General features: G+C 42.2%; 1 protein-coding gene across 1 annotated transcript; it reads left to right on the forward strand.

Moving 5' to 3' along the window:
- Positions 1–7,293: 7,293 nt before the first annotated feature.
- LOC120040470 (pre-mRNA-splicing factor CWC22 homolog) lies at positions 7,294–72,298 on the forward strand. The gene is made up of 21 exons (XM_038985612.1): positions 7,294–7,391; positions 8,679–8,787; positions 15,352–15,599; positions 15,870–15,925; positions 16,153–16,239; positions 16,523–16,768; positions 18,981–19,109; positions 19,431–19,599; positions 19,888–19,941; positions 20,026–20,161; positions 20,393–20,599; positions 23,750–23,812; positions 24,158–24,256; positions 25,257–25,341; positions 43,362–43,422; positions 67,644–67,721; positions 68,026–68,178; positions 68,532–68,659; positions 68,841–68,942; positions 69,437–69,621; positions 71,094–72,298. Exons 1-21 carry the CDS (start codon positions 7,329–7,331, stop codon positions 71,837–71,839), a joined length of 3,204 nt encoding a protein of 1,067 aa, XP_038841540.1. The 5' UTR covers positions 7,294–7,328; the 3' UTR covers positions 71,840–72,298.
- Positions 72,299–144,179: the final 71,881 nt, after the last annotated feature.

The following is a 144,179-nucleotide window of genomic DNA, read 5'->3' on the forward strand; positions in this document are numbered from 1 at the left end:
ACACTTCCATTAGGAACACTGGAACATGAGATGTAATCTACACCTCCATTAGGAACACTGGAACATGAGATGTAATCTACACCTCCATTAGGAACACTGGAACATGAGATGTAATCTACACCTCCATTAGGAACACTGGAACATGACATGTAATCTACACCTCCATTAGGAACACTGGAACATGACATGTAATCTACACCTCCATTAGGAACATGAGATGTAATCTACACCTCCATTAGGAACACTGGAACATGACATGTAATCTACACCTCCATTAGGAACACTGGAACATGACATGTAATCTACACCTCCATTAGGAACATGAGATGTAATCTACACCTCCATTAGGAACACTGGAACATGACATGTAATCTACACCTCCATTAGGAACATGAGATGTAATCTACACCTCCATTAGGAACACTGGAACATGACATGTAATCTACACCTCCATTAGGAACACTGGAACGTGAGATGTAATCTATACCTCCATTAGGAATACTGGAACATGAGATGTAATCTACATCTCCATTAGGAACACTGGAACATGACATGTAATCTACACCTCCATTAGGAACACTGGAACATGACATGTAATCTACACCTCCATTAGGAACACTGAAGCATGAGATGTAATCTACACCTCCGTTAGGATGATAGAAATCCTCATTATTACCTTTAATAATTTTCTATTATGTAATTATTTCTATACAGCCCACACTTTCTCCTTCTGAACTTCTAATGCAAGTGGGGCGAGGGTGGCATCGTGACAATGATCAAGAGCAGCTGCTCACCGATTTGACAGCGCCAGCGCAGTTACACCTCCAACGCCGCCAAAACATCAGCTATGTGGGTGTCGGCTATCGCCGGGTAACGCTTGATCTTATTGAATCTAGGCTTTAATCTGTGTCCAGACCACCGGCCCCTTATGTTGAAATTATACAGTAGGCTAGACACATCTTGGTCAACTTGTCATAGTTCAAAACAGTCATTTAAAGAGGTTCTCTACCACATTTACCAAGGTACAATTCAGTCAGTGGAAAATAACCCAGAGAGTATAGGTAGACTGCGTTGATATGCCATACACACAATTCAATTAATTCAAAAAGGTTACCAAGGTTGGGAAATTGTCAGATCTCATGCTTCTCAAACAAAGCTTTCTCAGATGCAAATCACTGAGCAGCTCCAGTATGACTAGCTCTGAATATGCGATCAGATCCACTGCCTCTCTTCATTGGACTTCTACTACACGCACACACATGCACACATGCACACACACACACACACGCAAACACATGCACACACGCACACACTTTTCACAGAGGTCACAGTTAGCACCTTCTCGTCATGCATTCAGTTTAAATTGAAATGCTTCTCTTTCATACAGTAAACAGCAGCGCAGAAACACCTCTCCCTCCATTAGATCTCCAAGCCCCTGAGGAATAGTCTGCCCTGATAGAACCAACAGTCATATTCTGTATTACACCATTGATTTACTTTGCAGGGCTCACCTCTTGTATGCCTGTAGTCTATTCCTCTGTGACACATACACACACTCACTCACACACAAGCATTTAAAGTCAAATCAAATTTTATTTGTCACATACACGTGTTTAGCAGATGTTATTACGGGTGTAGCGAAATGCTAGGCACACTCAGGCACACTCACACACACATACACACACAGCTGTGTATCTAATGAAGCTGACCAGGTATAAGGTACCATGCTAGGACCAATAATAACACAGCTTTCCCCTCTCGCTGAAGTGCCCTGCCTCTGGTCCCCCGATTAGCATGGTGAATTCTCTCTGCAAGAATTGGAACGTGTCCCAAATGGCACCCTATTCCCTATTTAGTGTGAACCAAAATCAGATTTTTTAATTGAGGAAGGAGGTTGGAATGAAGTGCATCTTTAAATTACAGCACTTCTATGTCTATGAATTAACCATTAGAGCAGAGCACTGTGCCGTCTGTCAGGTTGGAGCTGGGCAATTCATCACCTCCACGAGGAGATCTGAACAGGCAATAGAGACCATGCTGAATAGCCCTATCATGTCTCTTGCTCTATCATGGGGTGGGAAATATGAAGATATGAAGAGATTAAAAAACACAGTTTTACCTTCACTCTTCATATTCAAATGTTCAACAAATCAATCAAATGTTCAGCACTACACTTTTGGCCTTCTGGGAGACATACTGCATGAACATATGAGAGCAAGAGCAAGGAAGGATGGACGGATAGACAGAGACAGAGTGCTTGAACATAGTATGATTACTAGCCAGGTCCTCTAATGCCCCCATACACACTCAGCTAAATCAATTGGCTGGAACGGTGTTATTCATTAGTTCCATGACCTTTCAGCCTCTGTCTCCTCAACCAGAGACCAAGGAGGAACTGTCCTGCTGGTGCTTTTGTTTGTGTGTGTGTGTGTGTGTGTGTGTGTGTGTGTGTGTGTGTGTGTGTGTGTGTGTGTGTGTGTGTGTGTGTGTGTGTGTGTGTGTGTGTGTGTGTGTGTGTGTGTGTGTGTGTGTGTGTGTGTGTGTGTGTGCGGGCGTGGACATGTTTAACTATACTTATGGGGACCAGAAGTCTTCAGAAGGATAAAAAACAAGGACAATTTGAACAAGTAGGGACATTTTGCCGTTCCCCACAAGGAATATTGCTATTTTATGCTTAGGGGTTAGGTTTAGGTTTAAGGTTACAATTAGGATTAAGGTTAGGGTTCATGGTTAGCTTTGTGTGTGTGTGTGTGTGTGTGTGTGTGTGTGTGTGTGTGTGTGTGTGTGTGTGTGTGTGTGTGTGTGTGTGTGTGTGTGTGTGTGTGTGTGTGTGTGTGTGTGTGTGTGTGTGTGTGTGTGTGTGTGTGTGTGTGTGTGTGTCTGTCTGTCTATATATAGCCTGATCCCCACATGATCATGAGCCAGAGGTTTATTTGGGTATTTACACTCAAGTGCACTGCATGCCTCACTGAAGCCTACCGGTCGACAGAATACTTCACATGCAAATGTCTTGTTAGTCACTATATTTGCATCAGGAAATTATCCTTCCTTTAGATCAGGGGTGTCAAACTCATTCCACAGAGGGCCGAGTGTCTGCGGGTTTTTGTTTTTTCCTTTCAGTTCAGACCCAGGCAACAAGGTGAAGGCAGTTCCTTACTTATAAGTGACCTTAATTCATCAATCAAGTACAAGGGTGGAGCGAAAACCCGCAGACACTCGGCCCTCCATGGTTTGAGTTTCATACATTTGCTTTAGATTAATAAAGTAAAGATAGAGACATACTAGATAATTTGCTGAGCATACCTTGATCGACAGTAGTACACTATGATCGATACTAGTATGTTATCCATTGTCTGCTGGTCTCTTTATTACTCCCAGTCACAGAACATTGATTTTTCCTTTTCTCCACTGTGTATCATCATGGTAAATATTGACAAGTGGATTATTAAATACACTGTAATGAAGCCATCAGATTCAGACTTTAAACACACAGTATGTTGTCTGAATAAGATCAAATGCGACATATGATGTCACCACTAAGTAATGTAGAATAAACCTGACAGCTATGAAATTTCAAATGACTGAGGACGTTTAGTCTTGATTTATGGCACAGAGATAATGTCATCGTTTCACTTTGACCAGTAGATGGCAGTGTTGTATCTTAAATGCCTCATGCTTACAGCTCAATGACTAGAATTATGGAAGGACAGGCTTAGTAAATTGTAGTGTATTACTGTGTATTACATTTTGTAAATCTAATTGCAAAAATATACTTAAGAATCAAAAGTAAAAGTCATTTGAAATGGCTTATAATAAGAAAATCAGATGGCACAATTCTTGTTTTTTTAATTTACGGTTAGCCAGGGGCACACTACAACACGCAGACATCATTTAGAAACAAAGCATGTGTGTTCAGTCAGTCCACCAGATCAGAGGCAGTAGGGATGACCAGGGATGTTCTCTGTTCAGTCAGTCCACCAGATCAGAGGCAGTAGGGATGACCAGGGATGTTCTCTGTTCAGTCAGTCCACCAGATCAGAGGCAGTAGGGATGACCAGGGATGTTCTCTGTTTAGTCAGTCCACCAGATCAGAGGCAGTAGGGATGACCAGGGATGTTCTCTGTTTAGTCAGTCCACCAGATCAGAGGCAGTAGGGATGACCAGGGATGTTCTCTGTTCAGTCAGTCCACCAGATCAGAGGCAGTAGGGATGACCAGGGATGTTCTCTGTTCAGTCAGTCCACCAGATCAGAGGCAGTAGGGATGACCAGGGATGTTCTCTGTTCAGTCAGTCCACCAGATCAGAGGCAGTAGGGATGACCAGGGATGTTCTCTGTTCAGTCAGTCCACCAGATCAGAGGCAGTAGGGATGACCAGGGATGTTCTCTGTTTAGTCAGTCCACCAGATCAGAGGCAGTAGGGATGACCAGGGATGTTCTCTTGATAAGTGAGAGAATTGAACCACTTTCCTGTCCTGCTAAGCATTGAAAATTTAACGAGTACTTTTGGGTGTCATGGAAAATGTATGGAGTAAAAAGTACATTATCTTCTTTAGGAATATAGTGAAGTAAAAGTAGTCAAAAATATAAATAGTAAAGTAAAGTACAGATACCTAAAAGTACTTTTTTACTTTCTACTTAAGTAGTACATTAAAGTATTTTTATTTAAGTACTTTACACCACTGTCTAATCGGGAGTAGGGCCTATTGCCTACAATAGAACATCACACATTCAAGTGTTTGAACTTCTAACGCGGCTGCATGGGATTTGTCATATATAAAGTTGCTTGGTTTCGTTGCACCCAATGGCAGTGTAGGGCGATAAGGTAGCACAAGGAGCCGCTTGTGGATTTCACAGCTCTTAACGCAGTTCCACTGCCATAACAACCTCTATGCAGGTGTCGACCAAAGCTAATGCATGGACGTTGTTATATGTTTGGATCCTGTTGTGTCATTCACTCAGAATCAGTCAGTTGCCATACCCACTCATTACCTTGGGACCCTAGAGGCTGTATGTGTGCGTGTAATGTTTCACATTTGTCATTAACAAACATGTTTCTATATTTCAACCAATTCTTTGAATTACTTTTGAAAATATGTAGCTCTTAGAGTATGTAAATAGAATGATATTAGGTAGTCCACAAGAAACAGATAACTGATCATTTAGAACACTTCTTTCTATATGTTATGATTATGCTACCATAATTGTTCCATTAACTCAAGTGATCTTAAATTCACCAATGTGAAAAGTAACACTTTTGGAGACCATAGTGGTTGTTTAGAAAAAAAAATTCTGGCCGAGTGGCCGAGGCCGCTCTTCCCCACAGATAAAAAAACCCATTCGCATTGTTTTTCAACTTATCATAAAAAATTATAATTAATAAACACTTATAATGAAGAACCCTACATTTTTCCCTTTTTCTTATTTTCCCAATTTTTTTCCAAAATGTGTTCTAAATGTTCTTCTCCCCCTTTCTTCAACTTCTTTCTCCCTTATTCCCCGCTTAACATACTAGGGGCCTGCTAAAAAAATTTCTTATACTATATAATTAGAGTGTACTACTTATGGCCCTATATAGGGACTACTGTACTTGCACTACTTATGGGTCCTGGTCAAAAGTTTGCAAGCAGACTGACGGTAAAAGGACAAGAGGAGGGTAGGGTATAGTAGCTCATTGATGGGGCTCCCGAGTGGCTCAGCAGTCTCAGGCACTACATCTCAGTGTTATAGGCATCACTACAGACCCTGGTTCGATTCCAGTCTATATCACAACCGGCTGTGATTGGGAGTCCTATAGGGCGGTGCACAACTAGCCCAGCGTCGTCCGGGTTAGGATTTGGCGGGGTAGGCTGTCATTGTAAATAAGAATTTGTTCTTAACTGGCTTGCCTAGCTAAATAAATGTTAAATAAAAAAATGATATACACTACATGACCTAAAGTATGTTGACACCTGCTCATTAAACATCTCATTCCAAAATCATTGGCATTAATATGGAGTTGGTCCATATTAAAACTTAAAACTTTTAAACTTAATCTAGCATTGGCCTCATACCATCATATCGTTGCCTTGGTTCCAAGATACTGTATCTGCGTATTCAAACACCTCTGTGTAAGGGAAGACTGACGCCACAAACGTGTTGTCACTGAAAAATACTGTCGGCTGCAACTTTGTTAAAACTTGTTAAAACAGTCTAAGTGTATATTTTGCATTTGTGAAAATATTTTGATGTGATATGAAAGTAGAGGGCTTTACGTTTCTAAAACCATACCGCAATTGAAAATCGACTCACGTTTAGATTGGCTGTACTTGGCTGTTTTGGTTGCCAGAGCCAATTTACCTCTAAACAGAACATGTAAGGTCCTTGGAATATAAGGAGTAACGTTAGGCTCCTTTTGTCCGTTATTGGGCTAGAGTAGGGGTTAAGGTTAGGGCTGAAGGTAGGGACGTCTCAATGATCCCTGATAGCACTAACCGTTTGACCACACATCCCCAAACAATTTGCAAGACAGCATGTTTCTCAAATGGCTCTGAAAAAAATGACCTTCGCAGCAGCAACACAGCACGGTCTGTACACATACACACTTTCATGTACAAAACTTTGTTTTAATCTAAAGAAGAATAAGGGGGTGGTTTTATGTTAATACCATAGAGAATGATATAAGCCTCTAGTGGCCAAAATACCATTTATCCGATCAAATAACATTTTATTTGTCACATGCCCTGAATACAACAGGTGTAGACCATACCGTAAAATGCTTACTTTCAAACCCTTAACCAACAATGCAGTTTTAAGAAAATAGGGTTAAAAAAATAAAAACATTTAAGCATGAGCCATTGAGGGCTTCCACCATGCTTTTGCCATTTTAAAGTAGTCAAAGTAGTCAACTAAGGGGGGATTCCTATGGGTTGTAGCCTCAATGGCATTGCCCATACGGTCACAGATGCTATAATGGCATAGATATACATATGAGTCCTATTTCTATCTCTATGGTTTATACCTTTTACATCACTACTAATTAGGCTGCCCTGGGAAACATGGACAGAAACTATGGTTTCTACTCTGTCACCTGCAGAATGTCTCCAATTAAGATCCAGTAATAACGTTTAGTATCTTCAAGCATCCTCATATCTAAGCTAATCATGCAGGGCACGCGTTACATTGTAATATGCGATGTACATACAGCAAAATACTTTGCTGTTTGATTTGTTGTCTTCCAAATAGCACCAGACCAGTTAGTCTCTGTGATTTAGCGTTTACGTGTATGTCCGCTCTTTTTGGGCCTTACTGCTATCCGTAGCAATACTTGCGGAAGAGGATAAGGGAGAAAATGGCTACAGAGACAATCGACAACGATTTAGCAGTGGAGCTAAGCCCTAATTCTAGAGAAGAGGTAGCTAAGACGTTTGTATACATATATAATAACTCAAACGACAAAATCCCATAAAGGAATACAACAGTATTAGTTAGTAGTTCTTCTAAGTTTTAAAAACATTTGATATGCTACTTACAGCGAGCCTTTTTTACTGCCGGCTAGCCAGGCTAGTAAAGTTAGCTAGCTTGCTGCACTTCTCACATGGAAGAAAGCGGCACACATGGAGGAGAGCGCCTTTGCAGCTAACGCTATAGAGTAGAAACAAGGTGTTAACTGCCGTTTCGATGTATCTAGGTACTAGCTGACAAACGAACTTTGATGTGCGAATGTCGGATCAAATAAAATCGCTAGCATCAGCTATTTGGATAGCTAACGTCACGTCATATCAACGTTAGCTGACCAAGTTAGCTAGCTACGCCACATCAAACATGATAACAGAAAGTTGAGACGCTGGATTGCAACAGGCTAGCTAACAATATGTATTTTAGTCAATATCTTGCTAAACGTGGTCAGTGTTGATAGACAATGTGTATTCTGTACACATTGGCAGAGAAACATGGCAGTGCCTACCTCAAATCAAATTGTATTTGTCACATGCGCCGAATACACAGGTGTAGACTTTACAGTGAAATGCTTACTTACAAGCCCTTAACCAACAATGCAGTTGTAAGAAAATACAAAAAAAGAGAAGAGTAACAAATAATTAAAGAGCAGCAGTAAATACAACCTATCTGCTGACTGGCGTCTCCTCCATGTAAAACGTTCATAGTCAGATTCCCAGCAGCTTGCTGAAGATATTTAACCTTAGATCACAGTTTGTCCTGGAATCTTGGAGAATAAACAAAACGTGTAATTTCATGAAGCATTTCATTTTTGCAGAGGAAGGCATACAGCAGCTAAGTGTAGCCTCGGGTTGTGGCTTTTAGAGCTACCCTTTTCTTAACCTCCCTACTGTATCCAGCACCCATGACCTCATAACTAACAACTGCAGCATAATTTGGCTTCCTTCAGATTTGTTATAACCTGTGCATGTGTTTATAGAACCTCTCCACTTCAGCCTCTGATTTCATTGTCCTTCCAGCAGTGGTAGCCAGTGGCCTACGACATGATCTCAGTAATCATATTGTCGCCTGCTCCTGTGTATTTAATGTCTCTGCGCTAGGAGGTGTTTGTTGTTCACGGAGCAGCTTGCATTATTTGTTTCCAGGCCCTTTGCTTTCACACACCATAACATCAAGCTTCAGTTCAGATAGCCATCCTTCCAAGTAGGCTAAACCAGCTATGTGTCCTTTGTTCATCCTCCAGCCTCCCAAGACCAGTGGCATGGATCAGCCCCGGAGGAGCAGGAGTGGCAGCAGGAGCCTGTCCGAGGAAGGAGGGAGAGAGAACAATGTGGCACAGCAGAAGAGCAATGGTGAGTGGAAATTACTATTTCCTCTCATAAAAAGGCTTTGCTACATGAAGATAATTTGCCCTGCTAGATCCACATCTGTAATGGACCTAGATGTTTAGAAAGTTACATTTGTTCTAAAATGTACACTATCGTTAAAAAGTTTGGGGTCACTTGTGAGGACTTGTGAGGCATCTGTTTCTCAAACTAGACACTCTAATGCACTTGTCTTCTTGCTCAGTTGTGCGCCGGGGCCTCCCACTACTCTTTCTATTCTGATTAGAGCCAATTTGCGCTGTTCTATGAAGGGAGTAGTACACAGCGTTGTATGAGATCTTCAGTATCTTGGCAATTTCAATCATGGAATCGCCTTCAAATCTCAGAACAAGTTTCAGAAGAAAGTCCTTTGTTTCTGACCATTTTGAGCCTGTAATCGAACCCACAAATGCTGATGCTCCAGATACTCAACTAGTATAAAGAAGGTCGGTTTGATTGCTTCTTTAATCAGAACAACAGGTTTCAGCTGTGCTAACATAATTGCAAAAAAGGTTTTCTAATGCTCAATTAGCCTTTTAAAATGATAAACTTGGATTAGCTAACACAACATACCATTGGAACACAGGAGTGATGATTGCTGATAATGGGCCTCTGTACGCCTATGTAGATATTCCATTAAAATTCAGCCGTTTCCAGCTACAATAGTCATTTACAACATTAACAATGTCTACACTGTATTTGTGATCAATTTGATGTTATTTTAATGGACAAAAAATGTGATTTTCTTTCAAAAACAAGGACATTTCTAAGTGACCCCAAACGTTTGAACGGTAGTGTATGTAATTATGTAGTAACCAAAAAAAGTGTGAAACAAATCAACATATATTTTATATTCTTCAAAGTAGCCACCCTTTGCCTTGATGACAGCTTTGAACACTCTTGGCATTCTCTCAACCAGCTTCACCTGGAATGCTTTTCCAACCGTCTTGAAGGAGTTCCCACATATGCTGAGCACTTGTTGGCTACTTTTCCTTCACCCTGTGGTTCAGCTCATCCCAAACCATCTCAATTGGGTTGAGGTCAGGTGATTGTGGAGGCCAGGTCATCTGATGCAGCACTCCATTACTCTCCTTCTTGGTCAAATAGCCCTTACACAGCCTGGAGGTGTGTTGGGTCTTATTGTCCTGTTGAAAAGCAAATGATAGTCCCACTAAGCACAAACCCTATGGGATGGCGTATCGCTGCAGAATGCTGTGGTAGCCATGCTGGTTAAGTGTGCCTTGAATTCTAAATAAATCACAGTGTCACCAGCAAAGCACCATCACACCACCACCTCCATGCTTCACGGTGAGAACCACACATGCAGAGATCATCCGTTAACCTACTCTGCGTCTCACAAAGCCACGGCGGGTTAGAACCAAAAATCTCATATTTGGACTCATCAGACCAAAGGACAGATTTCTACTGGTCTAATGTCCATAGCTCGTGTTTCTTGGCCCAAGCAAGTCTCTTCTTGTTATTTGTGTCCTTTAGTAGTGGTTTCTTTGCAGCAATTCGACCATGAAGGCCTGATTCACGCAGTCTGCTCTGAACAGTTGATGTTGAGATGTCTGTTTCTTGAAATCTGTGAAGCATTTATTTGGGCTGCAATTTCTGAGGCTTGTAACTCTAATGGCCTTATCATCTGCAGCAGAGGTAACTCTGGGTCTTCCTTTCCTGTGGCGGTCCTCATCAGAGCCAGTTTCATAGCGCTTGATGGTTTTTGCGACTGCACTTGAAGAAACGTTCAAAGTTCTTGAAATGTTTCGCATTGATTGACCTTCATGTCTTAACTTCTTATGGCTACAGGGGCAGTATTGAGTAGCTTGGATGAAAGGTGCACAGAGGTGCCCATAGTAAACTGCCTGCTCCTCAGTTCCAGTTGCTAATATATGCATATTATTATTCATATTGTATGGAAAACACTCTGAAGTTTCTATAACTGTTTGAATGATGTCTGTGAGTATAGCATAACTCATATGGCAGGCAAAAACCTGAGAAAAAATCCAAACAGGAAGTGGGAATTCTGGGGCTGGTCGATTTTCAACCAAGATCCTATTGAATTCACAGCGAGATATGGATGAGTTTGCGGCTTCCACTAGATGTCAACAGTCTGTAGAACCTTGTCTGATGCCTCTACTGTGAAGGGAATGAGAGGGGAATTAGTCAGGTCTGCCATGACCTGACCATCCGCGTTCACATGAGAGGGAGCTCTGTTCCATCGCTCATCTGAAGTCAATGTAATTCTCCGGTTGGAACGTTATTCAAGATTTATGTTTAAAAACATTCTAAAGATTGATTCAATACATCGTTTGACATGTTTCTACTGACTGTTACGGAACTTTTGGACATTTCGTCAGCTTTTAGTGAACGTGCTTCCTGACGTTGGATTTGTTTACCAAACACGCTAACAAAAATAGCTACTTGGACATAAATGATGGACATTACCAAAACTAACATTTCTTGTGGAAGTGGGAGTCCTGGGAGTGCATTCCGACGAAGATCAGCAAAGGTAAGTGAAGATTTATAATGCTTTTTATGAGTTTTGTTGACTGCACAATTTGGCGGGTAACTATGGCTTGCTTTTGTGGCTGAACGCTGTTTTCAGATTATTGAATATTGTGTTTTGCCGTAAAGCTTTTTGAAATCTGACACAGCGGTTGCATTATGAACAAGTGTATCTTTAATTCTATGTAAAACATGTATCTTTCATCAAAGTTTATGATGAGTATTTATGTTATTTGACGTGGCTCTTTGCAATTTCTCCGAATATTTTGGAGGCATTTCTGAACATGGCGCCAAAGTAAACTGAGGTTTTTGGATATAAATATGAACTTAATCGAACAAAACATATATGTATTGTGTAACATGAAGTCCTATGAGTGTCATCTGATGAAGATCATCAAAGGTTAGTGATTAATTTTATCTATATTTCTGCTTTTTGTGACTCCTGTCTTTGGCTGGAAAAATGACTGTGTTTGTCTGTGATTTTGCGGTGACCTAACATAATCGTTTGTGGTGCTTTCGCTGAAAAGCCTATTTGAAATCGGACACTTTGGTGGGATTAACAACAAGATTACCTTTAAAATGGTATAAGATGTATGTTTGAGGAATTTGGCGCCCTGCACTTGAATTTGGCGCCCTGCACTTTCACTGGCTGTTGTCATATCGATCCCGTTAACGGGATTGCAGCCATAAGAAGTTTTAAAGTAAGTATGGACTGTCGTTTCTATTTGCTTATTTGATCTGTTCTTGCCGTAATATGGACTTGGTATTTTACCAAATATCTTCTGTATACCACCCCTACCTTGTCACAACACAACTGATTGGCTCAAACATTAAGAAGGAAAGAAAGAGCACAAATAAACTTTTAACAAGGCACACCTGTTATTTGAAATGCATTCCAAGTGACTACCTCATGAAGCTGGTTGAGAGAATGCAGAGAGTGCAAAGCTATCATCAAGGCAAAGTGAGGCTACTTTGAAGAATATAAAATATATTTTGATTTGTTAAACAGTTTTTGATTACTACATGATTCCATATGTGTTATTTCATAGTTTTGATGTCTTCACTATTATTCTACAATGTAGAAAATAGTAAAAATAAAGAAAAACTCTTGAATGAGTAGGTGTGTCCAAACTTTTGACTGGTACTGTATGTCTAGAAGAAATCATATATTTTTCCCAAGCCGTGTTGGAACTTGGATTTGTCCCAACAACCTCCATTACCACTATCTCCCTTCCGTTGTTTACCTGGTTTCTCATCCTCATCACTGACAGACGGACAGTTCCAGCCTAGCAGCTCTCTGAGTCTGTGTTATTGTCCAGATAATGCTTTCAATCATCCCTTCTGCTGAGCTGTTGCAAATCCTTCCTCCGCTCCGAGAGAGAGGAAGAAAGATGGAGAGAAAGAGGATAGAGCGCAAGAGGATAGAGATGGAGAGTGAGGGAATGGGAATAGGAGGCAGAGAAAAAGGGAGACAGACGGAGAGGGCAACACAAGCCTCCCGACATCCACCCAAGGGTATTTGAAAAGTGCCAGAGCGCAGAATGTGCTGCCTGCTGCTGATAGTCCTTTAAGTAGATCCCCTGTAACACCCAGGGTCTTACTCTGGCTGCCTTGAGTTAGACTGTGTGCCAAATCGCACCCTTTTCCATATGTAGTGCATTACTTATGAACAGGTTACATAAGGCTCTGGTCAAAAGTGGTGCGCTATATAGGGAAGGGGGTGCCATTTGGGGCAGAACCTTAGAGCTGTTGTGTTTCCCCCACAGCAGTCTAGGGAGGGAATTATGATGCTATTGTTGTTATTGCACTATGGAGACCGGATGTTCTCACTGTCTTGGTTGCAAATAGTGTCAGTGAATGTTGTTTACTGTTTATTTCTCTGTATCAACATAAGAACATTTTAATTGGTATTACACAAATCAGAAGTTGCGAAAGCCAATTTTCAACAATGCATCATATATCAGTGAGTGGTGGTGAGGCAGTGCTGTTACCATCTAGAAGTGGATATTGCTGTCAGAGACCTTTTGACTCAGTTTTAGCACTGATTGCAGTTGCCCGAAAGGCACACCACTGCTTTGGGATTGCAGCTACTGTATGGATTTAATGGATGCTTCTCAGTCTTTCCCTCAAGCTATTTTGTAGGCTAATTGTTTCACTATAGGTAGTGTATCCAATCAAAACGCATCTTTTGACCAATGGGTAAAATAATATGTTAATTATGTCGATAATACTCTATCAAAAGTTTCAAACCTCATGTCTCTATCATAATCAGTTCAAAAGTGATTGGAGTTTTTACCCTTGTAGGATGGCCAGAATTAGGGTGACTAAATCAATGGAGGCCGGAGGATTTAAAAAAAATCTGGAAAATGTCATTGTCAGCTAGGCTGCATTCTGTGCAAGAATTAAGGCTACTGACTACTATTGGCACCCCAATGGTGGAACAAACTCCCTCACGACGCCAGGTCAGCGGAGTCAATCACCACCTTCCAGAGACACCTGAAACCCCACCTCTTTAAGGAATACCTAGGATAGGATAAAGTAATCCTTCTAACCCCCCCCCCCCCCCCCCCCCCTTAAAAGATTTAGATGCACTATTGTAAAGTGGTTGTTCCACTGGATATCATAAGGTGAATGCACCAATTTGTAAGTCGCTCTGGATAAGAGCGTCTGCTAAATGACTTAAATGTAAATGTAAATGTACCTGACAGGTTCACTTTCCTGTTGAACTCGTCATCTTCTCGAATCCACAGGGGGAAAAAATATATATATAGAGGTTAGATGGGCTCCTGAGTGGCGCAGTGGTCTAAGGCACTGCATCTTAGTGCTAGATGTGTCACTACAGACCCTGGTTCGATTCCAGGCTGTATCACAACCGGCCGTGATTGGTAGTCCCATAGGGCGGCGCGCAATTGGTCCAGCGTCGTCCGGGGTAGGCCGTCATTGTAAATAAGAATTTGTTCTTAACGGACTTACCTAGTTGAATAAATAAAAAATAAAGATGGATATTGATTTTGAGATGTAGTATTTTCATATTTTTTTGTATAGGCTTCTCATATTAATACAACATTTCTGTTCTTTTAGATCTCTCATAAAAACAAGCGTATGTCTGTGAAATGTCAACGGAGCACTGACTAATGCCAAGCTTTTTATTTGATCAGATCTTGTCATTCTTATTTTGCTTTTTGAGACCAAACAACTTTGATGACGACGATCACACAATGTAAAATCCTCAACTTGTTACGAGTAACCTGCGCCGCTATGTCAACCGAGCTCGGGACTTATTATCGGATGTATTAGGTTAAGAAATCTGACTTTTTGGATATAGTCAATGTTAATGATATGTTAGAGAAAGACCCCACTAAACAATTCAGAACATGAGTGATCATATTTATCTTGGTAAAATGTGAAATTTCATCACCAAAGTGCATTTCCACCCCTACTATACACATTAGACAGAACTTGAAGTAATGTTCGCAGTATTCAACTTTAAATTATTTAATTGTATTACTATTTCATTTCTGCACTATTGTTTCTTGAACAGGTTAACTGTAACAGCTGCATGATAAGTTAATATTGCCACAGTCTACTCAGCAATCTGCTTACAGTCAGAAATACGTGAACTGAGGACGAGTCACTGGTCCAATAAGGCATCCATCTCAGCAGGCCGCTACAGTGCACTTCATCAATTATTCCTGCTCTTAAGCCTTCAGCACAGTCAGGTCCCTCATATAGAGCATTAACTGAATGTCAATTGACATTTTTAAAGTTCACTCTCGCACCATTTCATTCTTGCTGGTTGCTTGTGGTCTGAATGTAGATGGTCTATATTTTAAAAGACTCAAGATGCATGTCCATAACCCACTTTCATTAACAGCACGTTCACTTTTTTCAACAATAGGCAAGCGTGATGAAGCTAAGACCTGAGTTTGAGTTTGTCTCCAAGGAAAACCAATTTAATTTCAGACAAATAGACTTAGACTCATAATCATACAATGTCATGTGGAACTGAAAAGACACTTTAACCTAACTGTGTTTTGTCTTCAGTGGAAGCACCAGAGGGGGCAGATAGTCCTGCAGCCGGTCCCAGAGAGGCCAGCCCTGGATCGGAGGCCCCCATAGTTCTAGGCAGTCCCGGAGTAGCCAGCTCCAAAGCCACCAGGGGCAGTAGGGTCCCTTCCAATGCCAGTGTCAGCCAGGAGGGGGAGTCTAGTGGCTCTGACAATAAGAGCAGTGATGAAGACAGTGATGAGGGAGTGGCCCGCAGGATGAAGAGCAGTGTGGCACAGATCGTGGTGAGTGACTGACAGCCATATTCAGGGACCCATTTCATTGACACTTATTGGAAAGTCTGGTCCAGGACTAAGAAGCATTTTCAATAGAGATTTTCTATTGAGCATGCGTTCTAGTCCAGTACTAGGCTTCAGTTGTGTCTGAGAAGCCGGCCCTCTTAGCTGATATTTGCACTGTTAGGGTAATACAAATACAAAAGTATGCAGTGTAGTAATGTGTTTGCAGACACTGACCAGATAGGGGATTCTGACATGTTGTGTTTTGTGTTCCAGCATGGTCCAGATGACCAGAGTGTAAACAAAGGCAGGAGCCCCACCCCAGATGACAGGTGAGTCACTAACTCCATAGAGCTGCAGATAAAAGCTATGTCATCCTTCACTCTTCAGGCCTTCCAAATGTTCAACTTTCCCAATTCAAAAGTTCCATAGATTTAGCAAAAATCCCAGTTGGAGGATTCACCCCCTGCTTATTCCCTCCTGATTCCGGTAATCCTCAAACTGGGAAACAAATCATGAATTTTGCAACCCTCATTTTGTTTCTCATTGGTCCATCCAGGGATGATGATCGCCGTAGGTCCCGCTCCAGGTCCCGTTCCAGAAGTCAGGAGAGGGATCGGCGCTATGGTAGAGTAGGTTACAGCAGGTACGGAAACAACATGGCACAGTCTGGTTCCACTTGAGGTTTCTTTCTTCTGGGATAGCATTTCCTTGCCACTTCTGCTTGTTCTTTGGGGTCTAGACCGGGTTACTGTAAATCACTTTGTGACAACTGTTCATGTAAAAAGGGATTTCTAAATAAAATGTGATTCATCTATATTGTGTTTACAACTCATTTAGAGTAGACCACATTCAGACTTGCCCTAGCTTCATTCTTAAAAAGATCACTGCAGTATTGATATATTGAGATGCCTTTGCATCACCCACAGGTCAAGGGACGATGATCGAGACAGATATTACGACCGTTATGAGCGCCGGTCGAGTCGGGACAGAGAGGCTGAGTTCAGGAGGAGAGGCCGATCGCCCTCCCCAGCCCAGAAGGACCCTGCTGCAGAGGAACCACCAGTGAAGAAGAAGAAGGATGAACTGGACCCTATCCTGACCCGAACTGGTGGAGCCTACATCCCCCCGGCCAAGCTACGTATGATGCAGGCTCAGATCACTGACAAGAGCAGGTGAGTTCAGCTCATGTCTACTAGACTGGAAATACTTTATAGCCTACTTCATGAAGGGATGGTGTAGTTGACACAAGAACTCGAAAAGGGGATGAAGCTGGACCATATTTATTTGAAAGAATGAAATATGACTATTTCAATAAAATGATGAAATGCAACCAGGCTCAAATGCCATATCGTTTGTTCCGAGCTGTCAAGGAAATCAATGGATGACGACACAATAGATATTTATTTTTGGTCTGGCGGGAGCTAGGTGTCAGAGCCAGGCTCTAAAATTAGCAGCTGACTCTCTGAGAAAGGTGTGGATATCTGCCTGCGTCTGAAATGACACCCTACTCCCTACCTATTGCTATATAGGGAATCCCTGCAGAGGACTATATATAAGGAAAAGGATGCTATTTCGGACAGAGTCACTCAAGGTGTTTTCACACAGTCACCTACCTCTAATCTCATCTCCTGGAAAAGCATTTTGGCCCCTTGAGGCCGAGCGCCCTGAGACGAGGTTGTGCATCCCAAATGGCCCCCTATGTTGTGCACTTCTTTTGATCAGAGCCCTACAGGCCCCGGTCAAAAGAAGTGTAACATAAAGAGAATAGGGTGACGTTTGGGACACAGCCAAGGAGGTGACACGGATAATGAAGTAGAGATTGGTTCACTAAGATCATCTGGGACAGAGGAGGGCAATGAAGGGGATTGGAATAATAGATGGGAGGACTGTCCCGTCCTCCCAGAGCCTAGACAGACACACACTGGATACACTTACACACACACACACACAATGACACACACACAACGCCACACACACACACTGAGTACACTTACGCACACCACACACACACTGAGTACACTTATCCACACCACACACACACTGAGTACACTTATGCACACCACACACACACTGAGTACACTTAAGCACACCACACACACACACACTGAGTACACTTAAGCACACCACACACACACACACACTGAGTACACTTACACGCACACCACACACACTGAGTACACTTACACGCACACCACACACACTGAGTACACTTACACGCACACCACACACACTGAGTACACTTACACGCACACCACACACACACTGCGTACACTTACACACACCACACACACACTGAGTACACTTACGCACACCACACACACACTGAGTACACTTACGCACGCCATTCACACACTGAGTACACTTACGCACACACTGAGTACACTTGCGCACACCACACATGCACTGAGTACACTTACGCACACCACACACAGTGCCCCACTCTAGGGGCCTTAAATAAAGCAGCACCATCATCGCTATATCCCAGACCAGCTGATCTGAGGATGCAGGAGGAGTTTTAGTTATTTCAGGGAACGTTTCCAGTTACTAACCACATTTCCATCCACAGTTTCCATCCAAGTAAAGTCATACTGTATACATTTTTTTAAATCATGACAGCTGTGATGGGAAAAGGACGTTTCGGGAACAATTTCATAAATGCTGATAGATGATTTATTTGTTTGAGGGGGTGCGATCTTTTTGTGTCTGTAAAATTAATTATACGAGAAATGGCAGTGTAAACGCCTTTATGCGTAAATATTTATATAATAACTATCATATCGAAGTAAACTTTGAGTCGCGATGATATGGTATGTGGTCCTCCCACTACGACTCGGGAAACCATGCAGTTTATTAGGCTACAGATTAAATAAGTCATGATGAACGGTGAACTTGATGCTGCTTTCCAATAAATATCCAGGGTCGTCTTCTGGTGAAATGATGATTGATGCTTGTCTGCCGTTTTGATATATTCAAATATTTTTTCTATTATCCATAATAATCTCTTCATATAGAGTAGCCACATTGTATCTGAGCTGTTGGCTAGAGCGCACATTTGCTATTTAATTTTTGTGACAAAATCAGTAGAGTTGAAAATGTGATGGAAACACATTGAACTTTAGATTTTTATTCGGTACATGAAAACATAAGCGAAAAAGTACATTTTGTGTGAACTATGTCGTCACGCACTGATTTCTATCCGCAACAAGTCAGTTTGGTAGAGAAACACCATTTTGAAAAAGGGCAGAGTTGTCAGGGAACATGTATTACAATTATTTTTTCTAATCAAAGGATACCCATCACACCAGTTTGTTCAGATACACAAAAAATACAGTAGGTCTTGCCAATTGTTTCAAAGGGCTTACTTATCCCCCCCCCTCTTTCTAGTCTGGCTTACCAGCGTATGAGCTGGGAGGCTCTGAAGAAGTCCATCAATGGTCTGATAAACAAGGTGAACGTATCCAACATCGCCATGATCATCCAGGAACTGCTGCAGGAGAACATCGTCAGGGGCAGGTAATGGACCAAGGTTTTTAATGTATTTATTTCATATTTATTTATGTAGGCTATTCTGATTGAGATCAAATGTCTTCTACAAGCGGGACCTGTCCAAGATGTTTGCAGTCGGAAACATTTAAAGTTTCTTAGTGTGCTTTGAGACATAGATTAACTTCATACAAGTGCAGATCACGAGTGTGTGTGTGTGTGTGTGTGTGTGTGTGTGTGTGTGTGTGTGTGTGTGTGTGTGTGTGTGTGTGTGTGTGTGTGTGTGTGTGTGTGTGTGTGTGTGTGTGTGTGTGTGTGTGTGTGTTTCATGTCTGTGTGTCTGCTCTCCAGAGGTCTCCTGGCCAGGTCCACCCTACAGGCCCAGAGTGCCTCGGCCACCTTCACCCACGTCTATGCTGCTGTGGTAGCCATCATCAACTCCAAGTTTCCTCAGATAGGAGAGCTCATCCTCAAGAGACTCATCCTTAACTTCCGCAAGGGCTACCGGAGGAACGACAAGGTGACCGGCTGGTTATGCACTAGATGTTTGAACTAAAACAACTTAAATGTTGATGCATATTGTGGAGAATAAGGAGTTGTAATGTATCTAAGTCACTTTGTAGTTGTTTAAATTTATAATAATAATAATATATGCCATTTAGCAGACGCTTTTATCCAAAGCGACTTTGTCATGTGTGCATATGTTTGATGTATGAGTGGTCTGGGGAATCAAACCCACTACCCTGGCCTTACAAGCACCATGCTCTACCAACTGAACTCCAAATTATTTTGTATCCTTGTTTTTCAGGCACAATGTCTCACGGCATCAAAGTTCGTTGCCCACCTGGTCAATCAGAATGTGGTAAGTCCTCTTTTCTATGCTAGATCACACACGCGCGCACAGGCACTTAGTGTTGTAACCCTATTTCCCTTGTTCCCCACCCAGGCCCATGAGGTGCTGTGTCTGGAGATGTTGACTCTGCTCCTGGAGAGACCTACAGATGACAGCGTGGAGGTGTCCATCAGCTTCCTCAAGGAGTGTGGCCTCAAACTCACTGAAGTCTCCCCTAGAGGCATCAATGGTACATAGCAATACACAACACTTCCGCTTCGCTCTTAGTTTGAACAGGCTTGGGTGATTGAAGCATCAATTCCATCATCACAGCTACAGAATCCTTTTAGCAGTCTATCACAGCTCATTCAGAAAAATCTAGTGATTTCTTTATTCATTTCTCTGGTGATCTTGTTTTTGGTGCTCTTATGTTGCGTTTTTATTGGTATTAAATTCAAACATTGTCTCTGTCTGTTTTCAGCCATCTTCGAGCGGCTGCGTAACATCCTTCACGAGTCGGAGATAGACAAGCGTGTGCAGTACATGATCGAGGTGATGTTCGCCATTAGGAAGGACGGGTTTAAGGACCACCCTATTGTCCCCGAGGGGCTGGACCTAGTGGAGGAGGACGATCAGTTCACACACATGCTGCCCCTAGAGGATGACTACAACCAGGAAGATATACTGAGTAAGATAATATAGAATAATATATACAATAGAATCAGTTCACACGTGTCACCCCAAGAGGACTACATCCAAGAAGATATACTGAATAGCCCCTAGCTAGCAGGCCTAATCGGTTAAAGATGCAGTCCGGTATCACTTACAAATTCGTGGCATATTGTGCGAATTTGAATTTTTTATATATAGTGTATGTGGACACCACTTCAAATTACTGTATTCAGCTATTTCAGCCACACCCGTTGCTGACAGGTGAATAAAATCAAGCACACAGCTATGCAATCTCCATAGACAAACATTGGCAGTAGAATGGCCTTACTGAAGAGCTCAGTGACTTTCAACGTGGCACAGTCATAAGATGCCACCTTTCCTACAAGTCAGTTCGTCAAATTTCTGCACTGCTAGAGCTGCCCCGGTGAACTGTAAGCTCTGTTATTGTGAAGTGGAAATGTCTACGAGCAACAACGGCTCAGCTGCGAAGTGGTGGGCCACACAAGCTCACAGAACGGGACCGCTGAGTGCTGAAACACTTAGCGCGTGAAAATCGTCTGTCTTTGGTTGCAACACTCACTAACGAGTCAGCACAAGAACTGTTTGTTGGGAACGTCATGAAATGGGTTTCCATGGCCGAGCAGCTGCACACAAGCCTAAGATAACCATGTGCAATGCCAAGCATCAGCTGGAGTGGTGTAAAGCTTGCCACCATTGGCTCTGGAGCAGTGGAAACACGTTCTCTGGAGTGATGAATCACGCTTCACCATCTTGCAGTCTGACGGACCAATCTGGGTTTGGTGGATGCCAGGAGAACACTGCCTGCCCGAATGCATAGTGCCAACTGTAAAATTTGGTGGAGGAGGAATAATTGTCTGGGGCTGTTTTTCATGGTTCAGAGGTGTGGTACAGAATACAATGACATTCTAGACAATTCTGTGCTTCCAACTTTGTGGTAACAGTTTTGGGAAAGCCCTTTCCTGTTTCAGCATGACAATGCCCCCGTGCACAAAGCGAGGTCCATACTGAAATGGTTTCTCAAGATCGGTGTGGAAGAACTTGACTGGCCTGCGCAGAGCCCTGACCTCAACCCCATCGAACACCTTTAGGATGAATTGGAACGCCGACTGCGAGCCAGACCTAATCGCCCAACATCAGTGCAGTGCCCGTCCTCACGCTTGTGGCTGAAAGGAAAGCAAGTCCCCTCAGCAATGTTGCAACATCTAGTGGAAAAGCCTTCCCAGAAGAGTGGAGGCTGTTATATCAGCAAAAGGGGGACCAACTCCATATTAATGCCTATGATTTTGGAATTAGATGTTCGATGAGCAGGTGTCCACATACTTTGGTCATGTAGTGTATTATACAAATTGCACAAGAACAACAAATTTGGGGACCCATTTTGGCTCGTGAGCACTACTTTCAAATCTTCTATCTGAAATGATACAAAACCTTTGGAGCATCACTTGAATATCCTTGCTCTTTCTCCACTGTCTGAAAATCTGTCCTTGCCTGTACTGACCAGATAAAATCCACCCTATTGATGAGCATTGACCATGTCTTTTCAAATCAGTGCAAATGAATGCGAGGAGACAAGGAGATAACATATTTTTATGCAACTGAGATTGAGCCTTAACTGTGATAATTTGAGTGTTCAGCATGATCGTTCATTGCCAGGGGAGAAAGAAAATTCACCTGCTGTCCTTTAGGTCCCTAAGGGTTGGGGCTTATTATACAGATTTAGCTGGGGGTTTCCTCCCTTATCAGTCTCTCTGTAGATGTCCCAGTGTTGAATAATGTTATCTTAGAAGAGAGAAATCACAGTCAGTCTCTATCTTTCTTGACCTCTCTCTCGAAGCTGGATATAGGCAGACTATCACATTCGACCATCTATCCTATTTAAAAAAGGACTGAAGACTGGTAAAGATCATTTGGTTCCATTTCAACATATTTATTAGTAAAACCAAAGTGCTATAACATAGATAAATTAAATCAAATAGCCTAGTACACACACCAAAACTTTCAAATGTTCAAATCATAAGACTATTGCACAGAAAAACTTGGATGGGTGCATCGCAAATTCAGAACTGCTGGACAGCAACAAAATAAATTAAAGCACTGATCATTGGGAAAGAGATCAGAATGACTGCTTAGGCTTGATTCATAAATTACATAGGTAGCCTTGACTACAATACTAAAACAATCCATATGTTAAAAGTCCTGATTAACATGACATCAATAACGCAGCCACATCCTGAGTCCCCTGTGCCGACACATTCACAAATCAAAAGGTGGTTTAGTATTCAGTTTAAAAGCTCTGATGAAGGCCAAGAGAACAGGGCTTCGGGCATCTTCCCAATTAAGAAGTCTAGTTTTGTTGGCTCCTTGAAGAGAACTAGGGCCTGTCACTCGCAGCCCACCTTTTCCAATGCATTGTTGAAAATTGTGCATTGAATTCTACTAGATGAAAAGCCAAAATGAGTATAACATCCTGGCATTTAAACCATACTCGATTTTAGAAATGTCACATACTATTTTTAAACATTCTATTTTCGCATACTGAGAATGCGTGATTGCGTGGTTTCCCGCTATTCAATGATTTTGGTTGTGCATCCCAATATCTAATAGCTGAAATGACATCTGGGCATTTAAAGTATACTCTATTTTTTCCGCATACTCAAACGGTCTACTGTTTAGGACTCATGTCTGGATATTTGGACACAGTCTCTGTTTCGCTCGGTCGGTCGCTCTTTCAATATCCATCTCTGTCCATCTTTCTTTCTTGCTCTCTCTCTCAGCCTTTCTCTCTCCCTCGGTCTCATAATAGAGGGTTACATTTCCATACTGACATTAAAACTATGCCTCTGTTTCGCTATTTATTTCGGTTTGTACAATTCAACAGAATAAGCATATTTTCTGTAGCTTCAGCACAGACAAACTTTTCCTAATTGAAAATCTATACAAGCATCCCTTCAGGGGGCAAGAGGGGAGGAAAGCAATTGTCACATTAAGCCCTATAATGAATTGCATCTTAATACACAGTGCTTCTGTTTTTTATGGGTTATTACTTCAGATTGCGTCTCATTTGCAATAACTTTAATTGCTCTGAAATGTACTAATTGCGAACTAATGGTTGCTATTAAAAACAATGCTTCTGTCCATCTTGCAGATGTCTTTAAGATGGATCCAGACTTCTTGGAGAACGAGGAGAAGTACAAAGCAATTAAGAAGGGTGAGTTGATAGTTTGAGGGATCACACTGCCAATTAAATGCCTTAAGGTGAAGCAGTAAGGCCATTCTTATTACAGTATACCGTTGAAATGAATGCTGTGTAAAGTGTAATGGATAAGTGGTTGTGGAGCCATGCTGCTACCTAGCTAGTGTTGCAGCTACCATAGAGTAGTCATTTTGTATTACCAAAACCAATTGAATTGCATTATACTGTCACAATGACATTGTTAACATATTGTGTTAACATATTGGGAGACATTTCAGTTCGTTGTTTTGGAAGAAAAATGTGGAAGGAAGTTATTGTTTTAAAGGTACAGTATACCATTTACCTGTCTTTTCCCCTCAGAGATCCTGGATGAGGGCAGCAGTGACTCTGGAGAAGACGTGGATGGAAGTGACGATGATGAAGATGATGGAGAAAAAGAGGGGGAAGAGGGCGGAGATGGTATATATGCATGTACTAGGGTCCATGTGACTCTTGATAGTGACAGTGACTGATTGATTGATGCCATTGATTACGCTTATTAGGCATATCCCTCATGAGCCAGTTCTTTCCACAGATCACAAGTCACATAGAATCGAAATAAGAAACAAACAACAGTAAACAGACAGACACCTGAACACACCTGAAAAGGTATAGATTAGGCTACATGTAACTTTTCACTGATGTTGCAGTAGGTATTCTGTGTCCTAACTGAGGGGGGGAGCACTTGGGGACAGTGTTGGTGGCCTCGGCCTTGGCTGTCCTCATTGGTCCCAGAGGTTATCTGTCCCAGAAATCTCATCCCCAGCGGCTCAGGACTGCAAAGGAAATGCACCACATACCAAGACCATTAGGAAGGAAGGAGTGGTCTGACTGCTCTGCTCCCCTTCTAGACAACCTGTCAGAACACTTCTGCACTACATCCATAAAGTACTCCTACTCTATAGACTTGTGTGACCCCACAGTTTCAATAACATATGATATGCCACGTAGCAGACACTTATTCAAAGTGACTTCTACTACAGTGAGTGCAGTCTTTTTCAGTTTGTTTATTTGACCTTTATTTTCAAAGGGAGTCTCCATTGAGACCACGGTCTCTTTTACAAGGGAGCTCTGCATATACACAATTTACAATGTAAAATACAATATAATACACATTTTCAAGAAAAATATTCACATTTCGCTTCAAGGAGGTCCCCAATCAACATTTTGAACTACCCAAGAGCCATGTCTGTCATCTCTGTGGGCTAGTAGCACCATGCCACAGAACCACATTGTTCATTGCTAATCTGCTCAGCATTCTTCCTTCACTAACAATTTAAGAAGAGTTTAAATAACTCTCTGTAAAGAGTAAGTGAGACAGACTGACTGACCTCTGTTTGGAGACGGATATTATGACAAACTCGTGATGGTGCAACAATGAATACAACCCCTCCAACTATTGATTGTTTTCCTTTTATAGAAGCAGAGAAAGTCACCATCTTCGACCAGACGGAAGTCAACCTGGTCGCATTTCGCCGCACCATCTATCTCGCCATCCAGTCAAGGTGGGTACTATACTGTGTGTGTGTGTGTGTGTGTCCGCGCTGCCTGAATGCTGTTTTTCTGTCAAGAAAAGTAAACTAGAGCTGCTAATGCCAACAGAACGGGAACGTGCCCAAATCCAGGGATGTATTCAACAGAAATGGGGCAGTAGTAGACTTTTCCTCAGGGCTCAAATAAAACCCTAACCAGATGGCTGAAAATCCCTCCATGTCCACTGCAGATAGAGAAGAGTGTAGAAGGATGCAGTTTATTTAAAGCTGTATTTTTATTAAGAACGCACCCCCCCCCCCCCCCCTAGTTTCATGAAAGTTTGATTTGCACACATTCATTGACATAAAATGTTTTAAATGAGTGAAAAAAGGCGGAGGGGGGGCATAATCTAGGTTTTATTGACTCTAGATAGAATAGAATTGCTGTTAAGGCTCGCGCAGAGCGCACCGAATGTGGATCTTGCATCTTCGGACGATCGTTCAGCGCACTGTGTTTCAGGGACCACCCGCTGTAGACGTATGACTGCCGACATTTTTCATGCAATTCTACATGTAAAATTGGTGCACGACATTTTTCATGCAATTCTACATGTAAAATTGGTGCACACGGTTTTTCGCAAATTACGTTCAGAGCTGCTAAGTACTCTGGGCCAGCAAACGCTATTTGTGTGTGAGCCCGTAGGGGGGCTGCAGCAGGTGGTGAAGTATTAATTAATGCACAGCAGCTGAGGTGAAGTCTACGATCAGAATGCACCATGCTTTAGTTTCATCATCATTTTGGGAGGTTTATCTCTCTAGTTGCGCTGGGTTCAGGCACGGCGCCAGGATGTTTTTGTCTCCCGGGGCTAAGGGCAAGCTTGACCAATACGTGGGGGGTGCTAAGAAAATGGTTGATTTTCATGACTTCAGAGTTATACGGAAGTTCTCGTTTTTTCAATAAAAGCAGATATGGCACACAGCACATTATATTTAAATGTAGTTTTTAATTGAATTTGGCCAAAGAATATTCAACAAAATCGCTATAAGCCTAATAGAAGTGACCACAAGGCAATGACAAAAACGTCTCACGTGCAAATACGTATTTTCCCAGGGTACACGCGCGGCACGAGCACGCAGCCAGGAATCAGATTGGGAACAGAATGGCTGGTTATTAACTTGTACATATTTCTTTGTTTAAAAATAAATACTAAAATGCTTTAGGGGGCTTAACTGGGGATACGCAGATTTGTGACGGGGCTATATCCCTTCCTAGCCCCGGTGTAGCGGCGTGCATGGCTGGGTTATTAGAGTACATCGTACAGGGATGCAAACTAGTCACCTTTTGTGGAGAAATTCGCCGTTTTGAATCCAAAATAGGTGACATGCGTGCTTCGTGTAGATCCGATGAGAAACGTTTCGGAAAGGAGGGGGCTTTGGATCACTACTGGCTGTAGTAAGCGAGTGATGCGCGTTTGGAGCAAACTGGCTGTATCCAAGGTTCAGCCAATCGTTCACATAACAACAGAATGCAGCGCAGCATATTCTGTTGAATGTTGAACGAGAGAAGAGAGAACCAATTTACTAGTTACAGGATCAGCGCGCGCTCTGGAAAGACCGGAAAGGCAGCTTGCCAGTTACAGCAGCGCGTCCCCTGAAAGATAACGAAGAGGTAACGTTAGGTGAGAAGCCTGACCACGGAGTTGGGGGTGAGAAGTTGATGAAGCATACTTCATGAGCTGTAACCAAAACAACTGGCATTTGGAAAGTTTGAGGTGAGGGAGAATTGTTAGCATTGTTAAGAAGCTTGCTAATTGGATGGAATTCTCCGTTAGCTAGCCAGAGAAATATTGAGCAACATTAGCCAATTTATCTGATCAAATTATTGAGTTTATGAGAATTAGCTGGCTAATAATGTCACACAGCTAACGTAAACTCGTACATCGCCTTGGTCCGTACAATTGCCTACAAGTGCTTATTTTAGCACCCCAAAAACGTAATACTTCCAGATCAATTGTAATGTCAATACCATTGTAAAGCACAATTTCTCCCCTTTCCAACATAATCAATTACATGACTTAAACGCTGCCAGTTTCTGCATAATTCAAGCAGGCAATGAGCCCCGTCGTCTCTTTTTAAAAATGGCGGGTGGGGAACTTCTCACTATGCGTGATAGTGAGAAGTTGTAGGAAAATTGCTTTTTTTCCCCACTTGATCTGTCCAACTTATCACCTTATCGCCTCAAAAATTTAAATAAAACACTATAAAGAGTTTATATAATGTGTCATTACATACCTATTTGAAGGTTTGTGTCGAATTTGAATCCGGTTTTTAGGGCGGTGCTAAAGTGATCTTAGAAGTAAACAGCGGCTTTGAGAATGATGATCGCATGCAATGATGGCGCAAAAAATGACTAGGTATCCCCCCTTACCCCCGTCACTGTCCATTTCTTGTTTTTAAACGATGAGAGAAGTGCTACACCTGGTGGAGAGAGATTGTAAGACAGAAATAGTTGCTTTATGCGTGCTGTACATTACGACATGACACGTCACGATGTAACGGAGGGTCCGTTTTTTCAACTTTTCTCCAATACTATAGAGCCATTACCATGTCGATCAACGCTTGAATAGAAACCTAGTTCACACCCCCGATTTTGAAGTCAACACAGTCGCTACAGTTCCATTAGTTTTCTTTGTAGTCTCATTTGAATGTTGTGGTTGCGCACATTTGTACGGAATGGGGTGAGTTTACGTTAACGTTACAACATCAGATGAGCTAACATTCATAACCTAACCAATTCGCAATAATATTAACTACTCCTTGCGTTCCTCAAGTTATAACGTGTTAGTTGCTTCCCGGACCCTGGCAATCTGTGAAATGTTAACTATCTAACCACTATCTGTTAACTAATGTTTTCCCTCTACAGAATGTGGTTAATTTCCAGAATGAGAGAATTAGGTGAAAATGAGGCGTTGCTTGTTAAACAAGTGGATTCAGGGATCATGTGTACTCTAGCTGGAGCTGGGCCTGGCTTAAGCTGGATGCCACTATAGAGGTGAAAGGAACACCACACACTTTCCCTCTTTTTCACTTTTTAAATACAGTGGATGAAAATGAGTATGCTAGGTGTACTCTGCCTGAAAGAGATCAGTTAATGCCAACAAACGGAATCATGCTCTGCTGGCACATTGTAGAACAGATGTCCACAGGCAGAAAGTGTACAATGTAGTACTGTGCAGTGTAGCCCAAAGATATTGCTTTTGTTGTGTTGAATTTGACAGTAACACTTGTGTGTGAGTGAGCGGGGATTATAAAATGTTTTACTCAGTCAATGTTTTTTTTGCACACATGTAGCCATGTGCACTTGATCGATGTCTACTACGGTGGCCACTATAATGGAGCAAAAATAGAATGCCTGTTTGTTTCATTCGATTTCTTCTTTTAAGATGTGTTTTTCCCAAGTGCAATATTTAGACGTGTGTGTGTGGTCACAAGCACTCTATTATAAAGGCTGTCATGGCTAACTGCAATTTTAGTGTAATGTTTTTTCTCAAGAGTGTCATTTGCAGTAAAGTCTAGGCAACAAATAACATTAGGTTCACATTAGGTTACATTAACAACTTTTTATTTTACACACAGAGACTGATCATATAGATCATTTTCTTTGTTTAATTAGTTAACCTGCATTTCCCCCTAGCAGGGATTTTTTTTCTTGCATGTTTCAGTGCAAAACAAAGTGTCACCTTTTTGGGCCCTCACAAGTTTGCGTCCCTGATCGTAACAACATTGGTCCAGGTAGTCCTTCACAGTTGCTTCCATTTGCTGCCTAATGAATGAACCCTGGTCATAGAGTGCAAAGAGAACAGCAACCGTTGTGGGCTTTTCTGCCTACATTCTTCTTCTCTAAAGCTGAGCTGGTCTTTTTCCAGCTGGTGTAGGGTGTAGGAAGGAGAGCACAGAGAAGATAACCATTCACTTACTGTCAGATGAAGTAGGTAGGTGGAAGGAAGGTACTACAGAGCCATTCACTTGTCTATCAGACAGTCTGCCTCGCGGCCGTTCAGGGACCAGTCAGATGTTAATGATGCTGAAAGCTCTTCTCTTTTAAACCCTTTTAGATAAGCGGTTATGCATGTGTGCAGTCGATTTTGAATCTTGTTTCTGAAAGAATGTCTTCAGGCCACCAATAGTCATAGCCAGAGTATTTGTATGTATCTTATGTATGTACACAGTGTAGGCCTATTTGTATTACATGTTTGCATACTGCATAGCATTAGCATGTTTGCATAGCATTTTGACGTAGACATTTGGCGTATCTGTCAGTCCTTCTATTGAAGGTTAGTTGTTTGACTTAGCCTAGTTGTTTGTGTCACATTTCCCATTATTTTCCATTCTACTCAAGTTGTTTCCATTGACCGGCCTGTCTGTTTTATTGTGATAGTCTGTAATTAAAAGATTAGCAGGACCCCAGAGAGGAGACAGAAAACACCCAGACCGTACTCAATCTGAAAGGCTCTGGTAGAGATGTGGTCCGCCTCCTTAGCCTTTTCACATTATTGTGCTGACCTGAATCGAACTGGGCCGGCTTGGTTATTTTCCTTTCATATTGGCCTTCACACACGGTTCAAGCAACTATGGTGAATGTGTAGCAAGGCCAGCCCCTTACAACTGGGCTTGGATGAGCTGGGTTTGGGTCTGTAGTGGGGTTGGATGTTCGATAGGCTGTTGGTTGACCAAGATTTTGTTTAGTCGAGCAGTGCAAAATATATCATTTTTTATCATGGCACTCGAGACACCAGTCATTTGGGCCTGTATCAGTGGAATAATCCATTGAGGAGGCCACGGAGTTGCCACTGTCCAAGAATATTGGGATTGTGGCTAAGATGCACAAGGCACGTCTCCAGAATGCGCACTCCCGCCATTTCGTGCGCATTCATTGTTTCATAACTTCATTGTGTGAATTGTTTGCCCTCTGATTGGTAGTCTATCAATTCCCCATTACATACAGTACCAGTCAAAAGTTTGAACACACCTACTCAGGGTTTTTCTTTATTTTTACTATTTTCTACATTGTAGAATAATAGTGAAGACATCAAAACTATGACATAACACATATAGAATCATGTAGGAACCAAAGATATGTAAAACAAATTAGAATAATATTTTAGATTCTTCAAAGTAGCCACCCTTTGCATTGATGACAGCTTTGCACACTCTTGGCATTCTCTCAATCAGCTTCACCTGGAATGCTTTTCCAACCGTCTTGAAGGAGTTCCCACATATGCTGAGAACTTGTTGGCTGCTTTTCCTTCAGTCTGCGGTCCAACTCATCCCAAACCATCTCAATTGGGTTGAGGTCGGGTGATTGTGGAGGCCAGGTCATCTGATGCAGCACTCCATTACTCTCCTTCTTGGTCAAATAGCCCTTACACAGCCTGGAGGTGTGTTGGGTCATTGTTCTGTTGAAAAACAAATGATAGTCCCACTAAGCGCAAACCAGATGGGATGGTGTATCGCTGCAGAATGCTGTTGGTTAAATGTGCCTTGAATAAATCACTGACAGTGTCATCAGCAAAGCACCCCCATACCATCACACGACCTCCATGCTTCACGGTGGGAACCACACATGCAGAGATCATCCGTTCACCTACTCTGCGTCTCACAAAGACACAGCGATTGGAACCAAAAATCTCATATTTGGACTCATCAGACCAAAGGACAGATTTCTACTGGTCTAATGTCCATTGCTTGTTTTGGCCCAAGCAAGTCTCTTCTTATTTGTGTCCTTTAGTAGTGGTTTCTTTGCAGCAATTTGACCATGAAGGCCTGATTCACGCCGTCTCCTCTGAACAGTTGATGTTGATGTGTCGGTTACTTGAACCCTGTGAAGCATTTATTTGGGCTGCAATCTGAGGTGCAGATAACTAATGAACTTATCCTCTGCAGCAGAGGTAACTCAGGGTCTTCCTTTCCTGTGGCAGTCCTCATGAGAGCCAGTTTCCGTCATAGCGCTTGATGGTTTTTGCGACTGTACTTGAAGAAACTTTCAAAGTTCTTGAAATGTTTCGCATTGACTGACCTTCATGTCTTAAAGTATTGATTGACTGTCGTTTCTCTTTGCTTATTTGAGCTGTTCTTGCCATAATATGGACTTGGTCTTTTACCAAATAGGGTTATCTTCTGTATACCAACCCTACCTTGTCACAACACAACTGATTGTCTAAAATGCATTGAGGGAAAGAATTTCAACAAATTAACTTTTAACAAGGCACACCTGTTAACCTGTCTAGCGGAACCCCTCGCCAACAGCCAATGAAATTGCAGGGCGCCAAATACAAATCAACAGAAATCTCATAAATCAAATTTCTCAAACATACAAGTATTAGGCACCATTTTAAAGATAAAATTCTCGTTAATCCAGCCACATTGTCTGATTTCAAAAATGCTTTACAGCGAAAGCTCCACAAACGATTATGTTAGGTCACCACCAAGTAACAGGAAAAACCCAGCCATTTTTCCTGCCAAAGAGAGGAGTCACAAAAAGCACAAATAGAGATAAAATTAATCACTAACCTTTGATGATCTTCATCAGATGACACTCGTAGGACTTCATGTTATACAATACATGTATGTTTTGTTCGATAAAGTGCATATTTCAATCCAAAAATCATTGGTGTGTTATGTTCAGTAGTTCAAAAACATGCTATGATTTTGCAGAGAGCCACATGAATTCACAGAAATACTCATTATAAATGTTGATGTAAATTCAAGTGTTATGCATGGAACTTTAGATACACTTCTCCTTAAAAATTCTTATGTCTGCAATCCCGTTAACGGGATTGATATGATAACAGCCAGTGAAAGTGCAGGGCGCCAAATTCAAACAACAGAAATCTCATAATTAAAATTCCTCAAACATACATGTATCTTATACCATTTTAAAGGTAATCTTGTTGTTAATCCCACCAAAGTGTCTGATTTCAAATAGGCTTTACAGCGAAAAAACCACAAACGATTATGTTAGGTCACCGCCAAGTCACAGAAAAATTCTGCCATTTTTCCAGCCATAGAGAGGAGTCACAAAAAGCACAAATAGAGATAAAATTAATCTTCATCAGATGACACTCATAGGACTTCATGTTACACAATACATATATGTTTTGTTCGATAGAGTGCATATTTATATTTTTAAAAACTCAGTATACATTGGCGCGTTAATTCACTAGTTCCAAAAACATCCGGTGATATTGCAGAGAGCCACATCATTTTACAGAAATACTCATTATAAATGTCGATGAAAATACAATTGTTAGAACATGGAAATATATATACACTTCTCCTTAATGCAACCGCTGTGTCAGATTTCAAAAAAACTTTACGGAAAAAGCAAACCATGTAATAATCTGAGTACAGCTTTCAGACAACAAAGCAGCCAAAAGATATCCGCCATATTGGGTAGTCAACAGAAGTCAGAAATAGCATTATAAATATTCACTTACCTTTGATGATCTTCATCGGAATGCACTCTCAGGAATCCCAGTTCCACATTAAATGTTTGATTTAGTTCGATAATGTCCATCATTTATGTCCAAAGAGCTACTTTTGTTAGCACGTTTGGTAAACAAATCCAAAGTCATGAAGTGCGTTCCCTAGTTGCAGACGAAATGTCAAAATGTTCCGTTACTGTCCGTAGAAACTTGTCAAACTAAGTATAGAATCAATCTTTAGGATGTTTTTAACATAAAACGTCAATAATGTTCCAACCGGAGAATTCCTATGTCTGTAGAAAAGCAATGGAACGAGAGCTAACTCTCTCGTAACCGCGCCTCAGAGCCTGTGGCAATCTGCCAAACACCTGGCTCATTCCTCTCTCATTCGCCCCCACTTTACAGTAGAATCCTCAAACAAGTTTCTGAAGACGGTTGACATCTAGTGGAAGCCTTAGGAAGTGCAACATAACCCATATCCCACTGTGTATTCAATAGGGGCTGGGTTGAAAATCGACCAACCTCAGATTTCCCACTTCCTGTTTGGATTTCATCTCAGGTTTTTGCCTGCCATATGAGGTCTGTTATACTCACAGACATCATTCAAACAGTTTTAGAAACTTCAGAGTGTTTTCTATCCAATACTAATAATATTATGCATATATTAGCAACTGGGACTGAGGAGCAGGCCGTTTACTCTGGGCACCTCTGGGCACCTTTCATCCAAGCTACTCAATACTGCCCCTGCAGCCATAAGAAGTTAATGCAACCACTGTGTCAGATTTCAAAAAAACTTTACGGAAAAAAACATAATCTGAGAACGGCGCTCAGAGCCCAAACCAGCCAAAAGAAATATCCGCCATGTTGCGCAGTCAACATTAGTCATAATAGCATTCTAAATATTCACTTACCTTTGATCTTCATCAGAATGCACTCCCAGGAATCGCAGTTCCACAATAAATGTTTGTTTTGTTCGATAATGTCCATCATTTATGTCCATTTATGTCAAATAGCTTCTTTTGTTAGGGCGTTTGGTATACAAATCCAAAAGCACGTTCAGGTCCAGTCGGACGAAAAGTTAAAAAAGTTATATTACAGGTCGAAGAAACTTGTCAAACTAAGTATAGAATCAATATTTAGGATGTTTTTATCATAAATGTTCAATAATGTTCCAACCGGAGAATTCCATTGTCTGTGGCAGACCCCTTAGTCAAACAGCTCCCATCCGGCCCCCCTTCACATGAGAAGCCTGAAACAACGTTCTAAAGACGGTTGACATCTAGTGGAAGCCTTAGGAAGTGCAACATAACCCATATCCCACTGTGAATTCGATAGGGACTGAGTTCAAAAACTACAAACCTCAGATTTCACATCATTCAAACAGTTTTAGAAACTTCAGAGTGTTTTCTATCCAATAATAATATGCATGTATTAGCATCTGGGACTGAGTAGGAGGCAGTTCACTCTGGGCGCGCTATTAATCCAAAAGTGAAAATGCTGCCCCCTATCCCAAAGAAGTTAATTGAAATGCATTCTAGGTGACTACGTCATGAAGCTGGTTGAGAGAATGCGAAGATTGTGCAAAGCTGTCATCAAGGCAAAGGGTGGCTATTTTGAAGAATCTAAAATATATTTTGGTTTGTTTAACCCTTTTTTGGTTACTACATGATTCCATATCTGTTATTTCATAGTTTTAATGCCGTCACTATCATTCTAAAATGTAAAAATAAAGAAAAACCCTTGAATGAGTAGGTGTGTCAACTTTTGACTGGTGCTACAGTTGAAGTTTACATACACCTTAGCCAAATGCATTTTAACTCAGTTTTTCACAATTCCTGACATTTAATCCTAGTAAAAATTCTCTGTTTTAGGTCAGTTAGGATCACCACTTTATTTAAGAATGTGAAATGTCAGAATAATAGTAGAGAGATTGATTTATTTCAGCTTTTATTTCTTTCATCACATTCCCAGAGGGTCAGAAGTTTACATACACTCAATTAGTATTTGGTAGCATTTCCTTAAAAATGTTTACCTTGGGTCAAACGTTTTGGGTAGCTTCCCACAATAAGTTGGGTGAATTTTAGCCCATTCCTCCTGACAGAGCTGGTGTAACTGAGTCAGGTTTGTAGGCCTCCTTGCTCGCACATGCTTTTTCAGTTCTGCCCACAAATGTTCTATAGGATGGAGGTCAGGGCTTTGTGATGGCCACTGCAATACCTTGACTTTGTTGTCTTTAAGACATTTTGCCAAAACTTTGGAAGTATGCTTGGGGTCATTGTTCATTTGGAAGACCCATTTGCGACCAAGCTTTAACTTCCTGACTGATGTCTTGAATCTATCCACATAGTTTCCCGTCCTAATGATGCCATCTATTTTGTGAAGTGCATCAGACCCTCCTGCAGCAAAGCACCCCCACAACATGATGCTGCCACCCCCATGCTTCACGGTTGGGATGGTGTTCTTCGGCTTGCAAGCCTCCCCCTTTTCCCTCCAAACATAACGATGGTCATTATGGCCAAACAGTTCTATTTTTGTTTCATCAGACCAGAGGATATTTCTCTGCTCCAAAAGTACGATCTTTTGGAGCAGTGGCTTCTTCCTTGCTGAGCGGCCCTTCAGGTTATGTTGATATAGGACTCGTTTTACTGTGGATATAGACACTTTTGTACCGGTTTCCTCCAGCATCTTCACAAGGTCCTTTGCTGTTCTGGAATTGATGTGCACTTTTCACACCAAAGTACGTTCATCTGTAGGAGACAGAACGTGTCTCCTTCCTGAGCGGTATGACGGCTGCGTGGTCCCATGGTGTTTATACTTGCGTACTATTGTTTGTACAGATGAACGTGGTACCTTCAGGCATTTGGAAATTGCTCCCAAGGATGAACCAGACTTATGGAGGTCTACAATGTATTTCAAGGTCTTGGCTGATTTTCTTTTGATTTTTCCCTGATGTCAAGCAAAGAGGCACTGAGTTTGAAGGTAGGCCTTGAAATACATCCACAGGTACACCTCCAATTGACTCAAATGATGTCAATTAGCCTATTAGAAGCTGCTAAAGCCATGACATCATTTTCTGGAATTTTCCAAGCTGTTTAAAGGCACAGTCAACTTAGTGTATGTGAACTTCGGACCCACTGCAATTGTGATTCAGTGAATTGTAAGTGAAATAATCTGTCTGTAAACAATTGTTGGAAAAATTACTTGTGTCATGCAGAAAGTAGGTGTCCTAACCGACTTGCTAAAACTATAGTTTGTTAACAAGACATTTGTGGAATGGTTGAAAAACGAGTTTTCATGACTCCAACCTAAGTTTATGTAAACTTCCGACTTCAGTTGTATATGTCACCAGTAGTAGCCTACATGTAACATTAATTACCATAATTTCTCATCTACAATATTTGGTTATTTGGTCATTGTCAGATTGGACACTTTGTTTTAAGGCTGACCCCATTTAGTCGACTGGCCGTTTGTTTGGTTAGTAGGTGGTTGGTCGACCGAGCAGTCGGAATTATATATTTTTTTCATGGTGCACAAGACACTGGTCTGATTAGCGCCTGTCTCAGTGGATTAATCCATTGCGGAGGCCACAGGGATGGCACAGTCCATCATTCTAAGATGTGATATTGAAATTGTATATGGTTATATTATGTGAAAATAATGGTGCAACACTAATAAATATACGATTTTAGAACATGCGCTTTCTCCTACTTTGGATATGGTCGCTGTCCACGGTTCTGAAATATAATTTTCAGTGCGCCTTAGAATTGGCGTCTGTTGCTATGTGCATAATAGCAAAATTTGCCCGCATAATGAGATTGAGAACAATGCAATGGAGGCAGTAGCAGCAGAGACGTGGTAACAGCCCTTGCCTTAAACCCTATTTGGACGGATTAGTTTTACTGGGGATGATCGGGTAATGTAATTATGTGCACAAGTACAAAACCCCACATGTCATTTTAGTCCCGTCCGAATCTGCCACATCTTTCATTTGTACATGGCTGGAGAGTAACAATTCCAGCCACAATAACCAATAGTTTTTTGGCGAACTCAAAGGTCCTCTGATAATACTAGTCCTGTGTGTATCGACATCCCTGTGTTTTGAGAAAAATGTTGCCGCACAGCTGTTTTCAGGTCTCCAGAGATATTCCATCGGGTTCAAGTCCGGGCTCTGGCTGGGCCACTCAAGGACATTCATTATTACAATTCTTATTATTATGAACAGCATTATTATTATTATTATTATAAGTCATGTTATCATTAGTAGGCTTTGTATAGCAGCCTTGTATAACCACCATTGAGCTGTAGACCTAGGAGCGCATCCTGTTTAGTATTAATACCATAACTTAGGCATATTTCAATATATAGGCTACTGTATCAACCAATCATTCATTAGTTTATGCTATCACACAGCATATGAGACATTCATGCTTTGAAATGCAATCAAGCATTTTATTTTTTAAATTAAATAACAAAGGGAGCTTTGATTAATTAGCCTGAACAATAAATATATCTCAATTCACGAATGCATGCAACTGTTTTGAGTCTATAATAAAGTCTTTATATAATTTTTTCGTTAGAACAGACTCTCTGGTACACTTATATATTTAGTGTTTACACTGTTCAAAATGGTCAGAGAAAATTATAATATTGTAGTCTAACAGCAACTGTTTGACACACACAATACTCACACAATGCTTGCTCATATACCATCCTTTTTCTTGATCTCTAGTAGTTTCCACAACTAAGTCAAATGTCTTCCACAGATCTGACTTCCCCTTTCCCTCCTGAGCAACGGTTTTCTATTTCACCTTTTCGGTTTTCTATTTCACGTCCTCTTCATCCATTTTGCTGTTAACATTACTTTGTTCAGATATTGTTATAACCAATTTATTGATGTGATTATGATAGGCTATAGGGTTGAGGGAATAGGGGATGTTTTTTGTAAACAAATGAGCGATTTCGGTAACAGAACTTTTCAGTCAGAAACGAGTAAGAAACTAAATGGCTGAAATGATGCTTCAGCACGGACAGTGCAATAAACACTTGCCTTTTCGCTGCAGTAAGGAGGAGAGTTAGACCACATCCGCCAGTCACACAGGCACTTGCTGTCAGTTATTTCTGTAGTCATTTGTGTGTATTTAATCAAACAGTGTGCTTAAAGCATTAGACAAGCTCTGTGTATATGTGGTCGGTTTTATTCAAACACAGGGTGTGCCTGTATGGAAAAATAAGTACAAATATTTTTTACCAATCGATTGGTCGAAAGAAAAGGACGACTCTGTCGTTTAGTCGGGGACAACCCTACTTTTTGTTGCAGAGCACACAACCTATGCTACATTTGTGAGAAACAAGTTTTGGTTTATTTCATTCCATTTACGAGTTTGGTCACTTTTTTCATATTTTTTTTTAGATCGCTCCTGCCAATGTTGAGTAAGGACACCCAGCTGATTACGCATATAAACTCAGCAAAAAAAGAAATGCCCCTTTTTCAGGACCCTGTCTTTCAAAGATAATTCGTATAAATCCAAATAGCTTGTTCAATGAACCATAAACAATTAATGAACATGCACCTGTGGAATGGTCGTTAAGACACTAACAGCTTACAGACGGTAGAAAATTAAGGTCACAGTTATGAAAACTTAGGAAACTAAAGAGGCCTTTCTACTGACTCTGAAAAACCCCTAAAGAAAGATGCCCAGGGTCCCTGCTCATCTCCGTGAACATGCTTTAGGCATGCTGCAAAGAGGCATGAGGATTGCAGATGTGGCCAGGGCAATAAATTGCAATGTCCCTACTGTGAGACGCCTAAGACAGGACGGACAGCTGATCGTCCTCGCAGTGGCAGACCAGATGTAACAACACCTGCACAGGATCAATACATCCGAACATCACACCTGCGGGACAGGTACAGGATGGCAACAACAACAGCCCGAGTTACACTAGGAATGCACAATCCCTCCATCAGTGCTCAGTCTGTCCGCAATAGGCTGAGAGAGGCTGGACTGAGGGCTTGTAGGCCTGTTGTAAGGCAGGTCCTCACCAGACATTATCGGCAACAACATCGCCTATGGGCACAAAACCACCGTCGCTGGACCAGACAGGACTGGCAAAAAGTGCTCTTCACTGACGAGTCGCGGTTTTGTCTCACCAGGGGTGATGGTCGGATTCGCGTTTATCGTCGAAGGAATGAGCGTTACACCGAGGGCTGTACTCTGGAGCGGGATCGATTTGGAGGTGGAGGGTCCGTCATGGTCTGGGACAGCATCATCGGACTGAGCTTGTTGTCATTGCAGGCAATCTCAACGCTGTGAGTTACAGGGAAGACATCCTCCTCCTGTGGTACTCTTCCTGCAGGCTCATCTTGACATGACCCTCCAGCATGACAATGCCACCAGCCATACTGCTCGTTCTGTGCGTGATTTCCTGCAAGACAGGAATGTCAGTGGTCTGCCATTGCCAGCGAAGAGCCCGAATCTCAATCCCATTGAGCACGTCTGGGACCTGTTGGATCGGAGGGTGAGGGCTAGGGCCATTCCCCCCAGAAATGTCTGGGAACTTGCAGGTGCCTTGGTGGACGAGTGGGGTAACATCTCACAGCAAGAACTGGCAGGAGATGCACCGCAGTACTTAATGAGGCTGGTGGCCACACCAGATACTGACTGTTCATTTTGATTTTAACCCCCCCCCCCCCCCTCCCCCCTTTTGTTCAAGGACACATTATTCCATTTCTGTTAGTCACATGTCTGTGGAACTTGTTCAGTTTATGTCTCAGTTGTTGAATCTTGTTATGTTCATACAAATATTTACACATGTTAAGTTTGCTGAAAATAAACGTAGTTGACAGTCAGAGGACGTTTCTTTTTTTGCTGAGTTCAGAAGTAGGCCAAGGCTACCTGGCCTGCATGCAAATGTAGGCCTAGAAATGTGCCCATTTGGGGATGTCTGTTAGTATTTCAGATTGTCTTAACTCACCACCACTGATGATCTGTGGAGCTTCTCAAAGTATTTTTTCCTTCACCTCAAACAGCAAGTAAACAAAGTATTGTTTTAGAATCTATTGAGAATGACAATAGTTACTCAATGTATTTGAGAAATATTTCCAGCTCTCTTCCTTTCGATAACCACTTGGCATGAATGTGAAAAATGTATTTCTCAGAGTATTTTATATTATGTTGCAAGATTGCTAGCACTAGTTTTGGGCTGACCCAGTTGATAGTTGATAAAAAATATTATCAAGTTGGTTATAGACTGGCTACGCATGGCCTATGTGATTTATAGGATATTTATTTTTATCAGGATAATTTCTACCTGCAAGCTGCAGTGTTTTTATTTAATCGTTATATTTTACAAGGTAAGTTGACTGACAACACATTCTCATTTACAGCAATGGCCTGGGGAATAGTTACAAGGGACAGGAGGGGGGATGAATGAGCCAATTGTAAGCTTATTTGTTTGTGTAGTCTATTTTAACATGGTTGGCAATAAGCTACTTTTAGATTTGTATAATTTTCATTTAGATAGAATGTAGATTAACCACAGACAATGATTTTGAGAAGACTGTTAAAAATTAAATAAAACTGTTCCACGAAAACGTGCATATGAAAATCAAAAGTGGCCCGCAAATCATAGGAAATGGTAAGATAAATTGCCAATTACCGCAACTTCAGAAGCGTAACTGCAGAATCTGCAAAGGCCAGCAGGAGGAGGAGGCTCGTAAAGTTTTTTTTATTTTTATTTTGGTTAGACCATCTCGATCTCTGGCTCACTCTTGAGTCAGTTTGTTTTAATTATTTAACTTCTTGTGGCTGCAGGGGCAGTTTTGAGTAGCTTGGATGAAAGGTGCACAGAGGTGCCCAGAGTAAACGGCCTGTTCCTCAGTCATAGTTGCTAATATTTGCATATTATTATTAGTATTGGGTAGAAAACACTCTGAAGTTTCTAAAACTGTTTGAATTATGTCTGTGAGTATAACAGAACACATATGGCAAAAAACCTGAGAAGTTCCACTTCCTGTTTGGATTTTTTCTGAGGGTGGCAGATTTTCAACCAAGCTCTCATTGGAAATTACAGTGAGATATTGATGAGTTTTCCTACGGCTTCCACTAGACGTCAACAGTCAATAGAACTTTGTCTGATGACTCTAATGTGAAGGGGGGCCGAAGGAGACAGGAATTAGTCACCACTGCCACGAGCTGACCATGCTTTGACCACGCGCGTTCACGTGATAGGCAGCTTTGTTCCATCGCTCAACTGAAGTCAATCTAATTCTCCGGTTGGAACGTTATTCAAGATGTATGTTAACAACATTCTAAAGATTGATTCAGTACATCGTTTGACATGTTTCTACTGACTGTTATGGAACTTTTGGACATTTTGTCACGTTATAGTGGACGCGCTTTGTGACTTTGGAATTGTTTACCAAACGCGCTAACCAAAGTAGCTAATTGGACATAAATAACGGACATTATCGAACAAATCAAGCATTTATTGTGGACCTGGGATTGCTAGGACTGCATTCTGATGAAGTTCATCAAAGGTAAGGAAACATGTATCATGTATTTTCTGGTTTCTGTTGACTCCAACATGGCGGCTAATTTAGCTATTGTTCTGAGCGCCGTCTTAGATTATTGCATGGTTTGCTTTTTCCGTAATTAAAAAAAAGAATCTGACACAGCGGTTGCATTAAGGAGAGGTATATCTATAATTCCATGTGTATAACTTGTATTATCATCTACATTTATGATGAGTATTTCTGTTGAAACGATGTGGCTATGAAAAATCACTTGATGTTTTTGGAACTAGTGAATGTAACGCGCCAATGTAAACTCAGATTTATTTATATAAATATGAACTTTATCAAACCAAACATGCATGTATTGTGTAACATGAAGTCCTATGAGTGTCATCTGATGAACATCATCAAAGGTTAGTGATTAATTTTATCTCTATTTCTGCTTTTTGTGACTGCTATCCTTCACTGGAAAAATGGCTGTGCTTATTGTGGTTTGGTGGTGACCTAACATAATCGTTTGTACTGCTTTCGCTGAAAAGCATATTTGAAATCGGACACTTTGGTGGGATTAACAACAAGATTACCTTTAAAATGATATAAGACACATGTATGTTTGAGGAATTTTAATTATGAGATTTCTGTTGTTTGAATTTGGCGCCCTGCACTTTCACTGGCTGTTGTCATATTGATCCCGTTAGCGGGATTGCAGCCATAAGAAGTTAATCAAACAGTGTGCTTAAAGCATCAGACAAGCTCAGTACATGTAGTTAATTTTATTCAAACACATAGGGTGTGTCTATATATGGAAAAATACACATTTTACAATTTTAACCAATCGATTGGTCAAAAAAAGACTACTCTCGGTCGAACAAGTAAAAACAAAAGTCTATAGTTTGAGAAGGTTATCTGCTCCGCTGCTAGAAAAGGCAAAAGCACCAACCGGGAGAGGTAAGGGGCTAAGCTTTAGAAACACTGATAAGTAACCACAGGAAATAACATTAGGCCTTGCGCGCTCCTCTTTTTCTTCTACAGAAACATGAATATAGCCTGTATGATGCATATCCTTCTGCATAATTTACACACGGATCAGTGTCGGCTTCCAAACGAGTTTCTACAAATCTTCCTTCGTAAATGTGATAGTCACATGTATTGAATAAGGATACGTAACATTCACTGCCTGGGATTATCCAATCTCTGTTTTAACACCGCCCAATCAGAATTCCCCTGTCTAGTCATGGTAAAACATTTTTTTTTACATTTGAGTCATTTAGCAGACACTTATCCAGTGACTGCATACATTTTCATTCGTTCTGGTCCCCCGTTGGAATCGAATCCACAACCCTGGCTTTGCAAGTGCCATGCTATACCATCTGAGCGACACGGTCAGGACAGTTTTTAGTGTTGTGTGAATTTTGGTCCAGACGTTGTGGATCAACACCGTTGGCTCAGCGGTGTGTCGGTCTGTGTCAGCAGTTTCGGCAGCTATAGAAGAGAAATGTCTGAATTAAATGAAGTCCGTGGTGTCCACCACAGTTTTATACCATGTCTGAATGAAATGAGAACTCCATGGTGTCCACCACAGTTTTACACCATGTCTGAATGAAATGAGAACTCCATGGTGTCCACCACAGTTTTACACCGTGTCTGAATGAAATGAGAACTCCATGGTGTCCACCACAGTCTTACACCATGTCTGCAGGATGCAGTCCTGCCTGCTTCCTAAATGGAGCTGTTGGGTGGAATTTTCCAAAGTGATCACACTCAAATAAGTAATCTGCCCCATGTTAGTTTATGGATATATAAACTCCACTAAATGGGTACTGAACATACTTCTAAAATATACATGAGGACATATAGACTTATTTTTTTGTGTGATAATTTTGGAACATTTCATCACAGAGCAAGTTGTTACCTTGCCTCGTGCCCAGACACTATGTCCTCGTCCATATGACTTAATAAAGCTGTTTGACAGTTGATTATGCAAACTTATGCACTCATAGGATAATTATTATGAAGTGATGACGAATTATGAATAAATGTTTCTCTTCTTTCAACAGTTTGGATTTTGAGGAGTGTGCCCACAAGTTGATCAAGATGGACTTTCCTGACAGCCAAACAGTAGGTTACAATACTTATTCTCCCAGTACCCTTCCACCAGTGTACTTTTCCCTAGCTGCCAGCCTGCCATGTCATGCCCATCTAATCTAAAGAGCTTCCAAAGCCTTTTATCTGAACCCTGACCGTCATCTAAATATTTGTTTCTGGTCTCCTGGGTTGTTGGATTCTTCCAAGTCACTCGGGAAGCATTTGTCATCTTAATTTCCTTGTTTTGCAGCTTTACACAGCCCAAATAACGCCCTCATTTAGGAACTGGGTGTACTCCACAATGATTTAAATGATCAAATTGAAATTAACATTGTAATAAACAACCGCTATATATTTTTCTGTAGAAATTCAGTAGTAGGCAGAGGAGGTTTATAGGCATCCTACACACTAAAGCACCTACACCTTTTATGTATGGAAGCATATCTTCTGAGTTCACCTTTTTAATGCACCTACAACTTTTATGTTTCAAAACCGGTGTTGAGATTTTTAACTGCCTATGCTTTACAGTGCCTTCAGAAAGTATTCATACCCCTTGAATTATTCCACATTTTCTTGTGTTACAGCCTGAATTCAAAATTGATTAAATATATTTTTTTCTCACCTGTCTATACACAATACCCCATGACAATGTGAAAACATGTTATTAGACATGTTGGCAAATTTGTTGAAAATGAAATGCATAAATATCAAATTTTCATAAGTATTCACACCCCTTTGCTGTGACACCAAATAGGGCTGGGCGATATGGCCAACATCTCAGATGCCGATATAGCACATTTTCTGTAAATTCAATGAATAAATAGTTTATATAAAATGATTACATGTAAAGGCCTATTTCTTATTACATTTTGAATTATACTCAACAAATAAAAGGTACTTACTCATATTTGATTATTTATCCTTTTATTTAGAACCTTTGTGCAAATGTTCAATTAAGCATGTTATAAAATATGAATATATAAAATCTAAAAAGGTAAATAGAAAACACTTCAACTATAGTTGCATTCAAAATAAATATAGGCCTAAAATAAGTAAATGTATATATATTATGAAAAAATATTGTGTGTGTGTGTATATATACATACATATACACACACACACAGTTGAAGTCGGAAGTTTACATACACCTTAGCCAAATACATTTAATCTCAGTTTTTCACAATTCCTGACATTTAATCCTAGTAAAAACTCCCTATCTTAGGTCAGTTAGGATCACCACTTTATTTTAAGAATGTGAAATGTCAGAATAATAGTATAGAGAATGATTTATTTCAGCTTTTATTTCTTTCATCACATTCCCAGTGGGTCAGACATTTACATACACTCAATTAGTATTTGGTAGGATTGCCTTCAAATTGTTTAACTTGGGTCAAATGTTTCGGGTAGCCTTCCAAAAGCTTCCCACAATAAGTTGGGTGAATTTTGGCCCATTCCTCCTGACAGAGCTGGTGTAACTGAGTCAGGATTGTAGGCCTCCTTGCTCGCAAATGCTTTTTCAGTTCTGCCCACACATTTTCTATAGGCTTGAGGTCAGGGCTTTGTGATGGCCACTCCAATACCTTGACTTTGTTGTCCTTAAGCCATTTTGCCACAACTTTGGAAGTATGCTTGGGGTCATTTTTCATTTGGAAGACCCATTTGCGAACAAGCTTTAACTTCCTGACTGATGTCTTGATGTTGCTTCAATATATCCATATAATTTTCTACCTCATGAAGCCATCTATTTTGTGAAGTGCACCAGGCCCTCCTGCAGCAAATCACCCCCACAACATGATGCTGCCACCCCCGTGCTTCACGGTTGGGATGGAGTTCTTCGACTTGCAAGCCTCCCCCTTTTTCCTCCAAACATAACGATGGTCATTATGGCCAAACAGTTCTGTTTTTGTTTCATCAGACCAGAGGACATTTCTCCAAAAAGTATGATCTGTGTCCCCATGTGCAGTTGCAAACCGTAGTCTGGCCAAACTTAGCAACCGGCCATGAAGGACGGTCAGGGAGGTGACCAAGAACACAATGACCACTCTGACAAAACTACAGCGTTCCTTGGCTGAGATGGGAGAACTCTCAGAAGGACAACAGTCTCGATAGCACCAATCAGGGCTTTATTGGAGAGTGGCCAGATGGAAGCCACTCCTGAGAAAAAGGCACATGACAGCCTGTCTGTCTGTTGTTTACAAATAGGCATGTGAAAGATTCTGAGCGCGTAAGGTGAAAGATTCTGTGGTCTGATGAGACAAAAATCAAACTCTTTGGCCAAAGCACTATGTCTAGAGAAAACCAAGCACAGCTTATCACATGTAACACCATCCCTACCATGAAGCATGGTAGTGCGTCAGAGTGCAAACGACTTTAGACTGGGGGCGAAGATTCACATTCCAACAGGACAATGATCCCAAGCATACAGCCAAAGCAATGCTGGAAATGCTTCAGAACAATAATGTGAAAGTCCTTGAGTGGCCCAGCCAAAGCCCGGACTTGAATCCCATTGAATATCTGTGGAAAGACTTGAAGATTGCTGTTCACTGACGCTCCCCATCTAACTTAACAGAGCTTGAAAAAATCTCAAAGGAAGAATGGGAGAAAAGCTGGTAGACATACCCAGGACGACTCAAAGCTGTAATCGCTGCCAAAGGTGTGGATACTTACGTAAATGAGATTTCTGTATTACATTTTCAATAAATGTTAGCACTTTCATTATTGGAATTGTGTGTAGAAAAAATATATATTTAATACATCATGCTGTAATACAACAAAATGTGCAATTAAGTCAAGGAGTATGAATACTCTCTGAAGGCACTGTATGTTACCTTTAATAGCTGTACGATAGGTCGTGTTTCTTCTAGTAGCCTGCCAACATTACATACGTTTGTGGGTAGAAATAATATTATGTGATCACTCTCATTTACCTGTACTCTGCAATACATTTGGTGTCTTATGCAATTCCATAAGAAATGGACTGAAAATACAGCTATGATGTGTAAGTAAATAGTGTAGCTAAGACAATATACCCAGCCATCTTTGATATATGTCTTTTCCCTGCTGTATTAAGGAATCGCTTAGATCACGTGTACATTGTGTCATATAGCCACGGGGTCAGCAGTTGTATAACACATCAAATTGCTGCTTTTGTGAGCGTGCTACTAAGTAGGTCACTTTTAACATTTAAAAAAATCAGTGTGCCCATCGTCTAGTTTTTTTTGTGGCAGGAGAGCGTCTGACAGAGCTTAATCTGGTAGTGGCTGTATTATATAGCTATATGGCTATTCTTGGGCGTGGCATTTCTTGAGCTCATGCAGATGATTGACATACTAGACTATTTGGTTCACGGTATTTTAATTAACATGTTCTCTGAACCTATAGCTGTGTTTTGTTCATGGCTTCTACATCATGACCTTATAACTGATTCCAAAATACATGCCGAGGTGTTCCAAAACACATCATTGTGAGATGAGCACAGAGTAAGGAACTGTCAGTTTCCTCACAGCTGTCATCCAGACCTTAATTGTAACTGTTTACTGGCCACTTGGTCCAGCTCAGACTGTACAGCCACAGTCATTACCTGGATAATTAAGATAATAGGCTACTATACTGTAACATTTGTAGAGACAATTAGAGACAATTTACTCTTCCCTTTCCTGTCCCACTCCTCCTTCCTTACATATTTATCTTGCTCACTCTTTCTTGCTCACTTTATCTCTTTTTCACGCTCACCTACTATCCTTCCCCCTAGCTCTCTGTTACCATACCAGTCACAGATAATTAGAGATGGAAGAAGATTGAGAAAGGTCTTTGTTAAAGTGAGGAGTGACTGTAATGAGTACTGATGGACTATGATTAAACAACCCTGCAGGTCCTGTCTGTCTGAAATACAAGGTCATTAGAGGGGGGGGGGGGGGGGGCAGAGCTTTGGCCGCTCTATATCCTGGATTCAGATTAAGCCTACTCCTGGGAAAGAAGCCCTTTAAATTAGGATTTTCCACTGAGCATGCTTTTTAGTCCAGGACTATGCTTAATCTGGGTCCACTGAATCACTTTTACTCCTCTGTCAATGTTAAGTATACTGTCATGGCTGGGGTGAGTTTATAAGTGACCGACCGGCTCGATTCGGTCTTATTTAGGAACATTTGAAATTGTGTTTTTTACGTTGGATAAAAGTAGAGACTCATAGCTAGAAATTGTATATCATACACTACAGTTGAGGAACAATAGAAAAGTAATTCTGCTTTGAAAGTTGATAAACTTGTAACCTCACTTTTGAGAAAATGGCATTTGAATGTTTTGGTACACCTACTGGAGAGCTCTTCTTTGTCTACACCATTCAGCATCGTTCACACCCTCTCTTAACTTCTCTGGGGCAGGTGGGACGCAAACGGCCAATAGCCAGGGAAAATACAGCGCGCCATATTCAAATAACATGATATAAAAATCAAACTTTCATTAAATCACACATGTAAGATACCAAATTAAAGCTACACTCATTGTGAATTCAGCCAACATGTCAGATTTCAAAAAAGCTTTTCGGCGAAAGCGTAAGATGCTATTATCTGATGATAGCACAAAAGTAAACAAAGAGAGAAGCATATTTCATCACTGCAAGCACGACACAAAACGCAGAAATAAAATATAAATCATGCCTATATGTCCCATAAACACACAAATGGTCCTTTTGTTCGATTAATTCCGTCGATATATATCCAAAATGTCAATTTATTTGGACCGTTTCATCCAGAAAAATACAGCTTCCAACTTTCGCCAAGTCACTACAAAATATATCAAAAGTTACATGTAAACTTTACCAAAACATTTCAAACTACTTTGGTAATACAACGTTAGGTATTTTTAAACGTTAATAATCGATCAATTTGAAGACGGGATGATCTGTGTTCAATACAAAAAGAAAACAATCTGACGCAACTTTTTTCGTAATGTGACTCTCTCAAAATATTTACTTCATGTGACCCTCATTTACGATAGCGCTACTTCTTCACTACACAAAGAAATAACCTCAACCGATTTCCAAGGACTGGTGACATCCAGTGGAAGCGGTAGGATCTGCAAGCAAGTCCATTAGAAATCTGGTGTCTCTAAAAAAACTAATTGAAAAGACAGTGACATCAAAAAAATACAAATTCTGAATGGTTTGTCCTCAGGGCTTTGCCTGCTACATAAGTTCTGTTATTCTCACAGACATGATTCAAACAGTTATAGAAACTTCAGAGTGTTTTCTATCCAAATCTACTAATAATATGCATATCTTATATTCTGGGGATGAGTAGCAAGCAGTTGAATTTTGGCATGCTATTTTTCCCGAAAGTGAAAATGCTGCCCCCTGCCCTCAAGAAGTTAAGGTTTAGCCCCACATATCTCTTTAAGGATTTGCGTGGGAGGCCGAAGAGTAGGGTTGATCTGAACGTTCTGTCCTAACAACACCAGTCAAACACCCAAGCTAACTGACTAACGTTGGCTAGCTTGCTAGCTCCTTCCAGACACAAATGAGAGAACAGCTCACTCTGACCATTTTACACACCCATGCAGAGCTGGTTAGGCTGTTTCTATGTTATCCAGAGCGTTGGTGACTGTGCTGCTGGAGAATTTGTTTTTGCCAACGTTTACTGACACCGGCCATATTCAACAGGTGTTGAGCATTCGTAAATCTGTCAGTTATTCTGAGCGAATTTACCTGCTACGTCTATCAACAGTTGTCGCAGTGGCATCATAAACATTCGATTGAAATGGTTACTTGCATAGTGGAGTCTTGTTAACTTCTTATGGCTGCAATCCCGGTAACCGGATCGATATGACAAAAACAAAAAAAAAGTGCAGGGCGCCAAATTCAAAAATAATAATAAAAAGAAATCTCATAATTAAAATTCCTCAGACATTCATGTGTCTTATATCATTTTAAAGGTAATCTTGTTGTTAATCCCACCAAAGGGTTCGATTTCAAATAGGCTTTTCAGCGAAAGCACTACAAACGATTATGTTAGGTCACCACAAAACCACAACAAGCACAGCCATTTTTTCCAGCGAAAGATAGCTTTCACAAAAACCAGAAATGGAGATAAAATGAATCACTAACCTTTGATTATTTTCATCAGATGACACTCATAGGACTTCATGTTACACAATACATGCATGTTTTGTTTGATTAAATTCATATTTATATAAAAAAATCTGAGTTTACATTGACGCGTTAGATTCACTAGTTGCAAAAACATCAAGTGACTTTGCATAGCCACATCGTTTCAACAGAAATACTCATCATAAATATAGATGATAATACAAGTTATACACATGGAATTATAGATATACCTCTCCGCTGTGTCAGATTCTTTTTTTTTATTACGGAAAAAGCAAACCATGCAATAATCTAAGACGGAGCTCAGAACAATAGCCAAATTAGCCGCCATGTTGGACTCAACAGAAACCAGAAAATACATGATAAATGTTTCCTTACCTTTGATGAATTCATCAGAATGCAGTCATAGGAATCCCAGGTCCGTTAATGTCCGTTATTTATGTCAAATTAGCTACTTTGGACATGTTTACCAAACGCCAAACCCAAAGCGCATCCACTATAACGTGACGAAATGTCCAAAAGTTCCGTTAGTCCAGTAGAAACATGTCAAACGATGTACTGAATCAATCTTTAGAATGTTGTTAACATACATCTTGAATAACGTTCCAACCGGAGAATTTCATCGACTTCAGTTGACCGATGGAACGGAGCTGACTCTCATGTGAACGCGCGTGTTCAATGCGTGATCACCTCCTGCCAGAGCTCACTAATTCCTGTCTCCTTCGGCCCCCCTTCACATTAGATTCTTCAGACAAAGTTCTATTGACATCTAGTGGAAGCCGTAGGAAGTGACAACTCATCAATATCTCTCTGTGATTTCAATGAGAGCTTGGTTGAAAATTGGCACCCCCAGAAAAAATACAAACAGGAAGTGGAACTTCTCAGGTTTTTGCCTGCCATGTGAGTTCTGTTATACTCACAGACATAATTCAAACAGTTTTAGAAACTTCAGAGTGTTTTCTATCCAATATGAATAATAATATGCATATATTAGCAACTGGGAATGGGGAGCAGGCCGTTTAATATGGGCACCTCTGTGCACCTTTCATCCAAGCTACTCAATACTGCCCCTGCAGCCATAAGAAGTTAAGACATGTAGCAAGCTAAACCACGAACCATAATCCCAACTCATAATGTTACTACCCTGCATGAATCTGCAGGTAGCAAACCAACCAGGTTCAATGTTAGCTAGCTAACATTAGGCTATAACTAGCAAAGCAAATGGCTCTGAGATACGAATAATATTACTACACAGATCATACACGTAATGTTAGGTAGCGATCGAGCCAGCCATAGCTAGCTAACAGTACACTTTAACTTCAAAAGAAAACGACTTTCTGACAGAATTAGAAACGTGTAATATTTGAAAATGTAGCTATATCCCTCTCTCGCAGATGCCATGGTTGCCCTTAGTTTGAAGATGTAATCCTGAGACAGGTGTTTTCTCCATCTCCTTAGCTATCATACTCTAATTCCACCAGGCCTTCCACTGATTTCAAAACTCCTCCAGAAAGTGGAGAGCAACACTTAAGCAGTTCTACTAAGTGATATATATATATTTTTAAAGCCGCATTAGAAAGGATTACCTAGACATACTGACAAGCTCAAATAGACAGAAGCATGCTACATGGCAGACCAATCCAAACTCATCTCTCGGCATGTCCAGCCAATCCATTATCTCAGCCAATCATGGCTAGCGGGACGGATGCTGTCTTTTTCCATGGCTAAACCAACTAGGCTGGTAATTTAACAATTGTATTCATATTTACAGATGGCATACAAGTTTAAGGCACATGTTCCAGAAGGCATTTCTGCCTAAACGTTTATTTTTATTTTTTAGTTTACGTTCAAATGCCTTTCCTGTGAAGCATCCTCCCATAACTAGATATTAGCCTACATTACTGCACAGGCCATTGGCCGTTTAACTACACTTTAATCTACACAGCATCTATCTATAGTGTATTCAGAAACCCACACCTCTTGACCTTTTCCACATTTTGTTGTGTTACAGCCTGAATTTCAAATGGATTCAATTTAGATGTTGTGTCACTGATCTACACACAGTACCCCATAATGTCAGTGGCTTTCTTTTTAAGAATGTTTACAAATGAATTCAATTTAAAGCTGACATGTCTTGAGTCAAGTTTTATCCTGTTTGCAATAAAGTAATACTGCAAAAAAATGTGACAAAGAAATAGGATAAAAAATAAAAAGATAAAAAATAGGATAGAAAATTAAAGGAATAGAGCTAAGCAAAGGGCAAAAATCTAGAGGGAAAACTTGGTTGTGTGCTTTCCAACAGTCACCGGGAGACAAATTCACCTTTCAGCAGGACAATTACCTAAAACAAAAGGCTGAATATACACTAGAGTTGCTTACCAAGACGCCAACTACACAGAACTTTGTTTTAAAGAATGGGCAAATAATGTACAGTCAAGGTGTGCAAAGCTCTTAGCCTTACCCAGAAAGCTGTAATCGCTGCCAAAGGTGATTCTAACATGAATTGACTCAAGGTGTTAAATACTTATCTAATCAAGATGTACTGTATTAGTGTTTTATATTCAATAATTTTGTGTAGATTGTTAACTAAAAATGACAAATCAATTTTCATCCCACTTTGTAACACAACAACATTTGGATAAGTCAATGTGTGTGAATACTTTCTGAAGGCACTGTATCTATTTTACCCAATGGATTTCTGTTAAGATAATTAGTCTCCTCTGAGGCAAGAAACATTAATAGGAGTTTAGATTTGTCTGATTTCGTATAATATATTAATAGTGTGGATAATGTGAACATATTAGGATTATGACACATTCACACAGTTTTATTCATTTATATAAGGTGTGATATCCCAAATTTGACGCCCTAGGCTACATCTTGGGGCTGGATTGGCCTATATGACGCAGTCACACAGCCTATTATTCATAAATTTCCATGAGGTGTGATTGTGTGAACTGTAAAGTAGACTTAATAAAGAAGATGGGCTGTGTGGACGGCTAGCAGCGCTACCACCACTGTCTACTAGTCTGGCAATGTGATTATTGCCCTTGTCAGCAGTGAGAGAGAGAGAACACATCACTGTAAGGGGAGTGAGAGTGAAGAATGAATCAGCCGGTTCCACTCTCGTTATTCACAGCACATCTGCTTGCCTCTCAATGACTCACCATGCTAGTTTGGTTTGCTAGAAAAATTAAGATTGATAAAGCAGGACAGATAAATCTCAGCCAATATTTCAGTGATCTTTAATATTAGATTTTTTTTTTTTTAAGTTACATTTTACTGGTTCATACCCGTATGGAATGCTTAGCTACTACCCATAGTAGTAGCTAAGCACACCAATGTTGTTAGTTTACAGTCTTTCAGCTGCAGAGCCTCTGAGATTGTCTAGGGATGGTGTTATAAATTATATGCTGTTGTATTTAAGAGTGTAGGAGTTGTTTCATCTTTAGAATCCAGGACATATGAAGGAATGTACTTTCATTTACCGAACCCTATGTGGATTGAAATATTTATTTCCTATTTTTCAAAGTCATTTCTTGACTCAATATGGGTTAATTCTTTGACAAACCTTTTACTGGAAGTTGTCTCTCTCCTTGGAATTATTTGTTAAGTATTCAGCCTCCTGTAATGCAGCCGCATGGAGTGAGACCCTTCTGGCAGAGGGAAGCCCATAGAAATATAATTATAAGAACAGGAATGTCTGTCCCATGGTGGCGGGAGATGCATTAGCACAGCAGCGGTCCTTTGGGGAAGGGGGAAGATGGATGGAAGGAACACAGGAAAGGAGAGGGGGAGATAGAAGGGCTTCGTCTGCCCGTGAAGCTATCTATCCAGTGCTAAGAGCATTCAGAGGACAGCCTCTTTGTTTGCCTGCTTTCAGGTTTTCACACTAAGTAATGTGACTGTCTATGACACCATATGTGTTGAAGTGTTCAAGCTAGTCAAGGCAAAGCAAGACTCATATTCGAGACGGCTCTGAAATTATTCTTGTTGAATGCTTTTTATTATTCCATATGGAATTCCAGCTGCTGATGGGTAGCGAGCTAGTAGTTCTGTCAGTGTCAATCACATTCCCTGTGCTCCTCAACCTAGGCTAGGTCTCCTCAGCCTGCAGCTTCTTGTCCCTGAGCCAAAGGTTAGTGTTGGGCTCCTCTCTCTCACACACACCAGATGGGAAAGGACAGTACATGCTGTAAGGGAAGAGAATGTCACCCAGCCTGCCTGTATAGCCCCAGCCTGCCTGTATAGCCCCAGCCTGCATCCCCCTCCTGAGACTATAGGCCCTGACGACCACAGAGAGATGGCATGACATTATGTCCTGCGAAGGCTGCTACACTGCACCCACACAGCCACAGATACCCCAGGTGCTGTCGGAGGAATGGTGTAGGGTGTGGGCCTAATGCTGCTGGGAAACATGTAAACCCCACGCTTCCTTTACGCCCCAGCCCAAAGTAATACCATTGTCATACCAGGGTACTATACCCATTCAGCTCGCAGGTATTGATGTCTTTCCCTGTCCATAGACTGCTTTCATGGTAAGGAAAAAGCATGTAATCATAGAACTACACTACATGACCAAAAGTATGTGGACACCGGCTCGTCGAACATCTCATTCCAAAATCAAGGGAATTAATATGGAGTTGGTCCCCCTTTGCTGCTATAGCAGCCTCCACTTGTCTGGGAAGGTTTTCCACTAGATGTTGCTGCGGGGACTTGCTGCCATTCAGTCATGAGCATTAGTGAGATGGGGACTGATGTTGTGCAATTAACTCTGGCTCGCAGTCGGCATTCCAATTCATCCCAAAAGTGTTTGATGGGGTTGAGGTCAGGGCTCTGTGCAGGCCAGTCAAGTTCTTCCACACCAATCTCGACAAACCATTTCTGTATGGACCTCGCTTTGGGCACGGGGGCATTGTCATGCTGAAACAGGAAAGGGCCTTCCCCAAACTGTTCCCAGAAAGTTGGAAGCACAAAATTGTCTAGTATGTCATTGTATGCTTTAGCGTTAAGATTTCCCTTCACTGGAAATAAGGGGCCTAGCCCGAACCATGAAAAACAGCCCCAGACCATTATTCTTCCTCCACCAAACTTTACAGTTGGCACTATGCATTTGGGCAGGTAGCGTTCTCCTGGCATCCGCCAAACCCAAATTCGTACGTCCAGTTGGGGAAGTGAGATTCATCACTCCAGAGAATGCGTTTCCACTGCTCCAGAGTCCAATGGTGGCAAGCTTTACACCACTCCAGCCGACGCTTGGCATTGCGCGTGATGATCTTAGGCTTGTGTGCGGCTGCTCGGCCATGGAAACCCATTTCATGAAGCTCCCGACAAACGGTTCTTGTGCTTACGTTGCTTCCAGAGGCAGTTTGGAACTCGGGAGGTAGTGTTGCAACCAAGGACAGACGATTTTTACGTGCTTCAGCCCTTGGCGGCCCCGTACTGTAAGCTGGTGTGGCCTACCCCTACCACTTTAGCCATTGTTGCTCCTAGACGTTTCCACTTCACAATAACAGCACTTACAGTTGACCGGGGGAAACTTTAGCAGGGCAGTCATTATACAAACGGAGTTGTTGGAAAGGTGGCATCCTATGACGGTGCATCTTTGAAAGTCACTGAGCTCTTCAGTAAGGCCATTCTTCTGCCAATGTTTGACTATGGAGATTGCATGTCTGTGCTCGATTGTTATACATCTGTCAGCAACAGGTGTGGCTGAAATAGCCTAATCCACTAATTTGAAGTGGTGTCCACATAGTTTTGAATATATATAGTGTATTTCTATATGGTTCTATGTCTATGCATATAATCCTCACACTTCCTATGGAGCCTAGAGTAGCATAATAATACCAGAGTAATACTCACCCAGATGCACAGACTCAGGGAGTGTCAGCGACGTGGGTTTTGCACCCACAGCCAGGTGGACAGGGGTACACACAGAGATCCTATAATTCACATATATTCTATAGGCTATGTAATTCTATGAGAACACAGGCATTTAGAGATTTCCATGGACTGACAGCCAAGTGGATAGGATAAGAACTGAGACCTGGAGATTTCCTTCCCTGTCTGCTAGGATCCTGAAGAACAGGCTCTCCTCTAGAGCTCATGGTCTGCTCAATATTCCAGCTGTGATGGATAGACACATTAGGAAAGCTAATGACTGAATCAGTAACAGTCGCCCGATTCTTCACAACCACTGCATAGCAGACCACAACCCTGTTCTTTTCTCAGAACTCACTGGACACACACAGGAACACTGCCTATGTTTATACATGAGATCAAATGAAAAGGGCTCTATTAAAACAGGAAGGGAAATGATTATCTTCTGAGCGGCCTGTCTCTCTGTCTCAAATCTATCCCCTTGGTCTTTACCTGAACCTTAATTTACAGTTGAAGTCGGAAGTTTACATACACTTACGTTGGAGTCATTAAAACTCGTTTTTCAACCACTCCACACATTACTTGTTAACAAACTATGGTTTTGACAAGTCGGTTAGGACATCTACTTTGTGCATGACACAAGTAATTTTTCCAACAATTGTTTACAGACAGATTATTTCACTTATAATTCACTGTATCACAATTCCAGTGGGTCAGAAGTTTACATACACTAAGTTGACTGCCTTTCAACAGCTTGGAAAATTATGTCATGGCTTTAGAAGCTTCTGAGTCAATTGGAGGTGTACCTGTGGATGCATTTCAAGGCCTAGCTTCAAACTCAGTGCCTCTTTACTTGACATCATGGGAAAATCAAAAGAAACCAGCAAAGACCTCAGAAAAAAATTGTAGACCTCCACAAGTCTGGTTCATCCTTGGGAGCAATTTCCAAACGCCTGAAGGGACCACGTTCATCTGTACAAAAAATAGTACGCAAGTATAAACACCATGGAACCACGCAGCCGTCATACCGCTCAGGAAGGAGACGCGTTCTGTCATCTAGAGATGAACGTACTTTGGTGCGAAAAGTGCAAATCAATCCCAAAACAACAACAAAGGACCTTGTGAAGATGCTGGAGGGAATGGGTACAAACTTAAATATATCCACAGTAAAAACGAGTCCTATATTGACATAACCTGAAAGGCTGCTCAGCAAGGAAGAAGCCAGACTACGGTTTGCAACTACACATGGCGACAAAGATCGTACTTTTTGGAGAAATGTGCCCTGGCCTGATGAATCAAAAATAGTTCTGTTAGCCATAATGACCACCGATATGTTTGGAGGATAAAGAGGGAGGCTTGCAAGCCGAAGAACACCATCCCAACCGTGAAGCACGAGGGTGGCAGCATCATGTTGTGGGGGTGCTTTGCTGCAGGAGGGACTGGTGCACTTCACAAAATAGATGACATCATGAGGACGGAAAATGATGTGGATATATTGAAGCAACATCTCAAGACATCAGTCAGGAAGTTAAAGCTTGGTCGCAAATGGGTCTTCCAAATGGACAATGACCCCAAGCATACTTCCAAAGTTGTGGCAAAATGGCTTAAGGACAACAAAGTCAAGGTATTGGAGAGGCCATCACAAAGCCCTGACCTCCATCCTATAGAACATTTGTGGGCAGAACTGTTAAAGTGTGTGCGAGCAAGGAGGCCTACAAACCTGACTCAGTTACACCAGCTGTCAGGAGGAATGGGCCATAATTCACCCAACTTATTGTGGGAAGCTTGTGGAAACGTTTGACCCAAGTTAAACAATTTAAAGGCAATGCTACCAAATACTAATTGAGTGTATGCAAACTTCTGACCCACTGGGAATGTGATGAAAGAAATAAAAGCTGAAATATATCATTCTCTCTACTATTATTCTGACATTTCACATTCTTAAAATAAAGTGGTGATCCTAACTGACCTAAGACAGGGAATGTTTACTAGGATTAAATGTAAGGAATTGTGAAAAACTGAGTTAAAATGTATTTGGCTAAGGTGTATGTAATCTTCCAACTTCAACTGTACCTGAACCACTAGTTTTAAAGTGTTGGTAGTAGAGGTCGACCGATTAATCGGAATGGCCGATTAATTAGGGCCGATTTCAAGTTTTCATAACAATCGGTAATCTGTATTTTTGGACACCGATTTGCCTATTTTTTTTATTTACACCTTAATTAACTAGGCAAGTCAGTTAAGAACACATTCTTATTTTCAATGACGGCCTAGGAACGGTGGGTTTAACTGCCTTGTTCAGGGTCAGAACGACAGATTTTTACCTTGCCAGCTCGGGGATTCGTTTTTGTAATCTTCCGGTTACTAGTCCTAACCACCTGCCTTACATTGCACTCCACGAGGAACCTGCGTGGCAGGCTGACTACCTGTTACGCGAGGGCAGCAAGAAGCCAAGGTAAGTTGCTAGCTAGCATTAAACTTATCTTACAAAAAACAATCAATCTTAACATAATCACTAGTTAACCTTTCTAGCGCAGGTGTTCCGCTAGCGGAACCCCGCCCACATTCCACTGAAAAGGCAGAGCGCGAAATTCAAAAAATATTTTTCAGAAATATTTAACTTTCACACATTATCAAGTCCAATACAGCAAATGAAAGATAAACATCTTGTGAATCCAGCCAACATGTCCGATTTTTAAAAATGTTTTACAGCGAAAACACCACGTATATTTATGTTAGCTCACCACCAAATACAAAAAAGCACAGACATTTCTTTCACAGCACAGGTAGCTTGCACAAAACCGACCAAATAGAGATAGAATTAGTCACTAACCAAGAAACAACTTCATCAGATGACAGTCTTATAACATGTTATACAATAAATATATGTTTTGTTCGAAAAATGTGCATATTTCAGGTATAAATCATAGTTTTACATTGCAGCTACAATCACAAATAGCACCGAAGCAGCTAGAACAATTACAGAGACCAACGTGAAATACCTAAATACTCATCATAAAACATTTATGAAAAATACATGGTGTACAGCAAATGAAAGACAAACATCTTGTGAATCCAGCCAATATTTCAGATTTTTTAAGTGTTTTACAGCGAAAACACAATATAGCATTATATTAGCTTACCACAATAGCCAAAAACACAACCCATTTATCAGCAGCAAAAGTTAGCGATCGCAAAAAAACAGCAAAAGATATATAATTTTTCACTAACCTTGACAAGCTTCATCAGATGACAGTCCTATAACATCAGGTTATACAATACACTTATCTTTTGTTCGAAAATGTGCATATTTAGAGCTGAAATCCGTGGTTATACATTGTGAAAACGTAGCAACTTTTTTCCAGAATCTCCGGATATATTTCTGACACTCACCTATTCTGACCAAATAACTCATCATAAACTTTACTAAAAAATACATGTTGTACAGCAAATGATAGATACACTAGTTCTTAATGCAATCGCCGTGTTAGAATTCTAAAAATAACTTTAGTACGACATACAGCTTACGTTATAGCGAGACAGCGCCCAAAATCAGGGCGGAAAATAATACTAAACATTTTCGACAGAAATACGAAATAACATCATAAATGGGTCCTACTTTTGCTGAGTTTCCATCAGAATCTTGTACAAGGGGTCCTTTGTCCAGAACAATCGTTGTTTGGTTTTAGAATGTCCTTTTTTCCTGTCGAATTAGCAACCAAAGCTAGCCAAGTGGCGCGAAGCTGTCCATCTCCACCAAACGCAGAGAACGGAACACGCCAAAACTCCCAATAAACTTTCAATAATCTGATAAAACTATATTGAAAAAACATACTTTACGATGATATTATCACATTTATCAAATAAAATCAAAGCCGGAGATATTAGCCGTCTATAATGAAAGCTTTTCAGAAGGCAATCCAGAGTTCCTTCCCGCGCCTTGCTGAACAAAGGAAATTGGGGTCATGTCATTCCAAGAGCTCTCTTTTGACCTCAGATAAAGCTAGACACCCCATTCCACCTCTCACTGCCTATTGACATCTAGTGGAAGGCGTATGAAGTGCATGTATATCCATAGATTTCAAGCAAATTAATAGGGAGGCCCTGGAACAGAGTCTCGATTTCAGATTTTTCACTTCCTAACAGGAAGTTTGCTGCAAAATGAGTTCTGTTTTACTCACAGATATAATTCAAACGGTTTTAGAAACTTGAGAGTTTTCTATCCAATAGTAATAATAATATGCATATTGTACGAGCAAGAATTGAGTACGAGGCAGTTTAATTTGGGAACGATTTTTTACAAAGTGAAAACAGCGCCCCCATATCCCAAAGAGGTTAACAAGTCCAATACAGCAAATGAAAGATAAACATCTTGTTAATCTACCCATCGTGTCCGATTTCAAAAAGGCTTTACAGCGAAAGCACAACATATGATTATGTTAGTTCAGAGCCAAGTCAAAAAAACACAGCCATTTTCCAGCCAAAGATAGGAGTCACAAAAAGCAGAAATATAGATCAAATGAATCACTAACCTTTGATGATCTTCATCAGATGACACTCATAGGACATCGTGTTACACAAGACATGTATGTTTTGTTCGCTAATGTGCATATTTATATCCAAAAATCTCAGTTTACATTGGCGCGTTACGTGCAGTAATGTTTTGATTCCAAAACATCCGATGATCTTGCAGATAGCCACAGAAATACTCATAATAAACATCGATAAAAGATACAAGTGTTATTCACAGAATTAAAGATAGACTTCTCCTTTAAACCTCTCTGGGATAGGCGGGACGCTTGCGTCCCACTTGGCCAATAGCCAAGGAAAATGCAGAGCGCCAAATAAAATTTAAAAAAATGATATAAAATCAAACTTTCATTAAATCACTTATGTAAGATACCAAATTAAAGCTACACTCGTTGTGAATCCAGCCAACATGTCAGATTTTAAAAAGGCTTTTCGGCGAAAACATAAGATGCGATTATCTGATGATAGCACAACAGTTAACAAAGAGAGTGTAGCATATTTCAACCCTGCAGGCGCAACACAAAACGCAGAAATAAAATATAAATCATGCCTTACCTTTGACGAGCTTCTTTTGTTGGCACTCCAATATGTCCCATAAACATCACAAATGGTCCTTTTTGTTCGATTAATTCCGTCCATATATATCCAAAATGTCCATTTATTTGGCGAGTTTGATCCAGAAAAAAAACAGCTTCCAATTTGCGCAACGTCACTACAAAATATCTCAAAAATGACCTCTAAACTTTGCCAAAACATTTCAAACTACTTTTGTAATACAACTTTAGGTATTTTTAAACATTAACAATCGATCAAATTGAAGACGGGTCTATCTGTTTTCAATACAGGAGGACAACAAACTAACGCTACTTTTCTAGTCTTGCGCAACTCTCAAACAGTACACATAACGTTACACTGATTCCAGATGGCCGTACTTCTTCATTGCACAAAGGAATAACCTCAACCAATTTCCAAAGACTGGTGACATCCAGTGGAAGCGGTAGGAACTGCAAACAGGTTGATTAGAAATCTAGTATCCCAATGAAAACTTATTGAACAGACAGTGACCTCAAAAAAAATAAATCTGAATGGTTAGTCCTTGGGGTTTTGCCTGCTACATTAGTTCTGTTATACTCACAGACATGATTCAAACAGTTTTAGGGACTTCAGTGTTTTCTATCCAAATCTACTAATAATATGCATATCTTATATTCTGGGGATGAGTAGAAGGAAGTTGAAATTGGGCACGCTATTTATCCAAAAGTGAAAATGCTGCCCCCTATCCTAGAGAAGTTAATGCAACCGCTGTGTCAGATTTAAAAAAATAATAATAATAATAATTGGAAAAAGCATCATCTGAGTACCGCGCTCAGAGCCCAATCCAACCAAAGAAATTTCCGCCATGTTGGAGTCAACAGAAGTTAGAAATAACATGATAAATATTCACTTACCTTTGATGATATTCAACAGAATGAACTCCCAGGAATCCCAGTTCGACAATAAATGACTGATTTGTTCCATAAAGTCCATCATTTATGTCCAAATAGCCACTAGTTATTATTGTGTTCAGCCCAGTAATCCATCTTCATGAGCACTAGGTCCAGACAAAAACTCAGTTACGTTACAGGTCGTAGAAACATATCAAACGATGTATGGAATTAATCTTTAGGATGTTTTTAACATAAATCATCAATAATGTTCCAACCGGAGAATTCCATCGTCTGTAGCAAAGCATTGGAACGAGAGCTAACTCTGTCGGGAGCGCGCATTTTATCCAATACTACTAATAATATGCATATATTGGCATCTGGGACAGAGTAGCAGGCAGTTTACTCTGGGCACGCATTTCATGCAAAAGTGAAAATGCTGCCCCCTATCCAAACAGGTTAACTACACATGGTTGATGATATTACTAGTTTATCTAGCGTGTCCTGCTTTGCATATAATCGATGCGCCAACTTCGACAAACGGTGATGATTTAACAAGCTCATTTGCGAAAAAAGCACTGTCGTTGCACCAATGTACCTAACCATAAACATCAATGCCTTTCTTTAAAATCAATACACAAGTATATCTTTTTAAACCTGCATATTTAGTTAATATTGCCTGCTAACATGTATTTCTTATAATTAGGGAAATTGTGTCACTTCTCTTGCGTTCGGTGCAAGCAGTCAGGGTATATGCAGCAGTTTGGGCCGCCTGGCTCATTGCGAACTGTGTGAAGTCCATTTATTTCTAACAAAGGCCGTAATTAATTGTACATAATTATGACAACATTGAAGGTTGTACAATGTAACAGCAATATTTAGACTTAGGGATGCCATCCGTTAGAAAAAATACGGAACGTTTCCGTATTTTACTGAAAGAATAAATGTTTTGTTTTCGAAATGATAGTTTCCAGATTCGACCATTTTAATGACCAAAGGCTCGTATTTCTGTGTCTTATTATGTTATAATTAAGTCTATGATTTGATAGAGCAGTCTGACTGAGCGATGGTAGGCAGCAGCAGGCTCGTAAGCATTCATTCAAACAGCACTTTCGTGCGTTTGCCAGCAGCTATTGCGCTGTTTATGACTTCAAGCCTATCAACTCCCGAGATTAGGCTGGTGTAACCGATTTGAAATGGCTAGCTAGTTAGCGGGGTGCGCGCTAATAGCGTTTCAAACGTCACTCGATCTGAGACTTGGAGTAGTTGTTCCCCTTGCTCTGCTTGGGTAACGCTGCTTCGAGGGTGACTGTTGTCGATGTGTTCCTGGTTCGAGCCCAGGTAGGAGCGAGGAGAGGGACGGAAGCTATACTGTTACACTGGCAATACTAAAGTGCCTATAAGAACATCCAATAGTCAAAGGTATATGAAATACAAATCGTATAGAGAGAAATAGTCCTATAATTCCTATAATAACTACAACCTAAAACTTCTTACCTGGGAAAATTGAAGACTCATGTTAAAAGGAACCACCAGCTTTCATATGTTCTCATGTTCTGAGCAAGGAACTTAAATGTTAGCTTTTTTACATGGCACATATTGCACTTTTACTTTCTTCTCCAACACTTTGTTTTTGCATTATTTAAACCAAATTGAACATGTTTCCTTATTTATTTAAGGCTAAATTGATTTTATTGATGTATTATATTAAGTTAAAATAAAAGTGTTCATTCAGTATTGTTGTAATTGTCGTTATTACAAATAAATATAAAAAAATCGGCCGATTAATATGGGCTTTTTTTGGTCCTCCAATAATCTGTATCGGGATCGGCGTTGAAAAATCATAATCGGTCGACCTCTAGTTGGTAGAGTTGTATTGCTGCTGTGTTCCATGATGTCTACCAGCTGACATTAGTGCACTATATAGGGAATAGTGTGCCATTTCAGACACAGCCAGAGTGTTGATGTTGTGATTGGATATTTCAGTAGAAGATTGTCACTGTTCCAGTTGGTCATTTCTATGCATTGACTTTGCTGGCCCTGTATGGGCCCTGGCTGATACACTATATATATTCAAAAGTATGTGAACGCCCTTTGAAATTTAGTGGATTCAGCTATTTCAGCCACACCCGTTGCTGAGAGATGTATAAAATCGAGCACACAGCCATGCAATCTCCATAGACAAACATTGGCAGTAGAATAGCATTACTGAAGACCTCAGTGACTTTCAACATGGCACCGTCATAGATTGCCACCTTTCCAACAAGTCAGTATGTCAAATTTCTGCACTGCTAGAGCTGCCCCGGTCAAGTGCGGTTATTGTGAAGTGGAAACGTCTAGGAGCAACAACGGCTCAGCCGCGAAGTGGTAGGCCACACAAGCTCACAGAACAGGACCGCTGAAGCATGTAGCACGTAAAAATTGTCTGTCCTCGGTTGCATTACTCACTACTGAGTTCCAAACTGCCTCTGGAAGCAATGTCAGCCCAATAACTGTTCGTCGGGAGCTTCATGAAATGCGTTTCCATGGCTGAGCAGCTGCACACAAGCCTAACAGTGGAAACTGTTTTCTGGAGTCATGAATCACACGTCACCATCTGGGTTTGGTGGATCTGGGTTTGGCGGATGCCAGGAGAACGCTACCTGCCCGACTGCATAGTGCCAAATGTCACCGTTTGGGCTAGGCCCCTTAGTTAGGACATCTTAGTTAGGATATCTTAACCTCTCTGAGGATATGTGGGACAGTAGCGTCCCAACTGGCCAACATCCAGTGAAAATGCAGAGTGCCAAATTCAAATATATTACTATAAAAATTTTACTTTCATGAAATCACACATTCAATATACCAAATTAAAGCTACACTTGTTGTGTATCCAGCCAACGTGTCAGATTTCAAAAATGCTTTACGGCGGAAGCATACAATGCTATTATCTGAGGATAGCATCCAAGCAAACAATCACAGACCATAATATTTCAACCCTCCAGGCGCGACACAAAACGCAGAAATAAAGATATAATTCATGCCTTACCTTTGACGAGCTTCTTCTGTTGGCACTCCAATATGTCCCATAAACATCACAAATGGTCCTTCTGTTCGATTAATTCCGTCGATAAATGTCCATTTATTTGGCGCGTATGATCCAGAAGAACACCGGTTCCAACTCGCTCAACATGACTACAAAAGTTACCTGTAAGCTTTGTCCAAAAATTTCAAAATACTTTTGTAATACAACTTTAGGTATTTTGTAACCTAAACAATCAATAAAATTGAAGACGGGATGATCTGTGTTCAATACCGGAGGAAAACAATGTGTAGCATGCTTTCAGGTCACGCGCCTCTAACAAACAGTACACTTCACTCGAGCCTCATTCTGAACATGGCTACTTCTTCATTTCTCAAAGGAAAAACCTCAACCAATTTCTAAAGACTGTTGACATCCAGTGGAAGCGATAGGAACTGCAAGAAGGTCCCTTTAGAAATCTGGATTCCCATTGAAAAGAGTGACCTCAAAACAAATTCTGAATGGTTTGTCCTCGGGGTTTCGCCTGCCAAATAAGTTCTGTTATAGTCACAGACATGATTCAAACAGTTTTAGAAACCTCAGAGTGTTTTCTATCCAAATCTACTAATACTATGCATATATTAGCAACGGCCTGGGTAGCAGGCAGTTTACTCTGGGCACGCTTTTCATCCAAACGTGAAAATGCTGCCCCCTATCCCAAAGAAGTTAACGTTACAGCATAAAATGATATTCTAGACGATTCTGTGCTTCCAAGATTGTGGCAACAGTTTGGGAAAGGCCCTTACCTGTTGAAATGATAACCGCAAGACGCATACAATGACAATGCCCCCGTGCACAAACAAGGTCCGTATAGAAATGGTTTGTCGAGATTGGTGTGGAACAATTTGACTGGCCTGCACAGAGCCCTGACCTCAACCCCATCAAACACCTTTGGGATTAATTGGAACGCCGACTGCGAGCCATGCTCTTCTGACTGAACATCTAGTGTTCCAACATCTAGTGGAAAGCTTTCCCAGATGAGTGGAGACTGTTATAGAAGCAAAGGGGCGACCAACTCCATATTCATGCCTATGATTTTGGAATGGGCGACGAGCATGGGGGACATGCTTTTGGTAGATGCATCCCAAATGGCACCCTATTCCTTATAGAGAGCACTACTTGTGTCTCTGGTCAAAGTAGTGCGCTATTAGGGAATAGGGTGCCATTTGGGAGGTACCCTGAGTGTCCTCAGGATGGAAGGGGTTCTGAGATGAGATGGGGGACAGACAGCAGTCTCATTCCCATCGTGTTGCCATGCCAGGCAGAGAATCAGGCACACTGTGTGAACATCACACTTTCCAATCTCAGTATCACACAACATAACACAGCCTCCTGCTGCTGTCTGCTTCCAGGGCTTTTTCGTCTGTGGCAGAGAGACCCGTTACCAGACAGACGTGCCTCTCAATAACAAACCATACAGCTTCTAGCCTCAGTCATAACCATCATTATTTTCATAACTGTGCAGAGATGTTAAATGAGTTGTTCAGTCTGTCAGCTAGCTAGGCTACATGCTGAGAAGTTTCTCTCACACCTTTACTTTCTCAATGAATTTAAATGTGTTCACACATGAATCATTCATGTTTTAGCCCACATGATAAGTTAAATGCTAGGAAGCATGAGTTTTTCCTCACCAATGTAACTCAGTGTAGTCAAAGATTTAGTAATTTAGTTGTAGTCTCAATCTGGTTACCTATAAGTACAATATTTTATTTTTCAAGGTTATTACATATTTATTAACTTAATTCCGGAATACTTCTAAACTCCCCACAATGCACTATTTGTCAGCGTCATGAAGGATCTACTCTACTCTGGCTACCAAGTTCGTATGCTAGCTCGGTAGCTAGCTCAAGCTGGTTTACGATAGCTACACCTCATGCTATTCACAGATTTTATGTTCTCTAGTGGGAACCCTTTAGTACGGCAGGCTCTGGTGCTTTTGGGGAGTTTTGTAACTTTTTCTACCTTGGTTTAGTGCTACCTCGCTAGCTGACTGACATCTGTAAACTATCAAATTTGGATTTCAGCCCGGTGAAGCGCCCGCCTCCCCCTCGCTTTGGTAGCTAACTCGGCCTGGACTCATTTAAAAGTGTGTTACCTTTGGCTGGGCCCCAGCCGTCCGTCTGTAAGTCTCTGCTCTCTCTTTTCTTTTAATCTGCGGTTATGTTTTAGTTGTGTTGTGTTCTAGCTGGTCTCCAGTAGTTGGGCTTTAGCTTGCCGACCTACACCGTGGTGGTTGGCTAGGCTAATAGCTAGTTGGCTAAAGAGCTAATGTGAGCTGGCTGGCTAACTTGCTGGCTAAGATAACTGCATATACCTAACATTTTTTGATAACTGGTTAGATTGTGTTATATATTTCCACAACTTTGATTTACTTTGATGTAGCTGTAAGATAGGCATTCATAGCAACTGGCTGACTCAGTGCTAACGTAACATTAGCAGGCTGGTAGGGCTAATGTTAGCAGGCTAGTTGGCTAGCAACCTTGCAAGTTGATTTGTAACAATAAATTCATAAAGTATTTGCTTGTAACTTACCTGAACATTTTATTGAAACCAGCAGTCATGAGTGCAAACGATTTACTTTAATTTGAAGTTATACATGGAAGTTATATCTGTTGAAATTTACATTATAAGGAATAGGCTGGCTTGCCGGGTCTTCCATATTACATCACACCCTGGAAAAACATTTTCTGACATGACTTCGGCATTCTTTGGTATGAGTCCAAGGAATCATTCAGATTTTACATGATGAGCAAATAGTCCAATTTGTATCGATTTTTCCTCCCTCCATATCACAAACATGATTCTCCTATCTCTCCTCACCACCAGTGTAATTTGGTGCCAGCCCCTGCCAGGTCATGGCCTGTCCAGGACGTTCATTTCAAGATTGATCACACCACAGCCCATGGTTGCCCAAGGCTGGCCTCCTCAATGAAAATATAGTATTTTTAAATCAATAATCTGCTTGGCTGGGATATTGGTTGGAGGATGAGAGGACACAGAATGGTTATGTCCAAAATGGCACCCTGTTCCCTATGTAGTGCACTACTTTTCACCTGGGCCACGTCAAAGTAGTATACTATGTAGAGAATAGGGTCCCATTTAGGACCGGCTTCTCGCTGGCTGCAGGAGGATGTAACAGATGGGTCTTTTTATATCCCCCATAGGTGCAGTCCTTCCTGGTTTGGCCAAGTCTCAGCATCCCCTCTGTGTCCATGTTCCAGTGATTAAAGCTATTTTTGTATCTGCCTTCTCCCAACAGAAAGAGCTGTGCAACATGATTCTAGACTGCTGTGCCCAACAGAGGACCTACGAGAAGTTCTTTGGTCTTCTAGCAGGGGTAAGAAGACCAAATAATATATATTTATATATTCTTTAATTTAAATATAACCAAAATATATATTTCATCATTTTCTATCATTTCCCTGAGACAATTTTCATTAACTTAGTCTGTTATGTTGCATGCTGTAAGTTGGAATTTCATCACCCTTGAAATTACATTTGTTGATAAGCCTTGTAGTTTACTACAGTGGAGTTCATTCATTTGTCTTTTTACAGGAATTTGTCTCGCATTCAAGAGCACTGCGTTAAGACCAACTATATTCTACTCTCAACTAACATTGTGAACTCTGTTAATTTCTCAGAGGTTTTGTCTGCTGAAGAAGGACTATATGGAGAGTTTTGAGGCCATCTTCATGGAGCAGTATGAAACCATCCATCGCCTAGAGACCAATAAACTGAGAAACGTTGCCAGGATGTTTGCTCATCTCCTGTACACTGACTCTGTCCCGTGGAGTGTATGTATTGTAGCTCTCTAGGGTTGTGTCTCAATTGGCACCCTATTCTCTATATAGTGCACTTATTTTGACTGTGCCCAATGGGCCCTGGTTGAAATTAGTGCACTACATGGGGATTAGGGTGCCATTTTGTCTACAGTAACTCAACATCTCTAACCTAAAACCTTGTGCTGACTCTGCCGTTACTACGCACATGGGTTCGTGACATAATGTATTACAGCATCAATATGGCTTTAAATCTTATTGATCGATTCATCTAACGCTGGGCATTAAGGCAACGTAGTTGGTGATTTGAGTGCCCTTCAACAGCTACTAATCTAGTTGACCTGCGTGTTTTTGTATTTCTCTCTCAGGTGCTGGAATGTATTAAAGTCAGTGAGGACACCACCACGTCGTCCAGTCGAATCTTCGTCAAGATCTTGTTCCAGGAGCTCTGTGCCTACATGGGTCTGCCCAGGCTCAATGAACGACTCAAGGATATGTACGTCAATCTAATCTTCTCCCCCTCCACTGTCAAGTAATATGTCACTTGAGGATGTTGATACTTGTAATCTGGCTCTGCTATTCTCTTGAGGGGATAAATTAAATTGAATTTAAATACATTTAATTGTCACGTTTTGATGCATGGGATTGTCTCATCCAATCTTTTTTGTATCTTCCAGGACGTTGCAGCCCTTCTTCGAGGGTCTCTTCCCTCGTGACAACCCCAGGAACACCCGATTCGCCATAAATTTCTTCACCTCCATTGGCCTGGGTGGACTTACGTTAGTGTCTCCATTCTAATAATATAATCATAATACGTGCCACTTTCATCCAAAGCAACAACACAATGAGATTGCATATACGTTTTATGTATGTGTTTGTGATTTGTTAACCCACAACCTTCGCATTGCTGCTGCCTTTACCTGCAGAGACACACAGGAACACATTGTAATATAACAGGTTGGGGTATTCCGTCACCATCCTGCTGTGATCTCCTGCCAAATCAAACTTTATTTGTCACATGTGCCGAATACATCAAGTATAGACGTGAAATGCTTACTTACAAGCCCTTAACCAACAGTGCAGTTCAAGAAGAAGAAAATATTTACCAAGTAGACTAAAACAAAAAGTACTAATAAAAGTAACACAATAACAAGGCTATATAAAGGGGGTGTGTCATAATTTATTCTTTCTCCATCTCTCTCTCTTGCTCTCTTTCCCCTTCTCATTCTCTCTCCTTCTCCCTCGCTCTACCCACTCTCCCTCCCTCCCATAGGGATGAGCTCCGTGAGCATCTGAAGAACGCCCCCAAGATAATCATGACCCAGAACCAGGATGTGGAGTCGTCAGACTCCGACTCGTCCTCTTCCTCCTCTGACTCGTCCTCCTCAGACAGTGACAGCAGCGACAGTGACAGCTCTGACTCTTCCACTGACTCTGACTCGTCCAGCAACAGCTCAGGTACAGAGTAGCTTTACCACCCTGATAGTCCCTTATTATAGCCTGGTCCCAGATCTGTTTGTTATTTCTACTTTGGTCATTGGTGGCACAAACAGCACTTTAAACAATCTGGGACCAGGCCACCCTCACTTTGATTTTTTTATTGTTACACTTAGACTTAGGTAGTTGAAAGGACATCATTGCAATCAACTTACAACCCAGCTCTCTTTTAACCAGCAGTCTGAATATTTTCTTAGACGAATTAAAAGTGCTCGTCCTTTAACTGTCTGCCCTCAACCTTCACCTAATTCTAATGCCTGTGTTGTGTTGTGTCCGGTGAGGTGGTGGTGCCTGTAAAATTAGTAATTCTGTTTCTATGGTTGTACCCTTTTTTCCTTGTCCCTACTGTGAGGGTGGCCAACTCTGCTCTGTGTGTGTTTGTGTCTCTGTGTGTGTCTCTGTGTGTGTCTCTGTGTGTCAGCCTGCGTCATGAGTCATTGCATGCCTCACCTTGAGGAATGTCAGTGTTGTACTTAGCCCTCTAACTCAGCATGCTAATTATTTTAATTGGCCAGCTCTATTGACATGAAACTTGTCTGTTTTGAATCACATCACTATTTCCCTAGAAAAGGCCTGTCCCTCATGTCACATTATATGGTAATAATATTTGCCATTTAGTGTGGTTTTTATCCAAAGCAACTTATGGGAGTGTTTAGGCTACATCGTGTTAATCGTGGCATCAGGGACATTAAGATGGCTTTTTGTGTCAGTCCCATGCTGATGAAATGCAACTACTGCCAACCAAGGACCAGTCTGTATTCACTTTTTCAATTTAAGAAAACATGTATATTTCAGGGATACATTTTAAATATCCAATTTAACAAGAGAGCAGTGATTGTCCTGGTGAAACAGATGTCCTCTACATAATCACTGCTTTCAAATCAATAGCGACAAAATGACCTCTGTTCACTGAAATGTCCAATACCTCTGAGCTTCAGTTGGTTCTCAGTAAATTGTCAGTTTTGTACTCTGGCGGTCTAGTGACTGTTTGACTAGTGTGGTGTTGGGTGCCCCTGGCCTGCTCTCTGTAGGGCAGAGTGACATGTTAACATGCACTGGCCAAAAGCACAGTCTGTCATCACCACACATCATCTGCACACAGGCTGCATCCCAAATGGCACCCTATTCCCTAGAAGGCTCTGGTCAAAAGTAGTGCACTATATAGGAAATAGGGTGCCATTTAGGACACACCTAAGCCCCCCTCAAACTCCCATCACATGGCATAGCTCAGACCACTCGTATGGAATGGCAAAACTGACAGATTTTTTATTTTATTTATACACAGCATAGAGAATGTGCCCCTCTATGGGCTGGCAAACTGGCATGTTGTGTGCATGCTTCTGGATGTATTTAGACTCTTTACTCATGTTTAATAGATTTTGATTCAAAGTCTGGATATATTTAGTTTCTAAGACAAATGTACTGTTTGGCAGATTCCGATTCGAGGCGTAAAAAGAGCAAAGGCCAGAGCAAAAAGAAGAAGAGCGACAAAGACAAGAAGAAAGACAAGAAGACCAAGGACAAGGCTTCTTCCAAAAAGAAGAAGTCAACTCTGGAGGAACGGCCCAATAGGAGTCTGAGACACGAGAACCGTCGCCGTGATGACAGCAGTAGCGATGAAGAGGAGGCGGAGCGCGGCGGGGGGAGACCCGGGCCTGAGGACCGCCACAAAGCCTCTCGCCACCGGGATCGAGTAGAAGATGCTCCGCCACCCACACATGAGAGACCCGACCGTGCTGACCGTGGAGGGCACAAAGACAAGGAGCTGCCTCGTGGCAGGCCTGGCAGAGACCGAGACTATGAGGACGGGGACAGACAGCCAGAGGCCCGCAGGCACAACAAGGACGATGGGGAGGGAAACGATGGGAAACACCAAGCCCCCCAGGCCGACCGTGACCGAGTCAGACACCGTAGCCCTGAGAAAGAGAAGGAACCAGTGAGCAGTGGAGGCAGGGACAGAGAAAAAGAGAGGTCAAAGTCACGGGAGAGGAGCAGCCGCAAGGAGAAGGACATGGATTCCTCCAGGGACTCGAACAGGAACGGGGTGGAGCGGCAGGCGGAGAGGGCAGAGCGGGCGGACAAGGAGAACAGGGAGAACCGCCATCACTCTGACAGATACAGAGAACCCAGGCGAAACGAGGAACGGAGCAGGAATAGCTCCCCGCGCAGACGGAGATAGCCGGACCAATGAGACAAGTAGTAGGCTTACTTTCCAATGTCCATACTTACATAATTTGAAGTTGTGTGCTACTGCAGACATTGAAACAGAGCCATAGTAGTTATGATAGTCATGCTGTTCATATGCCAGCTTGAACTCATCCATCTCATTATCTGTCATTGTCTGTCTCTCTCAATGTATGCGTCTTATGCATAGCCTTTACAATTTTATATTGCCAAATGAAATCTTTCTTAGGAATGGTTCAGCGGTTGTATAGGAACAATAACAGTGCAGAGATCTGCTTGCAAAAGTAGTGTTTCTATGATTGTTTCTTTCTCTGGGTGTTATCAATGTAAGACTGGTAAAGTCAAGAAAGCTTGTGAATTTGTATTTGATGCATCAACCTATTTTGTATTAGTGGCAACCTATTTTTGTGTTGATAAAAAATAAGACAAAACATAAAAAAATCATTCAACTGTTCAATTGTACTTGATTTATTACTGAATATTATATAGTATATTGAACATGTTTGCCCTAGGCAACACCAGAGCAATGGATGGTAGAGTGTACTTAAAATCAGCGGGTGCTGTCTAAGCCTAATCTTATTGCCTCTGACTACAGAACATCGGCCGCCAACTTCAGTTCATTAAATTGTTGAATCGCCACCATTTTTGGACAACCAGCAGGTGATTGCTAACACACATCAACCCACAAAGGATCAGTTCTGAGCAATTCCAACATTGTTTATGTTAAACACTCTTGTAAGAATGCATTCAATAACCGGTCATCACACAGTTTCAGTACATACAACATGCATACAGTATGAATACATGCTTCTTACATCATTTACATAGATCTTCACATTGTGATCTCCAAATGGGATCCAACCTTATTGGACCTTCAACATTTTCCCCAAGGGCATACATACCAAAATGCATTACACAGGGTTCCAGGAAAACTGGGTCAATATTGGGATGGAAGACGTAACATAGTAAATGTAAATCGGGGACACTCCAAATAGTATGTTACATTTCGTATAGTATGTATTTATTTCTGGATGTCCATCCATTTTGTATGATATGTTAGGAATTTAGAAAAACGTATGAATTGTTATGAATTCTAATTTGTTATTGATAACGTTAGCTAGGTTAGGGGTTATGGGAAGGGTTAGCTAACATGCTGAGGAGTTGCAAAGTAGCTTAGAAAGTAGTAAGTTGTTGCAAATTCGCTAAAATTGTTCGTGATGAGTTTTGAACACGCAAACTTTCGGTTAATAGAGGTTCCCGTTATACACCTACCCATCCACCTCGACCAACCACCCTACTTTAATTTTTTCTTAAAGTACACCTGTCTTATGTAACCACACCAAATGTGACATATGATGCTAGTTTTGAGTGTCCCAATTTTATGTTTACTATGTTACATCTAGTCTAGGAGACCAGGTTGGGAACTCTGGCAAATCGCGGTGTATTCATTATGCCGGTTCTGTTGCAAAACGTTTAGTAAATGGAAGCCTGCCTCCCGAGTGGCGAAGTGGTCTAAGGCACTGCCACGCAGTGCGAGCTGTGCCACTAGAGTTCCTGGTTAGAGTCCAGGCTCTCGCTGCCGGCTGTGACCGGGAGAACCATGGGGCGCCACACAATTGGCCCAGGGTCGTCCGGGTTAGGGGAGGGTTTAGCTGGTAGGGATGTTCTTGTCCCATCGCGCACTAGTGACTCCTGTGACGGGCCGGGTGCAATGCACGCTGACACGGTCGCCAAGTGCACAGTGTTTCCTCCGACACATTGGTGCAGTTGGCTTCCGGGTTAAGCGGGCATTGTGTCAAGAAGCAGTGTGGCTTGGCTGGGTTGTGTTTCGGAGGACGCACGGCTCTCGACCTTCGCCTCTCCCATATGGGAGTTGAAGCAATGGGACAAGACTAACTACCAATCCTATACCACGAAATTGGGTAGAAAAGGGGTTCAAAAAAAAGGAAGCCAATGAAGCGGGCGGGACCGAACTGAATTTGTCCAATGGCAATTCTGGTTTTGCTCAGTTTGCTTCCATTTGGTTTATAAAAGGTAACGGTTTCCGTATTGAATGTCTGTCAGAATCTTGCCCTAGTGGGGTGGGGTAGGGGAGCTGATTCAAGCTTTGCTTTATGATGCAACTGAAAATTTGAAGCACAATAGAAATAATAAAATCAGCATACAGAGCATTCGGAAAGTGTTCAGACCCCTTGACTTTTTCCACATTTTGTTACGTTACAGCCTTATTCTAAAATGGACGAGGCACAGATCTGGGGAAGGGTACCAAAAAATGTCTGCAGCATTGAAGGTCCCAAAGAACACAATGGCCTCCATCGTTCTTAAATGGAAGAAGTTTGGAACCACCAAGATTCTTCCTATAACTGGCAGCCCGGCCAAACTATGCAATCGGGGGAGAAGGGCCTTGGTCAGGGAAGTGACCAAGAACCCGATGGTCATTCTGACAGAGCTCCAGAGTTCCTCTGTGGAGATAGTTGTCCTTCTGGAAGGTTCTCCCATCTCTGCAGCACTCCACCAATCAGGCCAGACGGAAGCCACTCCTCAGTAAAAGGCACATGACATCCCGCTTTGAGTTTCCCAAAAGGTACCTTCAAAACTTCTTATGGCTGCAATCCCACTAACGGGATCGATATGACAGCAGCCAGATAAAGTGCAGGGCGCCAAATTCAAACAACAGAAATCTCATAATTAAAATTCCTCAAACATACATGTGTCTTATATCATTTTAAAGGTAATCTTGTTGTTAATCCCACCAAAGTGTCCGATTTCAAATATGCTTTTCAGCGAAAACCAAACCACAATAAGCACAGCCATTTTTCCAGTGAAAGATAGCAGTCAGAAAAAGCAGAAATAGAGATAAAATGAATCACTAACCTTTGATGATCTTCATCAGATGACACTCATAGGACTTCATGTTACACAATAATGTATGTTTTGTTTGATAAAGTTTATATTTATATCAAAAAAGTGATTTTGCATAGCCACATCGTTTCAACAGAAATACTCATCATAAATGTAGATGATAATACAAGTTATACACATGGAATTATAGATATACCTCTCCTTAATGCAACCGCTGTGTCAGATTTCAAAAAAACTTTACGGAAAAAGCAAACCATGCAATAATCTGAGACGGCGCTCAGAACAATAGCCAAATTAGCCACCATGTTGGAGTCAACAGAAACCAGAAAATACATGATAAATGTTTCCTTACATTTGATGAACTTCATCAGAATGCAGTCTTATGAATCCCAGGTCCACAATAAATGCTTGATTTGTTCGATAATGTCCGTTATTTATGTCCAATTTGCTACTTTGGTTAGCGCGTTTGGTAAACAATTCCAAAGTCACAAAGCGCGTCCACTATAACGTGACGAAATGTCCAAAAGTTCCGTAACAGTCAGTAGAAACATGTCAAACGATGTATTGAATCAATCTTTAGAATGTTGTTAACATACATCTTGAATAACGTCCCAACCGGAGAATTACATTGACTTCAGTTGAGCGATGGAACGGAGCTCCCTCTCATGTTGAACGCGCGTGTTCAATGCGTGGTTACCTCAGGGCAGTGATTACTCATTCCTGTCTCCTTCGGCCCCCCTTCACATTAGAGTCATCAGACAAAGTTCTATTGACTGTTGACATCTAGTGGAAGCCGTAGGAAGTGAAAACTCATCCATATCTCGCTGTAATTTTATTGGGAGCTTGGTTGAAAATCTAGCAGCCTCAGAAAAAATCCAAACAGGAAGGTTTGAGTTCTGTTATACTCACAGACATAATTCAAACAGTTTTAGAAACTTCAAAGTGTTTTCTATCCAATACTAATAATAATATGCATATATTAGCAACTATGACTGAGGAGCAGGCCGTTTACTCTGGGCACCTATGTGCACCTTTCATCCAAGCTACTCAATACTGCCCCTGCAGCCATAAGAAGTTAAGGACTCAGACCATGAGAAACAAGATTCTCTGGTCTGATGAAACCAAGATTGAACTCTTTGGCCTGAATGACAAGTGTTTGTCTGGAGGAAACCTGTCACCATCTGTTTATTTAGTGGCAGGGATTGGTAGACTAGTCAGGATCGAGGGAAAGATGAACGGAGCAGAGAGCTCCTTGATGAAACCTGCTCCAGACCACTCAGGACCTCAGACTAGGGCAAAGGTTCACCTTCCAACAGGACAACGACCCTAAGCACACAGCCAGGATAAGGTAGGAATGGGTTTGGGACATGTCTCTGAATGTCCTTGAGTGGCCCAGCCATAGCCCAGACTTGAACCCGATCAAACATCTCAGGAGAGACCTGAAAATAGCTGTGGTGCTCCCCATCCAACCTGCAGAGAAGAATGGGAGAAACTCCCCAAATACAGGTGTGGCACGCTTGTAGCGTCATAGCCAAAAAGACTCAAAGCTGTAATCGCTGCCAAAGATGCTTCAACAAAGTACTGAGTTTAGGGTTTGCATACTTACATAGATGTGATATTTCAGGGGGGTTTTGTAATTTTTCCTGCTCAGTGTTTTCCTTTTCAACTATTGGATTCCAAGAGAAGAGTACTGGTTCATTTCAACTGTCATACAAATGGTTGAGAATTCTTAGAGAACAATGAAGGGAGGAACATAATGCCTGGTAGATTCTCAATGGGTTATCTAGAAGGAGTCCTTGGCACTTTCTCAGTTAATCTTTCCTCGATTTCCTTGCATCCATCCTCCTCGCTGCCTCAGAATGCATTGGATAAGGTCTAATGGGAGAGACCTTCTCCTCCAGTAAGGTTTTGAAGGGAGCAAGGAGATGGGAGTCAGGAATGGTGGAAATACCAATTGAGGTAGAGCCAAGCTTTTCCATTACCAGTTTCACTGGGATGAGACTGCTCAACTCAGAGAAACAGAACAGTCTCTTAACCCTTCAGAATATGTAAGTATTTACAGTGTGTCCTAAAGGATATATGTGATAACCTATATGCAATAGTTATATGATATATAACCTTTACTGCCAGTCTCACAGCACAGAGAGTAGATATATAGTGAATCGGAGTGCAGCTGTAAATTGGTAATGAACTTATTCAGAAGGGGGTACATAGAGAGAGAGGCACAGAGGTAGCGTGCCATTTGGGACACATCCCTTGACTCGTGGGACTCTTCTCTGTGGGGCTCCACAGATCACCCTTCCACTCCAGGCGGTAGCAGCCAGTTAGCAGACAGCCAGTAATCAGGTAGCAGGTAGCAAGAAGCCATGTAGCAGGAAGCAGGCAGCCAGGTTGCAGATATAATGCAGCCATGAAGCAGGCAGCCAGGTTGCAGGTATAATGCAGCCATGAAGCAGGCAGCCCGGTTGCAGGTATAATGCACCCATGAAGCAGGCAGCCAGGTTGCAGGTATACAGCCATGAAGCAGGCAGGCAGCCATTACACTGATAATGAGACTATACATCAAGCATACCATTAGTGTGATGATTGCCCCTGGGCCATACATAGGACAGATTTTACATTCCCTGCCTCTCCTGTGCTAAAAAGGTGCCTGACTGAAGAATGCCTCTACTGTAGGCTACAGTAGGTAGGACTAGGGATGTGTGGATGAATGTAGCCCAATTAACTATTTTACTGGAGCAGTGTGCAATTTCATGTACATTTGCTGGTGTCGCGCTGAATAATGTTTCTCTCTGTACTGTAGGTAGGGAAGGGATCGATTTGAGGATGGATGCATGCAACTATCATACTAGAACAGTTAGTAAGCGTGCAATTTCATGTGCTTTTAGTCTTGAATATTTTTTTCCATCCTTAAACATGATGAGTAGGTGGTGTTCCATTGAATGATGTCTCTAATCTATATTGTAGGTAGCCTACTAGGGATGCATTTGTGGATGTAAGTGCTCTATTTTACCGGAACAGTTACTAAGTGTGCATTTTCATGTGGCTTTACTCATGAATGCTTTTTAATCCCGAGAAAGAAGGGGTGTATAATCTCCCTAGCCAACTGACCACAGGAAGTTTAGGAGAGGAGAGGAGGAGGACCTCTGTGTGTGGGTGGTGTTCTGAACCCTGCATTTAACTTCTAAAATAGTAGGTTTACAGGATGACCAACGCTATAGCATACAATTAAGTCTCATCTCCCAAGAGATTGTTTATGTTGATTTTATCCTCTGAGTATTAAAATATAGTTTAGCCTACAACTGTGCATTTACACATGTTTATTATAGTAAGCCCCAGCGGGTAATGTCGAACTTTATTCATTTTCTAAATAAAAAGCAGCGAGACTCAAGCAGCAAGAATCATGGAAGACTTTGAGAGCAGCGTAATGTAGGGCATAGCCTTGTGCACAGGCTCAGGTAGTGCTGCTATTGCCCCTAAAGGCCCAGGGATGAGCATGCGTGGATGTTTTCTGGGCTGCAGAGCTAGAACACTGAAGTGTATTACAGTTCTCCTAGCAGCAGTATATTATGTTGGCAGCATGATAGAGGATCTTTTTTTTTTTTTTTGAGTACCCCTGAAAAGACATGCTACATTTTGGGAATATCAAAAATGTTTAACTACTAGTGCAGTACAACTGCTTTTCACAGAATTGTAAACACATAAATGGATAGGTTCACATATTTTATATTTGTATTATTTATACCAGCATTTATTTTGAATGTTTACACAAATACTGATATGTTGAAAGCTATTGTGCGTAGGCTATATTACAAAAACAGACGGTTATACTGCATTTACATGTTAGTCATTTAACAGACACTCTTATCCAAGTTCTCCCGAGTGGCGCAGCGGTCTAAGGCACTGCATCTCAGTGCTGAAGGCGTCACTACAGTCTCTGGTTCGAATCTAGGCTGTATCACATCCGTCCGTGATTGGTGGTCCCATAGGGCGGTGCACAATTGGCCCAGTGTCGTCTGGGTTTGGCCGGGGTAGGACATCATTGTAAATAAGAATTTGTTCTTAATGGACTTGCCTAGTTAAATAAAGGTTCAATCCATTGCAACTTACAGTGCATACTTTTTTTTCATAAGTAAAATGTATACTTAAAGAAATACATTTGCAATAAAATACAAATATATGTTATGGGGGAATTACTCAGAGTCTGCAAAAAGTAAATGGGTCTCTTGTGCTGGGCAAAGGGTTTAATACAGAGTACTAGTGACTCCATACTTCACCCACTCCTTTCACTGCAGTGCAATACACTGTACATGGGATACTTATTGGCTTGTAGAGAACTTTTTTACTTCTCTCAGCTAAAGTGGAGTGGGAAATACTCAGTAGGGTCTCTACTAACCAAATATGTGTAGTTTTGGAGGGGGAGTGTTCTCACGATCGATATATGGTGGAAGAGAGGAGGACCAAGGCGCAGCGTGATAACAATACATTCTTCCTTTTAATGAAACGAAGAACACTTGACAAACTAACAAAACAACAAACAAACGAACGTGACGCTATAAACAAATAGTGCTGACACAAACACTACACATAGACATAGACAATAACCCACGAACGACCCAATGAATATGGCTGCCTAAATATGGTTCCCAATCAGAGACAACGATAGACAGCTGTCTCTAATTGAGAACCAATCTAGGCAACCATAGACATACATCACACCTAGACTAGCAAACACCCATAGACTTACAAACCCCCCTAGACAATAACAAAAACACCTGCATCCCCCATGTCACACCCTGACCTAACTAAAATAATAAAGAGAACAAAGATAACTAAGGCCAGGGCGTAACAGTACCCCCCCCCCCCCCCCCCCCCCCAAAGGTGCGCAAAACCTGACACTGAAGGGGAGGGTCCGGGTGGGCCTTCTTACGGCGGCGGCTCGGGTGCGGGACGTGGACCCCACTCCACCATAGTCATTACCCGCTTTGGTGGCGCCTCTGGAGCGGGGACCCTTGCAGCGAGTCCCGGACTGAAGACCCTCGTAAAGGGCGTCACTGGACGGAGGGGCAGTTCCGGACTGAGTGGTAGCTCCGGACTGAGGGGCAGCTCAGGACTGAGGGGCAGCTCCGGACTGAGGGGCAGCTCCGGACTGACGGGCAACTCCGGACTGAGGGGCAACTCCGGACTGAGGGGCGGCTCCGGACTGAGGGGCGGCTCCGGACTGACGGGCAACTCCGGACTGAGGGGCAACTCCGGACTGAGGGGCGGCTCCGGACTGAGGGGCGGCTCCGGACTGACGGGCGGCTCCGGACTGACGGGCGGCTCCGGACTGAGGGGCGGCTCCGGACTGACGGGCGGCTCTGGCAGCTCCTGACTGGCGGGCGGCTCTGGCAGCTCCTGACTGGCGGGCGGCTCTGGCAGCTCCTGACTGGCGGGCGGCTCTGGCGGCTCCTGACTGGCGGGCGGCTCTGGCGGATCCTGACTGGCGGGCGGCTCTGGCGGCTCCTGACTGGCGGGCGGCTCTGGCGGCTCCTGACTGGCGGGCGGCTCTGGCGGCTCCTGACTGGCGGGCGGCTCCTGACTGACGGACGGCTCTAGCGGCTCCTGACTGACGGACGGCTCTAGCGGCTCAGGACAGACGGGCGGCTTTGACGGCTCAGGACAGACGGGCGGCTCCGTCGGCTCAGGACAGACGGGCAGCGCAGGCGGCGCTGGGCAGACGGACAGCTCAGACGGCGCTGGGCAGACGGGCAGCGCAGGTGGCGCTGGGCAGATGGACAGCTCAGACGGCGCTGGGCAGACGGGCAGCGCAGGCGGCGCTGGGCAGACTCTGGCCTGCTGAGGCGCACAGTAGGCCTGGTGCGTGGTGCCGGAACTGGTGGTACCGGGCTAACAGAAATGTTGGGGCTGCCTCTCTGGCTTCCAGCCGCGCTTCCGTGCTGCCTCTTCATACCACCGCCTCTCGGCTTTAGCTGCCTCCAGCTCTTCACGAGGGCGGCGATATTCTCCAGCTTGAACCCAGAGTTCCTTACCGTCCAGAATTTCTTCCCATGTCCAGGAGTCCTGTGTATTTTGCCGCTGCTGCTGCTGTCCTTTACCACGCTGCTTGGTCCTTGGTTGGTGGGTTATTCTGTCACGATCGTTATATGGTGGAAGAGAGGAGGACCAAGGCGCAGCGTGATAACAATACATTCTTCCTTTTAATGAAACGAAGAACACTTGACAAACTAACAAAACAACAAACGAACGAACGTAACGCTATAAACAAATAGTGCTGACACAAACACGACACATAGACATAGATAATAACCCACGAACTACCCAATGATTATGGCTGCCTAAAGAGAACAAAGATAACTAAGGCCAGGGCGTGACAAGTGTGTAGTACACATCCATCAACACAGCTTTAAATGACCTGGTACTATCCATGTTCCTGAAATCAATACACACTCAACAACAATAAAAACTCAACACAAAAGCCAAACTTTTTTATTCAAATGAAAACAAATGTATTCACAAGTTAAATGTAATTAATATTAGCCAGGATTTAAGATTAACAAGATTATTTACCAGCTATATTGTCATGATTATCAATCAAGGTCAGCAATGGTACTTTCTGTAGAGTTTAAAATGTATTACAAGAGACTACAAGGCTAACAGTACACAGTTTATCAAGCTTTTAGAACAACACTGGAGAACATTATTTACAAGTTATAGTCCCCTATGTGTTGCTTTTCTGTCAAGGTTACCAGTACATGTTAAAGGTCTATTAACCATGTTTTCAAACCCAAAAACAGAGCCAAGATTGTAAGATAATACATAATACATAGAGGTGTTGATTATCTATCAAGGTCAGCAAAGGCATTTTCTGTTGAGTTTATCTATTACATAATAATTCTCTCTGATAACTGATATAAAACATACTCTTGCATGCCATTGTGACAAAGCGTATTCACATTGCCCTCTAATAACACTGCTTTAGAGAATAAGTACACAAACAACACAACTACTACCGTCTGACTGTTTTCTAAAATGGGAGCACCGATGAAAGAATGCATAGTTGGGTGTCAAATCCACCACAAATCCATGCATTACAAGATACTGTAGTGTATCCTTTAATTATTTTTCATACTGGCTTAAGGAATCCATAATTTTTAGATTTAATGTAATGCAATTACTGCTACTAACTATAAGTTGCACATCTATGGCTATAACTGTCCAATGTGACTTTAAGTTCACAGGCACTATCACATGCTGAAAACGCCACAAATTGTGCACCGTTCCAGGCACATTTGGCATAACTTGTTTGCTTTCACAAAACAGACTCTGTCATTTCTGACTCGCAAAAGACGCAGGGGACATTAACAGAAATTGTTCCTTCAGATTGGACTTCAAAAGATAATTGTACTCGTCAATTATTCGGTCATTGAACCACTTGTTGACATTGTTTAATATTTTATAATCATCTTTAGTAAATTTGTTGGAATTAGAAGTTTAGACACAGAAGTGTCATTCTTTGTGCATTTGTCAGAATACAGATTACTTTTATCTTTCTGAAGAAAATGTAGTACTTTTTCAATGTGTTTCTTTTCATATGATACCAAATAGAACACAGCCTGCTTCAGGAATTCTTGGACCTACTCTAACTTGATACTTGAGTGCAGTCAATATACCAGAGCTTTCCATGTAGTGTATACCATTTCACAAATGAGTAATTATCTGAAAATGTTATAATACTAGATTATTCAAAGAGGTGTATGATATAACCTACCGTTCAAAATGTTGGGGTCACTTAGAAATGTCATTGTTTTTGAAAGACATTTTTTGTCCATCAAAGTAACATCAAATTGATCAGAAATGCAGTGTTGACATTGTTAATGTTATAAATGACTATTGTAGCTGGAAATGTCAGATTTTTTATGGAATGTCTACATAGGGGTACAGAGGCCCATTATCAGCAACCATCACCTCCTGTGTTCCAATGGCACGTTGTGTTAGCTAATCCAAGTTTATCATTTTAAAAGGCTAATTGATCATTAGAAAATCCTTTTGCAATTATGTTAGCACAGCTGAAAACTGTTGTTCTGATTAAAGAAGCAATGACACTGGCCTTCTTTAGACTAGTTGAGTATCTGGAGCATCAGCATTTGTGGGTTCGATTACAGGCTCAAAATGGCCAGAAACAAAGAACTTTCTTCAGAAATTTGTCAGTCTATTCTTGTTCTGAGAAATGAAGGCTATTCCATGTGAGAAATTACCAAGAAACTGAAGATCTCATACAACGCTGTGTACTACTCCCTTCACAGAACAGCACAAACTGGCTCTAACCAGAATAGAAAGAGGAGTGTGAGGACCCGATGCACAACTGAGCAAGAGGACAAGTATATTAGAGTGTCTAGTTTGAGACACAGACGCCTCACAAGCCCTCAACTGGCAGCTTCATTAAATAGTACCCGCAAAACACCAGTCTCAACGTCAACAGTGAAGAGGCGACTCTGGGATGCTGGCCTCTTGGGAACACAGGAGTGATGGTTGCTGGTAGGTTGCTGGTAACGGGCCTCTGTGCGCTTATGTAGATATTACATAAAAATCTGCCATTTCCAGCTACAATAGTCATTTACAACATTAACAATATCTACACTGCAATTATGATACATTTTATTTTATTTTAATGGACAAAAAATGTGCTTTTCTTTCAAAAACAAGGACATTTCTAAGTGACCCCAAACTTTTGAACGGTAGTGTATATGCAGAATAGATTCAAGCTCTAACCAGTTCTCTGCTGACCTGCTTACATTCACAAATAATGTATTTGGAGCAGGATGACATTAAAGCTTGACCACTGAAATTTATTAGCAGTATTACATGTTTTACAAATCTTGTTTTCTTGGGATGCTTGCAGTGAAAGTAATTCCTTGATGCCTCTTTCTGAAATATGACTTGGTTCAACTCGTCTTTTTTTACCCTGGCTATACATGGTTTTTTTGAACTGACTGCAATTTTGAGAGCATAAATGTGGAAGAGGAGATCATTGGCTAAGAAAGTTGAAGTTAGCATTTCCTTCACAAAATATTATTTAATGTCACACATATCGCTGTTATGAAGCCTCTGTTGAAGCAATGGTCGTGTAGTCTGTCCTGTTTTCACTGCATCCAACTGTGAAATGAAGTTACTGAATTGCTGATTTGGACTGTTTGCTTTAAGTAATCTTTTGTAACATTCTTTGAAAGTGGATGTTTTCTTCAGAAATGTCAAAACAGGAAAGGCTTTACCCTCAAGATGATTAGGTAAATAGTTACATGTTGGAATAACATCAATACCTGAATCTGACTTACAGGACTGTACTTGCTTCGCGTTCCTAGGAAACTATGCAGTATTTAGTTTTTTTATGTGTTATTTCTTACATTGGTACAACAGGTAATCTTAGGTTTTATTACATACAGTCGGGAGGAACTACTGGATATAAGAGCAACGTCAACTCACCATCATTACGACCAGGAATACGACTTTCCCGAAACAGATCCTCTTTTTTGCCCACCACCCAGGACAATGGATCGGATCCCAGCTGGCGAACCAAAACAACGATGCCGTAAAAGGGGCAGACGAAGTGGTCTTCTGGTCAGGCTCCGGAGACGGGCACATCGCTCACCGCTCCCTGCTCGCCAATGTCCAGTCTCTTGACATCAAGGTAGATGAAATCCGAGCAAGGGTAGCATTCCAGAGAGACAAAAGAGACTGTAACGTTCTTTGCTTCACGGAAACATGGCTCACTCGAGACACGCTATCGGAGTTGGTACAGCCAGCTGGTTTCTTCACTCATCGCGCCGGAAGAAACAAGCATCTACCAAGAGAATTCTTTTTGATTATAATCACAGTCGTGCATATTCCCCCCCAAGCAGACACATCGATGGCCCTGAACGAACTTCATTTGACTCTATGTAAACTGGAAACCACATATCCTGAGGCTGCAGTCATTGTAGCAAGGCTAATCTGAAAACAAGACTCCCTAAATTCTATCAGCATATCGATTGTGCTACCAGGGCTGGTAAAACCCTGGATCATTGTTATTCTATCTTCCGCGACGCATATAAGGCCCTCCCCCGCCCTCCTTTCGGAAAATCTGACCACGACTCCATTTTGTTGCTCCCTGCCTATAGACAGAGACTAAAACAGGAAGCTCCCGCGCTCAGGTCTGTTCAACGCTGGTCCGACCAATCTGATTCCACGCTTCAAGATTGCTTCGATCACGTGGACTGGGATATGTACCACATTGCGTCAAACAACAACATTAACGAATACGCTGATTCGGTGAGCGAGTTTATTAGCAAGTGCATCGGCGATGTCGTACCCACAGCAAATATTAAAACATTCCCCAACCAGAAACTGTGGATTGATGGCAGCATTCGCGCGAAACTGAAAGCGCGAACCACTGCTTTTAATCAGGGCAAGGTGACCGGAAACATGACCGAATACAAACAGTGTAGCTATTCCCTCCGCAAGGCAATCAAACAAGCTAAGCGTCAGTATAGAGACAAAGTAGAGTCGCAATCCAACGGCTCAGACACAAGAGGTATGTGGCAGGGTCTACAGTCAATCACGGATTACAAAAAGAAAACCAGCCCCGTCGCGGACCAGGATGTCTTGCTCCCAGACAGACTAAACTTCTTTGCTCACTTTGAGGACAATACAGTGCCACTGACACGGCCCACTACCAAAACCTGCGGACTCTCCTTCACTGCAGCTGACGTGAGTAAAACATTTAAACGTGTTAACCCTCGCAAGGCTGCAGGCCCAGACGGCATCCCCAGCCGCGTCCTCAGAGCATGCGCAGAACAGCTGGCTGGTGTGTTTACGGACATATTCAATCAATCCTTATCCCAGTCTGCTGTTCCCACATGCTTCAAGAGGGTCACCATTGCTCCTGTTCCCAAGAAAGCTAAGGTAACTGAGCTAAACGACTACCGCCCCGTAGCACTCACTTCCGTCATCATGAAGTGCTTTGAGAGACTAGTCAAGGACCATATCACCTCCACCCTACCTGACACCCTAGACCCACTCCAATTTGCTTACCGCCCCAATAGGTCCACAGACGACGCAATCGCAACCACACTGCACACTGCCCTAACCCATCTGGACAAGAGGAATACCTATGTGAGAATGCTGTTCATCAACTACAGCTCAGTATTTAACACCATAGTAACCTCCAAACTTGTCATCAAGCTCGAGACCCTGGGTCTCGACCCCGCCCTGTGCAACTGGGTACTAGACTTCATGACGGGCCGCCCCCAGGTGGTGAGGGTAGGTAACAACATCTCCACCCCGCTGATCCTCACCACTGGGGCCCCACAAGGGTGCGTTCTGAGCCCTCTCCTGTACTCCCTGTTCACCCACGACTGCGTGGCCATGCACGCCACCAACTCAATCATCAAGTTTGCAGACGACACTACAGTGGTAGGCTTCATTACCAACAACGATGAGACGGCCTACAGAGAGGAGGTGAGGGCCCTCGGAGTGTGGTGTCAGGAAAATAACCTTACACTCAATGTCAACAAAACAAAGGAGATGATTGTGGACTGCAGGAAACAGCAGAGGGAGCACCCCCCTATCCACATCGACGGGACAGTAGTGGAGAGGGTAGCAAGTTTTAAGTTCCTCGGCGTACAAATCACGGACAAACTGAATTGGTCCACCCACACAGACAGCGTGGTGAAGAAGGCGCAGCAGCGCCTCTTCAACCTCAGGAGGCTGAAGAAATTCAGCTTGTCACCAAAAGCACTCACAAACTTTTACAGATGCACAATTGAGAGCATCCTGTCGGGCTGTATCACCGCCTGATACGGCAACTGCTCCACACACAACTGTAAGGCTCTCCAGAGGGTAGTGAGGTCTGCACAACGCATCACCGGAGGCAAACTACCTGCCCTCCAGGACACCTACACCACCTGATGTCACAGGAAGGCCATAAAGATCATCAAGGACAACAACCACCCGAGCCACTGCCTGTTTACCCCGCTATCATCCAGAAGGCGAGGTCAGTACAGGTGCATCAAAGCGTGGACCGAGAGACTGAAAACAGCTTCTATCTCAAGGCCATCAGACTGTTAAACAGCCACCACTAACATTGAGTGGCTGCTGCCAACATACTGACTCAACGCCAGCCACTTTAATAATGGAAAAATGTATGTAAAAAATGTATCACTAGCCACTTTAAACAATGCCACTTAATATAATGTTTACATACCCTGCATTACTCATCTCATATGTATATACTGTACTCGATACCATCTACTGCATCTTGCCTATGCCGTTCTGTACCATCACTCATTCATACATTTTTATGTACATATTCTTCATCCCTTTACACTTGTGTGTATAAGGTAGTTGTTGTGAAATTGTTAGGTTAGATTACTCGTTGGTTATTACTGCATTGTCGGAACTAGAAGCACAAGCATTTCGCTACACTCGCATTAACATCTACTAACCATGTGTATGTGACAAATACAATTTGATTTGATTTACTCACTGATACACTATGTATATAAAAGTATGTGGACACCACTTCAAATTAAAGGATTTGACTATTTCAGCCACTCCTGTTGCTGACAGGTGTATAAAATCGAGCACAAAACCATGCAATCTCCATAGACAAACGTGTGCAGTAAAATGGCCTTACTGAAGAGCTCAGTGACTTTAAACGTGGCATCGTCATAAGATGCCACCTTTCCAACAAGTCAGTCTGTCAAATTTTTGCCCTGCTAGAGCTGCGGTGGTCAACAGTAAGTGGTCTTACTGTAAAGTGTAAACGTCTAGGAGCAACAACGACTCAGCTGCGAAGTGGTAGGCCACACAAGCTCACAGAATGGGACTGTCCTTGGTTACAACACTCACTACCGATTTCCATACTGCCTCTGGAAGCAACGTCAGCACAATAACTGTTCGTCGGGAGCTTCATGAAATGGGTTTCCATGGCCGAGCAGCCTCACACAAGCCTAAAATCACCATGTGTAATGCCAAGCGTCGGCTGCAGTGGTGTAAAGCTTGCTGCCATTGGACTATGGAGCAGTGGAAACGCGTTCACTGGAGTGATGAATCACGCTTCACCATCTGGCAGTCCGACGGACAAATCTGGGTTTGGAGGATGCCAGAAGAACGCTACCTGCCCCAATGCATAGTGCCAACTGTAAAGTTTGGTGGAAAATGAATAATGGTCTGGGGCTGTTTTTCATGGTTCGGGCTAGTTAGTTCCAGTGAAGGGAAATCTTAACTCTACAGCATAGAGTGACATTCTAGACGATTCTGTGCTTCCAACTTTGTGTCAACAGTTTGGAGAAGACCCTTTCCTGTTTCAGCATGACATGCCCCCATGCACAAAGCAAGGTCCATTATACAGAAATGGTTTGTCGAGATCTGTGTGAAAGAACTTGACTGGCCTGCACAGAGCCCTGACCTCAACTCCAAGTAACACCTTTGGGATGAATTGGAACGCCGACTGCGAGCCAGAGCTAATCGCACAACATCAGTGCCCGACCTCACTAAAGCTCTTGTGGCTGAATGGAGTCGCCGCAGCAATGTTCCAACATCTAGTGAAAAGCCTTCCCAGAAGAGTGGAGGCTGTTATAGCAGCAAAGGGGGCACAAACTCCATATTAATGACCATAATTTTAGAATTAAATGTTCGTCAAGCAGTTATATCAGAGATTCTGTAAAGGCCCTCATTACATAATTCATAAAAATATATAGCTGTTGCTGTGTCCTCAATGTTTATAGATTCTATAGAGATAATCTCCATATAGATAATCTTAAAAGAGTCAAATTTAAATTGTGCCCAGTAGTGTTCTTTTTTGGTGGTTATCCCTGAATGACAGATTACTGAGATTACTGATTACTCAATCTGTAGGTCAACTTCTCTTTGCCAAGTGCTGGAAGATCAATAAAGCGAGATGGGGATACAGGTTTTCGTATTACAGTGGTGACCTTACATGAGAATCATAAAGTATAAGAATATCTGTAGTGTTGGTCCGAATTCTTTGTCTACTAAGTACTGCTGATTCTACAACTGCATTGCTTGCTGTTTGGGGGTTTAGGCTGGGTTTCTGTATAAGCACTGTGACATCTGCTGATGTAAAAAGGGCTTTATAAATAAATGTGATTGATTGATTGCTGCACATTTACTGCATGTGTGTGGTGCTTCTCCCTTTGTAATATTTGCTTGAAAAGAATGTCAAGAGTGCCTTTTATGTGTGCAAGTTGAATGCTAAACATTGAAGTTTCTAATAATCACTTGTATTTTCTCACAAATTACAATTTGGAGAGATGGGCTATGATCCATGAATCAGTCCAAAACCCAAGTTCAGGGGGCCAACCTTTGGATTTATTGCGTCCAAGGTGGGTTTAGGAAAATTGTTGGAAGGCTATGCATAATTAGGGTGATATAAACCTATAGCAACATGATTTTACTAGGATGCTATCTCAAATATATTATATTTGTCTGGCAAAGTGATTGACTGGATTTTTTGGCACATGTCAAGGCTGTCCTTGGGCTGATTTAAATGTGTAATGGTGCACCCATTACCATTAGGTTAATAGTCTTTAACAGGTATGCCATTCCATCATCGTTTACATTGTGTCTGTCTTTGTTTACATTTTATTTCACACTGGAAGCAAACAACTCATATTCAACACAACAACAGTACATGAATGTATTGTTTTGGAATTAATATAAAATGCAGGACTAAATACATATATCTATAACACAGTCCCCCTCCAAAACTAACCATATTTGGTTAGTAGAGACCCTACTGAGTATTTCCCACCCCACTGAGACAGGTAGAACCTTTTTCTCTCTGCATGCCCATTAGCATCCCATGTACAGTCTATTACAGTGTATCTCATTGGAGGCTATGGAAGGGGTGGAGAACTAAGTGCTGCTGGGTATGTACGATACAGTGCCCCTCCAAAACTAAACATATTTGGTTAGTAGAGACCCTACTGAGTATTTTCCACCCACTTTAGCTGATACAAGTACAAAAGTTATCTCTATAGCCCAATATACCAGTACATACCTTGTATTTGTTCATTATTGGTCTTAATTTGTTTTAAACCATATTTTGATTTGTTTTCATAAATGTGTTATTGTATTTTCTTGTTGGCATAATAAAAGTGGCTATAGAGTCAAATTCAATATCATTTGAATGAGTATCCATATTGCAATGTTTTGAAATGCAGGCTTTTATTTTGAAAGTTTCCTTATTACCATATGAAAGTAACGTCATTGTTTGTGCTGCTGGCAGAATACTACTCAGCTCCTCGCTGTCAAATATTTGGAGCGCGAGTCAGTGGAGAAGGCATTTGGAATAACCGGCCGGCAAGCAGCAAGAACAGAACGGAGACCGTTTTACTTTCCTGACACCCAAGCCTAACCATAGGTAAGTCAATAAACTGCAAGACGTGATTGATTATGAAATGCATTCGATCGGATTTCCTTGTATTTTACAGCGAAAATGTGCAAGGTAAATAGATGGAGTCAATGGGAAGTTTCATATTTCTATTTCCACTAATACGGCAGCCAGTCCATTTTATTTCTTCACTTTTCACTAAAAGAATATACAAGGGGCATTTTGCTTTAATTTACGCTAAGAATAGTCTAGTTTTGGAAGGTATTTTCTTAGATAAAAGTTATCTGGAAGTTTTAGATTGCAATAAAATCGTTTCTTTATTCTTTGTCATTAGAATTTGAAAGCGCGCTTGTCGGCTCTGTGATATTGCGACCAAGTTATGTCAACTGAGCATCGTAGTGCATAGTTGATATTCTGCGGACCTGTAATGCACGTGTTATTAATACATCACTAGAGGTTATTTCTCATTGCTCGGCTCTTGCACACATGCCACCTGTTAGGAAATACATCGATGGCTTCGTGTCAAGTATATACTTTCCTTGGTGGCTAAATAGGACATGCATTTATTCAAAAAAAGAAGGAAATAAAAATAAATCTCTCCATCTAATTATTAGGTTTTAGGTTCTACAGATACAGTGATCGTTTGGCGCAGGTCAGTCCACCTTGATTGTAGGCAAAGCGTGAGATAGAAGACTGTCTGCGAAGACTGATAGGCTAACGGTTTCGCTTTGTGTAGCATAGTGATAATGCTGTCAATCAATGGGCTACATTATACAAATCCATTATTCCGACGTAAGGTCATGTGTTATGTTGTCTGTTAGGCTATGTGTTTTGTTTCAATGGAAGAACTGTTGGAATGGAAGAACTGCACTGCCTACAGTGCCCAGAATGCTGTTTGAAATTGTTAGAATTATGTGGATGAGACTGCAGCAACCACCAATAGCTGCATTCACTTTTTTTTTTAACCTTGTTTGACATTGACAGATAATTTTCTATACACGATTTATTGCAGGATAGAATGAAAAAAAAGTGATTTAGTTCTGTCCTTGAGCTGTTCTTGTCTATTCATGTTCTGTATTATGTCATGTTTCATGTTTTGTGTGGACCCCAGGAAGAGTAGCTGCTGCTTTTGCAACAGCTAATAAAATACGAAGTCACAACCATTTTTTATATACGTTTTATGGAGTATCTGTGGGTGCGTGTATGTGTGTGTTTTTATGTGTATGTGTGCGTGTGCATGCCTGTGTGTGTGGTGTATATTTTGCATTGACAAACTGATTAGGGCCTGATCTATCTGTGGCCTGGTGACCTGGCATGTTCTGAGCGTGTTGTTCTGCCACCTGCCTGCCCGGCTGCAAACCATCACTCTTGGCAGGCAGGTTGAGGAGGAGCACATTGTTTTGTCATGGTTGCTTATTGACGACACTAATGGAGTACAAAGAGATTTTATTGAGTGGGTGGGGCAATGAAAGGTGTGTGTGTGTGTGTGTGTGTGTGTGTGTGTGTGCCTGCGTGTGTGCGTGCGTGCGTGTGTGTGTGTGGGGAGACAGAGAGAGACAGAGAGAGGGAATGGTTGTATTCATTGTAACAAAATGGACTGGCTTTATTCAGTTGCAAACTATTATGCCAATCTCATGGACTGAAACTCCTTGTATCTATAACTCCTATTATCCCCAGCACCATTCCTTAATTCCAAATCAAGTGGTGCGGGGCTGTCGTTGGGCTGAAACACAAACTCAGGATTGGGGCTTTAATCGCCATCTATAATGAAGTCAACAGCTATTATTACTGCACACTTTGCTACTGTGCAAACTCTTAGGATAGGATAGGCATATGTGATCCCTGTCCCTGTCCCTGTCCCTGTCCCTGTCCCTGTCCCTGTCCCTGTCCCTGTCCCTGTTGTTTGACTGCTGCGGCTGTGCAGTGAGATGAGATGGCTTTGACTGGCAGACCTGGGTGAAAATTATATTTGAAATCTTTCAAATGCTTTTTAGCGTTTGCTTTTAGTGCATTGTATAGGGAATAAGGTGCAGACTGTAATTAGTCCCATTCTGTCTGGTATGATTTATAGAGCCTCCATCTCAGTGTGAAGGTGATCTATAGGATACTGAAAAACAGTCTGGATCCCAAATGGAACCCTATTCCCTATATCAGGCCTGGGCAATTCCAGTCCTCGGGGGTAACACTTTTCTCCCATCCCTAGCAAACACATCTGATTTAAACTAATTGCATTTTTAACTGAAGATCATGATTAGTTGATTGTTGGAGTCAGGTGTGTTAGCTGGGGCTGGGGCAAAAGTGTGACACCAATCAGGGCCCCGAGGACTGGAGTTGCCCAGGCCTGCCCGGACTGGAATTGCCCAGGCCTGCCCTATATAGTGCACTACTTTTTACCAGAGCCTTATGGGACACAGCACTGTAAATCCTCCTCAGCCCTCCACCTGTTCTCTCCTGTAGCTGTGGTTGTAATCATTCTCAGTGTATTGGAAGCAATGAGATTGACACTGTTGACAATGATATGATGAGCCTTGTCTAGGAGCACAACACTACTGTTTCACACCCACTTTCTAGGTATGATATGTATGAGTGATGCTGACTGTAATCAACTTTTCAATGCATTTGGTACATTACAAACTAGAGGTCGACCGATTAATCTGAATGGACGATTAATTAGGGCCGATTTCAAGTTTTCATAACAATCGGAAATCGGTATTTTTGGGCGCCTATTTTTTTATTTTAAATATTTTTTATACCTTTATTTAACTAGGCAAGTCAGTTAAGAACACATTCTTATTTTCAATGACGGCCTAGGAACAGTGAGTTCCCTGCCTTGTTCAGGGGCAGAACGACAGATTTTTACCTTGTCAGCTCGGGGGATCTAATCTTGCAACCTTACAGTTAATTAACTAGTCCAACGCAATAACGACCTGCCTCTCTCTCGTTGCACTCCACAAGGAGCCTGTTACGCGAATTCGGTAAACCAATGTTAGTTGCTAGCTAGCATTAAACTTATCTTATAAAAACAATCAATCATAATCACTAGTTAACTACACATGGTTGATGATATTACTAGATATTATCTAGCGTGTCCTGCGTTGCATATAATCTGACTGAGCATACAAGTATCTAAGTATCTGATTGAGCCGTGGTAGGCAGAAGCAGGCGCGTAAACATTCGTTCAAACAGCACTTTCGTGCGTTTTGCCAGCAGCTCTTCATTGTGCGTCAAGCATTGCGCTGTTTATGACTTCAAGCCTATCAACTCCCGAGATGAGGCTGGTGTAACCGAAGTGAAATGGCTAGCTAGTTAGCGCGTGCTAATAGCGTTTCAAACGTCACTCGCTCTGATCCTTCTAGTAGTTGTTCCCCTTGCTCTGCATGGGTAACGCTGCTTCGATTGTGGCTGTTGTCGTTGTGTTGCTGGTTCGAGCCCAGGGAGGAGCGAGGAGAGGGACGGAAGCTATACTGTTAAGCTGGCAATACTAAAGTGCCTATAAGAACATCCAATAGTCAAAGGTTAGTGAAATACAAACGGTATAGAGGGAAATAGTCCTATACTTCCTATAATAACTACAACCTAAAACTTCTTACCTGGGAATATTGAAGACTCATGTTAAAAGGAACCACCAGCTTTCATATGTTCTCATGTTCTGAGCAAGGAACTGAAACGTTAGCTTTCTTACATAGCCCATATTGCACTTTTACTTTCTTCTCCAACACTTTGTTTTTGCATTATTTAAACCAAATTGAACATGTTTCATTATTTACTTGAGGCTAAATTGATTTTATTGATGTATTATATCAAGTTAAAATAAGTGTTCATTCAGTATTGTTGTAATTGTCATTATTACAAATACATTTTTAAAAACCGGCGGATTTAATCGGTATCGGCTTTTTTGGTCCTCCAATAATCGGTATCGGTATCGGCTTTGAAAAATCATAATCGGTCGACCTCTATTACAAACAGTACATTACTTCCATGAGCTAACTGTAAGATGGTTTCTGGTCAAGGTTACATCATTATACAAACTGTTAACGAAGTGGAATGAATTGTTGGTTGCTTTGAATATAAAATATGTTTACACACACACCTCTATCTCTATCTCTCTCGCTCTCTTTTTTCTTTCTATCTGTGAATGCAGCAAATGTATTCACATTTCATATTTAGGCCTATTTTTACTCCTGGTGAAGCTGAGCCCAGGGGCTGCCTCTCGTAAAGTGGTCAGGAATGGGGCAGAAACTAATACATTGCCACCACGTCTCTACGGAGATTAACAAATGATAACCAGGAGACTGGGTCTGCATCCGAAATGGCACCCCATTCCCTATCTAATATATACCTATATAGTGAATAGGGTGCCAATTGGGATATAGCCTGGGATGGAGGGAAGGCCCATTTCTTTTAAGGTATCTGTAACTAACAGATGCATATCTGTATTCCCAGTCATGTGAACTCCATAGATTAGGGCCTAATTATGTGACTTCAATTGACTGATTTCCTCATATAAACTGTAACACAGTTAAAATCTTTGAAATTGTTGCATGTTGCATTTATATTTTTGTTCAGTATGGCAGGATGGAGGGAAGGACAAGGCTGGAAGGTAGAGGAAAAGAAGAGAAAGAAAGAAGTAGAGTCTTCTTCTTTCTTTCTAAAGGGGTAATGAATCATACAGTGTCGTTCCTGACAGGACTAGGGCGTTAGGTCCTATTTCAGGAGAAACAGAAAGTGAAAAGGAACACTGTCTGCCTGAGAACATCCAATAGAAATTTGATGTGTGAAATCTGTGCTACATACTTTGATATGCCATTTAGCTGATGCTGTTATCCAAAGAAACTTACAGTACCACGAGTGCATATATTTTTTATATGTGACCCCAGAGGGAATTGAACCCATAACCCTGGCGTTGCTAGGACCTTGCTCTTATTAACTGAACCGCACAGAATTACACATTACTTTTTATTTTCTTCTTGCATGTTTGTTTTAGTTACTACTTCCATTTCACCTCTGACTTAAACAGCTTATTTCACCCTATGGTTCTTTCTTTCAAGTGGCCTTTTAATTGCTCCCCTGCCTCTGGTCTTGTCAGGTTGTCTCATTGGCCACAATACTGTGTGGTTCACTGTCATGACATCCCCTAACTAAGCTCTCTTTATGCATGTCTTATTTCTCTGTTGTTTGTTTGTCTCTTTATCAAAATGCTAATGCTAACCCCTGACCCAGCATGACACAGCTAGTACACTGCCACGGGCTGGCAGGATATATGCTAATTTGGACATTTTCTTCTTGTCAGGAATTAAAGTTCATATTCCACAGCTTCTAATCTAAAACATTAAGATGTGTACTCATTGCAAAGGCAATACAGATCGTCAGGGGATGTAACTTTGCGTTTCAGTACATGATGTCTAATTTATGTGTCATGAGTTTCTTGACTCTACACTATTATGGAACGATATGCAATACCTCAAATATGGTCACGCTACCAGTAGAATGAACACATAGTAAAAACAGCACAGAAGGCAGCAGAAAAGATGAGGGCCTGTCTCAGAGTATGAGTGTTGATGTACAGTATAGAATCAGGTCCCCACTCTTATTCATTATGATTTAAAAGACAAAACTGATCCTAGATTAGCACCCCCTACTCTGAGACTCATTGTGAATACGGGTCTAGGAGGCAAGGTCGTAACATAACAAGCATCTACTGAGACATGCCAGAACCACTAACTGGACATACAGTGCATTCGGAAAGCATTCAGACCCCTTCACATTTTCCACATTTTGTTACGTTACAGCCTTATTCTAAAATGTATGTTTTTTTCCATCATCAATCTACACACAATACCCCATAATGACAAAGCAAAAACAGGTTTTTGAAATGTTGGCACATTTATAAAAAAAAAAAATAACTGAAATATCACATTGACATAAGTATTCAGACCCTTAATCAGTAATTTGTTGAAGCACATGGCAGCGATTACAGCCTCGAGTCTTCTTGGGTATGATGCTACCAGCTTGGCACACCTGTATTTGGGGAGTTTCTCCCATTTTTCTCTGCAGATCCTCTCAAGCTCTGTCAGGTTGGATGGGGAGTGCCGCTGCACAGATATTTTCAGGTCTCTCCAGAGATGTTCAATCGGGTTCAAGTCCGGGCTCTGGCTGGGCCACTCAAGGACATTCATAGACTTGTCCAGAAGCCACTCCTGCATTGTCTTGGCTGTGTGCTTCGGGTCGTTGTCCTGTTGGAAGGTGAACCTTCACCTCAGGTCCTGAGCGCTCTGGAGCAGGTTTTCATCAAAGATCTATCTGTACTTTGCTCCATTCATCTTTCTCCTGACTAGTCTCCTAGTCCCTGTCGCTGAAAAACATCACCGCAGCATGATGCTGCCACCACCATGCTTCACTGTAGGCATGGTGCCAGGTTTCCTCCAGATGTGACACTTGGCATCCAGGCTAAAGAGTTCAATCTTGGTTTCATCAGACCAGAGAATCTTGTTTCTCATGGTCTGAGAGCCCTTTAGGTGCCTTTTGGCAAACTCCAACTCCCATCTCCACAGAGGAATTCTGGTGCTCTGTCAGAGTGACCATCGGGTTCTTGGTCACCTCTCTGACCAAGGCCCTTCTCCCCCGATTGCTCAGTTTGGCCGGGTGGCCAGCTCTAGGAAGAGTCTTGGTGGTTCCACACTTCTTCCATTTAAGAACGATGGATGCCATTGTGTTCTTGGGGACCGTCAATGCTACAGAAATGTTTTGGTACCCTTTCCCAGATCAGTGTTTCGACACAATTCTGTCTCAGAGCTCTACGGACAGTTCCTTCGCCCTCATGGCTTGGTTTTTGCTCTGACATGCACAAATCATGTCCAATAAATTGAATTTACCACAAGTGGACTCCAATCAAGTTGTAGAAACATCTCAAGGATGATCAATGGAAACAAGTTGCACCTGAGCTCAATTTCGAGTCTCATAATAAAGGGTCTGAATACTTATGTAATAAGGTATTTCAGTTTTTTGTGTTTTATAAATTTGCTAATATTTCTAAAACCTTTTTTCCCTTTTTCATTATTGACTATTGTGTGTAGATTGATGCAGAATTGTACTTATTTAATCCATTTTAGAATAAGGTTGTAATGTAATAAAATGTGGGGAAAAGTCAAGGGGACTGAATACTTAACGAATGCACTGTATCCTGGATGAGAAGTTAAAATAAGCTGTATTTTGAAAAATAGACCCGTGCCCAGTCTGCTTTCTCTCTCTGAGTGGGTGCTACATTGCTACTGTAACCACTGACTGAACAGACACAGTCTGTAACGTCATCTTGTTCCTAAGGCTGTAATGTGGAGCCAGAGTGTGGTCCCTGCCAGACACTGGTCTGTATGTCCAAGTAGAACTGGGTTCATATACTGCTTGGAATAATTTCAAATACTTAAGCTGGTGTTTGATTGATCTTGCCTGGTGCAATGAAACCAATAGAATATTGCAAAAGTGCAAATCCCACCCACCTGGCACTCTAGGCAGGCCAAGCAGCAGCTCAGTACCAGAACTTTCATTAAACCACAGGTTAAGAAAAAGCCTGTCAACTACACACACAGCCAGAGCTGGATACTGATCCAATCAGGAGTGTGTTTCTAACTTCCAAATGCAACAGCTGATACATTTTCAGTTTTACATGTATTTATTTATCACAGGAGTTTTAGTATGCAAAGGTCAAGAGCCATGCATCCTCTGAAACACAACCCTGCCAAGCCGCACTGCTTCTTGACACACGGCTTGCTTAACCCGGAAGCCAGCCACACCAATGTGTCGGAGGAAGCACTGTACAACTGACGACCGGAGTCAGCTTGCATGCACCCGGCCCGCCACAGGAGTCGCTAGAGCGCGATGGGACAAAGACATCCCGGCCAGCCAAACCGTCCCCTAACCCAGACAGCGCTGGACCAATTGTGCGCCGCCTCATGGGTCTCCCGGTCAAAATGTACATCAAAACTAGACGTTAAACTGATGTTTGTGCCCAGTGGGCTATAACCTCAGTTGAATCTTTGTATTATGTGATTAACTTTACCACCTTTTCCTCTGTTGATATCTTTTTCTGGTTCCTGATATCTTTTTCTGGCCCTTTTACTATCTCCGCGGTTTTAGACGAAAGACTGACAGGGAAAAACAGCTTTTCTTGTGGGTTCTGAGTTGAGTGAATCTTTTAGTGTTTTAGCTTACTCATGCAGGAGTGAACCTGGTTAAATATATATGTGTTTTAATTATTCAGGGAATTCTTGACATCAGAGTTTCAGTGTGATGATCTGTTGAATCTTAGTTACCATTGACAATGATGCGGTTGTATTTTTTTAACATTTGATTTTTGAATTTCAGAAGCTACTTAATCACTTTTCATCTCAATTAAAATTGCTCACAGACAGTTGTGACTGTCACCTTGATTCAAGGCAAGCTGCCTGACACTGACTGAGAAAATAATGCCTCATGTCGTCTTTTTCTCTCACATTTGAGTCCTTAATCACTTTTCCGCTCAATATTACCTTAGTTGTTGTAGCGTCAGCGCCTTTTTTTCAATTAACATTAACCTAGTTGTTGTAGCGTCAGCACCTTCTTTTCGTATGGATTTCAATAAAGAGTGATTGAGTCAAATCAGGTAAAAAAGTGCAAAACATTGCAAAAATCAGTTTGAAGATTTTAACTCTATCAAACCTGTGAAAAAGTGAGAAGTGAAATTCGGCAAGGAAGCAACATTAAGTTATGTGTAGAATGATTTGTATTGAGAGAGAGCGAGAGAGAGAGAATGGCTCAGTGACAGCTGGGAAACATTACAGCACCTCTAATCCTTTCAACACTGACACCACAGTGCCACGCAGGACACACACACACACACACACTCCGCTGACGTAATAGGAAACACACCACGTTAACCATATCCTGATACTGACGAGAAACTGAGAGAGGGTCGGCTGCAGTCAGTAGGCCACACACTCACATTCACACACACACGGATGTCTTATACAACCACTGCGAATAGAACATGTCCACGGTCAGTCCCTGACATCTGCACTGCTTTTGAACCAGGTCATTAGAAAAGGCCTTTTAATAGAAACATTAAATGGAGTGTATGACAAGTGTACCACAGAGGGTTTTAAATAGAGTTGAACGTGTCCCAAATTACACCCTATTCCCTATATAGTGCAGAGGGCCCTGGTCAAAACTAGTGCACTATAAAGGGAATATGGTGCCATTTGGGATGCAGACATAGTCCCAAATGGCAGGTGGACCACAGAGGTTAGCACAAAGTTGAGTCCTCGTTCTACTTCCTCTAGCTTGCCCTCCTTCCTTTCCCGTCCCTCAGCCTCAGGTACGTGTTTCTGTCTGGGAGTAACATTACAGGGATCATGAATACTTCCATTAGCTGCTGTTCAATTATTTGTGGTTCCACTAGATCTGTGGTTCCCAAACTTTGTATTGTCCCGTACCCCTTCAAACATTCAACCTCCAGCTGGGTACCCCCTCTAGCACCAGGGTCAGTGCACTCTCAAATGTTGTTTTTTGCCATCATTGTAAGCCTGCCACACACACACTATACGATATATTTATTAAACAAAAGAATGAGTGTGAGTTTTTGTCACAACCCGGCTCGTGGGAAGTGACAAAGAGCTCTTATAGGACCACGGCACAAATAATAATATAATAATAATCAATAATTTTGCTCTTTATTTAGCCATCTTACATATAAAATCTTATTTGTTCATCAGAAATGGTGAATAACTCACCACAGGTTAATGAGAAGGGTGTGCTTGAAAGGATGCACATAACTCTGCAATGTTGGGTTGTATTGGAGAGAGTCTCAGTCTGAAATAATTTTCCACACACAGTCTGTGCTTGTATTTAGTTTTCATGCTAGTGAGGGCCGAGAATCTACTCTCACATAGGTACAATATGTGGTTGCAAAGGGCATCAGTGTCTTAACAGCTCGATTTGCCAAGGCAAAAAACTCTGAGCGCAGCCATATCCAGAAATCTGGCAGTGGCTTCTGATTAAATAAAATTTTCACAGAACCGCTTGTTGTAATTTTGATGAGGCTCTCTTGTTCAGATATTGATAAGTGGACTGGAGGCAAGGCATGAAAGGGATAACGAATCCAGTTGTTCGTTTTGGGGAAAGTACCTGTTTAATTGCGCAACCAGCTCACTCAGGTACTTTGCTATATCACATTTGACATTGCCTATAAGCTTGAGTTAATTTGCACACAAAATCAAACAATGATGGAAAGACCTGTGTGTTGTCCTTGTTAATGCAGACAGAGAAGAGCTCCAACTTCCTAATCATAGCCTCAATTTTGTCCCGCACATTGAATATAGTTGCGGAGAGTCCCTGTAATCCTAGATTCAGATCATTCAGGCGAGAAAAAACATAACCCAGATAGGACAGTCGTGTGAGAAACTCGTCATCATGCAAGCGGTCAGACAAGTGAAAATGATGATCAGTAAAGAAAACTTTAAACTCGTCTCTCAATTCAAAAAGACGTGTCAATACTTTGCCCCTTTATAACCAGCACACTTCTTCTGTATGTTGTAAAAGCCTTACATGGTCGCAGCCCATATCATTGCATAATGCAGAAAATACACAAGAGTTCAGTGGCCTTGCTTTAACAAAGTTAACCATTTTCACTGTAGTGACCAAAACGTCTTCCAAGCTGTTAGGAATTCCCTTGGCAGCAAGAGCCTCTCAGTGGATGCTGCGGTGTACCCAAGTGGCGTCGGGAGCAAATTCTTGCACGCGCGTTACCACTCCACTATGTCTCCCTGTCATGGCTTTTGCGCCATCAGTACAGATACCAACACATCTTGACCACCAAAGTCCATTTGATGTCACAAAACTGTCCAGTACTTAAAAAATATCCTCTCATGTTGTTCTGGTTTACAGTGGTTTGCAGAAGAGGATGTCTTCCTTAATTGACCCCCGATAAACGTAACGAACAAATACCAGGAGCTGTGTCAGGCCCGCCACGTCTGTTAACTCATCCAGCTGTAACGCATATAATTCACTGGCTTGTATGCAAAGCTGTAATTGTTTCAAAACATCTCTTGCCATGTCACTGATGCATCGTGAAACAGTATTGTTTGATTGAGACATTGTCTGTATAGTTTTTTTTGGCCTTTTCCCCCAGCATTGTGCCAGCCATATCCGCGGCAGCAGGAAGAATGAAGTCCTCCACAATAGTTTTGGGCTTGCCTGTCCTAGCCACTCGGTAGCTCACCATATAAGACGCTTCTAGTCCCTTCTTATTAATGGTATCTTTTGCTTTTAAACATGTCTTACTACTCGAAAGTCGTCTTTATTCTCGCTCAAAAAACTCCCATGGCTTATTTTTCAAATTGTCATATTTCGTTTTTAAATGTCTGCGCAAGAGTGAAGGTTTCCCGTGAGAGAGTAACGGTTAATGTTATTGGATGTTAATTATTTGACTAGGCTACCTGTAGTTGACATTGTGTTGTTATTTCTCTGAACACTAGATGGTTTCATTTTATTTTTGGCAGTGAAACGAGGCTACTCAGGTGATGATGAAAAACTCACCCAAATGTATAGCCCTGTTGGAAAATATAAATGTACTGTTTGAAAATTATTGTTGTATTTTGTATTTATACAGTAAAAGTCTGAAGTTTACTTACACCTTAGCCAAATACCTTTAAACTCAGTTTTTCACAATTCCTGACATGTAATACTAAAAATAGTAATAGTAAAAATTCCCTGTCTTCGGTCAACTAGGATCATCACTTTATTTTAAGAATGTGTAATGTCAGAATAACAGTAGAGAGAATGATTTATTTCAGCTTTTATTTCTTTCATCACATTCCCAGCTGGTCAGAAATTTACATACACTCAATTAGTATTTGGTAGCGTTGCCTTTAAATTGTTTAACTTGGGTCAAACGTTTCAGGTGGTCTTCCACAAGCTTCCCACAATAAGTTGGGTGAATTTTGGCCCATTCCTCCTGACAGAGCTGGTGTAACCGAGTCATGTTTGTAAGCCTCCTTGCTCGCACACACTTTTTCTGTTCTGCCCACAAATTTTCTATAGGATTGAGGTCAGGGCTTTGTGATGGCCTCTCCAATACCTTGACTTTCTTGTCCTTAAGCCATTTTGCCACAACTTGGGGTCATTGTCAATTTGCTTGGGGTCATTGTCCATTTGAAAGACCCATTTGCGACCAAGCTTTAACTTCCTGACTGATGTCTTGAGATGTTGCTTCAATATATCCACATCATTTTCCACGTCATGATATCATCTATTTTGTGAAGTGCACCAGTCCCTCCTGCAGCAAAGCACCCCCACAACATGATGCTGCCACCCCCGTGCTTTACGGTTGGGATGGTGTTCTTTAGCTTGCAAGCTTCCCCCTTTTTCATTATGGCCAAGCAGTTCTATTTTTGTTTCATCAGACCAGAGGACATTTCTCCAAAAAGTACGATCTTTGTCCCCATGTGCAGTTGCAATCCGTAGTCTGGCTTTTTTTATGATGGTTTTGGAGCAGTGGCTTCTTCCTTGCTGAGCTGCCTGCTCCCAAGGATGAACCAGACTTGTGGAGGTCTACAATTTTTTGATTTGGATTTCTTTTGATTTTCCTATGATGTCAAGCAAAGATGCACTGAGTTTGAAGGTAGGCCTTGAAATACATCCACAGGTACACCTCCAATTGACTCAAATTATGTCAATTCGCTTATCACAAGCTTCTAAAGCCATGACATATATTTCTGGAATTTTCCAAGCTGTTTAAAGGCACAGTCAACTTAGTGTATGTAAACGTCTGACCCACTGGAATTTTGATACAATGAATTATAAGTGAAATAATCTGTCTGTCAACAATTGTTGGAAAAATTATTTGTGTCATGCACAAAGTAGATGTCCTAACCGACTTGCCAAAACTATAGTTTGTGAACAAGAAATTTGTGGAGAGATTTAAAAATGAGTTTTAATGACCCCAACCTAAGTGTATGTAAACTTCCGACTTCAACGGCATATCTAAAAAAAAATGTGAATCACATTTTTATTTGGCGTACCCCAGTTTGGGAATAGCTGCACTAGATAAAAGAGAATTGTCTTAATTGTAACTGGTTCACTGCACCTTCCTCTTTCCACTGTTCATCATCATCCTCTCTGGATCGGTCTGAAATCACTGCAGCCAGACTCTGAACATAATCTTTACTTCTGTTGTAGCCCTCTAGCCTGGAATATTTCATTTGATGTTTTATTCTAAATGTTACGATTGGAGTTTAATATTGTATGAGGCATTATTTTCCCTTTTTCAGTCTAGTTGTCTGCTTTGAATCAAAGTGAAAAGTGTGACGGATGGGCAGCCACAGATGTTGTGGCTCGTACCCTATAGCTACAGTACATAGGCCTACCTCATACCCCAGCTGACCTCGCACATCACAATCAGCTCTCTAGACACACCCTTTTGCCATGTAACACTGCACAGATCTCACAGAACAACACTTGTAACCCGGCTGTTTTTAGGGATAATCTGTCCAGTCAGTGAGGATACAAATCAGTTATATTAGACGTAATATGATTGCAGGAAGGTTCAAATTATAGCACAAATGGCCCGGCATGTAGGTTAACAGCCAGGCTTTGTAAAGGCTATCTGTGAGTTTATTGGTCCAGGCCAGATTAGGATTACTCACCAAGAGATAATTGTGAGGTTAAATAATCCTAATACCGAATGCGTAACAGCAGTACGGATCAATATGTCCATTTCTAATGCACGGTTATGATATTGAAAATAATTTCCACCTCCATTCTGTCTTTCCCTCCATTTCGTGATGCAGCTAGCGTGCTAGTAAATCGCCTGTGACCTGTGATTGTCTGTAATCCATTGGGTCTTTGTAGTACACAAAATATGAAGTGTAGGGTATTATATTATGTCACACAGCGCGAGTGATTGGTTGCCCCTCTTATGCCCCTCCTGTTACCATACTGAGGAAAAGGCACATAGAGATAGATAATACACTGTTCTATTTAATTATATGACACAGCATGCCATTGGTATTTATGTGTGATAACTGATTATGTAAATTCCTGGTATTCTCCAACATGTATTTTCTATAATCCCGGAAGGATTTGATGTTTACCACAAATGTTTATTTTATTTTATCCACAATTTTTCTAGCATTTGCGTTTGGTGGTGGTGTATGCATTAAAATGTTTGCTGTCTGTTTAATCTCCTGTAACTCTGTTAGTTCACTTTGTACACAGTGTTACTCCTGTTCATCTCTGCAAATAAATAGTGGCAGGACTCAGGAGAAGGCAGCACTTGAATAGTCTTCTTAACCTTCTGTTATTTTTGCTGCTATCCCGGAGTTCTTGCCATCTTCTTAAAAGCCTTTGTAATTCTCAGTACGTTGGCTTGCCTCGCTTCCTCACACCTGTATTGTTGGTGGAAGCCGGCCAGTCTATTGCAAAAGGTCAACCCACATTCAGAAAAATGCTGGGTAGTGGACAGAACACACATTGGGTTATTTTGACCCAGCCAGTTGGGTGACTTAGTCGGGTTGTTTTCTTTGAAGTCTGGAGGCGTGGCTTAGTAGGGCTGTGGTTTTCAGATAGTTATTTTTGGCCACCTGTGAGAGTAAATGTAATTCCTGTTCATCATGTTAAGTTTGGGCGATATAGCGTTTATACCCAATACCAGAGTATTTTGCAGTACCTTTTTTAAAATATATATATATATACAGTGGGGAGAACAAGTATTTGATACACTGCCGATTTTGCAGGTTTTCCTACTTACAAAGCATGTAGAGGTCTGTAATTTTTTATCATAGGTACACTTCAACTGTGAGAGACGGAATCTAAAACAAAATTCCAGAAAATCACATTGTATGATGTTTAAGTAATTCATTTGCATTTTATTGCATGACATAAGTATTTGATCACCTACCAACCAGTAAGAATTCCGGCTCTCACAGACCTATTAGTTTTTCTTTAAGAAGCCCTCCTGTTCTCCACTCATTACCTGTATTAACTGCACCTGTTTGAACTCGTTACCTGTATAAAAGACACCTGTCCACACACTCAATCAAACAGACTCCAACCTCTCCACAATGGCCAAGACCAGAGAGCTGTGTAAGGACATCAGGGATAAAATTGTAGACCTGCACAAGGCTGGGATGGGCTACGGGACAATAGGCAAGCAGCTTGGTGAGAAGGCAACAACTGTTGGCGCAATTATTAGAAATTGGAAGAAGTTCAAGATGATGGTCAATCACCCTCGGTCTGGGGCTCCATGCAAGATCTCACCTCGTGGGGCATCAATGATCATGAGGAAGGTGAGGGATCAGCCCAGAACTACACGGCAGGACCTGGTCAATGACCTGAAGAGAGCTGGGACCACAGTCTCAAAGAAAACCATTAGTAACACACTACGCCGTCATGGATTAAAATCCTGCAGTGCACGCAAGGTCCCCCTGCTCAAGCCAGCGCATGTCCAGGCCCGTTTGAAGTTTGCCAATGACCATCTGGATGATCCAGAGGAGGAATGTGAGAAGGTCATGTGGTCTGATGAGACAAAAATAGAGCTTTTTGGTCTAAACTCCACTCGCCGTGTTTGGAGAAAGAAGAAGGATGAGTACAACCCCAAGAACACCATCCCAACCGTGAAGCATGGAGGTGGAAACATCATTATTTGGGGATGCTTTTCTACAAAGGGGACAGGACGACTGCACCGTATTGAGGGGAGGATGGATGGGGCCATGTATCACGAGATCTTGGCCAACAACCTCCTTCCCTCAGTAAGAGCATTGAAGATGGGTCGTGGCTGAGTCTTCCAGCATGACAACGACCCGAAACACACAGCCAGGGCAACTAAGGAGTGGCTCCGTAAGAAGCATCTCAAGGTCCTGGAGTGGCCTAGCCAGTCTCCAGACCTGAACCCAATAGAAAATCTTTGGAGGGAGCTGAAAGTCCGTATTGCCCAGCGACAGCCCCGAAACCTGAATGATCTGGAGAAGGTCTGTATGGAGGAGTGGGCCAAAATCCCTGCTGCAGTGTGTGCAAACCTGGTCAAGAACTACAAGAAACGTATGATCTTTGTAATTGCAAATTGTTTCTGTACCAAATATTAAGTTCTGCTTTTCTGATGTATCAAATACTTATGTCATGCAATAAAATGCAAATGAATTACTTAGAAATCATACAATGTGATTTTCTGGATTTTTGTTTTAGATTCCGTCTCTCACAGTTGAAGTGTACCTATGATAAAAATTACAGACCTCTACATGCTTTGTAAGTAGGAAAACCTGCAAAATCGGCAGTGTATCAAATACTTGTTCTCCCCACTGTATATATACCTTTTTCATGATATCCAATTGATAGTTACAGTCTTGTCCCATTGCTGCAACTCCCCTATGGACTCGGGAGAGGCAAAGGTCGAGAGCCATGCGTCCTCCAAAACACGACCCTGCGAAGCAGCACTGCTTATTGACTCACTGCTTGCTTAACCCAGAAGCTAGCTACACCAATGTGTCGGAGGAAACACTGTCCAGCTGGTGACCGGGGTCAGCTTGCAGGTGCCCGGCCAGCCACAAGGAGTCACTAGAGAGCGATGGGACAAGGAAATTCCGTCCGGCTACTGCGATGCAGTACCTTAGACCTCTGCGCCATTTGGGAGGCCCTGTACAATAATTTATCATTTGTTTAATTAAAAAATATATATATTTTATTTTATTTTGTTCGTTTTTGGGGGTGTGTGGGTGTGTGTGCTACACCACTGCTTATAATTATGTTAAGTATAGCTGTAAGAAATCTAAGATGTGTCAAATAAATTATATCCAGCTCAGGGCTCCAGCTATGCGTTTGGTTTGCTAACTTGCTATCTAAGCGGCTAGATATCAAGATCAAGCTTCTTGGTTACACCAGAGACATCCAATCCTCTTGTGGATCAAGATTCCTGTTGCATCAAAATAATACATTATTTGCTTCCCTTGTGTGCCATTTGGTAATACCGTATGCCCCGGTATGGTACAGAAACAGTATGACATTATGAAAATCTGGATACCACCCAACCCTAGTTTGTACACGGCTATTATTTAAACATTATAACAAAGTGATAACTATCCCAACATTGGGATATGCATAGGCACTTGTGTAAGCCTCATAAAACCTACAAAAGTGTCAGTGCTAAACCTTAACATGTGATGACAATACAAAAGAACATGAAACAAAATTCATTAACTACCACGGGTGGCCCAAAATAACTATTTGAAAGCAACACGGCTACTAATCCATGCCTCCAGTCTACTGATCTGACCCGGTGGGTCATCGCTCAATAACCCAGCATCAATAACCCAACAATCCAACTAAGTGACTAAACTGGCTGGGTCAAAAATAACCCAACATGTGTTCTGTTCAATATTTACCCAAATCGGGTAGTTAAAAACTTACAGTGTTTTGCTTTAAAATGCACAGCACATGGCCCACTCTCCTAGTGGCTTGTTCTTGGACCTGATTATGTAGCTCTGGCGCATACTTCAGTAGTCTGTTCTCTATAGTAGTAGCAGTAGTGGTAGTATTAGTTGTAGTTACTGTATTATCCTAGATGGAAGACTGATTTGCAGCATACTTTGTCTGCTCCATGTGCCTTTGTGTTTGGAGCACAACTGACTAAGCCCATTTCCATCATATAATATAGTTTCCAGTCCACCCCCCACCACCACCCTGCCACCAGGAGGAATGAGTCCCATGTCAGGCATGCAGTGTTATCAGTGTATGTTAAGGAACACAGCCATCCATGAATTTAACACAGATTGCCCAAATTTGTTCTAGTCTTTCTAGTCGCTAGTCCTTTCAGCTACACTGCCATACTGACAGACAGACAGGCAGGACTGCACAGGCAATTACTGGGCACCATGACTTTCAGGTGTGTTCTCAGGGGGAGGAAAATCCTTCACAGAAACAGGTCTGATTTCCAACCTGTCAAAAAGCAAATGGAAATGTTTTGCCCTATTTGTTAGGTTAGTCTGCTGCTTGGGTGAGCAGCCCGAAGTGGTCAGAAATGAAGGGAAAAGTTTCAACTGTAGTCACTTTCTCTATTCAGACCAAACAGCATTCTTAGAGTTCTTTCTCTTTATGGACCAAACAACCTTTTCTCGTAATGTTCTTCTTCTTCTCTGTTCTTAGTAATGGGGTCACATTCCGCTCCTGTCTGTAGTGGGTTGTGGTTATGTGCCTCTCATGCGAATAAGCCAACCCTTCACCTCTGTGGCGTTATTGCCTAGCACCAAGCCATCTGGTCCTCACAGCTTACAGGCAGGCCTCCCACGTTTTACCTTTCTCGCTCTCGCTCCACTTGTATGTCACTGTGAATATCACACAGTACTTGGCAACAAAGAGTGGTGTCATCCTCCTGGACAACCTGTAAATAGATGGTATATATCGATATTTATGAACCGGACTGATGCCTTTGTCCAAGGTGACTGTCTGCCTATGAAATGGAACTCACCGCACACATACTGTATATCAGTACACACTGTGGCAAGCCGAGCACTACGGCGTGCTAGCACCAAGGGCACGTGTGTCTGCTGTGTGGGTTGCAACAATAAAACACACGCATACACAAACACAACATGTCCTTATGCTGATAAATCAAGCAAGGAAACACAGTGGGGGACAGAGAGATTGATAGCTAAAACATTGGAATCATCCTGCATGGCTCTCAGTGGTTGCATAATACGTATGTATGTTTCATTAGAATTAATGTAAAACCTTTGAAATATAATCTGGCTCAGTGGGGTATTCATCCGTTGTGTTATTGTCAGACTAGTCCAGACTAGACTAGACCTCCACCACAGCCCCTACACTCATAACAATTAACGCTGTAAGTGTTGAATTAACACTTGTTAGTGTAAAATAACCCCCAGTGTTAGTGTTAGTAACCAGACTCAAAAGTCAAGGCAGTCTGAGAAATATGCAAATAAAGCTTTACACTAAGTAGTGTGCTAATTCAACACTGTTCAGTGTCTATTCGGGTCCACACTTTCAGTGTTAATTTAACACAAGGGAACTTGCTGTGTGTGGTTTTTATAGCCTACTTTTTGACACTTGGCAGCAGACTTTTCAATCATATATAGACAAACATTCCATGGCAAAAATCTCATAACAGAATGTTCTCATGTTTCTACATAATGTCAACATCACTTTTTAGAACATCCCTTTTGGTTGTACTATTTCCATCCAGGCCTACATGAATCCTCAACGATTCTGCCCGTACCCTGAAACAGTGCTGGTTGGGTGGGCGTCAGTGAGTTGGTGTCTGCTCTGCTGTTGATGTGCACTGAGGCTAATGTGTCATGCTTTTCCAGTACGGCTGCCCACATTGAAATCACCCCTCAAGTACATGTACTGCTGTTTTCATAAAATATGGCCAAGGTAAGCCCAGGAAGAACTGACTTAATTGTGTAGTTTAGGAAGTGATTTACCTTTTCAGACAGTTTATGTATTCCATAATAACATTGAGTTCCAATACAGTAGTTCTTTGTACCTTTACAGTATGTAGTTTATGATCTCTTATTGAATAGTACATCTGGCATCAGATGTGAGTCACAGAGACAAGGGCTTCTGGGGGATCCCCGAGGTGTCAAGGAATATAAATAGTAAGGATTCATCTGAGTTTATCTAAATTATTGATACTCTCCTGGGTTACAGTCAGGATGATATGGATTATTGATACTGTCCTGGGTTACAGTCAGGATGATATGGATTATTGATACTGTCCTGGGTTACAGTCAGGATGATATGGATTATTGATAGTGTCCTGGGTTACAGTCAGGATGATATGGATTATTGATACTGTCCTAGGTTACAGTCAGGATGATATGGATTATTGATACTCTCCTGGGTTAGTCAGGGTGATATGGATTATTGATACTGTCCTGGGTTACAGTCAGGATGATATGGATTATTGATACTGTCCTGGGTTACAGTCAGGATGATATGGATTATTGATACTTTCCTGGTGTGAGGAGTAGGGCTACACAATATATCAAATTCCTATTGACAATCACAATATCGACATGCGCAATTTCAATTCGCAAGAGATTTTTTTTTAAATGTATGCAAACATTTTTTGTTGATGCGTGTAACATCCATTTTTATAGTTTCATTAATTTGTATTTTTCCTCTTGCAGTTGCTTTCCACCCACCAAGCCCGTGCCGTCACTCAAGCGGCACAGTTCCTCCTCCTTGCTGTTAGATCCACTAAGACTTTGCATCAATGATGTATACTGATCAAAAATATAAACGCAACATGTAAAGTGTTGGTCCCATGTTTCATGAGCTGAAATAAAAGATCCCAGAAATGTTCCATACGCACAAAAAGCTTATTTCTCTCAAATTCTTTGCACACATTTGATTACATCCCTGTTAGTGAGGAAATCCCCCTTTGCCAAGACAATCCATCCACCTGACAAGGGTGGCATATCAAGAAGATGTACACAGGTGCACCTTGTGCTGGGGACAATAAAAGGCCACTAAAATATGCAGTTTTGTCACACAACACAATGCTACAGATGTTTTCAAGTTTTGAAGGAGCATGCAAATGGCATGCTGACTGCAGGAATGTCCACCAGAGCTGTTTTATTATTTGTTTATTTGTTGTCTTTTTTCATCATATCCAATTGGTAGTTACAGTATTGTCCCATTGCTGCAACTCCCATACGGACTCGGAAGAGGTGAAGGCCGAGAGCCATGCATCCTCCGAAACATAACCCTGCCAAGCCGCACTGCTTCTTGACACAATGCACGCTTATTCCGGAAACACCGTACACCTGGTGACCGTGTCAGCGTGTCACCCAGCCCGCCACAGGAGTCGCTAGAGCGCGATGGGACATGGACATCCCGGCCGGCCAAACCCTCCCCTAACCGGGACGACAATGGGCCAATTGTGTGTCCTCTCATTGGTCTCCCGGTTGTGACCAGCTGCGACATAGCCCAGTACTGAACCAGGATCTGTAGTAACGCAGCTAACACTGCGATGCAGTGCCTTAGACCGCTGCGCCACTCGGGAGGCATCCACCAGAGCTGTTGACAGAGAATTGAATGTTCATTTCTCAACCGTAAGAAGCCTCCAACATTGTTTTAGAGAATTTGGCAGTACGTCCAACCGGCCTCACAACCACAGACCACGTGTAACTACGCCAGCCCAGGATCACCACGTCTGGCTTTTTCACCTGCGGGATCGTCTGAGACCAGAACAGCTGATGAAACTGAGGAGTATTTCTGTCTGAAATAAAGCCCCTTCGTGAGGAAAAACTCAGTCTGATTGGCTCCCCAGTGGATGAGCCTATGCCCTTCCCAGGCCCACCAATGGCTGCACCCCTGCCCAGTTATGTGAAATCCATAGATTATGGCCTAATTAATTAATTTCAATTGACTGATTTTCTTATGTTAACTGTAACTCAGTAAAATCATTGAAATGGTTGCATGTTGAGTGTATATTTTTGTTCAGTTTAATATAAACCCTGGATTGCTGATGCAATGTATTGGCAAAGATTATCTATTATATTATTACTGAACATTTTCAACTTGAGTATCTTGACCAATTCCATACCCAGCATTTGGAAATCAGCTTATGTCCTCCCACTGCTAAAGGGTGGAGATCCCTCAGTTGCTAATAACTATTGTCCTATCTCTAAACTCCCCATCCTGGCCAAAGTATATGAATCCCTAGTGAAGTCACAGTTATAAAACATATTCATTGCTATGGCAGTGGCAAATTACATCATTAATGCACTTGATAAAAAACAACATTGTGCCGCTCTGTTTGTGGATTCATCAAAGGCCTTTGATTCAGTTGACCATGAATTGTTGCTAGCTAGACTCAGTAACATTGGTCTCAGTAAAGGGGCAGTAAATTGGTTTAGGAACTATCTTTCTGACAGAACACAATGTGGCTATACTGACAATCACAAGTCTAGCTTTCTTGAGATTAATAGAGGTGTGCCCCAGGGTGCCATTTTAGCTCCTGTGTTGTTCTCAATTTTTATTTATGATTTGGGAACTGGGATGCAACCAGCAAAGTTACATCTATATGCAGATGATACAGTCATATACAGTTAAAGTCGTAAGTTTACATACACTTAGGTTGGAGTCATTAAAACATGTTTTTCAACCACTCCACAAATTTCTTGTTAACAAACTATAGTTTTGGCAAGTCGGTTAGGACATCTACTTTGTGCATGACACAAGTAATTTTTCCAACAATTGTTTACAGATTATTTCACTTATACTTCACTGTATCACAGGTGCTGTACCCTCGACAACTACTGTGATTATTATTATTTGACCATGCTGGTCATTTATGAACATTTGAACATCTTGGCCATGTTCTGTTATAATCTCCACCCGGCACAGCCAGAAGAGGAATGGCCACCCCTCATAGCCTGGTTCCTCTCTAGGTTTCTTCCTAGGTTTTGGCCTTTCTAGGGAGTTTTTCCTAGCCACCGTGCTTCTACACCTGCATTTCTTGCTGTTTGGGGTTTTAGGCTGGGTTTCTGTACAGCACTTTGAGATATCAGCTGATGTACGAAGGGCTATATAAATAAATTTGATCACGATTCCAGTGGGTCAGAAGTTTACATACACTAAATTGACTGTGCCTTTAAACAGCTTGGAAAATTCCAGAAAATGATGTCATGGCTTTAGAAGCTTCTGATAGGCTAATTGACATAATTTGAGTATTTCAAGGCCTACCTTCAAACTCAGTGCCTCTTTGCTTGACATGATGGGAAAATTACAAGAAATCAGCCAAGACCCAGAAAAAAATTGTAGACCTCCACAAGTCTGGTTCATCCTTGGGAGCAATTTCCAAACGCCTGAAGGTACCACATTCATCTGTACAAACAATAGTATGCAAGTATAAACACCATGGGACCACGTAGCCGTCATACCGCTCAGGAAGGAAACACGTTCTGTCTCCTAGAGGTGAACGTACTTTGGTGCGAAAAGTGCGAATCAATCCCAGAACAGCAGCAAAAGACCTTGTGAAGATGCTGGTTGAAACGGGTACAAAAGTATCTATATCCACAGTAAAACAAGTCCTATATCGACACAACCTGAAAGGCCGCTCAGCAAGGAAGAAGCCACTGCTCCAAAACCGCCATAAAAAAAGCCAGACTACGGTTTGCAGCTGCACATGGGGACAAAGATCGTACTTTTTGGAGAAATGTCCTCTGGTCTGATGAAACAAAAATAGAACTGTTTGGCCATAATGACCATCGTTATGTTTGAAGGAAAAAGGGGGAGGCTTGCAAGCCGAAGAACACCATCCCAACCGTGAAGCATGGGGGTGGCAGCATCATGTTGTGGGGGTGCTTTGCTGCAGGAGGGACTGGTGCACTTCACAAAATAGATGGCATCATGAGGTAGAAAATGATGTGGATATATTGAAGCAACATCTGAAGACATCAGTTAGGAAGTTAAAGGTTGGTCGCAAATGGGTCTTTCAAATGGACAATGACCCCAAGCATACTTCCAAAGTTGTGGCAAAATGGCTTAAGGACAACAAAGTCAAGGTATTGGAGGCCATCACAAAGCCCTGACCTCAATCCCATAGAAAATTTGTGGGCAGAACTGAAAAAGTGTGTGCGAGCAAGGAGGCCTACAAACCTGACTCAGTTAAACCATCTCTGTCAGGAGGAATGGGCCAAAATTCACCCAACTTATTGTGGGAAGCTTGTGGAAGGCTACCCGAAACGTTTGACCCAAGTTAAACAATTTTAAGGCAATGCTACCAAATACTAATTGAGTGTATGTAAACTTCTGACCCACTGGGAGTGTGATGAAAGAAATAAAAGCTGAAATAAATCATTCTCTCTACTATTATTCACATTTCACATTCTTGAAATAAAGTGGTGACCCTAACTGACCTAAGACGGGGCATTTTTACTGGTATTAAATGTCAGGAATTGTGAAAAACTGAGTTTAAATGTATTTGGCTAAGGTGTATGTAAACTTCCGACTTCAACTGTATTCATGTGCTCCTTCTCTCCTTCAGGCTGTTGAAGAGCTCCAGACTGATTTTCAGTCACTGCAGGCCTCCCTTTAGTGTCTCAAACTGGTCTTGAATGTACAAAAAACTTACCAGAGCTAGAACTCTGAATGAGAGAGAATGTTAGCATTGTCACATCTGGTGGCTTATCCATTGAAAAAGTTTTGTCCTACAAATACCTAGGTATTTGGTTGGATGACAAAATGTCCTTTAAAGTTAATGTGGATAATATGACAAAGCTTTAATTGAAATTGGGTTTTATTTTCCTATTAAGGCTTGCTTCCTGCTTATGGCTAGAAAGAAGCTTGTTCAGGCCACTTTTCTCTCTGTAATTGATTATGGTTGGGGCGGCAGGTAGCCTAGTGGTTAGAGCGTTGAACTAGCAACCGAAAGGTTGCAAGATTGAATCCCTGAGCTGACAAGGTAAAAATCTGTTGTTCTGCCCCTGAACAAGGCAGTTAACCCACTGTTCCTAGGCTGTCATTGAAAATAAGAATTTGTTCTTAACTGACTTGCCTAGTTAAATAAAGTACTTTTTTTTACTTGTTGTATATGCATGCAACTTTCTCCTTCTTACAGAGACTGGACTCTTTATCATGCATCCTTGCGCTCTATTACAATGCCAAGTCACTCACCCATTGCACATTGTACCAAATGGTAGGTTGGACCTCACTTTATATGTGCAGAAAGCTATATTTGTATGTGTTCGTCTACAAAGCCCTTTTGGATAAACTCCCTCTTTACCTCTGTAGTCTGGTCTCCTTCACCACCAGCAGTTACCATACCCGGTCTGCTAGGTGGTTTCTACTTAAGACCCCAGGACATTTACAGTATTAGGTAAGACTGCCTTCTCGTCTTGTGCACCAGACGCATGGAATAGTCTACAATCCATGCTTCATCTAGATATGTTAGTGCCACTGATATAATTTAAATGCTTTTTTTAGGCTGGATCATGCTGTTGTTGTCACGCCCTGATCTGTTTCACCTGTTCCTGTGATTGTCTCCACCCCCTCCAGGTGTCGCTTATTTTCCCCAGTGTTTCCTGTCTCTCTGTGCCAGTTCGTCTTGTATGTTAGTCAAGTCAACCAGCGTGTTTTTCCCGTACTCCTTTTGCTATTCTCTTTTGATAGTCTTCCCGGTTTTGACCCCTGCCTGACTCTGGACTACTTTCCCGCCTGCCTGATCATCCTGCCTGCCCTGACCTTGACCCTTTTGCCTATCCACAACCATTCTCTTGCCTTGCCCTATTGGATTAATAAATACTGTAAAACTCCAACCATCTGCCTCCTTTGTCTGGATCTCGCCTTCTGTCATGGTAGTTGTATTGTATTGTTGTATGTTTTAATTATTGTCATGTATTGATTGTTGCTGCCTTCTTGGCCAGGTCTCCCTTGAAAAAGAGACTCTGGGTCTCAATGGGCTTTTCCTGGTTTAATAAATTCCAAAATAAAATTGACAAGATACAGTATATGAGTGACCGCTCTAACAATGGAAATACATGTCCTCAACGACAGGGCCGTGCACAGACCTTTCAGGGGGAAGGTGCTCAAAATAAAAAAAGGGCACCCTCCCCCGCTTGTTTTAAAAAATTCACAACATACCAAATGCCTCTGTAGCGAATTTCTTTAAATGTATTTTTGCAACAATACACTCACTCATCACAAATGTGAAGCAAGCTAGTTACAGTGCCTCCTTAATAAGACAGGATTGACATCGGGAAAAGAGGGTGGGCTATCAGCTGATTATTGTTGTTGATGATGTAAATCTTCAAGTTAGCTAGCTCGATTTCTTTTGCTGATTGTGATTTACCTCTCTATGTCTTTCTGCATCTCTATGCTGCATGTATCAGCCAACCAGACCCAATATTGATGATGTAGGCTAAAATCAAGTGTTAATCAAATGTTAGTCTTCTGTCGCAGTACTGTTGATATTTACTGACTAGGTAGCTAGCTACACACACTCGACCAGTGATCGCATCTCTCAAGCCATGCATGTTTGGATACCGGGCGCGCACAATCTCCATACATGGCAGACTAGGACAAAGGTGCAACCGGGCGCACACGAGCTCCGTACAGGGCAGATCCAGACACAACCAACAGAAGGAGTGGAGGATGGGGGGTGGCGAACTTGATGACGACCTGCGGGCAGTGGGTTCTGAACAGCGATGATAAATGTATACAAAAAAAATATTATGGAGAAATTATATCACCACCCAAATGTGCACTTTTGAGACAGAAAGCGCAAAGGGGAATGTGGTCTGTACAGGTAGAGCCCTATCTGTGTACATGCCTGCTCAACGATGGAAGGCATGCGAGATCAGGTGGGACCATTCTAGCCAATGAGAAGTCAGATACGCTTCTGAACAACAGACACAACAACTAAGTTGTTTTTCTCAAAGTTGACGGAATGCCACATGCATCTATTTATACTATAACGACACAAGGCGAGACCCAGATGCAGACACAGGAGGCAGATGGTTCAAGTCTCTGATATTTATTGAACAACGAGGGGCAGGTCGAAGACAGGCAAGAGTTCATAACCAGGTCAGAGTCCAAACAGTACAGGGCGGCATGCAGGCTCGAGGTCAGGGACAGGCAGAATGGTCAGGCAGGCGGGCTCAGTGTCAGGGCAGGTAGAACGGTCAGGCAGGCGGGCTCAGTGTCAGGGCAGGCAAAAGGTCAGAACCGGGAGGACTAGAAAAGAGAGACCAGGGAAAACAGGAGCTTGGAAAAACGCTGATTGACTTGGCAAGACAAGACAAACTGGCAACGGACAAACAGAGAACACAGGTATAAATACACTGAGGGTAATAGGGAAGATGGGTGACACCTGGAGAGGGGTGGTGACAATCACAAGGACAGGTGAAAACAGATCAGGGTGTGATATATACAGTGCATTCAGAAAGTATTCAGACTCCTTGACTTTTTCCACGTTGTTACGTTACATCCTTATTCTAATATGGATTCAATTTTGTTTTATTAATCTACACACAATCCCCCATAATGACAAATGTATTTGAAATAAAAAACAGAAATACCTTATTTACATAAGTATTCAGACCCTTTGCAATGAGACTCGAAATTGAGCTCAGGTGCATCCTGTTTCCATTGATCATCCTTGAGATGTTTCTACAACTTGATTGGAATCCACCTGTGGTAAATTCAATTGATTGGACAAGATTTTGGAAAGGCACACACCTGTCTATATAAAGTTCCACAGTTGACCGTGCATGTCAGAGCAAAAAACAAGCCATGAGGTTGAAGGAATTGTCCGTAGAGCTCTGAGACAGGGTTGTGTCGAGGTACAGATCTGGTCCCCAAGAACACAGTGGCCTCCATCAATCTTAAATGGAAGAAGTTTGGAACCATCAAGACTCTTCCTAGAGCTGGCCGCCCGGCCAAATTGAGCAATCGGGTGATAAGGGCCTTGGTCAAGGAGGTGACCAAGAACCCCATGATCACTCTGACAGAGCTCCAGAGCTCCTCTGTGGAGATGGGAGAACCTTCCAGACCGACAACCATCTCTGCAGCACTCCACCAATCAGGCCTTTATAGTAGAGTGGCCAGATGAAAGGCACTCATCAGTGAAAGGCACATGACAGCCCACTTGGAGTTTGCCAAAAGGCACCTAAAAGACTCTAAGACCATGAGAAACAAGATTCTCTGGTTTGATGAAACCAAGATTGGAGGAACCAAGCTTGGCATTCAGGCCACAGAGTTCAATCTTGGTTTCATCAAACCAGAGAATCTCGTTTCTCATGGTCTGAGAGTATTTTGGTGGTGGCTGCATCATGAGAGACATGTGTGGAGGAAACCTTGCACCATCCCTATGGTGAAGCATGGTGGTGGCAGCATCATGCTGTGGCAATGTCTTTCAGCAGCAGGGACTGGTAGACTAGTCAGGATTGAGAGAAAGATGAACGGAGCAAAGTACAGAGAGATCCTTGATGAAATCCTGCTCCAGACTGCTCAGGACCTCAGACTGGGGCAAAGGCCAGCCGGAGCCCGGACTTGAATCCGATCGAACATCTCTGGAGAGACCTGAAAATAGCTGTGCATAGACATTTCCCATCCAATCTGACAGAGCTTGAGAGGATCTGTAGAGAAGAGAGCGTCATACCCAAGAAGACTCGAGGTTGTAATCACTGAAAAAGGTGCTTCAACAAAGTACTGAGTAAAGGGTCTGAATAGTTATGTATATGTTATATTTCTAAAAACCTGTTTTTGCTTTGTCGTTATGGGGTATTCTGTGTAGATTGATGAGTGAAAAAACTATTATCCATTTTAGAGTAAGGCTGTAACATAGCAAAATATGGAAAATGTCAAGGGGTCTGAATACTTCCCGAATGCACTGTAATTATGTGCACATGTACAAAACACCACATCTGTAATTTTAGTCCCATCTGAAACTGCCATGTAAGTAATTTTTACATGGCAGGAGAGTAACAATTCCAGACAGAATAACCTGCTGTTTGGCAAACTCCAAGGTTCTCTGATAATAGTAGACCTATGCAAATCGACATCCCTGTGTTTTGAGAGAAATTTTGTAATTTGACATGTTGCTCACGCTTCGCGCAAGAAAACAATACATGATGCGATAAATTGAAAAATTTGCTGCGCATAAGCTATACTGAACAAAATATAAATGCAACAATTTCAACGATTTTACTCCGTTACAGTTCATACAAGGAAATCAGTCTATTGAAATAAATGCATTATACCCCAATCTATGGATTTCACATGACTGGGCAGAGGCGCAGCCATGGTTGGGCCTGGGAGGGCATAGGCCCACCCAGTGGGGAGCCAGGCCCAGCCAATCAGAATACATTTTTCCCCACAAAAGGGCTTTATTACAGACAGAAATACTCCTGTTTCATCAGCTGTCCAGGTGTTTTGTCTCAGACGATCCCGCAGGTGAAGAAGCCGGATGTGGAGGTCCTGGGCTGGCGTGATTACACATGGTCTACTGCTGTGACACCAGTTGGACGTACTGACACATTTTCTAAAATGCTGTTTGAGGTGGCTTATGGTAGAGAAATTAACATTCAATTATCTGGCAACAGCTCAGGTAGACATTCCTTCAGTCAGCATGCCAAATGCACGCTCCCTCAAAACTTGAGACATCTGTGTCATTGTGTTTGTGACAAAACTGCACATTTTAGCGTGGCTTTTTATTGTCCCCAGCACTGGGTGCACCTGTGTAATGACATTTTATTTTATAGTACGATCTCTTTTAGTCCTCATTTGGACTAATCGTCCAAGAGTCCTTAAACATTAAAATACAATTTATAATATGATCACATTTTCACATAAAACACACTGTTACAAAAAGACATAATACACAAACATATTGACCAGATAAATACTCTAACAGTCTAAAAAGATAGATTGATTCTTCCTCTACCATAGTCCAGCACAACTTTCCTATGTATTATATTTGTGTCACGGTTTTCTAACGTAGAACCCAGAAGCAGACCAGGACAAGGAGAGTAAGACGAAGGTGAGTATTTATTTACAAGTTTAAGTGTAGAGATAGAAAGATCCAGGTAGCGGAGCGGGCAGCGGAGTTGAGTTGAGGGGATTGAATTGGCAGATCCAAGGGAGTAACAGAAGCCACCGACGACCAGGTAGGGATGGAATGAGTGTTCCGGGTGAATGACTGTAGACAGAGAGAACGGAGGTAAGTTCAAGGCAAGCAAGACGTACAAAACAACAAAACAAACTCTATCAAAATGGAGGCTGATACGCTGGCACGACATACTGTTCATGGCTAACGATCCGGCAGGGAATGGATGTCAGGTCAGAGCTTATGAAGTGGAGGGATAATGATCAGGACCAGGTGTGCAGATAGCTGATGGGATACAGGTGCAGGTAATCAGAGATCTCCCAACTAGCTACGTCGTCCGGCAACCAGACAGGGTGCGTTCCAGGACACCGGAAAAACACTCCAGGACAGAACACAGGCAAAAACAGACTCAGGAAACGGGATTCGTGACAATTTGAATGGTTTTAAAGTGTTGTTTCAATTTATATATTGAAAGGTTTCTTGTTTGCTCAGATAATTTATTCAATTTCTTTATTGCTCTAAATCGAAATGTTATTTTGCCTATTTCTCTTTTCTGTCTGGATAACACATAGATGGTGGACAATCTATTCCTAGTATTTACTGAATATCTGTCTCTTACCAACTGAATACTGTTGTGAATAGAGTTTGGCCGTTTTAAATGGTGTATATTATGAAATAACATTTAAAAAAAGCAATTATCTTGTTGATTGATGACCAACCAAGAGCATTAAGCATGACTACAACAGAAGAACCATATCTCCACCATATCTCCACCTCCACCTTGCTGATTTGTTCTGTGCAAACTGCAGCCTCCTAATTTAACTTGCTGTTGCATTTCCCCAGACCACAGAACAGTAGTTCACCTGACTCTCAACTAATGCTTGGGTTATTTGCTTAAGAATCTTTCCCGGTAAATATTTAGCTGTCCTTCTGATCATGCATGCAGTTATAATATATACATATTTTTTTTACATAGATTAGTTATTTGAGACGACCAGCAGTTGTCTAGCTGCGCTCCAAGTAGTTTGGTTTCTGGCACTTCCTCAATTTGTACTCCCCCATAATTAATTGTATCCCATGCTGTGTTGGCCTTTTCCTGGTAGAACAGACCAACATAACTTTGGTTTTCTTGGTGTTTAAAACAAGTTTGTTCCGGCAAACCCACCCCCTGATATTTTCCAAATCTACTTGTAGAGCTTGCTGTACCTGTTCAACCGATTGTCTTGCTGTATAAAGTGTAGTATCATCTGCAAATATAGTAGCTTGAGGTCATTGGTATATATTATGTAAAGAAGTGGTCCAAGGCAGCTGCCCTGCGATACTCCACAGATTAAAGCATGAGGGGAAGAAAATGAACCATTGATATAAACTCAGCAAAAAAAGAAACGTCTCTTTTTCAGGACCATGTCTTTCAAAGATAATTAGTAAAAATCCAAATAACGTCACAGATCTTCACTGTAAAGGGTTTTAACACTGTTTCCCATGCTTGTTCAATGAACCATAAACAATTAATGAACATGCACCTGTGGAACAGTCGTTAAGACACTAACAGCTTACAGACGGTAGACAATTAAGGTCACAGTTATGAAAACTTAGGACACTAAAGATGCCTTTCTACTGATGCTGCAAGGAGGCATGAGGACTGCAGATGTGGCCAGGGCAATAAATTGCAATGTCTGTACTGTGAGACACCTAAGACAGCGCTACAGGGAGACAGGACGGACAGCTGATTGTCCTCGCAGTGGCAGACCACGTGTAACAACACCTGCACAGGATCAGTACATCCGAACATCACATCTGCGGGACAGGTACAGGATGGCAACAACAACTGCCCGGGTTACACCAGGAACACACAATCCCTCCATCAGTGCTCAAACTGTCCAAAATAGGCTGAGAGAGGCTGGACTGAGGGCTTGTAGGCCTGTTGTAAGGCAGGTCCTCACCAGACATCACCGGCAACAACGTCGCCTATGGGCACAAACCCACCATCGCTGGACCAGACAGGACTGGCAAAAAGTGCTCTTCACTGACGAGTCTTGGTTTTGTCTCACCAGGGGTGATGGTCGGATTCGCGTTTATCGTCGAAGGAATGAGCGTTACACCGAGGCCTGGACTCTGGAGCGGGATACATTTGGAGGTGGAGGGTCCATCATGGCCTGGGGCGGTGTCACAGCATCATCAGACTGAGCTTGTTGTCATTGCAGGAAATCTCAACGCTGTGCGTTACAGGGAAGACATCCTCCTCCCTCATGTGGTACCCTTCCTGCAGGCTCATCCTGACATGACCCTCCAGCATGACAATGCCACCAGCCATACTGCTCGTTCTGTGTGTGATTTCCTGCAAGACAGGAATGTCAGTGTTCTGCCATGGCTAGCGAAAAGCCTTGATCTCAATCCCATTGAGCACGTCTAGGACCTGTTGGATCGGAGGGTGAGGGCTAGGGCCATTCCCCCCAGAAATGTCTGGGAACTTGCAGGTGCCTTGGTGGAAGAGTGGGGTAACATCTCACAGCAAGAACTGGCAAATCTGGTGCAGTCCATGAGGAAGAGATGCACCGCAGTACTTAATGCAGCTGGTGGCAACACCAGATACTGACGGTTACTTTTGATTTATTTTGACCCCCCCTTCGTTCAGGGACACATTATTCCTTTTCTGTTAGTCACATGTCTGTGGAACTTGTTCAGTTTATGTCTCAGTTGTTGAATCTTGTTATGTTCATACAAATATTTACACGTTAAGTTTGCTGAAAATAAACGCAGTTGACAGTGAGAGGACGTTTGTGTTATATAGCCAAACAGCACTTTATTGTTAAATGTATTTAAAATATGATCAGCAATTGCTAAAAGTGAAAGTGTATTTATATATTACAGCATATCAACTGATATTTGGTGTTTTATATCACTTGCAATTTAAGCTTTAACAAAGGCTTCTAAACTGGCAGTGACTACAGGGTGAAACAGATCAAAAGGACATGGCTAAACACTCAACCATTAAAAGTTTGAGACTTGCTGCCACTCTGATCTGTCTCCTACATATATATGTAATTGTTAGCAAACCACTACCACATATCACTTAAACTCTTGAAGCACTCTCACTAATGGATGCAGCAAATATAGCCTCTCAAGACACGCCATAAATATTTGAAAATGTGAAAAACAAGAATATCGTGCACCCACTAGTGTTCAAAAGATTTTTGGCGCTCCAAAAATGCAGTATGGTTCTGTATTCTGAATTACAGTAAATTACTAGCAGCAATTGGCCTGTAAACTACTGAGTTTTAAGACAAGATTTGTAGAACTCCTAAATTACAGTACATTTCTGTAGTCTGTGTGGGTACAGCATTCTCACTTAGGGGTGCAACAAATATTGCCACTTACAAGGCAAGCCTTAAAATATGTTAATGACGCACCCACAACATTTTACCACAATGCACCATAATTAATATTGTAAAACACATTTATAGTATTTTACTGTGCATGCTACAGTGTTTTACTTATGAAATTACTGAAAGGTGTGCTGTGAAACAAATGCACAATATTTTCCTGTTCATTCTACAGTAATCTACTCTATTCAGTTTATACAGTATCATACTGTTGATAAATACAGTAAGTTACTGATAAAATTACAACGACTGCTAACAGTGAGTAGCTTGATTTAAGCTGAACATATTTACTTGGTTTAAAGAGCAAGTAGAAAGATTGTAACATGGTATTTGTTGTAAAGTATTGTTATAATACCCAATGGAATACCATTAAGTACCCAGCAAATTCCCCACTGATAAATTAACACTGAAAGTGTGGACCCGTATAGACACTGAACAGTGTTGACTTAACACAATGCTTAGTGTGAAGCTTTGTTTGCATATTTCTCAGACTGCCTTGCATTTTTTTTACCATCCATGGTAACCATCCATGACTGAATTTTTACCATCCATGACTGAATTTGTTAGTGACATAGACATACTTTGTGCATTCATCTGTAGTCTGTGAACTTCAACAAGTAAGATCCTAAAATGCATATGCTATCATTAACCTTGTTCCAGTGTCTATATGGGTCCTCACTCTCAGTGTTGATTTAACACTGGCGAGTTTGCTGTGTACCATCTTCAAGGAAAAGAGTACCCTTTGCAGTTGAGGAAGCCTAGTAATGTCTCATTGTTGCTGGAGGTCACTGTCATGGTGTGTGTTAGTGATGGGGAAACAAAGATTCTTGAAGCTTTGAGGTTTTCCTTCCAATTGTGTCGAAAATAGGTTCATTAATCAAGGCTTTGATCACTAGTGGCACCTGCTGGTCAAAATCATTTAGAGCAGCCAAATTATTATAGATGATGTCCCACACACCTTAGAGCGTGCACAGCGTAGCCTTTTTGTCTACTACCGAAACCAATACCAAACCAATCAGGTGGAAACGAAGATTCGGACGTCATTGAACACGTGCTTCTGATAAAGTTATACAGGCATCGGCGCATGCCACAGAGCTCCGGCATCAAACATAACCTCACTAGTGTGTGTATGTTGATGTGGGCTGGTGGTGTGTGAGGCCACACTGCCTGGCCCCCTTCCCTCCCTCTGGCTCCCTGTCTCCCTGGCCCTCTAGACCCCTGACTCCCTGTCTGATGGAATGACCGGGTAGTCAGATCTGTCCCTGTTTCCGACCCTTCAAGAAGGAGAGCCTACAAACACACACACACACACACACACACACACACACACACACACACACACACACACACACACACACACACACACACACACACACACACACACACACACACACCATATACACACATTCACACACACTTACAGTACAAGACATCTTCCTGCCACAGAGTCAGACAACGAATACATCCCCAACAAAGCAATTCAGCATTTATTATTTCTCTAAGTGTTCTCCTTACTTCTTCTAACTAGGACAAGCCACTGAACACAGCAGCTTTGCTAGCAGAGGAAAAGCTGAGGATATTCACATAAACTATTGAATGCTGATTGTTTGCACTGTGCTTGCCTTGCTTGCATGACTGTTGTGTGAAATGTAAAGGTGTGCTGAGGGAAGGGATTAGTAGTAAATGAAACTGAATGGCCACAACACCAAACCCGGAGGAAGTTTATCTGTTTGGATTAGAAGCCTGCAGTTGCCCATAGAGATTACCAGTCTGTCTGTGTCAGAGGGAGTATGTATGTGCGTGTGTCAGAAGGATTATTTTACTGTCCAGTGAGAGGGACATGTATCATGGCCACACTGCACTATGGCTCCTCCCTCATACAATACAGCGTCCATTTTCACTATATCATCACAGATACAAACTGCATCCCAAATGGCACCATATTCCCTATGCAGTATAGTGCACTACCTTTGACCACATAGGGAATAGGGTGCTGTTTTGGATGCAGACAAACAGTATCACGCACAGGAAGCTACTGCAAGGGGAAGTTGGCTTGGCCATTCCAGTCAATCAAAAGCATGTTCCTTTCCTTTCATCCTGATATCATAACTAACCATAGATACAGACAGAGTGCGCATTACGGGGGCCAAGGGGGGTCTCAGACCCCTTGAATGAGACATGAGCCACCCTAAATGCAACAAAGTCAAACCTTGGTGGGGTCTCTAAATAATGCTAATTTAACCATTCTGCTATTTGTTTAAAATGTAATGTATACTGCTACAGTGGTAAAATATAAAATGATAGCTTATACCAAATCAAACGAACACCCCCACTTCTGTGTCATGTTTTTTTCTTTTTATTCCCCCATGTGGCTGCACAGTCCGGTTTCTCAGCCCGTTTTCAGGTGTCCCAACTTTTCTTTCTCCAAAAAAAGTCATTTTGTTAGATAATAAGACATGTTTTACAGTCAAATGACATGTCTTTACTATTAGGCCAATAAAAAAGATGTGTGCACGCATAGGAGGTCCCGTGAAAGTAAATTGAGACCCCCGAAGGTCACGGTATAATTCACACTCTGAAGTAAATGGAGACCCCCGAAGGTCACGGTATAATTCACACTCTGAAGTAAATTGAGACCCCCGAAGGTCACGGTATAATTCACACTCTGAAGTAAATGGAGACCCCCGAAGGTCACGGTATAATTCACACTCTGAAGTAAATAGAGACCCCCGAAGGTCACAGTATAATTCACACTCTGAAGTAAATAGAGACCCCAAAGGGCACGGTATAATTCACACTCTGAAGTAAATAGAGACCCCAAAGGTCACTGTATAATTCACACTCTGAATACAGAAACTGTAGATATACCCCTGGTGCCTGCCAGATATGATACATGAAGTAAAGTGTGTTTAGATTTGCAAGCATTTGCAAAGATTTTGCTGCTTTAAATGCAGCATTATTGATTTTCTTGATGCTTATGAAGGGATATTTTGTGAGTTTTAGGTATGCAGCAATTCCCAGTTTAATGAGTATGAATGACGCTTTGCCATCAGACTGTCAGACAGTATGAAGGACGTTGTGCCACCAGACTGTCAGACAGTATGAAAGACGCTGTGGGACCAGACTGTCAGACAGTATGAATGACGCTGTGGGACCAGACTGTCAGACAGTATGAATGACGCTGTGGGAGCAGACTGTCAGACAGTATGAAAGACGCTGTGCCACCAGACTGTCAGACAGTATGAATGACGCTGTGGCACCAGACTGTCAGACAGTATGAATGACGCTGTGCCACCAGACTGTCAGACAGTATGAATGACGCTGTGGGACCGGACTGTCAGACAGTATGAATGACGCTGTGCCACCAGACTGTCAGACAGTATGAATGACGCTGTGGCACCAGACTGTCAGACAGTATGAATGACGCTGTGGGACCGGACTGTCAGACAGTATGAATGACGCTGTGCCACCAGACTGTCAGACAGTATGAATGACGCTGTGCCACCAGACTGTCAGACAGTATGAATGACGCTGTGGGACCAGACTGTCAGACAGTATGAATGACGCTGTGGGACCGGACTGTCAGACAGTATGAATGACGCTGTGCCACCAGACTGTCAGACAGTATGAATGACGCTGTGCCACCAGACTGTCAGACAGTATGAATGACGCTGTGGGACCAGACTGTCAGACAGTATGAATGACGCTGTGGGACCGGACTGTCAGACAGTATGAATGACGCTGTGCCACCAGACTGTCAGACAGTATGAAGGACGCTGTGCCACCAGACTGCCAGACAGTATGAAAGACGCTGTGGGACCAGACTGTCAGACAGTATGAATGACGCTGTGGGACCAGACTGTCAGACAGTATGAATGACGCTGTGGGACCAGACTGTCAGAGAGTGTGAAAGACGCTGTGGGACCAGACTGTCAGACAGTATGAATGACGCTGTGGGACCAGACTGTCAGACAGTATGAATGACGTTGTGGGACCAGACTGTCAGACAGTATGAAAGACGCTGTGGGACCAGACTGTCAGACAGTATGAATGACGCTGTGGGACCAGACTGTCAGACAGTATGAATGACGCTGTGCCACCAGACTGTCAGACAGTATGAATGACGCTGTGGGACCAGACTGTCAGACAGTATGAATGACGCTGTGCCACCAGACTGTCAGACAGTATGAATGACGCTGTGGGACCAGACTGTCAGACAGTATGAAGGACGCTTTGGGATCAGACTGTCAGACAGTATGAATGACGCTGTGGGACCGGACTGTCAGACAGTATGAATGACGCTGTGGGACCGGACTGTCAGACAGTATGAAAGACGCTGTGGGACCAGACTGTCAGAGAGTGTGAAAGACGCTGTGGCACCAGACTGTCAGACAGTATGAAGGACGCTGTGCCACCAGACTGCCAGACAGTATGAAAGACGCTGTGGGACCAGACTGTCAGACAGTATGAATGACGCTGTGGGACCAGACTGTCAGACAGTATGAATGACGCTGTGGCACCAGATTGTCAGAGAGTTTGAAGTGCGCTGTGGGACCAGACTGCCAGACAGTATGAATGACGCTGTGGGAGCAGACTGTCAGACAGTATGAAGGACGCTTTGGGATCAGACTGTCAGACAGTATGAAGGACGCTGTGGGACCAGACTGTCAGACAGTATGAAGGACGCTTTGGGATCAGACTGTCAGACAGTATGAAGGACGCTGTGGGAGCAGACTGTCAGACAGTATGAAGGACGCTGTGGGAGCAGACTGTCAGACAGTATGAAGGACGCTGTGGGAGCAGACTGTCAGACAGTATGAAGGACGCTTTGGGATCAGACTGTCAGACAGTATGAAGGACGCTGTGGGAGCAGACTGCCAGACAGTATGAAGGACGCTTTGGGATCAGACTGTCAGACAGTATGAAGGACGCTGTGGGACCAGACTGTCAGACAGTATGAAGGACGCTTTGGGATCAGACTGTCAGACAGTATGAAGGACGCTGTGGGACCAGACTGCCAGACAGTATGAAGGACGCTTTGGGATCAGACTGTCAGACAGTATGAAGGACGCTGTGGGACCAGACTGTCAGACAGTATGAAGGACGCTTTGGGATCAGACTGTCAGACAGTATGAAGGACGCTGTGGGAGCAGACTGTCAGACAGTATGAAGGACGCTGTGGGAGCAGACTGTCAGACAGTATGAAGGACGCTGTGGGAGCAGACTGTCAGACAGTATGAATGACGCTGTGGGACCGGACTGTCAGACTGTATGAATGACGCTGTGGGAGCAGACTGTCAGACAGTATAGCGATACCATCATAGGTGGAGCTGAGCTCTAGCTCTACTACAGGAAGCTCTAGCTCCGTCACACAGTCACAGGGGCTTTGCCGTGCGCACGTGCGTCCGTCCTTGTGCGGGCACGTGCAAGTGGGTGTGCGTGCCTGCACCAAGCTTGCTTTCTGGTAGCGAAGTCTATCATTCTAATCCATTGTTGTCATTGTCTACTGCAGGTATGAAGACACCGCTGAGTCCTGCCCACTTCATAGAGCATGGCCAGATGGCCTTCCCCTTTCAAGGCTGTCTGGAGCTGAATCAGCTGATGGGGATGGAACCTACTACCAACAGCCAAGCCCAGATCAACATGGATATACAGCAACAGCAGCAGGAGAAGAAGAAGCTGTTCTACTCGATGTGTGATGTGTGTAACATCCAGCTGAACTCCCAGGCTCAGGCCCAGGTGCACTACAACGGGAGGTCCCACCTGAAGAGGATTAAACAGATGAACAATGGGGAGGTTCCTCCGGCTCCGGCACCAGCTACTGGGTCTCTACCCACCTCTACACTAACCCTTAGTACCAGCACCACCAGCAGTAGTACAGGTAGGCCCACAGTGAATCCTTTTTTCTGTCAAATTTTTCTTTCTATTTGTTTGGTTTCATTTCTCCAGACCCATCCCTTGGCTGCCTTAACAAATGGCGAGTTGACCACTTCATTAATTTTTCGATCCCAGATTGCCCCTTTAACCAGGTAGTGTCATTGAGGTCAGAAGAGAGACCTCTCCCAAGGGAGACCTGGCTATGAGGTCCATACTGACTAGCAAAGCCTGCCCAGGGAAGGGAACGCTGCTACTCTCCTACATCCACAGATATCTATATACAGTTGAAGTCAGAAGTTTACATACACTTAGGTTGGAGTCATTAAAACTCGTTTTCCAACCACTCCACACATTTCTTGTTAACAAACTATAGTTTTGGCACGTCGGTTAGGACATCTACTTTGTGCATGACACAAGTCATTTTCTCAACAATTGTTTACAGACAGAGATTATTTCACTAATTGTATCACAATTACAGTGGGTCAGAAGTTTACATACACTACGTTGACTGTGCCTTTAAACAGCTTGCAAAATTCCAGAAAATTATGTCATGGCTTTACAAGCTTCTGATAGGCTAATTGACATCATTTGAGTCAATTGGAGGTGTACCTGTGGATGTATTTCAAGGCCTACCTTCAAACTCAGTGCCTCTTTGCTTGACATCATGGGAAAATCACAAGAAATCTAAATAAAAAAATTGTAGACTTCCACAAGTCTGGTTCATCCTTGGGAGCAATTTCCAAACGCCTGAAGGTACCACGTTCATCTGTACAAACAATAGTACGCAAGTATAAACACTATGGGACCACGCAGCCGTCATACTGCTCCGGAAGGAGACGCATTCTGTCTCCTATAGATGAACGTACTTTGGTGCAAAAAGTGCAAATCAATCCCAGAACAACAGCAAAGGACCTTGTGAAGATACTGGAGTAAAACGAGTCCTATATCGACATAACCTGAAAGGCAGCACAGCATGGAAGAAGCCATTGCTCCAAAACCGCCATAAAAAAGCCAGACTACGGTTTGCAACTGCACATGGGTACAAAAATGACCATCATTATGTTTGGAGGAAAATGGGGACTGCTTGCAAGCTGAAGAACACCATCCCAACCGTGAAGCACGGGGATGGCAGCATCATGTTGTGCGGGTGCTTTGCTGCAGGAGGGACTGGTGCACTTCACAAAATAGATGGCATCATGAGGATGGAAAATGATGTGGATATATTGAAGCAACATCTCAAGACATCAGTCAGGAAGTTAAAGCTTGGTCGCAAATGGGTCTTCCAAATGGACAGTGACCCCAAGCATACTTCCAAACTTGTGGCAAAATGGCTTTAAAACCTCTACCGCTTTTCTCTCCCGGATCCGGGATCCTCCTCATCAAAAAAGCTGACTAGCATAGCCTAGCCTAACGCGACAGGGATATCATATAATATAATTTTCATGAAATCACAAGTCCAATACAGCAAATGAAAGATAAACATCTTGTGAATCCAGCCACCATTTCCGATTTTTAAAATGTTTTACAGCGAAAACACAATATGTATTTCTATTAGCTAACCACAATAGCAAAAGACTCAACCGCATATTTTCACAATTTTTCTACCGCATAGGTAGCTATCACAAAACCGACCAAATAGAGATATAATTAGTCACTAACCAAGAAACAACTTCATCAGATGACAGTCTTATAACATGTTATACAATAAATTTATGTTTTGTTCGAAAATGTGCATATTTGAGGTATAAATCATAGTTTTACATTGCAGCTACCATCAAAAATATCACCAAAGCAGCCAGAATAATTACAGAGAGCAACGTGAAATACCTAAATACTCATCATAAAACATTTATGAAAAATACATGGTGTACAGCAAATGAAAGATAAACATATTGTGAATCCAGCCAATATTTCAGATTTTTAAGTGTTTTACAGCGAAAACACAATATAGCATTATATTAGCTTACCACAATAGCCAAACACACAAATGCATTTATCAGCAGCAAAAGGTAGTGATCGCAAAAAAACAGCAAAAGATATAAAATTAATCACTAACCTTGACCAACTTCATCAGATGACAGTCCTATAACATCAGGTTATACAATACACTTATGTTTTGTTCGAAAATGTGCATATTTTGAGCTGCAAACCTTGGTTATACATTGTGAATATGTAGCATCGATTCACCAGAATCTCCGGAGATATTTTGGACACTCACCTAATCTGACCAAAGAACTCATCATAAACTTTACTAAAAAATACATGTTGGACAGCAAATGAAAGATACACTAGTTCTTAATGCAACCGCCGTGTTAGATTTTTAAAAATAACTTTACCATAACAAACAGCTTACGTTATAGCGAGACAGCGCCCGCAAAAAGGGTGGAAAATAGGACTCTACATTTTCCACATAAATACGAAATAACATCATAAATAGTTCTTACTTTTGCTGAGCTTCCATCAGAATCTTGTACAAGGAGTCCTAGGTCCAGAATAAATCGTTGTTTGGTTTTAGAATGTCCTCTTCTCCTGTCGAATTAGCAACCTTAGCTAGCCATGTGGCGCGAACATGCCCATCTTCTCCTGACGCAAAGAAACGAAAATGCCAAAAGTCGCAATAAACGTTGAATAAACTGATACAACTCGGTTGAAAAAAACTACTTTATGATGTTTTTATCACATCTATCAAATAAAATCAGAGCCGGAGACATCCACCGTCTATACCGAACGCTTTTCAGAAGCCAATGCTGATGTCCTTCCCGCGCCTAGGTAGAGAAAGGAAATTGTGGTCACGTCATTCCAAGAGCTCTTGTTCGACCTCAGATCAAGCTAGACACCCCATTCCACCTTCCACTGCATGATGACATCTAGTGGAAGGCGTATGCAGTGCATGCAAATCCATAAATATTAAGCAATTGAATAGGCAGGCCCTGGAACAGAGCATCGTTTTCAGATTTTTCACTTCCTGTCTGGAAGTTTGCTGCCAAATGAGTTCTGTTTTACTCACAGATATAATTCAAACGGTTTTAGAAACTTGAGAGTGTTTTCTATCCAATAGTAATAATAATATGCATATTGTACGATCTAGAATAGAGTACGAGGCCGTTTAAATTGGGCACGATTTTTTCCCAAAGTGAAAACAGCGCCCCCTATTCACAAGAAGTTTTAAGGACAACAAAGTCAAGGTATTGGAGTGGCCATCACAAAGCCCTGACCTCAATACTATAGAACATTTGTGGGTAGAACTGAAAAAGCGTGTGCGAGCATGGATGCCTACAATCCTGACTCCGTTACCCCAGCTCTGTCAGGAGGAATGGGCCAAAATTCACCCAACTTATTATGGGAAGCTTGTGGAAGGCTACCCGAAACGTTTGACCCAAGTTAAACAAATTAAAGGCAATGCTACCAAATAGTAATTGAGTGTATGTAAACTTCTGACCCACTGGGAATGTGATGAAAGAAATAAAAGCTGAAATAAATCATTCTCTCTACTATTATTCTGACAATTCACATTCTTAAAATAAAGTGGTGATCCTAACTGACCTATAACAGGGAATTTTTAATAGGATTAAATGTCAGGAATTGTGAAAAACTGAGTTTAAATGTATTTGGCTAAGGTGTATGTAAACTTCCGACGTCAACTGTAGAAATGACAAGGTCTCTATTCTACTCCAGAGCGTAAACATAGGTAGCCAAAAGTTCTTCGTTTTTTTAAACCTTTATTTTACGAGGTAGTGCCTTTGATGTCAGATGAGAGATGTCTCTGAAGGGGGAGCTGACTAAGAGGTCTATAGTGACTAGCCCTGGCTTGCCCAGGGAGAGAGAGCACTCTCCTACGTCCACAGATAACTCTATAGAAATGACAAGGATTGGACGGTTGTACTTTCTCTTCTAGAGACTTTAACAGACTAGAAGTGGTGGTGATGGTGATGCATGCTGAGTTTGGTTTGCAGCATTTGACTCAGAACCAAGGTTATGTCCCAAATGGCACCCTATTCCCTGTATAGTGCCTAGTCAAAAGTAGTGCATTGCATCGGGAATAAGGTGTAATTTGGGACACACACATGGCTTGGTCATCCCTCTCAGCCATTTTGTTGTTTTCTTTCACTGCTCGGTTTGACAAACTTTGCACGGAGATCCTATTTAATTATTATTTGGGAAAATTAATATTAATGTTAACTTTTCCATGTCTACAGTGCCCCGTGCCTGACGAGAGTGACAAATACATGTATTTTTGTTGGGTGTTTGGGGTGACTATTATGAAAAAGTCTTTGGGCTACTTTGGGCTGCAGTTAGCCAGGCGGTTAGAGCATTGGGGTTGGTAACCGAAAGGTTGCTGGTTTGGATACCTGAGCTGTCCAGGTGAAAAATCTGTTGATAGGCATTTAACCCTAATTTGCTCCAGGGGTGCTGTACTACTATGACTGACCCTGTAAAACAACACATTTCACTGCACCTATCTGGTGTATGTGACAATTTTGTTTACTTTCCCATGCCAATCAGTGTGTGTGTGTTCTGTTTCCTACTGCTGTAATCTCTGCCTCCATATTCTCACCAGGAGTGGCCTAAGGATTTTCATATTCTTCATATTCTACATATTTGACTGAGGGACAAATTCTCTGCTTTGACCTTTTGTTGTTTTCTTTATGCTTTGTGTGTGACGTGCATACAGAGAGAGCGATTTCCTTTTTAAAACAGATGATTTAATGTGAATTAGCAGCTCACTCAATTACATGAAAGAGTGCTCAGTGCTAAGCCCAGGTTTTGGCTCCTTGTTTAAATACACTCATCATGACTGTTTAGTGCCTGGCTAGCTGTGGAAATGTTGAGTTGAGTTACTCTGTATAGACTAGTGCAAAAAAATAATGCTCCAACCGTAGGCAGTGGATAAAGATAGTCTTTCCAGACTGGCTTTACTTCAACATGGTGTAACTTAAATTGCATCACTTTAAAAAAGAGACGTAAACATATAAGGCAAATGTACGGTCTCTCTAAATCAAAGCTTGGTAAACAACAGTTAAGAGTTTTGAAGAGACAGGGACATATTGTCTGAAATTTGATGAATAATCTAAGTTTATCCAAGTTATTTCCACATGGCCGTGAAGTTATTTAACAGTGTGGCTGATTCTGGAATGATGTACATGCTGTGAGGTTGACTCCTGATTGATTGACAGTTGGAGCCGAACAGACGCTACCTCCTCCTTATCTTCCCAGGCTGAAAGGACAGAGTGATGGAGTGAGTGACAGTGATAGTGGTGGTTTAGAGGAGGGGTTGTTGATGTCTTGCATGAGTGTTTGTGTGTGACAAGGTCTGTGGCCCCTGGGAGGTTGATGGGGGCTAGTTGTCAGGTGGCCTGTGTCCTTCCTGCTGTAACAACCCCCTCGCCTCTCTCACACACACACACACACACACACACACACACACACACACACACACACACACACACACACACACACACACACACACACACACACACACACACACACACACACACACACCCCCCACAGTTGCAGCAACATCAGCCCTCTGCGCTGGGGCCACACACACCCTCAATAAACAGCAATTACAGTGAAAGTGTTCACAGGCAGCTCCTACAGTACAGCTGGGGGGGGGTTAATGTAGTGAACACAGGTGTGTGTGTGTGTGTGTGTGTGTGTGTGTGTGTGTGTGTGTGTGTGTGTGTGTGTGTGTGTGTGTGTGTGTGTGTGTGTGTGTGTGTGTTTGTGGAGGTCAATGAAGGTCAGATGATGGAATGTAATAGTGGATTCATAAAGCCTTCTTCTTAGGACAGGCTTTGCAGACATTAGAGGAATCCACAATGTCTGTCTGGTGTATTTGGGTAAAGAATTTTAGAAAAGCGGGCTCTCTGAACCCTGATAAAAGTAGAGTCTGTATGAATAAAGGGCTCCTGTGAAATGCAGGATTTGTCTGTGTAGAAATAGGAGATTCTGACTCCTTTTGTTGACAGTCGACACACAGCTGTCTTCCTTATATTTAATCAGAGTGGGTGTCCTTCTGTCATTCTTAGTTTGGAGTGAAGTTGGATTGGATGATGTGACGAGCACACAACAGTTGAGCCGTACTACAGCTACATTTTTAAACACAGCAGGGGTGTCTGTTGCACTGAAACTTTAATGAGCCGTGCCATTATTTGGGGTGGACTGAGCCGGACATATGTAATTACAGCTTACAGCTGGAGGACTGGAGACAGGCTCTGGTGTTGGAGGTGTGGAGACACACACACACACACACACACACACACACACACACACACACACACACACACACACACACACACACACACACACACACACACACACACACACACACACAGTCTCTGGTGTGGAGGGACTGATGATGTCTATTCTACAGTTTCTTTCTGTCTCACAGTGTCAACTTACTGGGTCAACTAACTGGGTCAACTAAAGCATCATTCCACAACAGGACTTCATGGCTTTATACTGAGGGGTCTCTTCTCACTCATCATCACAACAGCCTGATGATAACCTAATGACAGGATGTAGCAGTGGGCTTGTTGCATAAACTGCAGTGGAACTTTTATCCTAGTTCCCTCACTCCCCAAACCAACCCCTCGCCCCCTCGCCCCTACGGCCTAGGCACTTTGATAGGATTGGATCGGTGTAAACAATATGGTTGGTGGATGGGGGAAGGGGTTAATTTGCGATTCAGGGTCTGTGTGATGCAAACCTTAAGCAAACATTCCACTAGATGGCAGTATTCACATCTTCAAAAAATATATTTATCTCAAAATGTTGGTTTCATGCGATAACAGCAACTGTGGTCAAGTTCATTGTGGGTAACCAAAGAGTATTAACTTCTCCCGTGCAGTTAGTAATAATTATTCAGGGTAATTTAGACAAGAATATGTTTAGCAGCATCTTTTTGGGGGAAAGTTTGTTATTTACTCTGAGTGAGTAATATGTTGTCTGTTTGAGTCAGGGGCCACATTATATCCTTTTATGTATTCATATTTGACAGGTTGGTCTAACATGATGTTTGTTGGAATGAAGTCATTAGGGAGTTGTTCACCAATGATCCTCACAACATCCCAGCCGTGGGTGATAGTTTAGTATTATGTATACATTGGCAGCTAAAAGCTGAATTGCAGTCAGCAACAAGCACACAAATGAACAACAAAACAGAAATTAGTCACAAAGCAAAGCCGAATGTTGGTGATGATGAGGGGACTGGAAGAACTCAAAAGAATCACATTTTGATTATCCAAGCTATTTATTTAGTTGAACCATTCTGGAATTAATCTGCTTTAAAATAACATTCAGTGGTTTGTTTTTTAAAAAGGAAGAGTGCTGTGTAATGCTAATGATGGTTCGGATTTCACACTCCTGCAGTTTAGGAAAGCTACACTAAAGGCTCCTAAATGAAAATATAATGGCATGTTGAAACTAGTAAATTATGAACAGCCAGACAGTCTCTCTGATTCTAAAGTGGTGAGGTCTCTAACACTGACCCTGTTTCTGCTTCCTCGCTTTGCATATTTGACTGAATCTAGGAGAACATACTTCCTGAGTGTTTGTTTGTTTGTTTGTGTGTGTATGTGTGTGTGTGTGTACGTGTGTACGTGTGTACGTGTACATGTATGTGTGTTCCCCATCATTACATCTCTCTCTCTAAACAGATGGTGACACCAACAACACCCCCCATATTGTTCAATTCTGTCCAAAACCTTTTTCTTTACTTTTCCCCCTCATAGAAACAACTCCCGTTTGAGCAATATAAATTATGCAAATGTAATGATCCAATTTTCCGTATGAGTGCAGCTCTGCACGGACAATTTGGTATTCAAACACAATCAAACGTCTGTCTGTCTGTCTGTCTGTCTGTCTGTCTGTCTGTCTGTCTGTCTGTCTGTCTGTCTGTCTGTCTGTCTGTCTGTCTGTCTGTCTGTCTGTCTGTCTGTCTGTCTGTCTGTCTGTCTGTCAACCAACCAGACATCCACTCAGTGAGACTTCTGATGAGCTGGCTAGGAGTAGGACAACCTCACTTAGTAGATACTAGAACCTGCTCTGTACTCCCAATACCCTTCCATGCCAAGGTTGTGGGTTCAATTCCTGCAGCGATTACATAGGGCAACCTTCAGAGCTACTGTCCCTCAGTGGATAGACCAAACTCTGCTATGGTCCCGTGTGGCTTGGTTGGTAAGAGTGTCACGATGACAACACTGCGAAGGTCGCGGGCTCAATTCCCTGTAGGAATTGATTCCCTATGCATTCACTGTACTGTATATATTATGTGTTCCCATTGGTTCCTGCCAAGGTAGCAGCTACTCTTCCTGGGGTCAAGCAAAGTTATACAGTTATACAATTTTAAAAACATTACAATACATTCACAGATTTCACAACACACTGTGTGCCCTCAGGGCCCTATTCCACCACTACCACATATCTACTGTACAAAATCCATGTGTACGTGTGTGTATAGTGTGTATGTAGAAAGATGGCGCCGATAGAGATGGCAGCTTCGCTTCTAGTTCTTAGGAAACTGTGCAGTATTTTGTTTATTTATGTATTGTTTCTTACATTGTTAGCCCAGAAAACCTTAAGTGCTATTACATACAGCCAGTGAGGCTTCGGATGCGCGCACACCACCCACTGCTTCCAAGTATATTACTCGCTAATGTCCAGTCCCTAGTTAACAAAGTAGACGAAATTAGGGCAAGAGTTGCTTTCCAAAGAGATATATGAGATTGTATTATACTCTGTTTCACGGAAACATGGCTAGCTTGGGACATGCTGTCAGAGTCAGTGCATCGCGACAACAGGAATAAACATCTCTCCGGTAAGAAGAAGGGCGGGGGTGTATGTTTTATGATTAACGACTCATGGTATAATTGTAACAACATACAGGAACTCACGTCCTTTTGTTCACCTGACCTAGAATTCCTCAAAATCAAATGCCGACCGTATTATCTCCCAAGAGAACTTTCCTAGGTTATTGTCACAGCCGTGTATATCCCCCCGCAAGTGGATACAAAGACGGACATCAAGGAACTTCACTGGACTTTATGCAAGCTGGAAACCATATATCCTGAGGCTGCATTTATTATAGCTGGGGATTTTAACAAAGCTAATTTGAGAACAAGGCTACCTAAATTCTATCAGCATATCGATTGCAGTAACACACTCGACCATTGCTACTCTAACTTCCGCGATGCATACAAGGCCCTCCCCCACCCTCCTTTTGGCAAATCTGACCATGACTCCATCTTGTTGCTCCCCTCCTATAGGCAGAAACTAAAACAGAAAGCGCCCGTGCTTAGGTCTATCCAATGTTGGTCTGACCAATCGGATTCCACGCTTCAAGATTGCTTCGATCACGTGAACTGGGATATGTTCCGGGTAGGCTCAGAGAACAACATTGACATATACACATATACACATATACACAAGGCCTCCCGGGTGGCGCAGTGGTCTAGGGCACTGCATCGCAGTGCTAGCTGCGCCACCAGAGTCTCTGGGTTCGCGCCCAGGCTCTGTCGCAGCCGGCCGCAACCGGGAGGTCCGTGGGGCGACGCACAATTGGCATAGCGTCGTCCGGGTTAGGGAGGGTTTGGCCGGTAGGGATATCCTTGTCTCAGTATGTAAAATGTAATATGTAAAAATGTAAAATGTAATAAAATGTATGCACTCTACTGTAAGTCGCTCTGGATAAGAGCGTCTGCTAAATGACTAAAATGTAAATGTAAAAATGTACACTGACTCTGTGAGCAAGTTTATAAGAAGTGTATAGGAGATGTTGTACCCACTGTGACTATTAAAACCTTCCCTAACCAGTACACGTGGATTGATGCCAGCATTCGTACAAAACTGAAAGCACGTACCACTGCATTTAATCATGGCAAGGCAACTGGGAATATAGCCGAATACAAACAGCATAGTTATTCCCTCCGTAAGGCAATCAGACAAGCAAAGTGTCAGTATAGAGACAAAGTGGAGTCGCAATTCAACGGCTCAAACACGAGATGTATGTGGCAGGGTCTACAGACTGTCACGGATTACAAAAAGAAAACCAGCCCTTTCGCGGACATCAACGTCTTGCTCCAAGACAAATTAAACAACTTCTTTGCCCGCTTTGAGGACAATACAGTGCCACCGACACGGCCCGCTAGCAAAGACTGTGGGCTCTCCTTCTCCGTGGCTGAAATAAGTAAAACATTTAAACGTGTTAATTAACCCTCGCAAGGCTGCCGGCCCAGACGGCATGTCCTAGCCGCGTCCTCAGACCATGCGCAGACCAGCTGGCTGGTGTGTTTACGGACATATTCAATCAATCCCTATCCCAGTCTGCTGTCCCCACATGCTTCAAGATGGCCACCATTGTTGCTGTTCCCAAGAAAGCTAAGGTAACTGAACTAAATGACTCTCGCAACGTAGCACTCACTTCTGTCATCATGAAGTGCTTTGAGAGACTAGTCAAGGATCATATCACCTCCACCCTACCTGTCACCCTAGACCCACTTAAATTTGTTTACCACCCCAATAGGTCCACAGACGATGCAATATCCATCACACTGCACATTGCCCTATCCCATCTGGACAAGAGGAATACCTATGTAAAAATGCTGTTCATAGACTACAGCTCCGCATTCAACACCATAGTACCCTCCAAACTCATCAGTAAGCTTGAGTTCCTGGGTCTTGACCCCGCCCTGTGCAACTGGGTTCTGGACTTCCTGACGGTCCGCCCCCAGGTGGTGAGGGTAGGAAACAACATCTCCACTGATCCTCAACACTGGGGCCCCACAAGGGTGCGTTCTCAGCCCCCTCCTGTACTCCCTGTTCACCCACGACTGCATGGCCATGCACGCCTCCAACTCAATCATCAAGTTTGCAGACGACACTACAGTGGTAGGCTTGATTACCAACAACGACGAGACAGCCTACAGGGAGGAGCTGAGGGCCCTCGGAGTGTGGTGTCAGGAAAATAACCAATGTCAGCAAAATAAAAGAGATGATCGTGGACTTCAGGAAACAGCAGAGGGAGCACCCCCCTATTCACATTGACGAGACAGCAGTGGAGAAGGTGGAAAGTTTTAAGTTCCTCGGTGTACATATCGCCGACAAAATTGTCCACACACACAGACAGTGTGGTGAAGAAGGCGCAACAGCGCCTCTTCAACCTCAGGAGGCTGAAAAAATGTGGCTTGTCAGCGAAAACCCTCACTAACGTTTACAGGCGCACAATCGAGAGCATCTTGTCGGGTTGTATCACCGCCTGGTACGGGAACTGCACCGCCCACACCCTCCGCAGAGGGTGGTGCGGTCTGCACAATGCATCACCATGAGTAAACTACCTGCCCTCCAGGACACCTACAACACCCGATGTCACAGGAAGGCAAAAAATATCATCAAGGACAGTAACCACCCGAGCCACTGCCTGTTCACCTCGCTTCCATCCAGAAGGCGAGGTCAGTACAGGTGCTTCAAAGCTGGGACAGAGAGATTGAAAAACAGCTTCTATCTCAAGGCCTTCAGATTGTTAAACAGCTATCACTAGCACAGAGAGGCGGTTGCCTGCCTACAGACTTGATATCATTGGCCACTTTAATAAATGGAACACTAGTCACTTTAATAATGCCACTTTAAGAATGTTTACATATTTCGCATTACTTATCTCATATACTGTATCCTACACTATCTATTCTATCTATTGCATCTTAGCCGCTCTGTCACTGCTCATCCATATATTTTATATTTATATATTCTTATCCCATTCCTTTACTAGATTGTGTGTATTAGGTTTTGTTGTGGAATTTGTTAGATATTAGGTTTTGTTGTGGAATTGTTAGATATTACCTGTTAGTTATTGCTGCACTGTCGGATCTAGAAGCATAAGCATTTCACTACACTCACAATAACATCCGCTAACCATGTGTATGTGACCAATAAAATTTTATTTTGATTTGAATTTGTGTTATCGTGTGTGTGTGTGTGTGTGTGTGTGTGTGTGTGTGTATGTATGTGTCGGTGCCTATGTTTGTGTTGCTTCACAGTCCCTGCTGTTCCATAAGGTGTTTTTTTATCTGTTTTTTTAAATCTAATTTGACTTCTTGCATCAGTTACTTGATGTGGAATAGACTTCCATATAGTCATGGCTTTACGTAGTACTGTGCGCCTCCCATAGTCTGTTCTGGACTTGGGGACTGTGAAGAGACCTCTTGTAGCATGTGGAGTATGCATGGGTGTCTGAGTGGTGCATTTAACATGCCAATACCTCTCAGAAATAGTAGTGATGAAGTCAATCCCTCCTCCACTTTGAGCCAGGAGAGATTGACATGCATATTGTTAATGTTAGCTCTCTGTATACATCCAAGGGCCAGCCGTACTGCCCTGTTCTGGGCCAATTGCAATTTTCCTAAGTCCCTCTTTGTGGCACCTGACCACACGACTTAACAGTAGACCAGGTACGACAATACTAGGGCCTGTAGGACCTGCCTTGTTGATAGTGTTGTTAAGAAGGCAGAGCAGCGCTTTATTATGGACAGACTTCCCCCCATTTTAGCTACTGTTGTACCAATATGTATTGACCATGACAGTTTACAATCCAGGGTTAATCTAAGCAGTTTAGTCACCTCAACTTGCTCAATTTCCACATTATTTATTATAAGATTTAGTTGAGGTTTAGGGTTTAGTGAATGATTTGCCCCAAATGCAGTTCTGTTAGTTTTAGAAATATTTAGGACTAATTTATTCCTTGCCACCCACTCTGAAACTAACTGCAGCTCTTTGTTAAGTGTTGCAGTCATTTCAGTCGCTGTGCTAGCTGACGTGTATAGTGTTGAGTCATTTGCATGCATAGACACACTTGCTTTACTCAAAGCCAGTGGCATGACGTTAATAAAGATTGAAAAAAGTATGGGGCCTGATAGCTTCCCTGGGAATTACTGATTCTACCTGGATTATGTTGGAGAGGCTTCCATTAAAGAATGGTGTTCTGTGTTCTGTGTTCTGTTAGACAGGCAACTCTTTATCCACAATATAGCAGGGAGTGTAAAGCCATAACACATACATTTTTCCAGCAGCAGTCACTTTGGATAAAAGTGTCCTCTTAGTGGCATATCCGTCCTCTCCTTCTCTTCACCCAGCATGCTGTCATGAGCTTGACTAGAAGTAGGACAACCTTCAGGGCCATGTCTGTCTGTGGATACTAAATGCAAACCCCTACTATGTCCTGTTTTCCCACCCAGCTACTAGCAGGCTGTCATGAGCCACAGTCATGATCAAAGCACCAGTCAGCCTATAACCAGATATAACAAGATTAGACTACTAAGTCATTTAGGAGAGTCATGCAATCTGCTGGCAGCCTAGCTACACATGCTAAGGACATGACCAGGTCAGGTCAGGCATGTTACACAAGGGCAGCAGTTAATGCAAGTCAGAGTAGGTCAGGATAGTACTACTACACTCATAGGAAAAATAACGTTGAAGAACCCTTTTTGGTTCCAGGTATAACGGTATATTCTATGTAGAACCCTTTCCACAGAGGGTTCTACCTGAAACCAAACAGGGTCCTACCTGGAACCAAAAAGGATTATCCTATGGAGGCAGCCGAAGAACCCTTTTGGAACCATTTTTCTTAAGAGTGTAGCAGCATACCACCCTGCATCCCACTGCTGGCTCGCTTCTGAAGCTAAGCAGGGTTGGTCCCTGGATGGGAGACCAGATGCTGCTGGAAGTGGTGTTGGAGGGCCAGTAGGAGGCACCTTTTCCTATGGTCTAAAAAAATATCCCAATACCCCAGGGCAGTGTTTGTGGATATTTCCCTGTGTAGGGTGCTGTCTTTTGGATGGGATGTTAAACGGGTGTCCTGGCTCTCTGTGGCATTTATTGAAAGAGTAGGGGTGTTAACCCTGGTGTCCTGGCTAAATTCCTAATCTGATCCTCATACCATCATGGTCACCTACTCATCCCTATCTTACAATTGGCTCATTCATCCCTCTCCTCTCCCCTGTAACTATTCCCCAGATCATTGCTGTAAATGTGTACTCAGTCAACTTACCTGGTAAAATAAGGGTCAAATGAAAAAAGGGTCAGAGCAGGGCAACCCTCCAGTTAATGATTCACCTCTTCAACCTGAAGGCTACTGCGGCTGGCAGCAACACACACTAAGGTCAGGGTAGTGTAGGGCAAGGCAACCCTCCAGTTAATGATTCACCTCTTCAACCTGAAGGCTACTGCGGCTGGCAGCAACACACACTAAGGTCAGGGTAGTGTAGGGCAAGGCAACCCTCCAGTTAATGATTCACCTCTTCAACCTGAAGGCTACTGCGGCTGGCAGCAACACACACTAAGGTCAGGGTAGTGTAGGGCAAGGCAACCCTCCAGTTAATGATTCACCTCTTCAACCTGAAGGCTACTGCGGCTGGCAGCAACACACACTAAGGTCAGGGTAGTGTAGGGCAAGGCAACCCTCCAGTTAATGATTCACCTCTTCAACCTGAAGGCTACTGCGGCTGGCAACACACACTAAGGTCAGGGTAGTGTAGGGCAAGGCAACCCTCCAGTTAATGATTCACCTCTTCAACCTGAAGGCTACTGCGGCTGGCAGCAACACACACTAAGGTCAGGGTAGTGTAGGGCAAGGCAACCCTCCAGTTAATGATTCACCTCTTCAACCTGAAGGCTACTGCGGCTGGCAGCAACACACACTAAGGTCAGGGTAGTGTAGGGCAAGGCAACCCTCCAGTTAATGATTCACCTCTTCAACCTAAAGGCTACTGCGGCTGGCAGCAACACACACTAAGGTCAGGGTAGTGTAGGGCAAGGCAACCCTCCAGTTAATGATTCACCTCTTCAACCTGAAGGCTACTGCGGCTGGCAGCAACACACACTAAGGTCAGGGTAGTGTAGGGCAAGGCAACCCTCCAGTTAATGGTTCACTTCCTCAACCTGAAGGCTACTGCGGCTGGCAACACACACTAAGGTCAGGGTAGTGTAGGGCAAGGCAACCCTCCAGTTAATGATTCACCTCTTCAACCTGAAGGCTACTGCGGCTGGCAACACACACTAAGGTCAGGGTAGTGTAGGGCAAGGCAACCCTCCAGTTAATGATTCACCTCTTCAACCTGAAGGCTACTGCGGCTGGCAACACACACTAAGGTCAGGGTAGTGTAGGGCAAGCAACCCTCCAGTTACTGGCCAACCTCGTGGCTAATGTGTCTGGCAATAAGGACATGCCAGGACAGGA

Source organism: Salvelinus namaycush, unplaced genomic scaffold (genome assembly GCF_016432855.1).
Source record: "Salvelinus namaycush isolate Seneca unplaced genomic scaffold, SaNama_1.0 Scaffold355, whole genome shotgun sequence".
NCBI lineage: Eukaryota > Metazoa > Chordata > Actinopteri > Salmoniformes > Salmonidae > Salvelinus > Salvelinus namaycush.

Excerpts from the sequence above, each read along its gene's own strand:
- LOC120040470 (XM_038985612.1), top strand. The coding sequence starts at position 7,329 with ATGGCTACAGAGACAATCGACAACGATTTAGCAGTGGAGCTAAGCCCT. Across the intron at positions 23,813-24,157 it reads GTACAAAGCAATTAAGAAGG|AGATCCTGGATGAGGGCAGC; the intron begins GTGAGTTGATAG and ends TTTTCCCCTCAG. Across the intron at positions 68,660-68,840 it reads AATGAACGACTCAAGGATAT|GACGTTGCAGCCCTTCTTCG; the intron begins GTACGTCAATCT and ends TGTATCTTCCAG.